Genomic DNA, 113,425 nt, shown 5'->3' with positions numbered 1-113,425 from the left:
CCTGTGCAGGGACACGGGCACTAGGTCCGGGACGGCCGCGGCGTTCGAGTTCGCGCATGCGCAGTAGAAGCCGCGGCCGCCCGCTGGGCACCAATGGCAGCGCAGGGCGGGATATTTAAATGGCCCTGAGCTGTCATTCAGTGCCTTCTGGTCTTTCCTGCATCCTGTATCCTGTGAACCTGTACCCTATAAGTTATTGACCCGGATTGTACCTGACCTTGCTGTTTTCTCCTATTCTGACCCTTGCTTTGCCTGACCTCTCTCCTGAATGCCCCCTATTGGATTTGACCTGCTGTTGCTGACCTGGCGTGTGACCCGACCATTCTATGCCCGCTGCCTTGTACCTTGCCGCCCTCTCTATTACCGACCCGGCCCGTCTGACCTTGCTCATCCATCCATCCCGTGCAGTGGGGTCTTCTGACCTCCTCACATCAGACTCTTCCCCGTGGGAGCCCCTTGCGCATACTACTACCACTGACGGACGCACCCAGTAGTCACGACCTGGTCTCAGGGAGCTCCAAGTCCATCCCCACCATCAGGGGCCCTGGTGAACAAGCACCCTGGGACTTAGACTCCGTGCGCTGGGGACGCCTATTCAGTGGAGTGCTAGTAGTACCGCCGGGCGGTCCCTTACAGTACCAGAAGGCCATGACTGAGTCTAGAGGAGGTCCCTCGCCGCTGGAGGAGATCTGCAGGCACCTGTCCAATTTGACACAGACCGTATCGGCCCTGCAGGATAGATGTCAGCGGATTGAAACTCAATTCCAGACCTGCACTATATCCGCTGCCGCCCCACAGGCCGCGGTTCCCACATCTCCAGCTGTAGCAGCCCCTGTGCTGGTGTCTGGGGCATCCGCACCACTCCCGGCGGCCGACCCCCGAGTACCCTTACCGGAACGTTTCCACGGGGACCGCACACGTTTCAGATCATTCTGCGAGTCCTGCCTCCTCTATTTTGAGCTACAACCCCGAACCTTCGTGACTGAATCCGTGAAGGTGGGGTTCGTCATCTCCCTCCTGCAGGGTGAACCCCAAGACTGGGCCCATCGATTACGGGGAAAAAACGACCCTCACCTCAGTTCGGTTGACAGTTTTTTTGATGCTATGGCCATCCTTTATGATGACCCGCAGCGGGCAGCTTCTGCTGAAGCTACTCTGTACACGCTCCGGCAAGGCCGCCGAGCGGCGGAGGAGTACGCAGCTGAATTTAGGCGGTGGATGGGGGATACTCGCTGGAACGAGTTCGCACTCCTGCATCAGTTCCGTATTGGCCTATCAGATGGCCTGAAAGACGAGCTCGCCCGGGTGGAGGTACCTGAGACTTTAGAGGACTTAATAGCACTGACCATTAAAATTGACCGTAGACTGCGGGAACGCAGGTTTGAGAGGTCCGGCCAGGGTCATGGAAATCCCTGGGGATCATTTCAGGGTCCCAGTCAAACACCTAGGCCAATCATCCAAAACCGGCCACCTGGAGACAATCCCGAACCCATGCAGCTCGGCCTGGCACGGCCTAAACTATCCCCAGAGGAACATCTGCGCAGACGATCCCAGAACCTGTGCCTCTATTGTGGCGAAGCTGGTCATATGGCGCGTTCCTGCCCGCAGAAACTGAGTAAGTGCACCTCTTCTTCCTTATCCATTGGCAATGTTGGTCCATCCCAATACTTAGTGGTACCCCTTTCCTTTCAGCTTCCAGAAAGGACCGTGGAAGTATCGGCCATAATTGACTCTGGGGCATGCAGCTGCTTCGTGGATATTAATTTTGCTCACCAGCAGGGTATTCCCCTTCAATTGAAACAGAAGGGGTTCAATATTTATTTGGCCGACGGTTCCCGAATAAAATCGGGGGTAGTGAACCAGGAAACCCCCTCTATCACCACTGTCAATGCCGGCCAGCACCAGGAATTCCTCCGCCTGGATGCTATAGCTTCACCCCTCTTCCCAGTCATTCTGGGGCTCCCATGGTTACGGGCCCATAACCCCCAGATTGACTGGGAGACCGGAGTAATCACGTTCCCTTCCCCATACTGTCGGATATACTGCCGCACTTCGGGCCCGGGGGCCCCCCAAATCCTCCTGTGCTCTGAGGGGGAAGCTGAATTAAAACAAGTAATCCCTGCGGTCTACCATGGGTTTCTAGATGTGTTCAGCAAACGGGGAGCTGATACTCTACCCCCCCACCGCCCTTATGACTGCCCCATTGACCTGTTACCCGGCTCAGAAATTCCTTTTGGGCGAATCTTCCCCCTTTCAGAGCCCGAATTGGGGGCCCTAAAGGAATATATCGAGGACAGCCTCCAGAAGGGGTTCATCCGCCACTCCACCTCACCGGCGGGGGCGGGAATCTTCTTTGTTGAAAAGAAGGACAAAACCTTAAGGCCATGTATCGATTACAGGGAATTGAACAGGGTCACGATAAAAAACCGTTACCCACTACCGTTAGTACCTGAGCTGTTCCAAAGTTTAAAGTCAGCAGTGGTTTTTACCAAGCTGGATCTGAGGGGGGCGTACAACTTGATTCGCATAAGGGAGGGGGACGAGTGGAAGACGGCCTTCCGCACCCGCTTCGGTCATTTTGAATATCTGGTCATGCCGTTCGGGTTGTGCAATGCTCCGGCCACTTTTCAACACTTTGTAAATGATATTTTTAGGGACTTTCTGGATGTCTTTGTGATCGTTTATTTAGACGACATTCTGATTTTCTCCCCGTCTTTGGGGGAACACAGAATACATGTAGCAAAAGTATTGGGGCGGTTGCGGCAGCATGGGTTGTACGCCAAGGCAGAAAAATGTTGTTTTGAACAATCCAGCATTGCCTTCTTGGGCCTGATTATCTCCACCGCGGGGGTCGCGATGGATCCCCAGAAGGTCGCTGCAATACTGGATTGGCCTGAACCCACAGACAGGAAAGGCGTCCAACGATTCATCGGCTTTGCAAATTTTTACCGGAAGTTCATCAAGAACTTCTCGGGTCTGGTCTCCCCCATTACTCAGCTAACCAAGCTGGGAACCCGATTCAGATGGACACCAGAAGCGCAGGGAGCTTTCGAAGTCTTAAAGAAGCTGTTCACTTCGGCACCCATTTTGGGTCACCCAGACGCCGCTCTGCCCTATATCTTGGAGGTAGATGCATCGGAGAATGCGGTAGGCTCCATCCTCTCCCAACGAAAAGGCACCAAGGAATTGCTCCACCCTGTAGCGTTCTTCTCACGGAAGCTGACCCCAGCGGAGAGGAACTATGATATCGGTGATCGAGAGCTACTAGCGATCAAAACGGCGTTAGAGGAATGGAGGTACCTGCTGGAAGGTGCGGTGCACCCCATCTTAATATTTACTGACCACAAGAACCTAGAGTATCTGAGAACCGCCAAGCGTCTACGCCCGCGACAGGCGAGATGGGCACTATTCTTTTCGAGATTCAACTTCCACATTACGTACCGGCCGGGATCAAAGAACACTAAGCCGGATGCGTTATCACGGATGTACGAAGACGCCAAGGAGACCCCAGTACCTGACACCATCCTGTCCTCGGGTAACTTCTTGGTCCTTCAGTCGGACCTTCGTTCCAGGCTAATGGAGGCATCCACAAACTTCTCTACCCCAGGCGGAGGGCCGCTCCGGAACAAGGGGGGACTCCTATGGAGGGAAGACCGAATTGTGGTGCCGGAAGAAGCCCGAACCTTGGTTTTGGGGCATTGCCACGACCACCCAATGGCGGGGCACTTTGGCCCAGAAAAGACCCTGGAACTTCTCCGACGCTCATTCTGGTGGCCAGACATGGCTAAGGATTGTAAGGGCTATGTCAGGTCCTGTGTCACCTGCCAGAAGAACAAGCCATCAAGAAACAAGGTTTGGGGTCTGCTGCGACCCTTACCTATTCCTGAACGGCCTTGGCAAAAGATCTCACTAGACTTTATAGTCGAGCTTCCGCCATCCTGAGACCACACGGCAATCCTGGTAGTCGTGGACCGCTTGTCCAAGATGGCCCACTTCATCCCGTTGAAGAAAACCCCCTCGGCGGCCGAGACCGCGCGAGTCTTCATTCGTGAGGTAGTCAGGTTGCATTGGGTCCCCGAAGACATTGTCTCGGACCGAGGGGTCCAGTTCACGTCCAGATTCTGGAGGGCACTGTGCAAAGCCCTGGACATCAAATTATCTCTCTCCTCTGCGTTCCACCCTCAAACGAACGGTCAAACCGAAAGGACCAATCAGACCTTGGAGCAATACTTAAGATGCTATACCTCGTTTACTCAAGATGACTGGCTGCCACTTCTTCCTTTAGCGGAATTTGCGTATAACAACGCCCGCCACTCAGCAACAGGGCAGTCCCCGTTCTTTGCCAACTATGGCTTTCACCCAGTCTTCCTCCCGGATTTGGTGTCGGAATGCCCAGTACCAGCAACACGAGATGTGGTAACGTTCTTCGCTGCGAACAATAAGAAGCTTCAAGTGGCCATCAGTCGGGCCCAGGAAGACTACAGGAAAGCATTCAACAGGAAACGGAGAGGAGATCTGGTATTGCGGCCTGGGGAGAAGGTTTGGCTGGCGACGTCCAATCTAAAGATGCTTTGCCCGTCAAAGAAATTGGGACCCAAATTTATAGGCCCCTTCTGCATTAAACGGATGGTTAACGAAGTAGCCTACGAACTCGCCCTCCCTGACACGCTCAAGATCCACCCGGTCTTTCATGTGTCCCTGCTGAAGCCAGTGGTCCCAGATGCCTTCCCTGACCGGGAATCTAGACCCCCGGAAGCGGTAACGGTCGAAGGAGAAGAAGAGTTTGAGGTTGAAACAATCCTGAAGTGTCGAAGGAGGGGAGGCCAGACCCAATTCCTTATCAAATGGAAGGGCTATGGTCCTGAGGACAATTCTTGGGAACCAGCCCATAATGTCCATGCACCCAGACTTGTCCGGAGGTTCTTTCGCGATCACCCGTGGTGGAGAGATCGGGTGGGCATCCGGAGGCTGCCCGTAGGGGGGGGGGCAATGTCAGGGATCTCCCCGATCCCTGCCGCGATGGTCCCGGCGCAGGCGCAGTGCACCGCCCTGTGCAGGGACACGGGCACTAGGTCCGGGCCGGCCGCGGCGTTCGAGTTCGCGCATGCGCAGTAGAAGCCGCGGCCGCCCGCTGGGCACCAATGGCAGCGCAGGGCGGGATATTTAAATGGCCCTGAGCTGTCATTCAGTGCCTTCTGGTCTTTCCTGCATCCTGTATCCTGTGAACCTGTACCCTGTAAGTTATTGACCCGGATTGTACCTGACCTTGCTGTTTTCTCCTATTCTGACCCTTGCTTTGCCTGACTTCTCTCCTGAATGCCCCCTATTGGATTTGACCTGCTGTTGCTGACCTGGCGTGTGACCCGACCATTCTATGCCCGCTGCCTTGTACCTTGCCGCCCTCTCTATTACCGACCCAGCCCGTCTGACCTTGCTCATCCATCCATCCATCCCGTGCAGTGGGGTCTTCTGACCTCCTCACATCAGACTCTTCCCCGTGGGAGCCCCTTGCGCATACTACTACCACTGATGGACGCACCCAGTAGTCACGACCTGGTCTCAGGGAGCTCCAAGTCCATCCCCACCATCAGGGGCCCTGGTGAACAAGCACCCTGGGACTTAGACTCCGTGCGCTGGGGATGCCTATTCAGTGGAGTGCTAGTAGTACCGCCGGGCGGTCCCTTACACTCTGTGAAATGAAAATGCAAATATATCTTTGCAAAGTTTATACTGGCCTCATTTTAACAATAGTGAAGAACAAAAGAAGAGATTCCCCTTCAAAACGCGTCAAAGTCACTTTGAGAATCTCCCCTTCCACTGGGATGCGCAAGTGTCTTTTTATCGTGTGGTTCGTTTTGGACTTTACATGCTTGTTTTACTACGTTTGTGACTATCTCCTAAATCAATTAACTGTTTACTTTTTGTTTGAACTGCACAGCCTTTGATTGGTCCCGGATGAATCTCCATACTCTTCAAGAGTATTGGTCCATCAGCCCCCTACAGATTTGGGTCGCTGAGCGCAGGAGTTGATACATTTGTGGTACTTTTCTCATTTTAACAGTGTGGGGATTTAAAGCAACAGCATGTTTTTCATGTACAGGTTAATCTAATAGCATGTGTATTTGTATTATATAAATATACAGAAGAGAAAAACAAGGATAGATGTACAACGATTTCTAGAGGTAATTTGCAGCATTTAAGGCACAGCAAACTAGTGATGATGAATTCTTGTGTCATCTGTCCTTTGTATTGAAACCCTCTATGGTTTCTTCCTTCCCCTTCTATATTATACCCAAAATCAGACCTCAGATGCAGGGCAGTTCTGCTATAGCGCCTGTGTCAAAAGGCTTTTGGTAACCTCAAGCAAGTTTTGGTTTTCCACACAAATCTATTGGAATGCAAAACCTGCTTCAAGTAGGTCACATGCAGCTGTCAATGGATTCTGAAGGATCTCAGGAGCATTCTGCTGCCATTCACATCAACACAAAGCCTGCTGACACTGTCCGGCTCCCTGCTGCACCAGGCAATGTTTACATTTGATTTTCTCCCACTGGAAGCTCTAGAACCATAAATGGTAGAGTTGACCAGCTCATCTGATACTTCAACAGATAAGGTCTGCAGAAGAAAGACACAAAGTCTGCTTAGTAAAAGTTTTTTTTTATCTGTCTGATAACTCATATAACATTTACATACACAGGACTTCAAAAAAGGTATGAGCGAGTCATAAAAATTATAAACAATATAGTGTTATTTACAGATCACAGCCACTTAAATCACAAGGCATAATAATCATTTCACTAACAAAAAAGACCAGGAGTATAGTAACCCATGGCAACCAATTACCAATCATGTTGTGTTGTTTTGACAGACCAATTCTGATTGGTTGCTTGGAGCTACTGCTTTTTACAGGTACTCCTTGAACTACTTTTTTTTAAATAAGTCCAAATTTATCAAATATAATTTTTCCTTGTAGCAATTTGACTCAAGGGTAGTTCATTCAGAATGTTGTCTAAGCACTTTTTTTTTAATTTATTATATCAACTTCCTTTATGCTCACATATGAACCTTGTTAGGAACACTTTAGAGCTGGACACACAAAGCAATGAATGGGTAGTGTGTGGGTTAATGGACTAGGGACAAAAAGTAGTTGAATCTAATAAAATAAAACTTTGGGAAGAACCATTGCGGATTTGTTTTTAAAGGTGGAGGTTCCAGGACTGTCATACTTATGTTTGTTTCACCACTTATTGAAATGCAAACTTGAGACACTTGAGATACTTGCTTAGTGTCCAGGTATTGAAAAGAGGAGAATAAAGATCTATGGAACGTGCAAAAAAAAGTCAGCAATACCAAATTATCACGTTTAGAACAGCAGATCTGTCTTAGCCCCAGATGCAAACCTCTAATCACACAAGGCTCTCTTTAGCGTGTTAATGAAGAAGTAGGGCCAAAGTTCTTTTGGCCCGACGTCTCCTGTGAGCCACAGGGGTGCACTTAGTTCTGCACTCCTGTGACTCAGATTCAGTTGAAAGTGGGCTAAAGTCTGCTGGTCCAGACTCTGGAGAGACCTCAATTTTAATAGCAGAATCCACCCAGGGCCTGAGCCAGCCGTTCCCACCCCTTCCACAGACCAGCGCTCCAGTGAGTGCTGGAGTGCCAGAGCAGAGAGCTGGTGACCAGCTAGGCATCAGCTCTTTGCTTCACTGAAGCACTCAGCGGTCTTTGATTGTTCAGTTCTCAGTCTTCAAGGTGGCGGGGAACCGATGCTGCATTTACCTAGGTGAGTATGTATGCTTGTTTTCTTAAAATCACACACTTTTCTTTTAAAAACAAGTATTTTTACATGACCGATAAGCACAGCTTCCATTGTATTTCTGGGCCGCTACAAATGTGAATGCTGCAGGTCTAATAGCTCCCAGTGCTGAGGTTGTGTCTCAATCCCTCTGCTCTCCTGGCCAATCACAAAATGAAGTCTAGACATATTAAACATTTCACCCTTTTTTTTGGGGGGGGGGGACCACTGCAAGGGTGGATTTTTTTTTTACATTTGTGGAGCTGGGTGCTAAGTGTTCACTTAAAATAACAACTCCCCTACCTAAACCTGCCATGTTACTACAATGGCCAGCTTGGGAGGTAGTTATAGAATATTCTGCCTCACAAGTCAAAATCAATACGGCATTGCCTACAGTTTTTGTTGATCAGCTTGGTGGCCAGAGGAATTACAGCAGGGGCAGTTTTCAAAATAAGCTGAATGCTCCTTTAGTAAAACTGTTTAAAGAAGGACTTCAGTTCAGGTTTGCTCAACAAATCACTCCCACCAAAAGTGAGATTTTAATGAAAGGTGGAGCCTGGTGGTGTAAGACCTTCTGAGAGCTCTAGGTGTTCCTGACCACTCTTGTGTTTCAGATCCTCCTATGCATTCTCCATATAATAAAATAAATGAAAAATTGGAGCCTCTCATAATGGACACAGCAGGTGTGCAGACCCGGAAATTCATCTCTTTGGTGGTTTAACTCTCCAGCATTTACTAAAAACTTAAAATTTGGGGTGGGCTGGCCCAATAAGCATCAGGTACTTTCAAAGCACTGCATAGTACACCCAAATCACAGCACATTTTTAGTTTATTGTCCATACTGTCCTGCAACACATGTTCTCTGTGGCCCTCATAAATCACTTTTTGCTGACCCATCTTAGAGCCAGTGTGCTCCAAACCGATTACACATTTACAATCAACCACATAAAACAGTATCGCAAAAACGTTATTATTACGAATTTGAAACAGACAAAACCCTGGTGGCAAAAAGAAAGAAAAAAAATAGATTTGGCATGACTAGTAAAAATACAAGAAAATAATATATAAAATCTCATCCTTAATACATTATCTCATATAAACCGATTTGCCACATCTGGGGAGATGCGCGCATGTACAGTAATACTAATACAAAAAATGGCATAAAGGCTGGTAAAAAGAATCTTGATATCAATCAAGGTGGTTTATCGAATGTGGTACACCAGTTAAGCAGAGGGATTATTCAGGCCTATCCCCACCCATTTAATGGAACAGAAGAGACACCCAATTTACAATGTTGAAGAATGAAGCAACATAGTACATCAGGTTCCTCCATCAATGCAAAGAACCAGTAAGAAGGAGGGAGACCACCAAATACCTTAAAACTCAACAAAGAAGAGAAGAGAGAAGCAGCCTAGAGCCAGCCAATATCTTCCCGTCTATGTATTGCAGTAGACCCCATGGACATACATATCTCATGGGTTTACTGAGGGCAAAAAAGTGCAAAAGGAGATCATCCCAAGGGACTACGGAAACAATGAAAATTGTCCTAATCAATTTGCACCACAATAAATAACACATGTATAGTAAAATCCCCTCTAAAGCCAGCAATGTTTTTTCAAATTGTGATATATACTAATGGCACATGTCTTAGGAGCCAAACTTAGCCAAGGTGGCGTTTCCAAAGCTTGAGCACCTCTCTTTAACAAAAGAAATGTATTATGCAGGAGTGTCTCCGGTTATTGTTTTAAAACTTCTAAGGACATTTTGTATATAACACAACATGACCGTATAGCCATAATAAATATAGAAAAATTCAAGCTTTTCTGAAAAAACAAGCTCACTGTTATTCTGACTCAGCATATATTATGGGAGACTCTATTTGTCTCTATATAAAATGCATGGTTAAACAGATCAACATTTTTGAGGAGGTCAGATCCTGGACTGCATACCAGCTACTCTCTAAATGATGCGCCGAGGATAGATATATTTAGCATTTCAACAGTGCCTCCTTGAAAATGTCTTCCTTTTTGAAGCAGGTCTGATAGGTGTGTGTTAGCACCGGATATCTGAGGGTGGAGATTGATTTTAGTGAAGAATGTGTTATCCTCACCAGAGTTAAGCTTGTTGGTACAGTAAATGCCCAATTCTGGGCCTAGGCTGCTGCCTCTCTAATCATGATAGTCAAATCACTCAAAAGATGAACTTGTAGGTGTGTGGCTAGAAGCACATAAGCAATTTCAAAGAAGATGAAAATTTGTACTATTTCCTTTATTTGTTAAGACCATCATAAACAGCCAACACATTTCGGAGGAAAGGAGGAAAGTACACCCCCTTTTGTCAAGGCTTCAGCAACAATTTTGTGATAAGTTGAGGACAAAATAACGTAGGGATCCTGAGCGAAGGCTGGATTGAATCGATCATATACTTATGGCCGCCTGGATCTAACTTAGATCTAACGTACTAGGCGCTCCTGACCACACACCCAAAAGTTGCTTTTTAAAGCAGGACTGCAGATAAGCAGCTATATGCACAGCAAAAAAGACAGAATTTTCTCCAACCAATGAATGATAATTTTGTTCAGCCTGTCTTGTGATTCCAGTGATCTGGTACATTGTTTAACCAAGAAGATGACACCTCTAAAACTTGGTTCAGTATTACAGCTTTATCACCTTCCAGGTCATTCAATCATGGATCAGCAATCTAATCATGTCATCTCATTAGCAGGTTAGTGAGGGAAGGTGACACTGGAAGATAAAAGCTGAACCATGAAAAAGGTGTCACCTGTCTATGCAGTGTACAAATCACAAGACCATGCATACGTATTTATTACAATATTATGTTAAGTCATTTACCTGGAGTTTCACCAGACCATAGTTCCTGCACTTTAATTCCATCTCCATTATGGCATGGTGATCAATATCAAGGGTATAATTCTGTATAATAATGTGATCATTCATCTATAGGATTTACGTTCACTAGATCTCTCCTATAATCAGTTTAAACAAAAGAAGTGAATAGCTTTTTTCCCCCCAAAAAATAACTTGGCATACCAATCTGCTAATAATATAAACCAGTCCATTCATTAACTATGGATAATTCATTATTACTTTAAACATTAATAAATTGTTTATTAGGTTCCCTTATCAATTCATATAACAAACAGTTAAACAGTATTATTTACAATGATTAGTGCAAAAGGTTACATTCACAAATTATAAAATGTTGGTTCTGAGGTCACAGAACGTAAATCTAAAAGGATTTGGTTGTATAATAAACATATCATGCTGCCTCTCATTTGACAGTGTTTGAAACACGAATAGTCTGTTTTTCCCAAACTACCAATCAGATTCATTCTTTTTCTTTCATGCAGCACTGGAGGAATGGTAGCATCTGATTGGCTGCTGAGGCAATCTTTCTGTCATGTAATGGGTAGGACCCACACAAACTATAGATGAAACCCAGTACTAATGGTGCTTGTTTCACTGAAAAGGACCTTTAGATTTTTTTTTTTACCATGTAGGCAATTTAGACTGAAAAAAAATCTTCCTGAAAAATGATGTCAAGATTTCCAAACATCAGCCTGAAAAAAGCAGCCAACATATTCAAGTGATTTTTATGGACAGTTTGTGCATGTGACCCTCAGCCAACTGAGCATGATGCAGCCTCAGATAATTCTGAGCCATCAAAGAACCTCTTACATCATTGTCTCTTCAGTCACTTTATAAAAATACAATTCCATAATGAAACCACTAATAATGATTACCATATAAAGTTAATACAAGATGCAAAGATGACAATAACTGTGACTTTACTGTAAAATTGGTCTATGCCAAAAAGCAGGGACTCTTAAGGACCAATATTTCTATGGACAAATCCTTAAAATCTGGGAATGTCCCTGGAAATCTATGACAATTAGCAGCTATGTATTTAATTAGAAAACAAGGCTAAGTCTACAAGGGCACTAAACGTGCATGTTGGCTTTTTTGGTTTTCAAACATCCTCAAAGCTGCACCAATGGGAGTAATGAAAGTGGATGTACCTACAACATGGCACAGAGGAAAACGGCACAAATGCTTTGTTAAGCATTCAAGTTTTTTTGAGCCACTGGGCTAATACACACTTTCAGGCCTTGTGATAGGTAAGAAAGAAGGGGGTTCCATAAAGGAAATACCTGCAGTTGCTGCTGATTTAATGATGGATCCTTTGTAGATCTATCAGCAAATGTCCATAATTAGAGATAAATACAATGGAGATTAAACAGAAATAGAAAATAAACTGAATTTTGTTGATTCTTGCATCTCTAAATCTGTAATACGTAAAAGATACTACTATGACTTCCATGTGAAATACAGTGATGTACACTGCAGCCAGCTATGACTTCACAATCCACGCTGAAGTAGACAATGGTGTTGATTTACTAAACGTGGAGAGTGCAAAATCTGGTGCAGCTGTGCATGGTAGCCAATCAGCTTGCTCAATTAAGCTTTCACAAAAAAAAAAATAGGAAGCTGATTGGTATCTATGCAGAGCGGCACTAGATTGTGCACTCTCCAGTTTTAGTAAATGAACCCCAAAGTGTCTTAGTCATATAGATCCAACCAATAACAATTAGGGGACAGACAATTAAAGCTGAACTCCAGGCACATAAAAACACAAAAGCAAACGTTATGCATTCATTAACAAAATGGCAGGGTTCTGAGGAAGAGGTTCTGCCTCGAAACGCGTCAGATTTGGAGGCCTAGAGTCCCCCAATAGCCACCATCTAGGGAGATTGGACCATGCTGTCTTTTTTGTGATGTGCCTTTGATTTTATTCTTTTGTGAGTATACTACTTTTTATTCAATAAAACTAATTTTTAGAAGGTAATGCACTAGGCCTGTGTGCCCTCTGTTTCTTTGCACACATGCATTCATGAACCCTTCCCGTGTGCCATCAATGGTCCTTTAAAAATCTCTGGGGCAGGATTACTAGGGAGGGGTAGCACAAGAAGCCAGTCAGAAAACACACAACTTCCAATGCCTTTCAGGGGCCACACAAACTCTCCCTTTCTTAAGACACAGGTTAAAAGGAAAGTGGGACTCTTGAGATGGCATAATCATCAGGAATGTTTATATGATGGTGAGAAAGTCACAGAATACCTTGAGTGGTATAAATATACAGGTTATATGTCACTGAGGATAAAGGTGTTCTGTGACTTTCACACCATTAAATAATCATTCCTGATGACTATTACCTTCTTTTGGCAATCCCCCATTGGCATTGTCTGCTCCTCCCTACTTAAGGTGCCTGCTTAGCACCTGTGTGCAAGCGTTTCTAAGGCAGGCAGTGTGCATCCATAGACACACACAGCACCAGTAAGCTATGCCCCCACTGCCTCTTCGCAGGAGTTTGACTGACAGCAGCAGGACCCTATGGCTTCTGCTGCTCTCCTGTGAGACCAGAAAGCGAGAGCGGTGCTGCAGCCAAGACAGCGCTGGATCAGTGACAGGCAATAGGTAAGTGTTTAGAGATGGAGGTGGGTAGAACAGATAGTTGGGTGTTTTTTTACCTTAATGCAGGGAGTATGTTTTGACTTTAGAACCACTTTAAGAGTCACACCATTTTGTTTGTTCTTTTGTTACTAAAGTCTTTGTAGATACAGAAAAACATAAAAATACTGACATATTATGAGACATTCCCACCATTTTGTTAACCAAAGCACTAAGGAAGGAGTTTTTGACCTCTTAAATGCATTGGTAGTTTTGTGTTTTTTCCGGCTGGGAACCAATTTTATTATATTAGTATTTAAATGGTCATAAAGTAACAACACCAACCCTGACAAAGACATGTACCTTTGCTGTATGTATTCAATCAATGGAATACCAGTTTTTCAACTCTTGGTCGTTTGTATGGCACTTCCATTAGACGGTACACATGGGGATTCTTAATCTTAGGTTATTCTCGATGGGTACTCCCGTTTTATGAAGAGCTGCCCAACTGGAGCTCTTGTGGTCAGTGATGATTTAACTAACACACTGAAGATTTGTATTAAAAGAGGACCATATCCCATAAGAACGTGATAAAAAATAATGTTTTTCAGTAAAGAACACACATTCCACATTAATAATTATGTTGCTAAAATGATTGTGTGTTTTGTAAATTGCCTCTGCAATTGCTCCTGTTTCTTCTAGCTGGAGGCTGCTATTTTGCTGAATCCCAGAGCCCCTGAGCAGGAGTAAATATTTAGGCTGTCAGCAGATCAGCATTTCCTGGCTAGATTTTCAGCAGGGTGCCAAAAAAAGAGAGCAACTGAGCATGTTCAGAGCAGGGTGAGACAGTGTATTACTAGATTTTAAACGGTATGGGTACTTATTTTTAATATTTTACCCTGCTATACCTGTAAAAGGGCCAACATGAAGTGATCTAGCAGGACTTAGTTTCAAGTTCCACTTTCAGCTTCCTGCTTGTACATTTTGGCAGGGATACCTAGATCATAAACCTGACTAAACAGAATAACAAATCCTCTGATGGGTAAAACATCTCACTTCTATGATTTGTAAATGTGTATTTAGCTGCTTGCATGGAGCTCATCTTTAAAATATCACAATATCATCACCCTACAGAGTTTATCTGCAAGGCACATATTTACCCTATTCAATGGTTAGTCACTGAGCCTGCTTGGGCATGCGGCAAACCCAAATCACATCCACCTTCTTTATATGTTCATCTTGTACAATACAAACACAGAACCTCAACAAAACACTGTAAAAGGCTATTGCCATATAAAGCACACACAAAACATTTAAACATCTCACCGGGAGCAAACCGTCTTTTGTGATAGTACAGGAGATTATCCAAGAGTATTCTAAACCCTGAAGAGGGCAGTTTGGATATTTTGAATTGCCTGGCTGTCATGCCAATCGTCTAGCGTCAGTACTTTGCGTCAACGACCTGGAACATGTATGCAGCTCAGCGGTTCTGACTCAGTAACACTGAAGACAATGAAATGAGACCACATGCATTTTCAGAAGGTCTGAATAAGGACTGAAATTAATGAATTGGGTTATCAGTAAAGATTCTCAGTTGTATGGTTACCTGCGGTGCACCATTCCCTAACAACCAAGTCTCCTGAACTGGGGAAAAAGGGGTATCAGGAGGTCAGGACATCAGATATGGGCTCAGCTGTCACAAAGCACTCTTTCCTACGGAAGTTATTAGGTGGATGGGTATTACATTTTCTGTAAGTAGAAAGATAATAAGTCTTCTCTGGGGAAGCACTGTAAAAACACACAGTACACACTGTTGCACCTTAATGAAATTTGCTCATTATTTGCACATTTTACTGCATGTTAACCAGCCACAGCTCTGTCTAGTGAAGCCACCAACTCCTATGAAGCTTAGCTGTTAATGCTTATACTTGGCATTAAAATTTAGAACGGATTTAGGAACTAAAAAAAGATGAATTAACTGTAAATAGCCTAAAACTGGAAATTTAGAATCATAAATGCATTTTTTTTAATTCAATCCCAACAATAGTAATTTTTAAAGCATAGCCCCTAAATTACAGAAGTGTGCAAAATTCCCTTTGGCTGAAACTCAATAACATTCTTCAAGATTCCTTGGCCTGTGTGCTGTTGACCTAAAGCACACTAGTAAATTAAGGAGCATATGATCATACAGGGACTTCATGATGATGTCAAAAGTTTTACAATCATTTGTATCATCTTGCAAAACTGCCAACCTGTTCTTGTATTTTATCTTGAAGGGCATAAAATTGTTGCCATCGGGATCAATACCTCTTGTTGCAAAAAACCTTCTCACACTGCTCAAAAGCAGGCTTGACATGGTGGCCTAGGGGTGGCAGGCCCTATAATTCGACACCTCAAAGAAGCTCCCCACAGCCTTGTAAATAAAGTAATTCTGAAGGTTCTGTAGAGAACAAGAAAAAGATCTGCTTTTGATTAAAGAGGTTATCTGGGAAATAGATATATTCCATTCATTAGTGGAGAAGGGCAGTTCAGTGGTTTAAGGTACTCAGCTCATAACTTCAATGGAAGGCTGATGTCAAATCTAGACCCTTATCTGAAAGCAGCTGTTTCCTGGAGAACCTCTTTAATCCACATCATTCTTAAATTATTTAAAAGACAATAATTTATACAGAAACCCAGCACTGTTCAGAACCCCACAATGGTAGAGTATAAAGGCAAAATATAAGAACTCCCACCCCCAAGTTACAAACCTAAGAGACTAAGGAAACCAGGAAAAAAAAACAAAAAAGACATACAAACACCAAATCTTCAGTCAGTTGGAGCATTTCAGAGCAGAAGGAAAAACAAAACGCTGACATTGCTCTGTAGTGCGGTCAAGTGTCCTTGTACATTTCACAAAATCATGGCAAAAATTCGGATTTCAAGGGCAAATAACGCACGGCTGCATATATTCATTAAAAAGGCTTTCAGAATAATCAAATAATAAAAAAGAGCTCTGGTATATCTCTCTGCCTCACATGCTAATTGTGCCGTAGCATCAACTGCCGGTAAGTCTCCGTTTGTTTCTGCTCTCATGCCTCTGACTCTCGTTTCTTTTTTCCTTCTTCACTGGGCTCGCTGTCTTCTGATTGGCTGGAGTTGAGGACTACAAACTGTCCGTCTGTGCTGGCCGGGTTGGGTCTACTGGAAGCAGCGATTAAGCGACTCTGCTCCTCCAAGTCCTAGGAGATAGAACATATTCAAGGAAATATTTTAGAGACTGTTATTATGTTGTCTTGTGACTCTCTTTTGTTATATGAATGGGGTTTATTGCCTACGATAATTTGAGGTTTGTGTTTTTGAATCCCCTTCTCTGTATTCTGTACACTTATTCTTTGTTTTTTTGTTTGAACTCCTGTTATTATTTGTCTCTTCCTTGTTCTGTTATTGTTTGTGTTTTATAAATGCAAAATAAATACCTTTTAAAAAAATATTTTAGAGATGTGGAACTCGTGTGAAGCCATCTGAATTGGTCAGTGTTGCTTGTAGCAAAAGATTCTTCAAAAATTTTTTTTTAGCACTTTCTATTGTCTTTATTCATTCTTAATGCTGAACAGAATGGTGCTGCTTCTGCAGCATTCTCCTATGAGTCTGGGAGGGAAGGGGGTGGAGCCATGACACCCTGGACTCATAGGAAGTGGGTTATGTGATGCTGGGTGTCATTCAACCAGGAAGAGGAACGGTTCTAAACTGCTGACTAGGTACGTTTACAGGGGACAGCATCGGAGAGAAGGTGAGAGCTGCATTTGCAGCAGCAACAAAGTTTCTAGCTTTTCATTTTTCTTTAGATAAATGATCTGTTCCTCTGACAATTTCCTCTATTAGGGCTAGTTTACATAGGTGTTGCTCTCTGAAGAGCGATCCTGCCCACTGAACACAACAGTGTTTTCATTCATACCAGATACTACAGGCAAAACTCTTCTAAGGGTGCTGCAGATTGGAGTTCAGGCATTCATTTTTTCATTCTGCCCTTCCTCACCTCTTCCTTGTCCATTCATAGAACAAGAAAGGGGGAGGTGGGCAAAAACAAGATTTCCCCTTGTCTATTCACAGAACGCCTTGCATTCTGTAAAAATGCTTTTTGTAAATAGATGGGGTGCGAATGTAATCCCTACACTGTATTGAAGCTGGAGCTATCAGTTGCAGTACCGGAAGGAGAGCACTAACTGTAGTATTCAGCATTAATGAGACTCTCATTTGTACAGTAAGCAGCAGCCATCCAGACCTAGGATACTAATCATTTCAGGTAACTTATTTCAATCGTGCTGTTTGAAAAAACTTTTTTTCCCCTTGAAAAAGTCCCACAATTGGTTCCAGAAACATAAAAGGCATTTAAATAGAACTGCCCATAGCAACCAGACTCCGATTCTTACATACAGTGATGGCTTTAATGTTATCCCTTTAAGCTTTAGGTCAGGGGTGTCAAACTGGCAGCCCTCCAGCTGTTGCGAAACTACAAGTCCCATCATGCCTCTGCCTTTGAGAGTTATGCTTGTAACTGTCAATCTTGCAATGCCTCATGGGACTTGGCAACAGCTGGAGGGCTGCCAGTTTATCACCCGTGCTTTAGGCTAACTCCAGCTTGGGCATAAAATTAAAAATGTCAGTCCAGAGCTGCAATGTTCACCCTATCTCAGGTGCTGCCCCCCATCAGCAATTCAAATCACTCCTCTTCCTGATTGAAGGATGGCCAGTATCATTTCCCTACTTTCAATGGGCGCAGGGTGTCATGGCTCTGCCCCCACTCCTGGACACACAGGAGAATGCAGAATCAGCACCACTTACTGTCCAGCCACCAATGAAGGAAGAGGAGAAAAAAGAGGACCTGTGATTTCACTGGACCAAAGACACTGGGGAAAAGTTAGGTTTTTATTTTTAAAGGAGATCTTCAAATTTGTATTAAAAAAAGTTAAAGCATATAGGCATATCATTAAAGTCTCCACTGTATATATTCACAACGCAATGAGAATAAAAATGTGAGTATCAATAGTCTATTGGTCCCAAAAGTATGTACACTATATTAGATTATTAATAGAAACACGTATTCAGAAGGAAGGTCAACAAAGCTGGAAAGGTGGCACATGCTCCTGAGTCTTTCTTGTTAAATAATATTGTCAAGTAGGGGTTGATACTGAGGTGTCAGAAGACATTCTTAAAATATAAGCTCTGGCTCACACCAGTGCAGCTTGTCATTCGACTTGCAAGTTCAAAGTCGCGTGACATGTAGCGCCCCATTACCGCCAATGGAACCGTTCTAATTGGTGCGACTAAAGTCACAGTGATTTTGAAAAAGGTTTCTGCACTATTTTTATGCGACTTCACTGTGACTTGCATCTGTTAATAAAGTCGCAATGAGTGTAAGCAAGCCACAATGAAGTCGCACAGCAAAGTCGGAACACACAATCGCACTGATGTCAACTAGGGCTGGCTGTCCTTTTACTAGGCACCATACATTTACAGTTTTCCCTTCAACCTCTGAAAGAATGATGGGTCAAAATTCTGAAGATAATCCTGTTGGAGGCAGCCTGGCCCATAACCTCCTGGCTCTGTGTATACATCACACTGCGCTCTTCTTATTCAGCCAAAAGCAGAGTAGTAGTAGTGGTTCAGCTATCTGGACTGCAGCCGAGCCACTTAGCAGCGAGGCAGAGGGCATGAGGCACAGCAGGTCTGGATGGAGACTGGAAGATGCCCAACTTTTCAAGTTAACAAGTGTGTGACAGATTGGGCAGTTCCTGTCGTCCATCCAGACCTGCCATACCTCCCATCTTGCTGTGTAAGGTATGAATTTCCTACTGCGAAGAAAACCTCTGAATTGAACTTGAATATTGCAGAAAAACTGGTTTTGTTATTTTATTTACCAAGCTATTCATTTTTTTTTTTTTTTTTTGTTAATTTAAATATTTATTAAATTTTTCATATTAATACAAAAACCCAAAAAGGGAAATAATTCTCATACAAGTAGACAATTATATAACATTTCTACCTTTCCCTTACTGAAAACTCTTTTCCTTCCCGTCCCACTACCCCCCCCTCTCGCCCCTCCTCCCCCTCTGCAGACTCTAGCCCTTTCTAATCTCTTGAGGCTTATTAATTTTTTAACTAACATCCTAGTTCATATCTTCCTATATTTCTCTTTCAATCCTGCTCTTTCCCACTTTTCCCATCTCCTGGAATAAACTCTCATCCTATCTTCTTGCATATGGTATGATCTTTCCATTCTACCTATCTGGTTTACTCTATTAATCCAGTCTACCTACTTCGGTACCTCAGCTTTCCGCCAAAACTTGGGTATCAACCCTTTCTCCGCATTCAAGAAGTACCAAATACCTGAATCTTTATATTTATTTACAGATGTCTCCACATTGTGTAGGAGGCACGTCGTTGGGTCCAACCCTATGTCAATTCCAGTTATTTCTTCAATTAATTTAACTATTATCTTCCAAAAAGCCTGGATTTTCAGACATTCCCACCATATGTGAAACACCGTGCCTATCTCTCCACAACCTCTCCAACACATATTTGAGTTTTCCCCATTCATCTTGTGCTCTACACTCGGTGTAATGTGCCATCGTGTCACACACTTATAATTAACCTCAACCTCTCTCATACTAACATTATCGTGTATCAATCTAAACATCTTTCTCTGTCTATCTTCAACAAGCCCAACTCCCATATCCCTTTCCCATTTTGTCATAAAAATTAACTTTGTGTTTGTGTCTAATTCTGTGAGTATTCTATACACTTTTGAGATACCGTGTTTCCCATCCCTTCGTGTCTCTAACAACCTTTCAAACATATTCCACTCCCGTTTTATTCTCAGGGGTTTCGGTAGATTTCCAATAAAACTTTTCAATTGATGATATTTCCACTCATCTATTCTAATAAAAATATCTCCCTTCTTCTCTATTAACTCTTTAAGTGATCTCAATTCTCCCTCCACCAAAACATCTCTCAATTGGGTATCCTCCTTTCTAAACCATCTCCCTGATATCTTATTCTTTCCCGGGGGGAAGTACTCAGTATTTGTGAGAGGCATTAATATAGAATTAAATTCCCATTTCATGTTTTTGTGTAAATTGTCCCATACCCTAAAGACATTTAAAGTGTAGATACTTGTGCTTTCTTTAATTCCCCTGAACTGTGGTGGAACCCATATCATCTGACTCAATCTATTGCCACTAAGATCATTTTCAATTGTTACCCAACTTTTCCCCTTATGGTTAAATGTCCAGTCATATATTCTTGCTAAAACCACTGCTTTATAGTATCTCTTGACATCTGGTAGGCCCAATCCCCCTTTCTCTTTAGTCCTACTCAATGTTTCATATGCTATTCTAGGTTTTTTATTCTTCCAAATATATCTTGTTAACATTTTTTTCATTATCTTAAAGAAGGCTTCTGGAATTTTAATTGGTACCATTTGAAATCTATACAGTATTTTAGGCATAATTACCATTTTGACTAGGTTTATACGTCCTATCCAGGATGGATTTCCTCCTTCTAGTCTTTTTAAATCTTCCCTGATCTCATTTATCAAAGAGATATAATTTAATCTATACAAATGCTTAGATGAGGCAGTGAGTTTTATTCTCAGGTATTTTATCTCTTTTTCTCTCCATATAAAGGGGAATTCTTTTTGTAGTTTTTCTTTTTCATTCTTTGGTATATTAATATTCAGGATCTCTGTTTTCGTTGGATTAATTTTTAAATTTGATAGTTCACCATACTCCTTCAGAATCTTCATTATATTTGGGAGAGTTATTCGGGGATTCCCCACATAGAACAATAAGTCATCCGCAAAGGCCGCTACTCTATGTTCTATGGATTCTATCTGAATTCCCTTTACCGATCCACTATATCTTATTATTGACAACAGAGGTTCGAGTGACAATACATATAGCAGAGGGGACAGTGGACAGCCCTGTCTTGTACCATTAGACATTCCGATGGGTTCTGATCTCTCCCCATTTACCGTGATGATTGCAGTAGGCTCCCTATATAATTTACTTATCCACTCTCGCATTCTATCACCTATCCCCAGCACTTTTAAGTTGTCCATCATAAAGCCCCAGTCCACTCTATCAAATGCCTTTTCTGCATCAATTGACAAGAGCACCACCGGGGCTTTCCCTTTTCTACTTTTCTGAATAAGCATCAGGGTTCTCAAGCCGTTATCTCTACCTTCTCTCCCCGGTACAAAGCCCACCTGGTCTCCATGGATCCATTCAGGCATCAGATCCCTCAACCTGTTTGCTAACACCTTTGCATACAGTTTAGTGTCTGTGTTCAATAATGAGATAGGTCTATAGCTGGAGCACTGAGATGGATCTTTTCCCTCCTTGTGAATAAGTACTACATGGGCCTGTAGGGATTCTCTCCTCACTTCCATCCCACCTCCCAGAGCATTCATATATTTCTCCAACTTGGGTAGCAGTACTTCACTAAATTTCTTATAGTACTTAACTGTATATCCATCCGGGCCTGGGCCTGGGCCTTCCCCCCCCCCCCCCCCAGTGCTTCTTAATGCTATTTTATTTTCTTCCTGGGAGATTTCTGCATCTAGGGAGTTCAACTGTGCTTCACTTAGTTTTGGTAATCCCGCATTTTTTAAGTATGTCATCTTTTTTTCATTAATTCCCTCTTGGGCTTCTTTTAGGGGGCCTTGGGGGCTAATATTATATAACTTTTTATAATACTCCGTAAACACTTTAATAATCTCTTTATTTGAGTGGACCAACTCCCCCTTTGAACTTTTTATCTTTTCTATATAGTTCCTATTTTTCTTTTTATTCAAAGCTCTCATTAGATATCTTCCTGGTCTGTCCCCCCATCTATATCTCTCGTTCAAAACCCTGTTGTATACTCTTCTCTTCTCCTCATCCATCAACCTCTCTAGCTCATCTTTTTTATCCGATAACCTCTGTCTCGTATCTTTTGTTATTTTCTTCTTATGGATCTGCTCCAAGTCCAATAATTCTTTTAAGAGCCCACTGACCCTCTCTCTTCTTTCCTTTTTCTTCCTTGCTCCCGCCGCAATCAACATTCCTCTTATGAATACCTTATGGCTTTCCCAGACTGTAGCTATCGATACTTCCTCTGTTTCGTTCTCCTTAAAGTATACCTTAATCTCTTTCTCGATTTTCTGAACTACATCCTCATCCAGAAGAAGACCCTCATTTAACCTCCACCCTAATCCTCCCGTCCACCTTCTTCCCCATCCCATTTTCATTACAACCGGAGCATGGTCAGAGAACGTCCTTGTCTCTATGTCAATTTTAACCAGATGATCTATAAGTTGATGGTCTATTAAGATGTAATCTAATCTCGAGTATATCTCATGTGCATTAGAGAAGAAGGTATAGTCTCTGTCTTTCATATGATTTATTCTCCAAGTGTCCACTAGTTGATATTCATGCATCACTTTTTTCAGAGCTCTCAGAGACCTACTCCCCTCTCTTTGCACGGAAGAGGTATTATCCTTTTGTGGGTCCATACAGAAATTTAGGTCTCCAGCTACTATCAGGCGCCCTTTTTTAAATTCCATTAATTTTTTCAGCAGACCCTTCATATACATCTCCGGGTTTTTATTAGGGCAGTATATTGGCTAAAGTACACTCAATCCCCTGGAGTCTACCTTTTAAGAATAAAAACCTCCCCTCCGAGTCGGTTCTTCTATCCTCCAGCTCAAATCTCATATTCTTTGCCAAACCTATTGCAACCCCTTTTGCTCTTTTAATTGGAGAATCTGCATAGTACCATGTTGGGTAGTGTTTGGATTTCAATTTCACGTTTGCCTCTATCTCAAAATGCATCTCCTGTAAAAATACCACTGACGTAGCCCTATGATGTAACTCATTAAACAACCTAAATCTCTTCCCTGGACAACTCAACCCGTTCACATTATAGGTTATAAACTGTATTTCTTCCATCATTCCCAATTAACTCCATCTCTCTTCCAGATTGCCTCTTCCTCTTTATCCCTTCTGTCATGCAGAGTATTGACCCAATACCTCCTCCCCTCCCTCCCTCCCTCCCACCTCTCGTCCCCTCCCTCCCCCCCTTCCCCCCACCCCTTTTTAGGCTTGTAAAGTGCCTACTAATCATTTGTGGGATCATTCCCACCCTTGATTTAAGACTTTGGGGTTGACCTCCGCCCATGGGCGGCTCACCTCTCCTCCATCCTCCCCAGTTTACCTCTCTCTAAAAATTTGACTCAAAAAAAAAAAAAGATGAAATCAGTCCAGAAGAAATACCCTATTTTCAGAAGGGGGTGGGTGGGAAATGAGGAGAGTGGAAGGGAGAGAAAAAAAAAAAAAATTTGAGTCTCTATTTCTCCCCTCCCTCTCTCCCCCGCCCCAAACCGCCCCCTCTTCTTCCCCTAACCCGCAGCCAGTCCTCTTTTCTTATATCTTCTAATTCTCCTTTTTCTTCTTCCCATCCTTCTATTTCCATTCTTTGCAAGTCCAATCTCTCACAAAAGACTCTCAGTTCCTCTGGAAATCTCAGATAGGCTGTGACTCCGTTTCTCCATCCAATTAGGCATTCTGGGGTTCCCCATCTATACTGCACCTTCTGCTTTCTCATTTGTTCCAATAAAGGTCTCAAGGATCTTCTTCTCCATAGGGTCTCTGATGTTAAGTCCGCATAGATTTGGATATCTAAATCTCTATATTTAATTATTGATCTTCCTTTAATCTTCCTCCAAATCTTATCTTTGTCCTCAGATTTTTGAAATTGAACAACTGTATCCCTCGGTCTCTCCTTCCCCATGATCTGTTTGAACTTTCCTGTTCTGAACACTCCATCCAGATTAATCACTTCTGATTCCGCTCTATCCATTATGGAGTTTAGAATTTTACTAACTAGTTCATACAGTGATTCCCCTTTTACAGACTCTGGGATTCCTCGTACCCTAAGATTACTCCTTCTATTCTTTATTACCTCCATCCTATAAAGAAGTTTTTTCTGAATAAAGTCCATATTTATTATCTTCCTTTCTAGTTTTACAATGGTTTGGGCCTGATTTTTAACTTTCTCCTCTGTTTCCTCCACTCTCAGCAACAGGTGCCCCAAATCATTCCGAATAGATGTCATTTCTTGCTTTATCATTTTCTGCAGACTTTGAAACATTTCTGTCATCTCTTTTTTATTTGGTACATGTAGTTCACCCTCAGGTTCGTTTTTCTCCAGCCTTTCCACCGTTTGTTGACTACAGCTGCTATTCATGTCCAGTGATAATCTAGGGTTACTTCCCAGACTGATTTCCATTTCACCATTTTCACTAGTATCTTGGGGCCTTTCTGGAGTACTATTTCCTTGAGTAGTACATTTCTTGATCGTTCCCGTTTGGGACCCTTTGAGCCCTGCTCCTTTAATTCCTTTATTCTTCATGTCCTCTATGGGTCTTGTTTTCTTCTATGACCCCTTATACAAATGTAAGTCATATGTCTATGGCTTGTTAACCCAGCCTTGCCTTGCTATTTTTCCTTTTATTTTACTTTTCTGTGTCTCCTTATTCCTCTTCTCTTCTCCACCTCTTCTTGACCCTTGGGAATCCCCCCTCCTCTCTTTCACCTTTTTCCTCCCTCTGCCACAGGAGATTATAGTACACACACAATATTCCAGTATGTAAAAAGCCCCAGCCGCTCACACTCACCCGTCTCTTTACTTGTAAGAGGCTCTGGTCGTCGGGTAAAGGGCCTTTCTCAGTCCCAGGGGGATTCCTCCGGGTCTCCTTTGGCCTCTCGGTCACCTGGAGGTCATCACAAGGCTACAGGCTGCTTCTCACAATTTTCCAGGGTCCAGGGCCAGTCTGCGCGCCGGGGAACGAGGCCAGGAGTGAGCCGGCACTTCCCTCTCTGCTCGGGATGCCGGCCGGTCTCACCTCCTCCCAGAGATCCTCCGCGGCTTGTCACATGGTCCCGCCGCGTCTCCTCGTCTCCCGGCTGACCCGGCTCCTGCCTCTCTTCACGGGCCACTCAGCTCCCCTGCTCTCCGGCCTCTCCTGCTCGGCCCACCTAACTCCGGTGAGTCTGCCCCTTCATTTTTTTGTTTCCGAGGGTCCCTGGGAAGGATGGAAAGCGGAGCCTAGCAGAGTGCTAGTGCCTCACGCTCTCCTCGGCCGCCATGTTCGGGCTCCTCCCCCCTTCACCTCCCCCCTACCAAGCTATTCATTTAATCTCATTCTTTTTGGCTAGAGTTCTGCTACACATAACCAAGTAATATGGTAATAGAACCTATAGAGCTATTTGATTTCTACTAATGGCCATCCTTCCACTGATCATGCTGTGGCCTTTCTTAAGAAGAAATCATTACTATTCTACAGGAGGATATAAAGGATTGAAATGTCAAGACCACCAATTACAGCATTTTACCCATCATTTCTCAGTATTGTAAGCAAGGAACTGAAAGTGGTTTTCTACCCCAAACTAAAAATGTAATATATTGCAACCAATCATTAGATGTGCTGGCTGCTTTAGTTTTCTTGTTTTACTTTTTTTTTCTGTTTTCACCTGGTGACTTGGCCAGTGACAACAGTAGCACCTGGGGAATGAGCACAGGGGCACCTTTGGACAGTAGCATTGTCAGTCTGAGGGGTGGGGAGTGTTAGATAGACTAGCAGATTTAGATACACTTGAACAAATTGAAGCCAAACTCCAGCACACACTGCAGTTACAGCAACAGTTTCTTTTTCTTTTGAGATAAAGGTTTTACATGAATACATAAAAGTTGATCATAGTAAGCACCCCTGTCAGTGGTAAATGGTTTGCCTCAACACTGTAACTGCTACATTTGCAAGACAGCTTGTTCTGTTGAAAAACAACAGATTACCAGGTAAAAATAAATGAAAGAGAAAAAAAAGGTAGCCATCACATCAAATAGTAAAAAATTTGAAAAGTGAGTGCAAAAGGTAAAAAGAGAGGAAGCAGCTGGCCCAATGTGGCAAACCCTCCGCTCCCACTAAACAAATATATAAAGAAAAGGTACAGTGCTGATATATAAAAATGCAATGAATTCTTAATAAACGTCCAACATATGAATGGCAGGAACGTGAATATAATCCACTGTAATATGTCCCAAAAAAACTTGACCAAAAAATAGTCCCAAGAGTGATGTGAACCAATAGTGACCAATAATGACCTTGAAGATATCTCCAGGATTCAGCTGCCTAAACAACCTGGGACATACAGGAGGGACTTCATCCTTGGATGGATTGGTGACTGGTGGTATGAAGTGGGCGGATACTTTCCAAGGAGTCACTTTCATTCAATGCCGACTTGCTTATTGCTTCTGGTGAGTGCATAGTGGTGGAGGAGTATCACAGAAGTCACAGTCATTATTGGTCACTATTGGATCACATCACTCTTGGGACTATATTTTGGTCAAGTTTTTTTTGGGACATATTACAGTGGATTATATTCACGTTCCTGCCACTCATATGTTGGATGTTTATTATTGGTCAATCATTTTGTTACACTATAACATTGTCTGGTAGCATAATTCATTGCATTTTCATATATCAGCGTTGCACCTTTTGTTTAGAAGCCATCGCATCAAAGCTTGGTAAGCTTCAATATAATACATTTTTGCTTTTTGGGTTTAAAACTAGTGGAGGCTGTGCATTGATCAATGGCTAACTCTGGTGAACTCCTGATGCTTAAAATCAGCCATTGCTCTAGGGCAGTTGTCTCCACACTGCGTCCCTTTGCTTGCCTTTATTTGGCCGTTGGGGCACTATTTCCCCCATTGATATGAGACACAATTCTTCCAATGGGGCACCATTTTTGCCATTGACACTAACAATGAGGCCCTATCCCTCCCAATGATACCAACTATGGGGCATTGTTCCTCTCCATAATAACAAATGTGGTGATGATTTCTTTTACTGATGCCAGGAAAATTCCAATTCTGCTTGCCATAGTCTGCTCCCCCCCAAAGTCTGAAGGAAAATAAACTGGCCCTTTGTTTAGAAAGTTTGGAGTCTCCTGCTCTAGGTTATCATCATATTACCTTTTCTATCTGTTTCTGTTTACTGATTTCCTTTTCTTGCTTTTCTTTGACTTTCTCGATTTCCTTTTGTTTCTCAGAGGCTCTTCGGTCCTTTGGGGGAAAAAAAAAGGGTAAGATAATGCAGGGTTTGTATAAACCATAACCACGTGGGTGGCCACTTATAAGTTAGAAATGTACATACCAATTCAGCATGGAGTGCAATCTGCTTAGCTAGACCAACAGAATCACAAATCTGTGAACACATGATAAAAAAGATATTATGTGAAAAAAGTATATGTGAATCCTCGCTTTGTAAAACAACCCATTCAGTTTAAAATAGAAATAAAAAAGCAAAACAAGTGTGTATAGATATAAAAAAAATATAAATACTTTTCCCTTTTTATAAAGGTGATGATATACCCTCTTCTCAGCTGCATAAGAGCTAGGGGAGAAACATCAGCACACTGATCTTCCCAATAAATGGACGTGTGTGGGGAGTCAACATAACTCTAATCATTGGAGAGCAGGCTGAGTTCATAGCACAGCCAGAAAACTGATCACACTGAGATGGATGTGCTCTCATGCCTAGTGTGGTCAGTTTTTAATAGGGAAGCAGGGAGACTGGCAGAAACACCAGGGATTTCACACATAGGAAGCAATACAGCTAGAACAGGATACATTTTCATTCAAGTACACAGTACAACAGGCATTATCAGAAATATGAAATGTTCTTTAAATTCTGACACTGTCAGCTGCTATAAACAAATACCGGTCTCATATTGTGACCCTGTCAGTCCACATTTGATACTCTTTTGAAATTGATGTGAAAGGGCATGTTATGATCTGGATGATTTTCAGAAAACACAATTCTACTACAAAGCAGGTAATATGTACCTTCTCTCCCTCGTTGTTTGACTCAAAAATATAGCATACGGAAACAGGGCGACCTTCTGAACGCCCACCCGCTGTACGCAGAACAAACCCAAATAACCGCTTGTTTTCCTGATGCGTGGCGTACAAAACCACATTTGGCAATGGGAACTGTAGAGGAAACAATATCAAACTTTATTTAGTAAATTATATGCTACTAAAACAATAATTCATAATAAAGAGACACAGGCATGTATTTGATTGCTTGCATACGCTTCTCTTTATCCTTTCTGAAAGGCTTTTTCATTTTCTTCTACGATAATAAGCACCACATACAGAAGAGCACAGTATAAACTGCTCCTTGGATGGATCAAATGAAGTTTGTTGAACTGGATGGTGTAAGGCTGGCCTCTTGCAGCTTAAATTTTGGCTTATTCAGCAGGATGAGCAAGCCATCCTAAAGATGAATTTTTCCTACATAACTACAGTTACAGTTCTATTCCCTTATAATTGTCACTGTGTGGGAAAAAAACACTGGACTAATCATCCTTAGATTGTAAACTCCAAGGAGCAGGGCCCTCCTAACCCTCTTGTATTGAACTGTATTGTTGCTGTATTGTCTCCCTTTATATTGTAAAGCGCTGAGCAAACTGTTGGCGCTATATAAATCCTGTATAATAATAATAAACACTCACCCTTAATCGTGTAACTTGTGTTTGTGGATCAATCAATCTGAAAATGAACAAAGAATACAAGAGAAAGAATATAAGCAAATCACAATGCAATAAAACATGCAAAACATGGCCAAACTACTAAGAGGCGCAGTCTTCCATACTGGAGAATGGTCTCTATACCCAACAGCACCTGGGCTTGAGTACTTCTTCTCCTGTGATTGGTTATGAAATACTACAAACAAATTAGACACATTTGTTGTTTACTGCTTTTAGGTCCATTCACATCTGAGGGTTTTTCAGCTCATTTTCCTGAGCTTGACTATGCTTAACATGTAGAATCCTATTCTTTCTAATTGCCCCTGTTAACACTCAGCTGCCATATATTCTACACATATTCAGGCATTTTTGGATTCACAGACATCAATGGGAGTGCCCGATAATGTGCGATGAGCATATTTTTGTGCTCGGAGAACTCTAGAACTTCTCTCCTTCCTATGCAAAAACGCCTGTAAAACGCCTGAAAATTGCTTTAAAATCACCAAGAATACACACAGTGTAAATGCAAGATTAGAGTGCACATGCACAAAGTGCAATATTTTGCTATGTACAATGACTAGTAAAAGAAGTAAAAGTAAAAGAAAAAAAATAATTTTTCTCTTTCTTGCAGGTCTTCTTATACCCCCAATTCTCTACTGGCATCATTATAATGCTCGCTGGCACAATAAAATGTTATTTAACCACTTGCCCTCCGGAGGATTTACCCACCTTTCTGACTAGGCCATTTTTTGCGATACGGCTTGCGTTACTTTAACTGACAATTACTGGTCATGCAATGCTGCACCCAATAAAATTTATGTCCTTTTTTCCCCACAAATGGAGCTCTCTCAGTGGTGTTTGCTCACCTGTGCATTTTTTATTTTTTGCACTATAAACAAAAAAAGACTGACAAAAAAACTTATATTTTTGACTTTTTGCTATAAAACACATCCAGTAAAAAAATTAAAAAAAAATCTAATTTTGTCATAAATTTAGGCCAAAATGTATTCTGCTATGTCTTTGCTAAAAAAAAAAATCCAAAACGTGTAAATTCATTGGTTTACGTGAAAGTTGTAGCATCTACAAATGCTGGTGTATATACTGGAATTTTTTTTTTTTAATGCTAGTAATGGCGGCGATCAGCAACTTATAGCAGGACTGCGGCGGGCATTCTGACACTGGGGGGGACCTGACCAACTGTCACTGATATCCCCAGTGACACTAATACAGTAATCACTGCTAATAAAAAGCACTGTACTAATGACACTGGGCAGGAAAGGTTTAGCATGTGGGGTGATCAAAGGGTTACCTGTGTGCGTTTTACTGTGGTGTGTGTGTTTTACTAGGGAGGCACGCAGTTTTGTATTACTCTGCTATGTAGAGCAATACAAAGCAGCATGCTGGAGCTGACAGGGGAGAGATCTGTATTGTTTCCATACAGACCTGTCCCCAGTCAGTGATACCCAGCGATCACCGGGTGCTGGCAGGGAATCTACATCCGGGACCCGGTGATTGACAGCCGTAGCCACTAATAGCAGCACGGGTAGGGCGCGCGCCCCCTTCCCGGAAATACAAAATCATTATATATATGTGATTTTGCCCAGCTCTGCCGCCCTGTTGCAGTATTTGTGCTATAGGGCAGCGGGGAAGCAGTTAAACTGTGTATTTTGCCTGTTGTTGTATATATAGTAAAGGATTTAATCCTGGATGCCACCAAAGCTAATTATACTATGAACTAGCAGACATTAATTATAAAAGCACTATTAACTCTTATACCATATCACTGGCCCACAGGGTTGCACAGCAACTTGGCTTTTTTCTCATACTGAGCTATTTGATGAGAATGAGAATGAGGACATGAAAACAACTCACTTCAAGCAGTCACAGGTCACAAGCAGGTGGGACTCGGTCATCCGGAAGATATTGTGTATTGCACGTGCAGCTAGGATTTGGCGCATTGTTTCATATACAACTTCAGGGTTTTCATCTGTTTTTACTTCCATAGATCCAAGAAACCTTACAATGAATAACTGGTGGAGGATTGAATCTATAGTGTGAAAAAAAGAATTTGTACAAAAAAAAGTAAAAGCTAATAAGGATCCACAACAGGGTAGATAAAACAATCTGAACTTATCTTTCACTGATGTGAATTGAGTAAATTGATGTAAATGAGCAGTGTATGTTAAACTAATTTAGGTTGGTCGCAACTGGCTAATCCGCTGCTGAATACACCACACACCTACACACTGTCTGCATATGGGGCCTCTCATTTGCATCTGCACAGCTGTCAATATGAGATGAACGGCTATGCCTGTACAGCCATGCGTTCCCATAGTCATGAATGGGCTGCCTACATGCATCACCTGGTGGCTCCAGCTGCTTAAAGACAAAGCTCATTCTTGGATTACAGGTGTAAGTGCTCATGTGAATGAGGCTTAAGAATTCCATAATGGTGCTACAGCATCTAAAGAATGGTTATCAGTGACATTGTACAGAAGTGATAACTATTTCAAAGGAAAAGTATAGCAAACACTCTTTTGGCTATACTTCTCCTGTGGGTCACAGGAGTGAAGTTCGTTTTGCACTCCTATAACCCGTTTTCAGCCGATAGCAGGCTAAATTCCACTGTTGACTGATGTCACTCAGCTGCTCCAGGCTCTGAAAAGAGATCCACCTAGAAGCCTGGACTGGCATCTGACTTAGCCTCTCAGCATACGCTGAGATCCTGAGCGAGCCCCAACCGCCCCCTCCACAGCTCAATGCTCCAGTGAGTGCTGGAGCAGCAGAAAAGAGAGCTGGAAACTGACCGTCACAGCTGTCTGCTCAGAGCAGAGGGGAGAACTGCGCAATCAGCAGTGTTTGATCACTCAGTTCTCACTGCAAATCTGGCGGGGACAGATGCAGCATTGAATCAATGCTGAGAGTATAAACGTCAAGTCCATACCTCTGTTTTAATTACCTAAAAAACAATGATAATAAAACAAATATACACAAGTATAAATTACCTTCAGATACAGGTTTTTCTCCCGATTCTCCAAAAGGGTTTGTTCTCCTGTAGAAAGGGGCAACAAAGAAACGTAGGTGTAATTGGATACTTACAGCAAGTAAAATAAGTATTGAATACGTCACCATTTTTCTCAGTTAATATATTTCTAAAGGTGCTATTGGCAGGACATTTCACCACATATTGGTAACAACCCTTGCAATCCATACATACAAATTAAGTCATGTGTAATAAAATGGAATGACACAGGGAAAAAGTATTGACCGCATGAAGAAAGGAAGGTCAAAAAGGCATGAAAAGCCAAGACACCAGCTGAAATCTATCAGTAATTAGAAAGAAATCCTGCCCCTTGTCAGTGCAAATTAATATCAGCTGGTTCAGTCTCAACTGATGGCTTATTAAAAGATGTCTCATTACCAAGGTGTCACACAAGAAACATCTTATGATGGGTAAAAGCAAAGAACTCTCTCAAGGCCTTTGCAACCTTATTGCTGCAAAACATACTGATGGCATTGATTACAGAAGATTTTCTAAACTTCTGAATGTTCCAGTGAGCACTGTTGGGGCCATTCCACCATAAACCGGCCACGACCAGGTGCTCCCAGAAAGATTTCTGACAGAGGAGTGAAACGAATTATCAGAATAGTTGTTCAAGAGCCAAGGACCACTTGTGGCGAGCTTCAAAAAGTCCTGGAATTAGCAGGCATAAATTGTTTCAAAGGAAACAATAAGTAATGTACTCAACCGCCATGGCCTGTATGCAAGCTCACCATGCAAGACTCCATTGCTGAAGAAAAAGCATGCCGAAGCTCATTTAAAGTTTTGCTGCACAACATTTAGACAAGCCTGTGAAATACGGGGAGAATATAGACTGGTCAGATGAGACCAATATTGAACTCTTTGGATGCCATAATACACACGTTTTGTAGGTAAAATGGCATTGCACATCACCCCAATAACACCATCCCAACAGTGAAGTTTGGAGGTAGGAACATCATGGTGTGGAGCTGTTTTTCAGCATACAGTTCTGGTAAACTTCATATTGCAGGAAGGATAAATGGAAAAATGTACCAAGACATTCTTAACCATTTCAATACCGGACACTTTTACCCTCTTCCTGCCCAGGCCATTTTTCAGGTTTCAGCGCTCTCACACTTTGAATGACAATTGCACAGTCATACAACATTGTACCCAAACTAAAATTTTATCATTTTCTTCACACAACTAGAGCTTTCTTTTGGTGGTATTTAATCACCACTGGGGTTTTTATTTTTTGCTAAATTAACAAAAAAAGACCAAAAATTTTGAAAAGAAAAAAAAAGTTTTTCTTTATTTCCGTTATAAAAGTTTGCAAATAAATAATTGTTCTTCATAAATTTAGGCCAAGATGTATTCTGCTACATGTCTTTGGTGAAAATAACCCAAATTAGGATGTATTATTTAGTTTGTAGGAAAGTTATAGAGTTCACAAACTATGGTATAGATCTGAAAATTGATCAATCCTGAAGTACTGACGGCCAATCTAATTTCTTGAAGCCCAAGAATGTCAGAACAGTACAGATATCCCCCAAATGACAACTTTTTGCAAAGTAGACAGTCCGACGTACTTCATAAGAGGCATGGTGAGTTTTTTGAAGTTGTATTTTTTTGTCATAATTTTTTGGAAAATTAAAAAATGATTTTCACTATTTTTTTTTTTACATACTGTCACCAGTGCAGTACAGCATCATCATATAACTGGCATGGCGGTGATCAGGGACACTGACTGGAGACAGAATGAAAAAAATATATATAATTTTTTTTTTATTTTTTTATTATTTTTAAATTTTTTATTATTTTTTTCTTTTTTTTAAGATTTTTTTTTCATATTTCACTATGACTAAAGTAGTACAATGTTACCATAGTACCATTGTACTACTTTGGGGAAATGATCAGTATTTTCTTTTTTTTTTTTTTTACACAAATTTGCTTATAGCAAAGAATTACTTTCCTATAAGCAAGCATTTACCAGAATGACATTGATTCATTCAGGGTTTTTTTTTTTTTGTACTTAGCTGTGATTTGGCCACGGCTAATCACATGACACAGCTGGGCTGTGATTGGCCCAGCTTGTGCATGTGATCGCTGTGACCAATCACAGCTAAACACACTAGTATACAACAGATGGCATGAATAAAGCCATCCATTGTATACAACTGTCATGTGACCTGCTGTGATTGGTCACAGCAGGTCACATGGTACCGGCAACGGGGCCGGTACTCAGATCTGTCATTGGCCGTGTCCGAGGTACACGGCCGGTGACAGATCGCGCCGCTGCGCGGCTCTGCAGGCGCCAAACTGCGCATACCCGGGAGGACGACATATGGCCCCCACCCGGAACGCTGAGGGATTTTGCTGGCCACCAAATGGCCATTGGCAGGGCGGCAAAAGGTTAAAGGCAGCAGATAAAAATCTGCTGCCATCTACCAGGATGATGAAGATGAAACAAGGGTGGACATTTCAGCAAGACAATGATCCCAAACACAAAGCCAAGGAAACTCTCAATTGGTTTCAAAGAAAGAAAATAAATCTGCTAGAAAGGCCCAGCCAATCACCTGACTTGAATCCAATAGAAAATCTATGGAAAGAATGATCAGATTTCCTAGAAGAAGCCCACTGAACCTTCGAGATTTGAAGACTGTGTGGAAGAATGGGCCAAAATCACACCTGAGCAATGCATGCGACTGGTTTCTCCATACAGGAGGCACCTTGGAGCTGTCTTTGCCAACAAAGGATTTTGTATGAAGTATTAAATAAATTTCAGCTAGCATGTTCAATAAATTTTTTTGTGTGTCATTACATTTTATTACACATAACCTAATTTCTGAACTTATTTGTTTTGGTTTCTTTGTATGTATGGATTGCATGGGTTATTACCGAGATGTGATGAAAATTTCATGTCAATAGCACCTTTAGAAATATATTTACTGAGAAAATGGTGACGTGTTCAATACTTATTTTACCCTCTGTATATATACTACTTTCCAGCACCAACACGTAAATCAAGATCATTTATAAAGTCTGTGGCAAGTGAAGGAGCTCTGTAGCAATCACCCAGATACAGCTTTTTATTTTTTCCATCATACTTGAAAATTGTCAGCTACAATCTAACTGGTTCTTATGGTCAATTCCTTAACTTCTCCCAGTCTTTTTACAGCTGATGCAATTTTTTACGTCATGTACCTGCCAGACTGTCCCGGTGTTCTAGGTTGTCCAGACTGGTCCTCGCTCACAGGAGAGATGATGTCAAACTGGATTGGAGTGTCTGGAGCTACAATGGAGTCCAGGGAGAGAGCAGTAAGGGCAGAGGAGTCAGAGCCCACCGAACTTGTGCTGTTTGTACGTGTGGTCCTAGGGTTTGAACGTGGCGGCCTGCAGAAGCAAAAGATATGAAATGATTATACAGTAGAGAAAACCAGCTGCATATGACATCTGTAAGCTTTTCAGACTAAAGTAGCTGCAACACCATAGACCAGCCCTTCTCAAACAGGGGTCCATGGAACTCTGAGATCCCTTCAGAATTCAAGTTTTTTGCGCAGTGAGCAGTGGTATGATTATTTTTCCTGCTGACAGTGACTGTGTAGATTTAGACAGCCCACAACAGGGGGACTACACTGACCACTAATGTAACAGGCCACTCTTTCCACTGACTATCAACACAAGAGAACACCTCTCCTGCTGCTGACCACCAATGTAAATGGAACTTTTCCCTTGATTTCCAATGTAAGAGGACAATTTGTTGTTTACATTTCCAATGTAAGGGATCAATTGTTATGCTAACCACCAAAAACAATTGAGTACTGTCCGTGATACTTTTTTTATTTGCATTAACATACAATTTTGAGGACAAGCTTTTGGGGAGTGTCCCCTTCTTCAAGGTCCAAGCAGTACTAAGTTAGTACTGCTTGGACCTTGAAGAAGGGGACACTCCCCAAAAGCTTGTCCTCAAAATTGTTTGTTAATGCAAATAAAAAAAGTATCACGGACAGTACTCAATTGTTTCTGTCGCAAATGCACTAATACGGCTACAATCACCTCAAGCTAACCACCAAGGAACACTTTCCCATTGACCTCCAGTGTAAGCAAAGTACTCTTCCCCTGACAACTACCAAAAAAAGGGCTATATCTCCACTGACCACCAACATAAACGCATGCTACATTATTCACTATGGAGAGGTTTTACTAAAGACAAATAAACTGTGCACTTTGCAATTGCACTAATTTTTCTCAGTAAATGTGGTAAAGAATACCCAATCAGTTGCATTGAAAATAAAAAAGAGCACATGACTGGATGTTGGAAACCAACACATCTATTTGCCTTTAGTAAATCCACCTCTATCTCTTTTCTGGATATTCTTTTTTGCATATAGGTGTATGTGTTCAACTTCTGTTAAAGGAGCTGGGTGAAAAATGATTGGTCAAATCCAATCAGATGCAGACATTGTTCATATATTCTGACAGCTGCTGGAGCCGGATGTCAGAATACACTAGCAGGTAGGGAAGATTTATCTGTTTAGCGTGGATGGAGGAATCTGTTAGACTTCTTTTGTTCTGCCAGCCTATGAAAACCATGATGAACTCTAAGCTGTTATACTGGTACAGGTAGAACAACAAGTGAGAAAGATGGACTGAGCTTCATCGAAAGGTTGATAATATAAACATTGCTGTATTGGTCTATCTCCTCTGTAAGACCAGCGAGTGCCTCTATACCAGTTTTGGATTTGTATGGATATCTTTGTGGATCAGCACCTAGGTATCTACTTCAAACACAAAGCTCAGTGCCTACCCTTGGGGCTAATTCATGAACTCTAAGCTGTTATACTGGTACAGGCAAAACTAGAAGTGATTCGGCATTCCGCTATGCGTACTGGACTATTAAAAACAGCTGTGTTTAGAATGTCATTGTGACATGAATCACATTTTACAAGAAAACCCCAGGGAAACACTGGGGCTACCATTGCTGACATCCTTCTGAAAATGCCAGCTACCAGGCTGTCTCAACAGCAATACTTGCTGAGTGACTGACCCGGAAGAAGCATACAGCCAATGAAGTAAAAATGAAGTCAGAACTCCTGATCTGCAAACGTGCTCTGGGTCAGTGCCTCAGAAAGCACAGAAACCATACTGAAAATACTAGGTACCTGACTGTCATGCAATGTAGATTAGGAGTTTCGACATCTGCTGTAGGCCAGTTCTGAGTCAGTGGCACAATGGTATAATGCAGGACGTACAGGCAGCTAGAATGTTGACATGTCAAGTTAGTGATAGTAGTCTCAATATTTCTCTTACCACCAGTTTTCTTTAAATATGAATTGGCATTCCATGTTATGCATGTTTAACCATAGAGCCCGGTGAACAATTGAATGAAACAAGGCATGAAAGTGACACTAAACTCTGGTTTAACCTCTTCACACCGACAGTACGCAAATATGAGGCCCCTCGGTGGCTGGGCCTTGACACTGAGCGAACGCATATTTGTGTACCATTTGTAAACAAACGTGCTGAGAGTGCTCCCATAACTTGTGTCGGCATCCCATGGAAAGGTCCTGATCTCTTCTTGCGATCGGGACCTTTACGATCATGTGACTGCCATGACAGCCAATCATGGCAGTCACATGACCCTAAACCCCACCCTACCTCCTGGCATCAGAAACCCCTTAAAGGGCTGGGAGGCACCGGCGTGAAGGGGTTAAAAAGAAAAATTCTATTCAAGTATGTATTCTTGAAGTGGTTGTAAAGGCTCAAGGTTTTTACCCTTCATGCATTCTATGCATGAAGGTAAAAACCTTCTGTGTGCAGCAGTGCCTCCAGTCCCCCTTAAAACTTACCTGAGACCCATCCTGATTCAGCGATGACCACAAGACCCTTGCTTGTTCTGAGTTTCTCCCTGTGGGAGAGAGTGGGGGTGGGGTCGAGCAGCGTTGTGAGTGTGAATGGACACTCAGAGCGGGGGCTCGGGAGCAAGCTGCTTGATATGGGGGCACTATGCAGGAGGGAAGGGCCTGGAGCTCTGGTGAGGGACCCAAAAAGAGGAGGATTGGGGCTTTGCTGCACAGAGCAGGTAAGTATACCATATTTATTATTTAAAAAAAAAAAAGCATTTAATATCACTTTAACTCAGAAAAGTCCGTTCAATTGCTCTCAGCCTCCTCCAAATCGCCAAATTCCTTTTTTTTATATTTTGCTGCTGTGATTGATTTCCTGTTAGAGGGGGTGGTTACGTTCCTTCTCCACGGTCCTGCTGTATGATGTAGGAACATAGCCACCCTCTCTTACTTGCCCCCAACATGGACAAGGACTATGGGATTAGTAGCGACGGGAAATCCCAGAAGGCAGCAAGGGGGAAAAAAAGTGCCGATTTACATTGCGGAGGGTAATGGTAACACTCTTAGCCTTAGATCTTGGGGGTGAAGGTCCACTTTTAGTGGATACTGTATGTAAGGATTATTCTTGAGAATAAGGATACTGTATAGCGTCTTTTTAAGCTGTGGATGGAAAGCAACATTTCACTTTTTGGAATAATGAACTTTCCTTTGAATATACTGTTTTTCTGCGTCTAGCACAGTCTAGGTGTCACATCATGCCAATTGCTCTAGAAAGGAGCCATAAAGATATGGAAAAACTGAGGTCATGAAGGCCTTTTGGGTCTATGTAATATTTTAAAATGTGCCAAAAGATACCACAGAAACAAGAATAAACCTGACCCCGCAGTAGGGAGATTACTGGATGGTTCTGCAAAGCCAGGCGTGCCTTGTTACTAGTGAAGAGCTCTCCTAAGTCTTCTGCTTCTCAAGTAAACACACAAGAAAGCTCCTGCATGTATTCAGACATAGCAGAGGTTTAACGTGCTGTCCTTTGATCTATCCCTCTCAAGGACAAGAATCTGTGCCCACTTTCAGGGACAAATGGCAATCCCTAAAATGACCCCCTCATTAGATCATGAAGCAATGAAGAAGCTTTACCCAGATGACCACAGCCAAGAAAATGAGCAAAAAGCACATGAGCAGATTGCTGGCTGTATCATTACTTTTTATGTGGACTTGTTTTAAAGTGAATGTACAATCATTTTAACAGTTTATAGATATTGACATAAAAAGGATCAGCTTGACACTAGTAAATTATGTAATTTTTGTTACCTTTTTTAAAAAAACTTTCTTTCTACGTACAGTTTCTAATTAAATATGTACAATGGGGCAACCATATTTGCCAATTACGTACTCAGGCTTTTCTTTCTGCTTTGCTGTGCTACACAATGGATGTACTTTACTGCTTTTCACAAGGTCCATGAGTCAGCTGACTCACTGAAGCCCGTTGAAAAGGTGGCAGTCTGTACTGCCACTCTGAAAAGCGATTTGCGATTAATAGCTTTTTCAGAGGGCAGTAGAGCAATGGCTTACAGGTATTTAGAAGGCAATCCTGCTGCCTCCTAAATGCCTGTTTTTGTTCTTTGGTTTTTTTACAGCTAAAGCTGGATTTTGTATTGAAATACCGTGCTGCAACTGCAAGCCAAACATTTGGTCTTATTGTCTTTAATGGGTGAGTATGACAAGCAGTGCCACCTATGAAACTTGAAAAGTTGAGTTAAATTTGCCGTGACCATGAAGCCAATCTTCAGCATGTCTGAGTCTCCCTCTTGGCTGCATGTTATATTTTAGGTGGATGCTAAGACCGCAGCTAAGGATAAATTCATCCTTAAGTCTAGCTTCACACCTATTTGTTTTCTGTTGCGTTTTGCAGAAACGCACAGCAGTCCATTGAAGATGGTTTCCTATGGGACACGTTCACACCTCTACATTTTCACCCGGTGCATTTTTTGGAAAGGGTTAGGGACTTTTTAAAATGCAAAACGTTGCGTTTTTGGTTCAAAAGACTTCAATGGAAATGCTGTAGAAAAGCATGTAGTGCGTTTTTGATGCGTTTTAATCTGCCCAACAACAAACTGGAAAAAAACCCCATAAAAAACGCATGTGCAAAAAACACAAAACGCACCACAAAAAGCACTGCAGAAATAGATCAAATGCAAACTGTATAGGTGTGAACCTAGCCTGGATACAATGGCTTCACCACAGCTTTACTAGTTATTTATTTCAGGTACTTTTATAGCGCCGTCAATTTACACAGCACTTTACATATATATTGTATATTCACATCAGTCCCTAACCCTCAAGGAGTACACAATCTAATGTCCCTAACTCACATTCATACATACACATACTAGAGCCAATTTAGACAGGAGCCAATTAACCTACCAGCATGTCTTTGGAGTGTGGGAGGAAACCGGAGTACCCTAGGAAACCCACACAGTCACAGGGAGAACATGCAAACTCCAGGCAGGTGGTGCCGGGGTTGGAATTCGAACCAGCGACCCTAGTACTGCCAGGTGGAAGTGCTAACCATTTAGCCACTATATGGCTTCAATTTTGCAGTAAGCCGTAAAACACGATTTACAGGTAAGCCAAAATGGAATTGCCAGTCTTTTGTCTATAGAATGAAGTTTGCCAAACAGGAAAAAATGTAACTCAGCAAATGAGGAAAGCAGTGATGGTGGTGGAAGTTAACGTAAGCAAATTGGATGTTTACACAGAGTTTCACAGGAGCTATCTAGGAATTGGTAGACAGCTGTGACAAGAGAAAGGACACAAGGAGCTTATAACAGCTTCTATGCACAAGTACTGCTAGCTGGAATAGCAGGAGGAATATCATGGTTCAGTTTAAGGTAGACAATGCAAAAGAAAAATTCAAAAAACATGCTTCCATATAGCTGAAGTTTAATATGCTCTTATTTTACCTTCCCAGGTTTGTCCATCCCCCCCTTCATCAACATGCTATTAACTTTATTTTTTTTTTTAAATACAATCTTTTCATTTTCAGTGCATACCTTATTTAAGATCCATTGATTTTATTACTGGGTATCTGTACTTTTCTATGCAATGCAATGGGATCAGCTGTAATGCAAAAAAAAACCCCTGAAAATAGCTCGCCCTAAGTAATGCCCACATGTGATTCTGAGATGATTAAAAGAACTGAAATCTAATAATAAAAGGGGTGGTCCAGGACAGCCAGGTTGGAGAGCTGAAGGTTAGACGATGCCGGAGGTTCTCCAGGCATGAAATGAGGCTAGCTCTATTTGACTTGCTGCACCTTCTTTACTAAAGGTAAATAGGCTGTGCACTGAAAGTGCAGTTGCTCTAGATCTGAGGGAAACCTGGAAGGAAAATAAAAAAACAGCATTTTTGCTTGCACATGATTGGATGATAGAAATCAGCAGAGCTTCGCCTCATTTCCTCGGATCTAAAGCAACTGCACTTGCAGTGCACAGTATATTTACCTTTAGTAAATCAACCCCATTGTTGCAGTCTCACAGGGGTTGATTAATGCAGGCCATAGATGGGTCGAAAATCGGTCGATTTTTCGGCCGAAAATGAAATCGGCCGATTTTCGGATCGTTAGTGGGCTATTTGTTCGGCCGTTTTTCGGTATTTTGGCAGATTTTTTTTATCGGTAAAGTTGGAAAAAAATCGGCCGATTTTTGCGGCAATGATGGGCAAATCGGACGATTTTTTACCGATAAAAAATCTGCGCATGAGCAGTGACCTGCAAGAGGAAGACAAAAAGAAGAAAAAGAAGAAGAGGAAGAGGAAGAGGAAGAAGGAAGAGGAAGAGGAGGAGGAGGAGGAAGAGGAGGAGGAGGAGGAAGAAGATGAGGATGATGATGAAGAAGATGAGGATGATGATGATGAAGAAGAAGAGGATGATGATGAAGAAGAAGAAGAAGGATGATGATGAAGAAGAAGAAGGAGAAGGATAAAAAATAAGAGGAGGAGGAGGAAGAAGAAGAAGATGAGGATGATGAAGAAGAAGAAGAGGATGATGATGAAGAAGAAGAAGGAGAAGGATGAAAAATAAGAGGAATTGCAGTCCGGCAAAAAAGTGTCCCTGCAGAGAGCTCTGCTATTTCTTTGACAGTTCTTTGACAGTTCCTTGACATTTACAGCGGTTGCAACATTGTATCTATTTGTTTCCGAATAAAAACATCTGTATCCTAAATGGATACAAATAGATACAATGTTGCAACCACTGTAAATGTCAAGGAACTGTCAAAGAAATAGCAGAGCTCTCTGCAGGGACACTTTTTGCCTGCTGTAGACGGGATGAAAATCGGCCGATTTTTTTTACCATTGCTGGTAACGTCGGCCGCTTGAACGACCGATTTTTCGTTTTTTAAAAGAAAAATCGGCCGTTTTTCTCCCCGTCTATGGCCTGCATTACTAAGATTGAAGAGTGCAAAATCTGGTGCAGCTCTGCATAAAAACAATCAGCTCCCAGTTTTTTTTTTTTTCGTCAAAGTTTAATTGAACAGGCTGAAGTTAGAAGCTGATTGGTTACCATGCACAGCTGCACCAGATTTTACAATCTCCAGTTTTAGTTAGGCTAGGTTCACATCTGTGCGGGTGGTGCCGCTGCGAATCCACACGAAAATCCGTACAGTCGCACCACCTGCACAGAGAAATGCGGACCCGTGGGCGGGTGCCATTAGTTCTAATGGAACGCCATCCGCAATGGAAAACGCAACCGTACTGGGAACAGAGGTTCCCATGCGGGATGTGTTTTCAGAAGCAGTGCAGGGGCTTCTTCTCTGCGTGTCACAGGGCACGGGAGTCCATTCAAATGAATGGGCTCTCGTTCCCATGCAAAACGCGGCCCGTATGGCCGCATATATGTGAACCAGGGCTAAATCAACCCAACTGTGTGTGGCAGTAAAATCAAAGTAAGCAATTTCAGTACAAGAGAGAAGCCTGTACAGCTGGGAAAGAATGGAAAGGAGGCTGAAATTCAGCTTTTAAAGCAGAGTAAGGTCTAAAGGGTTCTTGTATTCTGCAGCACTGCTCATAGGATACTGAATACCACAGTTATGGATGATCAAATGTCACATGATCGATTAACTTACACTGGTCTCATGCTCTCATGTCTCTGTTGGAAAGATGGAGATGGGGTCACTGCTTCCAAGGCGCTTTGGTTTACTCTGGCAGCAGTTTCCTGATATGAAAATAGATTGTAAAGTTAGAATTCCAAAGGCATCCTTATAGAAAAGCACAGAGCATATACAATAATAATACGTTTTTTAGTAGATGCAACACAAAGAAAAACAAGTGGATCCACACACCTTTTTTTGCTTCTAGCTGAAAACCCCTTAAAGTGGTTGTAAACCTCAGACATGAAATACGAACTAACCATATCCCTCTATAGTGTGTACTTGTCTCAATTAAGAGCAATAAGTGTAAGTTCTGTCTGCTACTTCATTTCTCTGCTATCAGCATGAATCCCTCCTGACAAGTTTTCCTGACACCAAGAGAAAAATGGTGACGAGGAGGGACCTCAGCCTCAGCTCTGTTCTGTTCTGTCCCCCATTGACAGCCTCAGCTCTGTTCCTGTGTGCTGTATAGAGGGGGGTGTGTCCATCATCTCTTAGCATTCTCCTGAGCTCTGCAGTGTGTAATTTCAAATCTCCACACATTTTTTTCTGAACTCCCAGACAAGCTTTAGAAATTCAGCAATTTGAATAGATGTGGAGAAGAAAGACTGCAGATAAACAGCCTCTCAATGACCGTCATTGTTGCATATCAGTGCCAGCTCATCAGTGCCACCTATCCGTGCCGCCTATCCATTCCCATCAGTGCCGCCTATCAGTGCCCATCATTATTGCATATCAGTGCCCGTCAGTGCTGCCTATCATTGCTGCCTCATCAATGCACATCAGTGAAGGAGAAAAATTACTTGTTTGCAAAATTTTATAATAGAAACAAAGAAAAAAATTTTTTTTTCAAAATGTTTGCTCTTTTTTTTGTTTATAGCGCAAAAAATAAAACACCCAGCAGCGAGTACATACCACCAAAAGAAAGCTCTATTTGTGAGAAAACAATTATAAAAATGTCATATGGGTGAGTGTTGCATGACTGCGCGACTGTCACTCAAAGCGTGATAGTACTGAAAGCTGAAAATTGGCCAGGGTAGGAAAGGGCTATAAGTGCCCTGTAGGCAAGTGGTTAAATCCCAATTGAACTTTAGAACAAATCAACTATATACATTCCAGCTACAGCAAAACAAAAAGTGTTCAAAGTCTAGCAGTTCATGTTCTTTACAAAGCAGACAGACCCTGAGTAGAAAAGTCTGTCCCCTGCAAGACTGCTGAAAAGAAGAACCCTTGCTCAGACTACGCCTGACTCAACAGGAGGTATGTTGGAACTCTGCAAAGAGGCCACTGCTTGTCTGAGGGAAGGAATATGGTTGAATGAAGGAATCCGTAAGCTGTAGGCAGAAAAACGTATTTCCTTTCTCCTGCCTCAGTGATCTCTCATACTGTACACTGTAACTTTGTGGCAGATCATATGGTGAAAGGCGGAAGCAGCACAGCTGACCTTGGTTAAGGTGCTCAGGACGATGTTTTGGCACGGTCTTCTGTAGCGGCAGTCACTTTAACAACTAACTCCACCTTGTAAGCCTTGTTACAGCTATATTTAGGATGTAACATGCAACAGAGTTACTTCTCCTCAGCGGAGGCTGTCACTTCAGAATCTTGCAGGGCTGTGCAGGCTTCACTCGCACAGCCATGTATTCACTCACAGATATCTGTGAATGAATGAACAACAAGTCCCATGTGTCACTGCAGCAGACGGACTTGTAGATATCTATAGAACACAAGTGCGGTGCTTACTACAGCTCAGAAAACAAAGTCTGCACCTCAGACCTGGAGGAAGAATCTGCAGGAGCCTGTGTACTGCACACCCGATCCACTGATCATGCTTGCAATGCTTTGCAGGCTCATTTGCAAAAGAATATTAAATGCACATTTTTGCTGCAAACAATAGTATTTGTTTATTAGTTTTTTTTATTTAAAGGTGGACTTAGCCTTTAACAGCTATTTGTTAGTAGCACATTTGTTTATTGCATGGAAAACAGAACTCACCTCGGGGTTTTCCGTTAGATATATGCGTTTAGAGACGTTATTTATTGTACTTATCCACTGTGAAGGGAGAGAGGAAAAAAATTCAAATAAATGCTGTGTAAGCACAGATATGAAACAGCACTCCAAAATGTCTTTTGGACATGCATTACTATTTGCTAAGTAACAAAGGTTGAATATAATAGAAATATATCATACAACTAAGGTTTAATATACCATAAAAAACATATACACACTAGATACATACATATGCTGCACATATAGTGTTCTATGTATTAATATGTAGCAAAATGAGAAAATGTTTTTAGATTTAAAGCAAGTAGTTTCCTGTAACGTTGAATAAAATATGCACATTCAATAGTAATTTCTCCTATTTATAATGACACGAAAATTAAATTTCTTGTGCATGGCCCATTTATTTACAAATGAAAAACATTTTATTACATTTTGTGATGTGTAACAAACGAAATTTTTTTTTAATATATATATATATATATATATATATATATATATATACACACACACACACACACACACACACATATATATACATACACGCAGATACATACATGCACACACATATACATATATCCATACATATACATCTCCTAGATTGTAAACTCGAAAGAGCAGGGCCCTCAAACCCCTCGTGTGTTGTATTGTTACTGTCTTGTCTCATGTTATGTCCCCCTTGCTACTGTACAGCGCTGAGCATACCCTTTGGCGCTATATAAATACTGTATAATAATAATAATATATATATACACATACATACATACATATACACACATATATATATACACATATACACACACACACAGTTGTGCTCAGCAGTTTGCATACCCTGACAGAAATTGTGAAATTTTGGCATTGATATTGAAAATATGACTAATCATGTCAAAAAATGCTCTTTTATTGAAGGGTGGTGATCATATGAAGCCATTTCTTATCAAATAGTTATTTGGCTCCTTTTTAAATCATAATGATAACAGAAATCACCCAAATGGCCCGGATCAAAAGTTTACATACCCTGGAATGTTTGGCCTTGGTACAGACACACAAGGTGACACACGGGTTAAAATGCCAATTAGAGGTTAATGTTCCACATTTGTGGCTTTTTAAATTGCAATTAGTGTCAATGTATAAATAGTCAATGAGTTTGTTAGCTCTTACGTGGAAGCGCTGACTAGGCTAGATACTGAGTCATGGGGATCAAAAAAGAACTGTCAAAAGTCCTGCGTAACAAGATAATGGATCTTTATAAAGATGGAAAAGGACATAAAAAAGATGTCCATAGCCTTGAATATGCCAATCAGTACTGTTAAATCACCTATTAAGAAGTGGAAAGTTCAGGGATCTCTTGATACCAAGCCAAGGTCAGGTAGACCAAGAAGAATTGCAGCCATAACTGACAGAATAATTGTCCGGGATTCAAAGGGAATCTCAGTATCTAGCCTAGTCAGTGCTTCCAAGTAAGATGATCATCATCCTTCAATAAAAGAGCATTTTTTGGCATGATCAGTCATATTTTCAATATCAATGCCAACATTTCACAATTTCTGCCAGGGTATGCAAACTTTTGAGCACAACTGTATATGTATATATATGTATATATATATATATATATATATATATATATATAACAATTAGAAGGGGAAGGAGATACTTGGGGCTAATGGGTTAACTATGGGGTGGTTATACTGAAATACCTCCTGTCCATCAAATATGTAATCAAAATATACTGTAAAGTTGGGTACTCACAGATTGAAATTCGGCCCCTGCAGCAGGGAACACCCAAATTTCAATCTGTGTGTAGCCCTCCCTGTGAAGTCTGGAAAACCTTCATCATTCAATGGCTGCAGCACTGATCAGTGTGTTTTGACAGCAGAGGAGTTAGAGAATTAGAGCCCGACAGCGCCCACAGCTATTCCCATGTAGTCAAACTACATGGAAACCTCTCTGAAAGCAGTCAGGCTGTCAATGCTTTGTATGGGGCTTTGTGCTGACAGCTGTTCACATAAACCTTGCTGAGTTTCCCACAGGCATTCATAGTCTGCCCCTAAACGCACATGTGAATGAGGCTTTAAAGAATGAAGCAATATTGTTAGGCTTCATTTACACAATAACTATAGTCTGAGTGCATGAGGTGCACCTAAGGTATTCAGATAAAGTTTTTTGTGTGCATCTTGTGACTGCTAGTAATGTTGGATCAATGGTAGAAAACTACCCCTTCCAGCCTGCCATGTCAGTTAGATTATTAGAACTTGCATTCAAGCTCACCAACTATCCAAAGCTTTTGAGTATGCAGAAGAATATCGAAGGCCTTGTTCACACCATGTGCAGTTTTTCTGCACATGTTCTGCAAGGGCACAAACAAAACAATTGTTCTCTATGCGCCCTGTTCACATCACAACACTGTCACATGTGGATTTTTTTTGGAGCAGGAATCTGCAACGTGTATAAAACTCACTGATGTGTGCATTAAAACTGATGTAAACTTGTGTGTCTGCAAGTGAAATCTGCACATTTTTTCCCATCAGTGTTTCTGCATGTATGTTGTGAATGAGACCTACAGTAAGTGTTTAGCAACTGCATCCTATTTTCCATAGAATAATTACGGTCAAGTTACGAAAAAAATACACTGAATGTGCAGCTGTGGAAAAAAGCACAAAAAAGATTTGTAAAATGATACACACACACGCACATACATAGTTACTGTTATATACCTCTTCACTGTCCTTCTTGCTCTCTGCTTGTAAAATTACAGACCTGAATGAAAAAATTTAATTATTATATACAGTCATATAAAACAGATTTATAGGCAAATGTTAAAATTATTCAATTTACGCATTCAATAAAATTCCTTCTATTGTCCCTGTCTGGTCATTGTTACATTTTTAAAATTAGAACAAAATGATTCCTTAAATAGTACCTAAATCCTTCTATACATCAGCCTCTTATACAGTCAACCTCTACTGCATTGTACAAAGCAGTCAACCAAAAGTTAGCTATATACGCATAGTTTTTTTTTGTTCAGCCAGTGGACTTAATGAAAAAACAAAACAAAACAGAACTCCCCCATCCACACAAGTGAGGTGGATGCAGAAATCCTTCCCACTGTGCTATTGCATTCTGACAGCAGGACTCCTCTGGTGTCAGAATACAATGATCAGCACTGTAGATGAATGGCTGCAGTGTCTGATCAAATGACAATTGACAGAAGTCAATTGGTAAAAAGGGACTGCTGTATAGACAGAGAGGGCCACACACAGATTGAAATTCGTTCAGTACCTGTTGAGCTAGATAATTTTGATCCTTGTGTAAGCAGCTTAAAGTGATGCTAAACCTAAAAATGTATTTTACCCTAATGCATTGCTTGCATTAAGGTAAAAAACGTTTTCTATTTGTCTGTGCTCCCCATTCCCTCTGTGACGAGGAAGAGAGGGGAGAAGAGATCAGTGCTGTGCATGGCTGCATCTCTTCTCCCCTCTCTTCTTCTTCACAAGGGACTCGAACAGCAACAGGAGTCAATGTTAATCAAATGTAGTGAAGAGGAAGTGGGTTGGAGACTAAGTCCCACTGTTCATGTCTATGGAGCGCAGCATGCGCTGTTCATGTCGGGACCGTGCATGCAGTGTGTGTCCCCATAGCAAGCAGCTTGCTATGGGGGATACACAAAGAAAAGGAGCCGAGATCGCCAGCAGGGGACCAGAGAAGAGGAGGATCAGGGCTGATCTATGCAATACCACTGCACACAGCAGGTGAGAATAGCGTTTGTTATTTTAATAAAAAAATTTGAATACCGTGCAATTTTACACCTTCCTGCCCAGGCCATTTTTCAGGTTTCAGCGCTCTCACACTTTGAATGACAATTGCGCGGTCATACAACATTGTATCCAAACTAAAATTTTATCATTTTCTTCACACAACTAGAGCTTTCTTTTGGTGGTATTTAATCACCACTGGGGTTTTTATTTTTTGCTAAATTATCAAAAAATACCGAAAATTTTGAAAAAAAAACATGTTTTTCTTTGTTTCTGTTATAAAAGTTTGCAAATAAATAATTGTTCTTCATAAATTTAGACCGAGATGTATTCTGCTACATGTCTTTGGTGAAAATAACCCAAATTAGGATGTATTATTTAGTTTGTAGGAAAGTTATAGAGTTCACAAACTATGGTATAGATCTGAATATTGATCAATCCTGAAGTACTGACAGCCAATCTAATTTCTTGAGGTCCAAGAATGTCAGGACAGTACAGATATCCCCCAAATGACCCCTTTTTTTGCAAAGTAGACAGTCCGACGTACTTCATAAGAGGCATGGCAAGTTTTTTGAACTTGTATTTTTTTTGTCATAATTTTTCGGAAAATGAAAAAATGCAAATAATTATTTTCACTATTTCTTTTTTACATACTGACACCAGTGCAGTACAGCGTCTTCATATAACTGGCATGGCGGTGATCAGGGACACTTACTGGTGACAGTATGAAAAAATATATATATATATATTTTTATTTTTAATTTTTTATTACTTTTTTTTATTTTTTTAAGATTTGTTTTTCATATTTCACTATGTCCAAAGTAGTACAATGTTACCATAGTTTTTTGTTTTTTTACACAGTTTGCTTATAGCAAATAATTACTTTGCTATAAGCAAGCATTTACCTGAATGACATCGATTCATTCAGGGTTTTTTTTTTTTTTTTTTTGTGCTTAGCTGTGATTTGGCCACAGCTAATCACATCACATGTGCATGTGATTAGCTGTGACCATTTACAGCTAGAAAGTAGTATACAATGGATGGCATGAATGAAGCCATCCATTGTATACAACTGTCATGTGACCTGCTGTGATTGGTCACAGCAGGTCACATGGCACCGGCAACAGGGCCGATACTCAGATCTGTCCGAGGTACACGGCCGGTGACAGATCGCGCCACTGCACGGCTCTGCAAGCGCGAAAAGTGCGCATGTGCGGGAGGACGCCATTTGGCGTCCAACCCGGAAATCCAGTACATTTTGCCGGCCGCCTTTTGGCTATTGGCCGGGCGTGTATTGGTTAGTAACACTTGAACACAGACATAATGCAGATAAAGGATGTGAATAGAGGAATTAACTCATTAGTATGCCAATGTTCTTTAACAAACATGAAACTAGACAAGGTTGATCCCTTACAAATACTTATTTGGTAAATTGCAGTGGAAAAAAATTGGGTAAGGGACCTGGCTACATGGTGTGTGTGAATCTCGAGAACGACTGAATACAGTTACTAATCTTTTTGCATTCAAACCAGTTAACATGTACATTTCAACTGTTTGAATACATTCTTGCCTATAGAACTTCTTTAATATCAACTTGTCAGTATAGCTGTATTGTTTTTACCAGATACCAACTTTTTGCCATCAAAGGAGGTGATCTGGAAGCAGTATCTGCGATCTTCAGAGTCCACGGCCATAACAGAGCAGTTGTCGATATCCATCACCAGACCCCCTGCTACATCTCCTCTGGCTTGGCTCATAAGATTTCCCCCCTGAGTGAAGAAATACTGGCGTTCCCAGGATGAGGACACCAGACCCGTCTTACTAAAACAGAAAAACGAACCAGTTAGATAAAATCTAAAAATAAAATGGTAACATTACAGAGACAATGGCTGTCATGTATCAATGGTGTCTAAATGAAAAAAAAAAGATCACTTGTCTATGGCAATCATTCAGCTACTTCCAAGTTTTAAGACTGCACTAAAAGAATAAAATCTAATCAATAGCTGCTATCTCATTTGTCTTTTAATATATTTATTGAGTTTTATTGCAGAGACAAGACAATAGATTTTCTTCTCATAAATATACATCATGTCATCAATTACCAAACTTTTTTTTTTTAGGGCACTAGGATATAGCATGTTAAATATCTAGGAAGCAGCTGGGAATTTGAGGTTGTTTAGTTATAGCTTACTTTGTTTTTATGTTCATCTATTCCTATATATACAATGTGTATCCAGTGCATGATCAATGATATTGAATCCCTATGCCTATTATTCGGGCGTGGGTGGAACCTATCTGTAGAATTAGTGAGAATCACCCTACTACTTTGGGCGCAATTAATGCTGGTTGTCATCTCCCTGGCATTGACCTGCTGCATTCCGAGGAGCGGGGGGAAGGATCCCGTCCTGCCGGTTATTGATATATAGTGGCTATATGACGTTTTTTTTTTTTTTCCAATAATGTTTATTGAAAACAGATATTTCAAGACAGTGTGGTACAAGGCAAAAAAAAAAAAAAAATCTAGGAAGCAATTCAGTAACAGTTCAACAAATATAAAATATATATCCACATATAGTACAATACAATGCAATTAATGTATTTGGCTGTGGTTTTTAATGCATCCAGTTAGCTACAGTATAATCAAACATTAACCACTTGACCTCTGGAAGATTTACCCCCTTCATGACCAGGCCATTTTTTGCTATACGGCACTGCGTTAATTTAAGTGACAATTGCTTGGTCATGCAACACTGAACATAATTGAAATCTATGTAGTTTTTTTTCCCAACAAATAGAGCTTGCTTTTGGTGGTATTTGATCACCACTGTGATTTTTATTTTTTTTGTGCTATAAACAAAAAAAGACAAAATTTGAAAAAAAAAAAAAAGAATACACACACATATATATATATATATATATTATTTTTATTTTTTTTTTACTTTCTGCTATAACAAATATCTAATTAAAAAATATAATTTCTTCATATATTTAGGCCAAAATGTATTCTGCTACATATTTTTGGTAAACAAAAAAAAAATCCAAATAAGCGTATATTTTTTGGTTTGTGCAAAAGTTATAGGGCCATCACCTTTGCATTATATGGGTGATAATGAATGCACTATGGTCTGAAAAAACCCTTAGAGTTGTCACCAGAACAAAAGATGAGATGTAGTAACACTTCCCTACTGTCCAAAACAAATTATAACATTATACATTTACTGGAGTCAAGAGTTATTCAGATGGCCCATAAGCTTTTTGCATACTTGCGTATGTTGAGGTAGCCGGCTTTCCGGGTTAAATTTCGGTTAACGGGAAGTTTCTTTGGGTCTGGATCTGGTAAATATAAAGGTTCACTGGCCACCTCCATGTCTTGAATAGTCTGCTGCATGTTTTCCACATCACTGTCCATCTCCCGGCGAACACTGACAAGAAACGTTACTCAGGTTATCAATCACAACCCTCTGAAGGGTACATGCACTCAAACTCCCAGTACAAAGTAAACAGATTAACAATAAACTAAATAATGTAGTTTTGTGGAATTTAAGAATTGTATAAATAAAATAAAAATCAGAAAGGCAATAAAATACATTTTAATGAAATATTAATTCTGAAATTGTATACAAACACAAATTAGAATGTTGGAAAAGAAAATATTTCTAATTTTTACTGGTAATATTCATGTAAGCATTTTTCGCCAAGGTTTCTATATTCCGACATGCTTGCTGTGCCATTTCTATTATATTTCATATAAAGATATGTGTTTGTCCCTATTCATGCATACAGCATGTACAGTCAGCATCCTTGCTGAATGACTGTATTGAGAAAATCAACTGAAAGGGTCAATCCAACCTAAATCCATACAGTATTTTGAAAAAAGGCTCACACTCGTGCACTGCTACACCATAGATATAAATAAAGAAAATGAACCAAAAATAGGAGATTGCTGCAGTGTAACCACTCACTAAGTGTACCCTCACTTAAAACTTATATATACAGGGAATATATAGTGTGATAACTCCTCATCTAACAATTTGAATAAAATTAAATAATCCTCCAATAGTCCCATACAAAGTAAATTCACACTCAATAAAGTCCAAATCCCAAATCCAAAAATGTCCAAATTAATGCTTTTAGAAATTACTTTCCAAAAGACTTGCTTGTGCTCAGGATACTCTCCCTGCTCACCTTTAAGTTCAACCTACAAATTACATTAGGTCAAATGCATTTTTTGCAGGAGTGAATCTTTTCATGTGGCAATAAATCCAAATGTCTTCAATCAATCACGTCTCCAAAAAACGTGTATAAAAACAAAAAATATATATCGTAACACAACACAGTTTAAAATAAACTAAACGTTGGGTGAACCAAACACATACACTCACATTAAAGTAAAACACACCGTGCTCCACAAACAGCGTTTTAAAACCGTGTTGCTGCCATTCATTTTAAAAATAACTTATTTTTTTCCTGAAATGGTACATTTTATCAATTTAAACATTCAATATGTTTTCTATTTTCTATTGTGAACAAAATGTAGGTTTATGAGATCTGCAAATTATTGCATTCTGTTTTTATGTAGATGTTACACAGTGTACTAACTTTTGAGGCATTGGGGTTGTACATATTTAACAGACTGAAAAAAAGGTTTTTATAATCCTATCTACAATATAAGTGCAATAACAAAATATAATAACAAAATTACTATGAAAGTGGAACTCCAGACTGGAATTAACTAAATGTAAATGTGCTCCCACCCCCCTTCTAACTCCTATACAAACTAAGCTGTAGAAGGAAGATGCTTATACTTGCCTAATCGCAAAGCGTTCTTGTCCGGTCACGTGATTGGCTCCCAGCGGCTGGCTTCAAAGAAGAGGAGGGACAGAGAAAAATGAATGCCCCATAGTAAGCCTATGGGTAAAGTCACCGCACAGGCATTCCATCGTCAGCAATCTCTCCTGAAGCTGCTGGGGAGATCATGTGACTGGACTGAAGCGCCGTGAGGATAGTCAAGTATAAGCATCTTCCTTTTACAGGGTAGTTAGTATAGGCGTTAGAAGGGGGTGGGAGTAGTTTTTAGTTTAGTTAATTCTAGACTTGAAGTCCACCTCAATGAAATTGTCCACACAACACTTACTTTTGCACACTAGTTGAGATGTTGGACAAGAACTCTTCTAACTGGTCATTAAGGTTTTCTGAGCCCATTTTGAAAAAACTTATCTGTGAAAAAAATGTATTAAAAAAACAGCATAAACATCTAATGAGATTTGCAGTATTGTGCTTTAAGCTGAACTCCAAGGAAAAATCTAAACAGATTGATTAAATACATATATATGTTTTTAGGGTTTGTAAAGCCTGCAGGGCCTGTGAATCCAATTCATTCAGTGAAATGATTGCTTATACCAGTGAAATTCACTGGTATAAGCAATCATAGTGTGTAAGAAAAAAATCCTGATCACTTCCCAAGAGTAGTACTGTGTTACTATGGTAACACTGTATTGCTCTGGTCATAGTATCTCAAAAAATCTTTAAAAAAAAATGTAATGAAAAAGAAAACAAATATTTAAAAAATTGAAATAAAAAATATTTTTTTTTTTGCATACTGTTACCAGTGAGTGTCCCTGATCATCGCCACACCAGTTATATGATGTATTGCACTGGTGACAGTATTTAAAAAAAAAAAAATTATACATAAGATAACTATGCAGGATGACTGGTCTTGTATTTGCCACTCCTTTAGTTTTCTGGAGCTTAGTACAGGAATTAAGCCAAGGTCTATGAATATCAAGCCTGTGCCCTGTACTGCACGATTCTGATAAAAGGACTTTTGACTTATCTGTAAATTCCATATCTTGGAGTACGTTTCAGATCACAGGCTTTATATTCATAGATCTTGGCCTGTGTCCTGTACTAAACAATTAAAATGTACCACCATTAATATTGCTCAGATACAGGCTGACATTTAAATGAAGTGCATTTCTGTTGATTCCTAGTTATGGGGCATACCTGAGCCTGCATATAGCCTAAAAGTGGTTCCAATATTGCAATCTTCTTCTTGTACTGGATGGTATTCAGTGCACAGAAATAATGCATCATCGTCTGGTGTTGTTTCTTCCTGGCAGTGTACACATCTTCTGTGGCTTCAAACTTGGTCTGCAAATAAATCAGGAGCCAATGTTACTTCCTGACAGGTGGATCATGCAGGCAAGTTTGCACAACCTTTCCCAACAAAAAACTCTTATACAAGCTTCATTTTTAATGAGAATGATTACTAGCTGGGTGCCTGTGTAATCTTTCTACCCCTTCACTATGACCGTGGCTGTAAGTAACCACCTGGTCAGGGGAAGCCAGCACAGCACGCATACATGTCCTTTCCTTCTACACTCCCTTGACTGTATGAACTTCCAAGGGGTGGGCACAAAACCAAATGGATGAAAGCAGGTACAGTAAGGCTCACCTCATCAGAATTTAAATCTATTGCCACACCTTCAAAGTACAAATTTGCATTTTGGCCTACCCAACCCCTAAAACAGGCAGGGCTAGTAAATGTCAAGAGGGCAGGATGGCCACTACTCCAGTCCAGCCCAGGTGAATAAATAATTAGGAACAGCCTTAGCCTACATGTCTCCACCAAACCACACATCCTGATGCACCCCGGGGCTTACTTAGTAATAGGCTCCCTATGACTAAACCACCAGTGTGCAGGGTAAAATGCACCACAATGTGTGGTTTGGGGAAGACGTAGGATGAGGTCGTTTCTTGTTTATTCACCTGTGCTAATCGGGAGTAGTGGCAATTCTTCCCTCTTTACATTTACTAGCCCTCTGGATTAGTATCAGGACAAGCCTGCACCCCATGCTCTGGGACACAGGGATATGTTTTCCCCTTTACTTTGAGCGACACCAAAAGCAATATAACAAGTCACAGTACCTACAGGTGTGCTCAAAAGCAGATTTGCCAGGGTATGCAAGGACTTTTAATAGTTCTTTTCAGATCCCCATGGCTCAGTATCTAGCCTACGTAAGAGCTAACAAACTCATTGACTATTTATACACCGACACTAATTGACACTTAGTTCCCTGGTCTCCTCCTCCCATGCCCGCCTCCAGGACTTCTCCAGGGTGTCACCCATCCTCTGGAACTCCCTGCCCCAACCCATAAGATTATCACCTACTCTCCTCTCTTTTAGGCGCACCCTGAAAACCCATCTCTTCAGGGAAGCCTACCCCACCCCCTGCTAACCTGCCAACCTCCTCCACTCTTCCTACCACTCCATCCCCCACAGCTATCTGTACCACTATCCCCTCCCTCCTAGATTGTAAGCTCGAAAGAGCAGGGCCCTCGATCCCCTCATGTTTTGCATTGTATAGTTATTGTTCTGTCACATTCTGTCCCCCTTTGTAATGTACAGCGCTGAGCGAACCATTGGCGCTTTATAAATACTGTATAATAATAATAATAATTGCAATTTAAAAACCCACAGAGGTGGGACATTAACCTCTAATTGGCATTTTAACCCGTGTGTGTCACCTGTGTGTCTGTACCAAGGCCAAACATTCCAGGCTGTGTAAACGTTTGATCCGGGTCATTTGGGTGATTTCTGTTATCAGTATGATTTAAAAAAAGGAGCCAAACAACTATTTGATAATAAATGGCTTCATATGATCATCACCCTTCAATAAAGCAGCATTTTATCGCATGATCAGTCATATTTTCAATATCAATGCCAAAATTTCACAATTTCTGCCAGCGTATGCAAACTTTTGAGCACAACTGTAAATCATGCAAGCTAGAGCCCATAAGAATCTTGAGAATGTTTGGTTGAAATCTTCTTTCCCTTGACTGTACTTACGCAGTCAAACCCCACTGATTTCTAAGGGGTCATCTCCCTAGAGGAGACATTCAAGAGACTGCCTCAAATAGGTCTATGGGGCTACACCAAAAAAATTAAAGTTTGGACCAGAAGCTCTGCAGATTCTTTCAAGTCATTTAGGTAAGCATGTATCTGGCATAGGCAAGGGGGGCTTACACTGGGTAGCAGAGGAACATTCCCTTTAAGTACAGTTATCTTTAAAAAAAACAATATGTGTATCTAAATTGAAGCAATGAATTAACTAACTATATATATATATATATATATATATATATATATATGTATGTATAAAGAAAAAAAATCCTAAACTGGAAATGGGCTCTATTCCAGGGATCTTTTCTAATGACTTGCAACCAAGGTAATTAACAGATTACAATGGAAAAACACAATGGCATCTTTCTAACCTTTTCATTCTCTCTTTTCTTGGACAATCGACTGTACCTGTTGATTGCTACATCATGATCTAAGCAAGAAAAAAAAAAATTACATCAGTTAAAGCGTCACAGAATAGCTCCGAAAATGATGAATGAAAGTGGAACTCCAAACAACACTTTTTTTAAAATTTGGATAGAGCAGCAAATGGTTAAAATCAAAACAAAACCATAACATATATATATATATATATATATATATATATATATATATATTAACCTATTAATGAGAGACCCTGTTTCAAGACCATTTAATGAAACAGAAATCTTTGCCTTTTACATACTGTATATATGTTTTTATCTGCAAAATCCTCCCTTGGGTAGACATCCAAAATCCCTGAGACTGCTGATAGGCACTGCCATCTTGAATGTGATATCAGCAGCCCCAGAGCTGTCATTTAGGTGACACTATAGTATTCCCCTTCAATCTTCTCCAGCAGCTACAAAAAACATTATGTAGAGACGTGAGAATGAGCTGGACCAGCATGGAGAGTAATTAAACTTCCAGAAGAGGAGAGGGCTATGATGTGCAAGGAAGGAGGGGGCTCTGCGTTAGAACAGACTCTTTTGGGGCAGTCCAATTTTCTAGCAAGTTTAAAGACACATTACAAGTTAATAAAAAGTTTATTATAGAAAGAAAAAAAAAACACAGCAAGGTAGCATTTTAAATGTTTGATTTTTCTATGCTTTTATTTGAATGTTTTGAAATTAATGACAGGGTCTCTTTAAAGTCAGTCAGTAACATTTAACTAGACTGCATTGCTTCAAGAAGGTATACATACCATTGCTGGCAATTTGAAAAATTTCTTTTAAAGTCAGGATCTCTGCAACGAGAAAATGATGGCCGTGGTTATTTAGTAGGATAAAACAGGGTGGCACAATAATTGGTGTTACACTTAAATAACAGGACACTGAACCAAATCTGTATTTTGTAAAGTTTTACAGATACACAGTACATACATTATCAGTTTAATAAGAATAAATAGTGTTTTAATGTCTTGTAAGATATGCATGTGAACGAAAGTGTTATGCTTGATCCAAATAAACTATGAGAATCATGTTTCTGTTTGCAATCACATATGTACATAGTGGCAGCTTTCTTGGCTCAATTTATATGCATCATCTACTTGTCTCTGTGGCTCTACACAGTGGTTTTTTTTATTGAGCCTTCTTCCAGTGTAGGACAATGTTGTTGATACTGTATTTTAATTAAAGCGGTAGTTAGGTGTTAACATAAAAAAATCCGGTCACCACTGCCAGGGCTTCCATTTGCACCCTGTCTTCCCTCCAGATTTGCATGTTCTGGCTGTCTGAATGGTCGATACGCACAAGAATCATGATGGTGACACAGGGCTTTGGATGGTGTGTGTTCAGTTGTCCCTCAATTCAAAGCGCAATACGTATGCACCGATGAGATCACCGGCTGCAGAACATGTGAATATCTCCTAAACGGTGCACATTTAGGAGATATTCAGTTTACCTACCTATTATAAGCTTTCCTGTATGTAAAAGTGACCAAGTGGTGTGGCCTCTTGGCAGGTGGGCATTGACACCAAGAGGCTGCATATTTGCATTCCAAAATGTAAGCAAACCTGTCCATGCGATCTGTGCGCTCCTGGCACAATTACCAGCGCTATGAGCAATCGAGAGCTTTCTGATCATGTGACCGCTGTGACAGCCAATCATGGTGGTCACATGATTATAAGACCCACCCCGCCTCCTGGCATCAGAAACCCCTAAAGAGCCGGGAGGCACCGGCGTTAAGGGGTTAAACAGTGGTTAAGCAGGTAGACACATTTAATAATCTGTATATTTAAAGCCTCAGTCCAGGATTAATGTGGCCAGGATTTGAAAAACCAAGGACCCCAGTGCTACAAAGCAAAAGCACGAATGACCGAATGGCTCACGGGTGTTCAGGAAAGCATTTTCTTTACTTTACACTCCGATAAATGGTGCCTAAGAGTATGGCTTTAAAGTGTACGTCAGGACAAAAAAATATTTTGTACATATCATGAACATTTCCTAATTTTTCGTTTTTTTAACTCATTTAACCAGTTCAATCCCGGACACTATCACCACCTTGAGACAGCCACAGCTTCCTTTTGGTGGTATTTAATCACCACTGGGTTTTTTTTTGCTATATAAATGAAAAAGTTCCAAAGATCTTGGAAAAAAAAACAACATGTTTTTCCTAGTTTATGTTATAAAACTCAGCAAATAAATAATCTTAATAACAGAAATAACCTTGTGAGCTGCTATATAAATATAACTAAAAACCTGCAGAAACTATTTATTGAAAGCAGCTATCACCTCCCACACTCTCATATAACCATGTGTATGTGACTAATACCTTAAAATTTATCTCAGCGCTTTCAACCCCTCTTAAAACCATAAAATACTAAACACACAACACACAAATGATAATTATTTATTTATTTCAGGTACTTATATAGCGCCGTCAATTTACGCAGCGCTTTACATATATATTGTACATTCACATCAGTCCCTAACCCTCAAGGGGCGTACAATCTAAGGTCCCTAACTCACATTCATACATACACATACTAGGGCCAATTTAGACAAGAGCCAATTCACCTACCAGCATGTCTTTGGAGTGTGGGAGGAAACCGGAGTACCCGGAGGAAACTCACGCAGGCACAGGGAGAACATGCAAACTCCAGGCAGGTGGTGCCGTGGTTGGGATTCAAACCGACGACCCAAGTACTGCCAGGCGGAAGTGCTAACCATTTAGCCACTGTGCTAAGTAAAGTCTCTCAAAAATCCTCAATGTGTGCTCCTCTGTTTTTCATCACCAAAAGGAGCTTTAAAACTTGAGTGTACCACCACCATCAGCTGTGCTCCCACCTGGATCCCATGACCATACATAATATGTATGGTCATAAAAACCTTGTGTCCCACTCTGTGGATTGTTATCTCCTTGATGGCTTTTCCTGGTGGTATATTTCTTCTGGTGGTATTACTTCAAACTTCCCCATCCAGAATGCAGTTTCACACTGATCCATTTTTCTTCCCCTTTTGTGTGAACATGTATTACTATGGAACTCTGAACACTGATCCATTGCAGGTCAAGTGCGTTTTTTAAAAATCCTGCTTGCTGCATTTTTGGTGCAGTAAAAAAAAAAAACACACCAAAAACACACTTTCCCATTGAAATAAATGGAAAATTTATAAAAAAAAAATGCATCCATGGTGTGTTGTTGGTGCGGTTTTCGAGTCACATGTAATGTTAAAAAAAGCACAGCAGTAAAAACTCATATGCATTTTTGCCACGGATCAGTGTGAAAGTAGCCTAAAGAACTCTCCAGTACTCTTCTTCGCTCATCCACATATGCAAGGAAAAACTGAAATAGTGCATTATCGTTCACACAAATTTATTCTCTCTTTACTCTCTACCCCCGAAGAAGTCACGTGTACTGGTGACAAAACACGCAAGGGAGGGGCTTGTTGGATGACATAAGCGCGCAATAAACACGGAAGATCTGTAAAACATTTTGTTACATGCCGATATATGTACTGCGGATCATTTATACCATGATTCTGAATGTTTGGTGCACTGTAACACCTTGTAAATGTTAGTGTATATCTGCATTTTAGTAAGGAGAGAATAAACTTGTGTGAATAGTGCGATAAAACACTATTTCAGTTTTTTCTTGCATATGTGGATATGCCTTTGATAACGTGCCATAGCACGAAACGCGTCAGGATATCAGCCTGCCACACCGACGTCACCCCATGCTGCCACAGCGTCATACTGAGCCGGTGGCCATCATTGTACTTTTGAATTTTTGCAATTTCCAGTGACATTTTCTCTGCATGCATGTACACCTGTCAGCTCTGTTGAGGCTATGGATATTGGACTGCAGTACTTTTAGCCACTGTAACGTTGATTCTCTCTCTTTTTGAAATACATATGCCTTTACGGAATAAATATATCAAATTTACTACACTATATGAGCCTTTTTGTTCAGGTGGCTCTGTCTGAGCCTCACAAGGTGGATTCCTTTACGGATGGTGCACATATCTGATGCTGAGTGTTAGCTTCACCTGTGAGTGGTTCCCATTATCTAAGAGGGTCCAATAAGAGGTCTAAGGAATATCCCTGGACGGTATGAATGTTGTTTGAATACCACATCTTCATCGGGTCCCAGATGGTCACCAGTACCTATATACTTAATGCGTATATATGATATACGTCCGGTGAGTGCAAGCACACCCTATACTGCTTTTCACGGAAGTCACGAGCACCTGATTATCTGATGAAAGTTGAATAGGATTGATTGTTAATTTCCTATCTGAATCACTGACGCACTTTATGGACTCATGTCATTTGCATCTATCTGATATACTGTATTGTCACGATGATATATTATCTTTGTGTTTATCAAGACATTATCACAGTCACACATCAGCGCATCAGCTTGCGCTTTTTGTCACATCCACATTTTTTATTTTCATTTATTATTCTTTATTATTATATTTATCATACTCATTTAAGCGCTGCATTTTTATATATAGATATATGGATGAGTGGAAGAGAGTACTGGAGAGTGCCTTAAAGGGAAACTGTATTCTGGATGAGAAAATTTGGAGTAATACTGGAGATCTTTTAAAGGAAATATACCAGCAGGAAAAGCCTTTGGGAAGATAACGGCAGTCCACAGAGTGGGACACAAGCTTTATATGACCATACATGATATGTAGTGTAATGGGATCCAAGTTAAAGCATATTCCATGGTGGTGGTACACTCAATTTTAAAGGCTCATGTGGTGGTGAAACACAGAGGAGCACACATTAAGGATTTTTGAGAGACTTTATACGGACTATTTGTTGATTATCATCATTTGTGTGTCGTGGATTATCATTATGGTTTATAAGAGAGGTTGGAAGCGCTGCACTATATTTTAACCACTTCAAGTCCAGACACTTTTACCCCCTTCCTGTCCAAGCCAATTTTCAGCTTTCAGCGCTATCACACTTTGAATGAAAATTGCACGGTCATGCAACACTACACCCATATGAATTTTTTAGCATTTGTTTGAGACAGATAAAACTTTATTTTGGTGGTATTTATTCACCACTGGGATTTTTATTTGTTTTGCTATATAAATGAAAAAGTCCAAAAAATTTTTTTTAAAAAAGTGTTTTTCTTATAAAATTTTGCAAATAAATAATCTTTCTTCATAAATCTTGGCCAAAATTAATTACATTTTTATTTAATTTTTTATATTATTTTATTTTTTTTCGTTTTAACATACTGTCACCCTAGCAGTACAGTGTCTCCATAGTGACACTGTACTTACTTGTGGGGGGTGATGAAGATTTTTTTTTTCTTTACACTGATTGCTTTTACACCCATAAAGGCTGTAAAAGCAATCATTTCTCCTTCTCTGACTGCATTTTTACAGCCACTGAGAAATACTGTGACAGCTGTGATTGTTGTGATCATTCACAGATTTCACAAGTAGTAAGCAATGATGTCAGGAAGTGACATCTTGCTTTCTAATAGTCATGTGATCACCGATTGGCCAATCGGGACCTCATACAGAGGTCCCGTACAGCGATCGGTGCTGCGTGCTCCCAGGAAGCGCGCACAGGCTGTGAATGCGAGTGCCATTTATAAACGGCAGCCCGCTTCTGCACTACTCCCGTGGTTAATGAAAAAATCTATCTTTATGCAGTTAGGCCAAAATAAATTTTTGTGGTAAAAAAAAAACAAAACAAACTACTGTATACTATTTTCTCTGTGTGAAAGTTAGGCCTTAAAATGCCAGGACAGCACAAAATACCCCCCAAATGACCCCCTTCTGAAAAGTAGACAGTCCAAGGTATTTAGTAAGAGGCATGGCTTGAGGCATGAGTTTTTTTAAAGTTTTAATTTTTTTGTCACCGTTGTTGGAAAAATTAAGAGATTCAAATTTGGTTTTGTTTCCACAAAGTTTTCATTTTAACAAGTTATTTCTCATTCACAGCATAGGTATACATACATTTACAACCCAAAACACATTCTGCTATACCTCTCGCGTGAGGGATTCCACATGTGAGACTTTTCACAGCCTGGCCACATAGATGGGCCCAAAATCCAGAGAGCACATTTGGCCTTTCAAGGAGCATAAACTACACATCCAATTTCTTGACTACCTATCCCATTTTTGCAGCACCAGGACAGTGGAAACACCTGAAAATTACCCCATTTTGGAAAGCAAACCCTTCAAGGTATTCTCTGAAAGGCATAGAGTCTTTTGAAAATGTCATTTTCTGCCACAAAATTTTGGCAATTAAAACGAATGACTACCTTGCCCAGCTGTATATATACAGTGGCCAGGCAGGAAGCAGTTAAACACGCTGCAAGTACAGAAGAATAATAATTGTTGATGTGAAAGAAATGTAGCATGCTCCTATCATCCTCTTTTACACATAACAATGATGAATTACAAAGAACACAGATCTCTCCTCATCTACTCCCCTCTCCCTCTTCTCCATAACCCCTCCTTGAACACAGGAAGTTATTGGCTCACAAGACTGCTGGCGGGATCGACATGTATTCTCTGCACTTATCAAATATATATATATATATATATATATATATATATATATATATATATATATATATATATATATATATATATACAAAAAACTCTCAATGGTATATAGTATATAGCAGACCAAAAGGGGGCAAATGAGAGAAGTTCATTGTCCTGGTACAATCGTAGTACAACACAAAAAAACACACAAGCAATTTACCTTTTAAATCCCTCTCTTTAAACTGGTTAATAGGGAACATCATGGCATCGGCTAACTGTGTAGACAACACTGCATGGCAGGAACTCAGCTGAGGGAAGAAGAGATATATAAAGGTCAAAGCCTTTAAATCAATTTATAGGCTCATTTTAGGTAATACTCAATTGCAATTAAAGAGCAAAATACAAATTTGAATTGTTTTTTAAAATACTTAAATAAACAGGATTAATAACCAACTTGTTTTTCTTACAATGGAAGCGCAGCGGACATATAGAATGCAGTGCTCCCTGGGGGGTGATAAGCTTTTAGGAGGTTTTGTGGGCGGAGCTAGGTTTGGCTTTTAAAAGACAGGGACAGAATAACACCCTGGTGCCCAACCTGTGGGCCGAGGGCCACGTGTGGTCCATAAGTGTTTAAAGAGCACCCCATGGGCCCCAGCAGTCAGTAAACAGAACATCTGAGGTAGGAATAGGGTCCATTAAGCCGGCCATACATAGATTGAAATTTGGCTGGTTCAGCATGACAGGCCAAATTCTGATCCATGTATGGCACCCTGGTTGTACACAAGTCGATCTATCCACAACCAGGGGTGGACTGACAACTCATGGGGCCCCCGGGCAATAGGAGATCACGGGGCCCCTGTGTCCTTGCCCAAACTCAAAAAAGCCTATGAAAAAGGTACCAGGGGCATCTCATGGGGTCCCCTACTGACCCCGGGCCCTCGGGCAGTGCCCGAGTTTCTAAATGGTCAGTCCGCCCCTGTGTACAACCAACCTGTCGGGTTTGTCCTAAATCATTAGTGCCGCTGGCTATAGCTGGCAACACTAATCACTGTACACAATAGTGCTGCAGGAGGAATTTCCTCATAAACACTGACTGTGTTGATTGGGAAATTGAGAAATTTTTGTTTCCTTCCACCATAATCTATGGCCTGCCTTAATAATAGTAGAATCTAGCAGTTTCATGCAACATGGTCCTTGTCTCTGACAGTCTCCTATAGCATGATTTCAGTCTCCAAACACTGCAGGAGAACAATCTTTGACCATTTCCTTTAGCAAGTCTTCAGTTTTTTGGAACTTTACATGTAATAAATATTTGGAAACATTAGGAGCCCCTTTACCCTACAAGTTGATAACCACTGGAATAACAGCAGTGACAGCTGTAGTCCCAGCAGCTACATAGGCAACAAAACTTCTGTGATTGTATTGTGATAGGCACAGCGTTGTCATTCTATCAATGGAAGTGGCTATGGGACAGTTCTGACATGATCAAAAATAATTACAGCATAATACAGGGATACTTTGAAAGTTAAGGCAGACTTGCAGTGTACAGAAAATATGAAATGTAGATTCTGATTATAGTTCTATGCTAAAAATGCATTTTCATGTATTATTTTACAGTGTGTTTTAAAGCAACTATTATAATGCACAAATTAAAAGAAAAATGAAAAAAAAATGTTCAAAGAAGCACTTTAAGACAAATGGGACCATGCGGTCAATTTACTAAAACTGGTGCACTTTTTCATGGTAGCCAATTGGCTTCTAACTTCAGCTCTTTAATTAAGCTTTGACAATAAAAACCTGGAAGCTGATTGGCTTCTATGCAGAGCTGCACCAGATTTTGCACTCTTCAGTTTTAGTAAATATTCCCCTATGTATGCATTTTAGCAATCAGCAGTATGAGCACTGTTAAAGGAACTAAAATCTTTACTTCATCGATGACTTTTGAAAACTGTTGTAATGTTGATGTCATCACTTCATCATCTCCACCTAGAGGAAACCGCTGCAACCACAAGGAAAGAAAGCTTTCATTAGCAAACAGTATAACATTATCAGTACAAAAGTGATATTATCGACGACTGCAACTCCCTCGTCACTGGCTTACCTTTACATAGGCGATCACCCTTCCAGTCCATCATGAATACTGCTGCCAGGCTCATCCACCTTACCAACCGTTCAGTGTCTGCTACCCCTCTCTGCCAATCCCTCAACTGGCTTCCCCTTGCCCAATGAATAAAATTCTAAATATGAACAACAACTTACAAAGCCATCCACAACTCTGCCCTCAGCTACATCACCAACCTGGTCTCAAAATATCAACCAAGCCGCTCTCTTCGATCCTCGTGCTCTCTAGTTCCCGTGTCACCTCTTCCCATGCTTGCCTCCAGGACTTCTCCCAAGCTTCTCCCATCCTATGGAACTCCCTACACCAATATGTCTGACTATCTCCTAATCTATCCATCTTCAGACGATCCTTGAAAACCGTTCTCTGTAAAGAAGCCTACCCAGCGTCTACCTAGTAAACTGCCATTTATTTCCTCCATCAGCTCATCCCCCCACAGCTATTACCTTTTGTATCACTCAACCCTTCCTCCTAGATTGTAAGCTTTAACAAGCAGGGCCCTCTGTTTCCTCTTGTACCAAATTGTATTGCAACTGTTATGTCTACCTTCATTTTATAAAGCGCTGAGCAAACTGTTGGCGTTATAGAAGTCCTGTATATTAATAATATTATATTATTGTAAGGAATATCTAAAGCCATTTTTTACAAATTTTGCATAGAGTGGACAACTATAGAAGGCCCATCAACGTATTATTACGGTCTTTATACTGGATGGGGACACTGTCTAAACCAGGACTTTCCTTATAATATGAAAATACTTCTCACTCTCTGTTATGTCTAATTGACAGGAAGTGAAGAAAAATTTCCCCAGGACAGAATCAGCAACAAATAAAATAAAAACTGAAGGCTAGGTTCACCTTTTGGCCTGGTTCACACCAATACAGTTTGCTTTTGCCCCTTTTTTGCAATGCTTTTTGCATTTAACTTTTTTACACACAAATTTTTCCTATGTTTCTACAGCATTTTGCGCTTTTTTTAGTGTTTTTTTTGTTAAAGGTGAAATGTTTTTGTTGCTTGGCAGAATAAAAACGCAAAATGCTGCAAAAATGCACTACATGTGTTTCAGTAGAGTTTCCAGTGCACTCTATTGTAGCAAAAATGCTGCTTTTCTTTTCCATTTAAAAAAGCCCCTGACCCTTTCCAAAAACGCAGCAGCTGAAAAATGCATAGATGTGAACATGTCCCATAGGAAACTATGTTAAATGGACTGTAGTACGTTTCTGCAAAAAGGAATAAAAAAAACGCACTGGTGTGATCTAGGCCTTATATAAAAAAAATTGTAAACGCACAAGTTTTGCAGGAAAACATTTATTTTACAATAATTTTATAATTTATTTTACAAGAGCATGCAAAGCATTGCACCTGCGATCAGTTGATCATTAGTGCAATGTCAGGCTCCTGCAAACTCTTCCTTTAGCTCCCTGCCCGTATCTCTGTATGGGCTGTCAATGGACTATGAATGTGCGGATTACTGCACTCATAGTCCATTGAGAATTACAAATTCATCTGCAGAACGGACTTGTAGTTCATTTATTCACAGATCCCTATGAATGAATGGTGTGGTTGTGCGTGCATAGCCCCGGACAGCTGCACCTATTTTAAATGTGACAATAACTTTGTGGGAGAAGAACCCCTGTCTGCTGTCACAGGGGAGTGGGGGGTAGTGTGAAGGTGGAGGGCAGCCATTTACACCCTAAATATGGGTATAAATTGTAACATGCTGCAAAAGGTGAACTTAGCCATTAAAAGTGTCAGGACACTTGGAGCAGATGGTGAGCTTACATATTTTGGCAAAGATTCTAACTTTTACCCGATGATCTTGTGTGTTTTGGTGTTTTGGGCAGGCTGCATTCATATGGGCGATTAGCCAAGCTGTAAATTCCAACATCAAGAATCTACTGGTCCTTGCAGCTGCATGCAGATAGTTGTGGTGCCGAGCCGCAGTATAAATCCTGATATAATGATCATGCTACATCTGTATATACACTCTTCCGTTTTTTGAAAGGTTATATAGATGTGCAGGTACAATGCACTGCTGGCTGTTTATGGCTACAGTATGAATTGCAATTCAGCAATCCCTGTACATTGTACTTTGCACCAAAACGGTGAGCTTTATCTTTTTAAAGCACACTTAAGTAGTTACAACAGAAGTAAAATGCAAGAGTCAGAGACTCCTTTCTACGTATTAACATTACAGCTGTACCTCGGTTTACAAATGCCTCGGTTAACGTAATTTTCAGTTTACGCATGAAAATCCATTGAAAATAATGCCTCTGTTTACAAATTCTTTACAAATTTTTTTCACAACACGAAGTGTATGTCGGTGTTGATTTTTAAATGCACTTGCCGGCTTTTTTTTTTCTTCACTATAGCTCTGGAGTTAAAGGAAACTTTGTTTCTTTTAAGAAACTAAAAGAAAACATAGTTTCTTTTAGCTTGAGGAAATAAACTAACAGGAAACTTTCTTTCTTTTAGCTGGCGGGAAAGTGACAGCTGAGTTTCTGAGCTGTAGTGAAGAAAAAAAAAAAGCGGTAATTACATTTAAAAACCGGCACCATAATAAATAACAAAATGGCGTGGGGTCCCCCCTCCCATCCATACAAAGCCCTTGGGGCCTGGTATGGATTTTGAGGGGAACTCCCATGCCAAAATTAAAAAAAAAAAAAAAAAAATGGCGTGGGGGTCCCTTCCAAAATCCATACCAAACCCTTATCTGAGCATGCAGCCCAGCAGGTCAGGAAAGGGGGGGGGGGTGAGCAAGCGCCCCTCCCTCTTGAACCATACCAGGCCACATGCCCTCAACATGACTCATGCGGTAATTTAGTAGCATTTACTTTTTTCTGACCTCCAGAACAGATTAATTGGTTTTCAATGCATTCCTATGGGAAATGGCGTTTCGTTTTATGAAAAGTCCCGCAGAACTAATTAATTTCGTAAACCGAGGTATGCCTGTATATGATATACAATGAGAAACCATAGAAGAAAAGTAACAATACTTATTATGGGATTCATGCTCACTTATAAGGAATGTATTCTGGATTTTCAGTGATATACTGTATACGAATTGACTTTTAACAGCAGTGCTCATTTAAAGAAGAACTATCGTTAACATTTTTTGATGTTTTAATTACCTACCTAGAAGAACAAGTGAGGAGCGTTGTTCCCAAAATGCACCTCAATATGCGGTCTATAGCTTCACCCCCTTTTGAAGCACTGTCAGTGGAATCTGGCTGCAGTTGCCCCCCCGCCTTCTGGTGTATAGGGATTTGGTCCCACAACCGCTTGCGGCTACTAAACAGAGTGCCGTGGATTTCAAATAAGAAGCATAATTTTTTTTTCTTCTGTTCCCACAGATTCCTTTTGCAAGCCCTGGAGGTGGAATGTTGCGCAGCACAGTTGCATTTGTTTTGGAAAACACAGTTCTGTGGACTCTGTATACTCAATGAATCCCATTGATTCACAGATTGTCTTATTTATGGCCTGCTGAATGGCGGTTTATTATTATGTATGTGTACACAATCACATATTGCTTGCTGTGGGAAGCACGATGACGCAATCAGGGGCGGACTGACAACTCATGGGGCCCCTGGGAAATAGGGGATCATGAGGCCCCTGTGTCCTTGTCCAGATTCAAAAAAGCCTATGAAAAAGGTACCAGGGGTGTCTCATGGGGCCCCCTACTGACCCCGGGCCCTCGGGCAATGCCCGAGTTTCCAAATGGTCAGTCCGCCCCTGGACGCAATTATTTTTACATGTATGGTATGTTTAAGAGTTAGATATTTGATTGTATGTTGTTTGATCGCTGCACTTTTGGATTTTATAGCGCCAATAGTGACAGATCACCCATTGCCGCAGCTCCAAGTGTCTATCAATGGCTGCTGTGACACATACACAGCGCATTCTGTCTTAAGAATAAAAGATCAGCAATGCTGGGCCAGTGCTATGTATGACACAGCTCAACAATGCTGATCGCTCCTTCATAATACTTTAAACAGTATGTAAACCCAACATTTCATATTCCTGTTATGTGCCTGCTGTACCGTGTACTTGTATGAAAAAGTATCCTGTTCTCTTTGTATTGCTTCCTTTGTATGAAATCCCTGGTATTTTTGCCAGTCCCTCCTCTTTCCTATTAATAACTGAGCACACTAGGCATGATAGCACAGCATGGTCAGTTCTCTAGCTGTGCTGGAAACTCAGCCTGCTCTCCTCCAATGATCAGACTTTTCCTGATACACACCCTCCCCCCCCACCCTTGCACAGCCATTCACTGGGAAGATCAATGTGCTACTTTTTCTCCTCCCCCACCTCCCTATGCAGCTGAGAAAAGAGGCGATGTGATCACTTATCAATAAGAGGGAAAAAGTGTTTGTAATGTTTTTTATATCTATACACAAATGGCTGCCTTTCCTTTCTAAGGTAAACTGAATGGGTTGTTTTACAAGGTGAGAATTTACATATACTTTAATTTGTTAGATGACTATGACAAGTATTCGCCTAGTCCTCACTAATTCTGAATGTATTTAGCCTAATATGTTGATTTCCTATGATTGTCACCTCCATCTAGTGACCACAACACACATCATTTCCTGAAAGACATCAATCAGGCAAATACAACATTACGAGCACTAGATGGAGTTAATGATCAGGAAATCAACATATTAGGCAAAATATGGCCAAAATTCATGAGGACTAGGCAAATTCTTGTCACATTCACATAAGTTTTTTGATAGACCTCTTAGGCCGGCCATAGATGGATCAAAGTTTGTTACTTTCGATCCATCTATAGGCAGGCTGGTTATACTGAAGTTGATCTATCTAACAGAGCTGAGCAAACTGTTGGTGCTATATAAATCCTGCATAATAATAAGCAATCAGCTTCAATAAAACCAGCCTGTTGTTTTTATTTTTTTGCGATTACTGCCACTGGCTATAGCAAGTGTAAACTGTCAAGTGGCTTCGAACTCGTGCATTCACAGGCTGGCGCTGATCTTAGACCAGTCTGTATTGCTCAGCTAAAGCAGAGGGCGCAGGAAGGACACAGAGAGGGTAGGGATTGGCTGCGCTGTCTGGCAGGGATGTCTATACTAGCTGAAAAAGAGTTCAAAAACCTTGGGCATAAAAAAAAAAAATACTAATAAATAATAAAAATCCACACAGTTTATATACATTTTTAGTAACAATGCATTTGGTGATTTGCTTGAAATTCAGCATTGCCACATTGCACTTAGATCACCTTCAGGAGGCTAATGTGCTCAAAGCATCCAGTCCAACAACACTGAAGAGCGTTGGTTCTCCCACATACCTGCTTTTCATACTCCTTCAACAACTTGGATGTTAGATGTGTAGCTGCACTTAATTCATTCTGTTAACAAAAAAAAAAGATATATCATAAAGGGAAAAGTCCCAAACATATTTCTGTATTTCTAAAAAAAAAAGGGAAACTACTTCTCATGTTGACCATGGTTTAATAATACCAAGAGCTAAATGTTTGTAGATTTGTTTAAAAACAAGAAAGTAAACCTGCGGACTTAGGCCCCTCTTACAGAGTGGATTCCGTTGCAATCAGCAGGAGATCTGTCAGCCAGTTCCCTGATGATAGGAGCAGAGCGGGCGGATGACACATCCATGACCGCTCAGTTTATGCAAGACAGGGACAGATCCTGCTCTGCTGTATCGGCGTCAAGGGAGTAAACAGACTCAGCTGGCCATTTATACCCGGCTACCTTTGATCTGCTCCACCTAAACAGAAAAGGATGGAGTCCTCCCGATCAGACAAGAGGTAGGTGGGTGTCAGCGGACATAAGTCTGTTTATACCAGGGGCGAACTGACCATTTGGAAACTTGGGCACTGCCCGAGGGCCCGGGGTCAGTAGGGGGCCCCATGAGATGCCCCTGGTACCTTTTTCGAGTTTGGGAAGGACACAGGGGCCCCATGATCCCCTAATGCCCGGGGGCCCCATGAGTTGTCAGTCCACCCCTGGTTTATGCTCGCCTCTCCATGGGGACGAATGGACCTTCTCATCAGATCCACCTAAAAAACCGACAGGTGGACCTTATCGCAACATCTGTGTGAAAAAAGGGCTAAAGTCAAATGCCTCAGAGCTGTCATCCTAAACACTAGTTTACTAGAAAAAAACTAATTGACTTGTGGAAACAAATGTAGCCAGTCAAGTCCAAAAAGTCTGAATTACTGTCCTACATATGTGTTCCAACAAAGAGACTCAGGTCTTACATGGGTCTTGCTACTTCTAACAGACAAGAACCACTGTATTACTTATAATTACTTTATAGCTTTAGAATATTTCAGGCTGCTAGAAGGTATAAGCCAAGACAACAAGATAACAACAAGAAATGGATCCCTGCTAAGTACTTCATTTTGCTCCTTTTTGGACCCTGTCAGGTTCCTAAACAAATCCAAATGGCAGTTCCCTGTAATAGAAGAGGCAGTATATTCACCTCTCCAGTGGGCTGTCCCTTCCACCTTCAGACGGTCGTCTCTTTAGTTTTCGTCACTTATGGAAGTGTCAACTTCCTGTGTCCCCTACTGCATGCTGTGGTCCCTATCTCTGACCTCTAGGACTCTACAACACTCAGTAGTGATGCATGGCAGGAGGATGAAGCCATGTCACGTGGCGGGGGATGTAGGTATAGGACACTCCCAGAAGAGACTTACAGATTTTGCTTAAAATGGCTGTAAATCTCAGACATGAAATATGAACAAAGCATATCCCTCTATAGTGTGTACTTGTCTCAATCTAGAGCACTAAGTGTCATTTGTGTCTGCTGCTTCATTCCTGTTATCTGTATGAGTCACTTCTGATGAGTTTTCCTGACAAAAATTGTAAAAAATTGGGGAGGGCACAGCCTGTGATTGACAGCCTCTGCTCTGTTCCTATGTGCTGTGTGGAGGGGGTGTGTCCCTTCTCTACAATCAGCTCTCCTAAAAAAGCATAAGCAAATGAATGCTGAAACTCCTGCGCTAGATGATGAGCTCCACAATGTCAGTAACCCCACATGGGAGTACTTTTTGGGAATGCAAGCCTTGCTGCCCTCAATGGACCAGGGAAATCCAAACGAGCACAAAGAGTACAAAGAAACAAACAGAGGGCGCACGGGCCTAGTGGATTACTTTCTAAAAATGAGATTTATTGAATAAAAATAGTATACTCACAAAAGAATAAAATCAAAGGCACATCACAAAAAAGACAGCATGGTCCAATCTCCCTAGATGGTGGCTGTTGGGGGACTGTAGGCCTCCAAATTGCTGACGCGTTTCAAGGCAGAACCTCTTTTTCAGAGCCTTTTAGTCAATAAATCTCATTTTTAGAAGGTAATGCACTAGGCCCGTGCGCCCTCTGCGTGTTTCTTTGCACTCAGAACTCTCCTAGCTGAGTGTAACTTCAGCACCCCACTCCCCTGCTTTTCAGAATTGAATAGCTTTAGAGAAGAGAAACGGGTACAACTTATGTGGGAGGATTTGTTTCTTATGAGGCCAGTCACTTCACTGGGTATATGTAAGAATTTACTACCAATTTAATTGGAATGGTGGAGAAATAAATGATACAGGCCACCAGAGATGTGAGTATTCTACCTCTTCCATTGCAGGTAATGATTATTTGGATTTGTTTTGAGGCATGACAGATACAAATATTCTGTACATTAGAGTACGATAGATTTGACACTTTTATATTGATGTTATATTGATGGAGTCTTGACACCCTCAATCTTCTTCCTGACCTATGAGCAATGAAAGGATCTTTTCTTTTCCTCCATAGAGAAGGGGAAATGTTCACTTTACAATGGTATGATACTCATGGTCTATTAACCGAATTGATCATCTCAAGCTATGATCAGTCTGTTGCATCTCTTGTTTTTATTGGGCTGTGTATGTTCACTGTTAAGCTGGTCATACGCTAATTCAAAATCATTGGTTTTAAGAATGTTCATTTGATTTTCTAATCGTTAGCGAGTTCAAATTGGCATTCACTTTCAATCCCAGCAACTGGAAAATCTGAAGAAGCATGGTGGAATGTTTTTCTTGAGCAAATTAAATGTATGTGTGGACTGCTGTAATAATCTAGACTCCAATCTGTCCTTTCAGCCCCAGGTCCAATTGCTGACAAACTCGTGTAGACTTCACCTCCGCAACATCTCCAAGATACGCCCGTTCCTAACCTCGGAAACCACTAAGCAACTTATCCACTCCACTGGCTTCCCATTGCCCAACAGTTAGAATTTAAAACACTAACAATGACATATAAAGCCATTTATAACACTGCCCCAAACTACATCACCAATCTTGTCTCTAAATACCACCCAAACCGTACTCTCCGCTCCTCGCAAGACCTTCTACTCTCTAGCTCTCTTGTCTCCTCCTCCCATGCTCGTCTCCAGGATTTCTCCAGGGCTTCCCCCATCCTCTGGAACTCCCTACCCCAATCTATCAGACTATCGCCTACTCTGCTCACTTTTAGGCGCACTCTGAAAACCTCTCTCTTCAGGGAAGCCTACCCCGCCCCCAGCTAATACTGGAATCCTCTACTTTTCCAACCACTCCATCCCCCACAGTTATTACCTTTTGTACCACTATCCCCTCCCTCCTAGATTGTAAGCTCCAAGGAGCAGGGCCCTCAAATCCCTCTTGTATTGAACTGTATTGTTACTGTACTGTCTCCCACCATAATGTAAAGCGCTGAGCAAACTGTCGGCGCTATATAAATCCTGTATAATAATAATAATAGTCTGCTGGCAAGGGAAGGATACAAGTCATGTAACTCATGAACCATTTTTACATTTCTAGTTATGTTTATCTGATTGTGAGGACAGGGGCAGACCCGAAAACCTCTTTAAATGACATTTACAGCTAAATCTATTTTGTAACAGGGAAGTGAGATCAAGGCCTGAAGAGCCCAGTCATCGAATAAGCCGCAACAGTCATACAGCAGCAAATATCACACCATCACTTCTCCTTTCTGTGTACACCAGTTACTTGTGGTCGCTGGAAACAAATTGGTTTTCTAAAGAAGAATGTGATCCAAGTCAAATCAGAGTAGTAAACCGAAAGATTTGACAACTGCACCACTGTTCTACCACTACCCACTAAGCGAGAAGTGAAATTTGTTTAAAGACATCTTATGGAATACATCTTAACATGGCTTGTCAGAAAATTCTTCTAACAAAATATTTCACAGAGTATCTAGCAGTTAAAGGGATTGTAAAGTCATATGTATTTAATAAAATAAACAATATGTTATACTTACCTGCTGTGTGCAATGGTATTTCATAAAGAAGCCTCGAACCTCCTCTTCTGGGGTCCTACGCCGGTGCTCCAGGTTCATCCTCTTCTGTGTGCGCCACCATGGCAAGCCACTTGCTATGGGGTGCAGGTGCAGGCTTGCTCCCGAGACGGGCAGTGTGCATCCATAGACACACGCAGTGCAACTTGGCTCCACCCCCGCTCCCTCCTCACTAAATTTGATTGACAGCAGCAGCTTCTGCCTCTGAGTCTTGTGAAGAGAAAACTGTGCTGCTCTTGGGCACAGCGCTGGATCAAGGTAAGACTCGGGTAAGTATTTGGAGGGGGCTAGGCAGGAGCTGATCATTAAAGGTTTTTTACCTTATTGCAGGAAAATATTAAGGTAAAAACCTTATGCCTTTACAACCACTTTAAGGGTTTTAAGGGGAACTACTGGGTTAATACTTTTACACTGTATGTTCACAAGTACTTTAACCTCTTGCACTACAGAGGATTTACCCCCCCCCCCCCCCTTCCTGAACAGACCATTTTTTGCAATACGACATTGTATTACTTTCACTGACAATTGCGCAGTCATGCACCCTAATGAAATGCATGTCCTTTTTTACCCACAAATAGAGCTTTTTGACTATTTGTTATAAAACATATCCAGTAAAAAAAATGTTAAAAATCAAATTTCGTCATATATGTAGGCCAAAATGTATTCTGCTACATGTCTTTGCTAAAAAAAAAATCCCAATACATGTAAATTAATTTGTTTACGTGACAGTTATAGCATCTACAAATGGCGGAATATATACTGGAATTTTTTTTTGCTTTTTTTTATACTAGTAATGGCAGCGATCAGCAACTTATAGGGGGACTGCAGCGGGAATTTTGACACATGGAGGAACTGATTAACTGCCACGGACATCCCCAGTGACACTAATACAGTAATCAGTGTTAATAAAAAGCATTGACACTGTATTAATGACACTGGGCAGGAAGTAGTTAACATCTGGGGCAAACAAAGGGTTAACTGTGTGCTGTTTTACTATGTGTGCTGTGTGTGTTTTACTATGGAAACATACCGCTTTGTATTGCTCTGCAAAGCAGCATGTCGGTGTAACAGCGTATACCCAGAGATGGATGCGGTTCAACCATTTTGGTTTCAACCTCCATCTTAGCAAAGGGGTTAACTGTCCTAACAAATATATTTCTCCCTTATTCTCCCCCCCCCCCTCCCTCTGTGAGAGGCCCAGTGACATATGGCAGTATATGTGTGTGTTAGAAGTGTCACAGGCCAGATCCTAGCAGGAAGCCACGAGGTGCCTCACTGTCCCAAGAAGCTGTACCATTTCCCACCTCGGAAGAGATAAGGTAAGCTTTCTCCGGAGTTGAGAGAGATTCCAACCTCATAAAACTTAACTCAGCGTAGGTGACAGAATCAGATAACCTCGGTTAAAACCATGTTTCCCCTATGTCCCATATCTTGGAATATGAGAGACTTACATAAAAACCAAACATATTGTCAGATGGACAATGAGCAGTTTGATGGGTCACTCGCCTTGTCTCGGACACACAGGAAAGCAGAAAAATAGATCTTGTGAACCGTTTAGTGTACACTTCCATAATTCATATCTAATCAATCCTCAGACTTGTCTGCATAATAATCTACCTGCGGGTCGAATGTCACTTGTACAGATGAAAAGTTATGGGCCAAATATGAGTTATGGGAGATTTCGCTCTATTTGAGGCATCCACCCCTCTTTCCACGCCCTAAGCGGAGATTGGTCCTTGACTGCAGAGCCACCCCCCGCTGGGGACTACAAACCAGGCTGTCAGGCCTAAGATTAAAGTAGTTGAAGAATTCTCTGATTGACCATCGTAACATAGGGAGATCAAAGCACTCTTCTGCTCTGAAACTTGGATCTGCTAACCCAGGACTTTGGCAAGTACCTTAACCCTTTCACCTCTCTCTGATATCTCTTTGCTGTGCTATGGTTCTTTGTATATTTATATACACATATATATATATATATATATATATATATATATATATCTTTTTTCTGTAAATATTTTTATTGCACCCGTTTGACCTTTTAGTAATAAATCTTTCTTTCTGAAAGTGTTGAACTGTTTCTATAGCTCTGTATTGCAATTTACGAATCCCTGCCTCTAAAGAGAACGCTACTGTTTGTTTAACCCTCTGTATACCAGGCCTGTGTTATGACCGTGTTATGCAGTCGATTATTTCAATCATTATAGTGTTATAGCTGATATTGCCAAGTTTCCTCTTTCTCTGTACAAAAAGGAGGTGGTGGCAGTATGAAGGGTTAATTGCGTAATTAACCTGACCCAGTAACAATCGCCCAGGCTGCCGGTACATCGATTGTGGTCCGTTAGCTGGAAAATCGTTTTGCAGGGTGCAGCTGGGTGTGGCATTGTTACGCACGTCACATCGCGGTTTTAGATCGGCTAGTCCTTTGGTCACGAGTTTGGGTGAGAGGGTCTGGGGTCTGACGCCGCGATCGTGACATATTGGTGGCAGCGATCGTGGGATCGTGACAGTCGGTGCTGACAGGGGAGAGATCTGTGTTGTTACATACAGACCTTTCACGTCACTGTTCCTCGGCGATCGCCAGGTGCTGGGGGGGAATCTACAGCTGGGACCCGGTGATCGACAGCTGTAGCTGCTAAAGGCGGAGGAGGTAGAGCAGCACGCGCGCCCCCTACCTGGAGATGCAAAATTACATATATACACACACATACACGTGATTTTGTGCAGCCCTGCCGCTCTGTAACAGTAGTTCTGCTTTAGGGCAACGGGGAAACCGTTAACATCAATATTTTTTTCATGTCGTCCAGTGGTCTGTATTCTGTGCAGTTTGGTTGCAGTGTAATACATTTTACATGTAGTGCAGTAGTATGTTTTACTAGAATTATTATTCAACTCCGACTATGAAACTGCAGCATAGATGAAGCAGTCATGACAGTAGGCAATTGTGGTAAAGTGTAGTAACCAAATCCAGGGTCAGTAACTCAATAAAAGTGTGAATCCTTAGGTGTGTACTGAGTAGTGCCTGGTACAAAAGTTCATCTTATGTAAAAACATATTTACTAACATTCAAATTATTACTAAACCCAGGACCCTGCATTCACTATATCTGGTCTCCCACAGTACACGGAAATGCAATTATTTTAGTAAATATGAACTGCAAAATACCTTTTCTCATCAGCAGTGCACAACAGTCTTGTGACTTCTATCAGGTACCAGCGGAGCACTGGTTAAAGCTTGTAGGAGGAATTTTCATTCTCCTATGACTGTCCTTTGAGGCTGCATAACCTCATGGGGGACTTTGGGGGACTGGCTAAGAACAAAGTTGTGAAGCTGTCTGTAGTGCCAACTATCCATAGGGAAACTCCCATAATGGTCTCTTAGTTTGTACAGGGGAAGAAATCCCCGTTCCTGCACAAACCTGCCAAACTGCATCACGCCATCTGCCGCCCATGTCCTGAAGAAGGAAAGCTGCTCTCCCGGTTCAAACCAGGGGAAACCCCCTAATGGAGCGAGAGGAAAGACCGGGGATGACAAATGGCCATGTCTATTCAGCCCTTCCCAAAGAGTCAGGGCTTGGCATGCAGTGGGAGAGGCAATAGCAGCTAGCCCCCTGAATGAGCGGGGTAGCCATGGATCGTGGGACAAGTTACGACCAGCCAAGCACTTCTCCAGAAGAACCCAAAGTTTATCCTTAACATGGTGATGTCAATCCAAAATCCTCTGTAACACCACGGCCTCGTAGTAGCGGCGAATGGCAGGGATTCCCAGACCACCCATTCGGTTAGGACGTTTCAAAATGTGGAATGCCAAATGGGGGCGAAGCTTGTTCCAGACAAGGCATATAAAAAGACTGTTGAGGCTCAAGAAGAAGGACCGGGGTAATGTTATAGGAATCATTTGTAAGTAAAAGAGGATCCTAGGCAGGATGTTCAGTTTCAAAATGTTTACACGACCTATCCAGGAGAATAAGGCATGTTCCCAATTGGTAAGGTCTGCTCTAATAGTTGTGAGCAACGGGGCATAGTTACAAGAATACAGTTGTGAACAATGAGTCGGAAGATGGATACCCAAATATTTGAGGGGATGCTGGCACCAAATGAATGAAAACAATGCCTGCAACTGTGTTTGCATGCCATCAGGGATGGAGAGAGGCAGTATTTCACATTTACTATAGCTTGTTTTGACGTTAGAGAGTTGATGAAACTCCTGTCACAGTAAAACCACACATACCGAACTTTGTGCATCCAGGTGAATTATACCTTGTTTTTTTTTCAGGACAAATTGAACTTTCTTTAGGTGGTAAATGGTAATGGATATCTCCTGATTTTTTTTTTGATTTTTTTTTTTATTATCAAAGGAAAACTGGTTCAAAATAGTTGTATATTTCTTGCTATTACCATAACCTACCACCAAAGAACAGCTCAAAATAAATTCTCCTGCTCCTGGCAATCACAGCGATTCCACATATGTGTATGTTAGTTGTGGTTTGGACCCATTGTGCAGCCTATAAACAACAGTGTGCATTTTGCTTTTTTTTTATCCTACTTAAAACAAATGGATACTGACACTGGTATTTTTTTTTTTTTTTTTTTTAAATCCTGCCCAAAATATACTGACCATGACCTTTAACCCCTCCTTGACCTAAACACTAACCCTGGCAATGACCTAGGTCAAACCTTGATCTAACAATTTTTTCTTTCCTTACATTTTTTTTTTTGTTTTTGAACACACTTTTATTTAAAACTTTCTCCCTACAAGGAGAGATGCAGTGTATCTCCCCCTCCTTTCAGAGAGAAAGAAAACATAGGGATGGGCTGCACAGTGATTGATCACTATGACAGCCTCTGATTGGCTATCAGATGACCCCGAGACTCCTGGTGAGAGCCCAGTCTCTGTACTGGGAGCACGCTGTGCGGCGCATGCCCAGTACAAAGAAAGATACGCATATATGCTGCCCCAAGGGATAAAGTACCACTTCAGTGAGGACGTATGCATGCTGTTGATGGGAAGAGGTTTAGCTCAGCATTTTGAGGCAATTTTCTGGCAGAAAAAAAAAAACAAACGCTTCTAAATGCCTGTACAAAAACGCTCTATATGAGCGGTTTTTTAAGCCTAGTGTGCATGGACCCTGAGCCCTGGTTCACACTGGTGTGAGTTGCCATGCGATTTGACAGTTCCAAAGTCACACCCTATTGTTGGCAATGGAACCAATCAAACCGATTTTGAAAATAGTTCCTGCACTATTTTCAGTGATGTCAGGTGCGACTTTCATAGACATCTGTACATGAAATTGCGCAGATGTCAGGCACGTCGCACCTGAAATCGCACTGACCTGCGACTTTGAAATTGCGCTACTTCAAGTGAAGTAGTGCGATTTCAAAGTCGCGTTCAGTGTGAACCAGGGCTAAATGTTTTAAGAAAGGCTTTCAAATGAGATGACCTTTTGTACCAGGCGTTCCTCCATACACATCTAAGAATTTACCCCCTGGAGAGCCCTCCCTTTGTCACTATCAGAGAGGTAGCAGCCTAGGACCAGAACAGGTTCCACCTTTACTATGACAACAAACACTTTACTCCTGCGCTAGGAAAGGACTCAGCAGACCCAATAGGAATGTTCTGGAATATGCACCTCTTGCTGCCCTCAACAGACCGGGGTGGTCCGAATACACTGGATACAAATGGAGAAACAGAAAAAGGGAGCACCGACCTAGTGCATTATCGTTTAAAATAATTTATTAAAGAAACAAAAATAGGAATCATACTCACAATGGACATAATAACACAGGCATGTCAAACTGAACAAGGTGTATGATCCAAACAACATCTGAGTCCATACGATGGAACCCTGGATGACCAACTGGCTAACGCGTTTCCTCAGGCTCTGAGGAAGAGGTTGTGTCCTTGAAACGCGTTAGCCAGTTGGTCATCCAGGGTTCCATCGTATGACTCAGATGTTGTTTGAATCATACACCTTGTTCAGTTTGACATGCCTGTGTTATTATGTCCATTGTGAGTATGATACCTATTTTTGTTTCTTTAATAAATTATTTTAAACGATAATGCACCAGGTCGGTGCGCCCTTTTTCTGTTTCTCCATTTGTATCCACCTTTACTATTATTCAACCATGGATCTGCTTCTTTGTAGGAAAAATCCCTTTATAGTAGACCCATCGCAATCAACTGTTTGCATACACATAAGTGATTAAAGCATGGAGACGGGTTAGAGCCTGTCAAGCTGGGGTGGCAACGTGCGGTTTGAAATTTGTCCAGCCCCTGCAGAACCCACTGAATTTCAATCAGTGAATGACCAACTTTATATTTCAGTTTTGTGTTGTTGTGAGAAAGCTGAATCATGTGCTGGCAATATACAGCACCTGAGGACCCCAGAAACTAGACAACAGAGGCAAAACCACAACTAAAGCCATACTAGCACCAAATGATGATGTCACACCTTGCTGCTGTGCTTCCTATAAAAAACAACAAATTACAGATCACCTTGAGAGTGACTCCTTTGTTACTGCTTTGTAGGAAGGGTGCTGACACAAACCCCTGCTGGGAAACATTGAAGCTGGGGTGTCTGAGAGATATAAGAACCTAGTCCAGTGGTGGGCAACCTTTTTTTTCAACTGAGCCAAATCTCGCCAAAACCACGATTGAAATTTATTTTGAGAGCCACATTTTTAAAACTGAAAATACATCCCCCATATAGTAATTCATCCCCCATATAGTAATTCATCCCCCATAGTAATTCATCCCCCATATAGTAATTCATCCCCCATATAGTAATTCATCCCCCATAGTAATTCATCCCCCATATAGTAATTCATCCCCCATAGTAATTCATCCCCCATAGTAATTCATCCCCCATATAGTAATTCATCCCCCATATAGTAATTCATCCCCCATAGTAATTAATCCCCCATATAGTAATTCATCCCCCATAGTAATTCATCCCCCATATAGTAATTCATCCCCCATATAGTAATTCATCCCCCATATAGTAATTCATCCCCCCATAGTAATTCATCCCCCATATAGTAATTCATCCCCCCTATAGTAATTCATTCCCGATATTGTGTCAATTCACTTACCTTTGCTCCGCGCGTTCCTCTCGCCGTGTTCCCGCGCCGTTCCGGTCTTCAGGGCGGACTGTGAGAGGAGTTCGTCACGCTGCCCCGCCTACATCCTGGCTGCCCCGCCTACATCCTGACAGCCAATGTTTGCCACGCTCCGCGGGCCGGATTAAAAGGTCCGCCAGGCCGTAGTTTGCCCATTGCTGGGCTAGCTGCAGAGTCCTGACTTTTGGGGCGGCCGCCCGAGAGGAGGGAGGGGAGCGGGCGCCCGGCACACAGAAGAGCCGCATTAAAGTGTGTAAAGAGCCGCATGTGGCTCGCGAGCCGCGGCTTGCCGACCACTGACCTAGTCATTTATTCATCAAGTGGTGCCTGTTCAAGTCTACAATATCAGTTTTGGGTTCACTGGTTTATAAACTATATCAAGTTCCATTTTTGATGATATAAACTAATAACCTGCTGAAGATAAGGCGGTTTAGATTCCATACCTGAGCATCATAAATCCTACGCATAGCATTATACAGCTGACTGCAGTAACTGGAGATTGCAGCTGCATCTTCTTCGAAAACTCCCAGAAGAGACCGAGTCTAAAAATGGAAGAACACAATGAGTTTCAAGAAAACAACACAAGTTCTCCAAAGAAAGATATTGGTTTTGCCACTATACTATACATCCAACCAGCAATGTCGAAGATCAATCACAAGTCCTAGGATATTGGAGAGGCATGTGTGCAACAGGAACCTCAAACTCACTACTCTGGTTAAATTAAAAGTAAAAGATTAAAGTGGTTGTAGACCTCACACGTGAAATCTGAACAAAGCATGTAGTGTGTATCAATTGAGAGCACTGTATCATTTCTCTCAGCTGCCTCCTTCCTCTATCAGCATGAATCATTTCTGACAAAGTTTCCTGACACCATGAGAAAAAAGATGACAGGGGAGGGACCTTCAGCACACAGCCTGTGACTGACAGCCATAGCGCTCTTCCTGTGTGAAGAAGGGGTGTGTCCCTTCACACCAATCAGTTCTCAGCTCCCTTGAACTCCGAAGTGTGCAATTTCAGCTCTCCACCCTCTGCTTTCAGAAAGCTCAGACAAGCTTTATAAATTCAGCACTTTGAACTGCTTTAGAGAAGCAAAACAGCAGATAAACAGGTACAACCTACGTAGGATTTGTCTTATCTCTGTGTATCACCTGAGGCCACTCACTTCACTTGGTATTTATAAGGGATTATAACCATTTTAAAAAGGGATATTAAAGGCAAGTTTAAAAAAATCAAACAAACATGTCATACTTTCCTGCTCTGTGCAGTAGTTTTGCACAGAGCAGCCCTGATCCTCCTCTTCTCGGGTCCACTGTCGGCACTCCTGGACTCCCTTCTTCCATGTGCCCCCACAGCAAGCAGCTTGCAATGGGTGCTCCCGAGTCACTGCTCTCAGCGTCCATTCACACATAGAACTGTGGTCTGGCCCGCCCCTTCTTTCTCCTCATTGGCTCAATGGCTGCAATTGACAGCAGTGAGAGCCAATGGCTCCCACTGTGGTCTCAGCCAATGAGGAGGGAGAGTCCCCAGAGAGCTGAGGCTCTTGTGCACATCACTGAATCATGATGGAGCTCAGGTAGGTATTAGGGAGGGCTGCGGCGCTGCTGCACACAGAAGATTTTTACCTTCATGCAAAGAATATATGAAGGTAAAAAAAAAAACCTGAGCCTTTACAACCACTTTAACTCCAGAAAGATATAAAATAATCATTTATTCCATTTAGGGGATCAGTAAGGATTTCTTTCCTCCCATTGGAGCAAACTGCACCATGCTTTATAAGGGTTTATTTTGCCTTCCTCTGGATCTACTGTAGGTATAGGAGGTCTATTTATGGAAGTCTTCTAATTATGTATTCTTTTTTCTTTGGTTGAACGCAACAGATTTGTCAATTTTCAACCTAAGTACTTGTTTAGATGTGCGGTCAGAGGGTGGTAAAAGCAGGCCGTGGAGCCACAATTTTATCCTCTACCCCGACCGCCACCTACACAAAGATATGCTTTGCTTTTAGCTCAGTGGGCAGTGCTGCCGCAGAATGCGACCCATTCAAGTGAATGGGCCTGTGCCACAACTGCCCTGCAACCACATACAATGCACACGGTTGCAGTTGGCATTTTTAGGGTTAAGACAGGTCAATCAACCCCTGAAAAACAATCCACCACAAATCATTTTTCAGAGGGGTGGCAGTGACAGCTGCATGTTAGAACGAGCCTTTAAGCTGGCCACAGGGAGTTCAAAATACAGGCAGTACAGCAAGGACCAGCCAAATGTCAGTCAGTGTGTGCCCATCCCTGCTTGACACAAGTCTTGCATGTAGGGACTAGAGTTGTGTCTCTCAACATTATGTTCATCAACAGAAACACACAGCCTCAGAGCCTAGGACAGCAAGTTATTTCCCTGCTCCCCCTCCCCCCTTCTCCAAATTAAAATACTGGCTTGGCTCCAGACCGCACTATCCACCGTTAACTCTTTCCTGTGGAGACCAGAAGTTAAGGAAAGCAGCACTGAGAGAGCAGGAGCCAACTAACTTAAAAGTGCTGGGGTAAGAATCTGAACAAATAGTTCACTGGGGAATGTTTATTTTATTGTGCCCAAGGTTACAAGATAAAAAACACTGATTGTGTAATACTACTTTTATTCCAGAAAAAAAATGTATTCCAGTAATGGATTGATGCCTGTGCTATCTGGGAGAGGTTCCTGAATCAAAGGCTTAACACAATTATAAATCTTTAACAGATCACCTTCTTTTATTCCTCGTCTGTAGTCCAGTTTTAAGGAAAACCTGTCATCATTGAACAAATACTGGGGTGGCCATTGCTGACCTCTTTCTGAAAATGCTAGTTGCTGTGCTCTGATGGTGATCCACTGGATGCAACACTGTCTAGGTCACCTACCTAAAGCATTTACAGGTGAAACTCAAAAAATTAGAATATCGTGCAAAAGTTCATTTATTTCAGTAATGCAACTTAAAATGTGAAACTAATATATGAGATAGACTCATTACATGCAAAGCAAGATAGTTCAAGCCGTGATTTGTCATAATTGTGATGATTATGGCTTACAGCTCATGAAAACCCCAAATCCACAATCTCAGAAAATTAGAATATTGTGAAAAGGTGCAATATTCTAGGCTCAAAGTGTCCCACTCTAATCAGCTAATTAAGCCATAAGAGCTGCAAAGGGTTCCTGAGCCTTTAAATGGTCTCTCAGTCTGGTTCAGTAGGAATCACAATCATGGGAAAGACTGCTGACCTGACAGTTGTGCAGAAAACCATCATTGACACCCTCCATAAGGAGGGAAAGCCTCAAAAGGTAATTGCAAAAGAAGTTGGATGTTCCTAAAGTGCTGTATCAAAGCACATTAATAGAAGGTTATGTGGAAGGGAAAAGTGTAGAAGAAAAAGGTTCACAAGCAGCAGGGATGACTGCAACCTGGAGAGGATTGTCAGGAAAAGGCCATTCAAAAGAGTTGGGGACTTGCACAAGGAGTGGACTGAGGCTGGAGTCAGTGCATCAAGAGCCACCACACACACACAGACAGATCCTGGACGTGGGCTTCAAACGTCGTATTCCTCTTCTCAAGCCGCTCCTGAACAACAAACAACGTCAGAAGTGTCTTACCTGGGCTAAAGAAAAACAGACCTGGTCTGTGCTCAGTGGTTCAAAGTCCTCTTTTCTGATGAGAGCAACTTTTGCATCTCATTTGGAAACAAAGGACCCAGAGTATGGAGGAAGAATGGAGAGGCACACACTGCAAGATGCTTGAAGTCCAGTGTGAAGTTTCCACAGTCTGTGTTGATTTGGGGAGCCATGTCATCTGCTGGTGTTGGTCCACTGTGCTTCATTAGGTCCAGGGTCAACGCAGCCGTCTACCAGGAGATTTTGAAGCACTTCATGCTTCCTTCCACAGACGAGCTTTATGGGGATGCTGACTTCATTTTCCAGCAGGACTTGGCACCTGCCCACACTGCCAAAAGCCCCAAAACCTGGTTCAATGACCGTGGGATTACTGTGCTTGATTGGCCAGCAAACTCGCCTGACCTGAACCCCATAGAGAATCTATGGGGCATTGCCAAGAGAAAGATGAGAGACATGAGACCGAACAATGCAGAAGAGCTGAAGCTTGAAGCATCCTGGTCTTCCATAAAACCTCAGCAGTGCCACAGGCTGATAGCTTCCATGCCACGCCGCATTGAGGCAGTAATTGCTGCAAAAGGGGCCCAAACCAAGTACTGAGTACATATGCATGCTTAGACTTTTCAGAGGTCCGATATTGTTCTATGTACAATCCTTGTTTTATTGATTGCATGTAATATTCTCATTTTCTGAGATTGTGGATTTGGGGTTTTCATGAGCTGCAAGCCAAAATCATCACAATTATGACAAATCACGGCTTGAACTATCTTGCTTTGCATGTAATGAGTCTATCTTATATTAGTTTCACCTTTTAAGTTGCATTACTGAAATAAACTTTTGCACGATATTCTAATTTTTCGAGTTTCACCTGTATGTACGCACCTCAGGTAAGTCTGAGAACAGACAAAACTCCTATATTGATTCCGGATCAGTAGCAATGTCTCCTGGAAAAGCGAAGGGTCCAAAATCCAAAGAGAATGTGCTACTGCACTGTACAGGAGAACAGCCTCACAAGGTCTGGAAGCCAAGGTCTGCTGTACAGTAAGTACCTTGTACTTTTTCTCCGGTTTCCTTTTTGCAGGCTCCACTTAGTAATTTTAGATTGAATAGGAAGGTTGGAGGCTGATAGGGACTAGGTCTTTATTTATTTCAGGTACTTATATAGAGCCATCAATTTATGCAGCACTTTACATATATATTGTACATTCATCAGTCCCTAACCCTCAAGGGGTGTACAATCTAAGGTTTCTAACTCACATTCATACATACACATATTAGGGCCAATTTAGACAGGAGCCAATGAAGTTACCAGCATGTCTTTGGAGTGTGAGAGAAAACCGGAAACCCCGGAGGAAACCAATGCAGGTACAGGCAGAACATGTAAACTCTAGGCAGGTGGCATCACGGTTGGAATTTGATCCAACAACCCTGGTGCTACTAGCCGGAAATGCTAACCACTTAACCACCGTATTTGGGAAAGGTCTGCTTTAAAGTGATTGTAAACCTGAGACAGGAAATATGAACAAAGCATATTCTTTTATAGTGTGTACTTGTCTCAATCCAAAGCATGGAGTATCATTTCTCTCTGGTGCCTTGTTTCTCTACAATCTGCATGACTATCTTCTGACAAGTTTTCCTGACACCAAAAGAAAAAGGTGACAGGAGAGAGAGCTACAGCACACAGCCTGTGATTGACAGCCTCAGCTATGTTCCTGTGTGCTGAGTGAAGGGAGGTGTGTCTCTTTCCTCTAATCAGGGCTCAAAGCTCCTGTTAATGAGCTCTGCAGAGTGTAATTTCTGCTCCCCGCCGTCTGCTTTCTGAAAACTCAGATAAGCTGTATAAATTCTGTACTATCAATGGATGTAGAGAATAGAACACTGCAGATAGGATTTGTTTCATCTCTGTGTATCACCTGAGGCCAGTCACTACACTGGGTATGTGTAGAGTTTACAACCCCTTTAAGGAGTATGATCAGTACAATTCAGTTTCCATGATTTATCTGATGAGTGTTATCTAAACCCTTGAACAAAAATGTAAGATACAGCAGCTTATCAATCTTTAGATGTGCAGCTGCATTCCTTTTTTCCTTTCTAGATTCTTTGTTCTTTATTTTCACCTGGTGATTCTGCCAATAACACATTTGCTGTCCTATGGTGACAAAGCTCACTCAGTGTACTGCATCCATAGAGGAACAACGCTGTCACCATAGGCCAGAATAACTAAGACTACAAAACACCTCCCCTCTCCTTATTTCCAGAACATAGGTGGAAGATGTTCTGTGGTTACCGTAAAATAGGATCGCACTGGATTTCTGGCAGGATCAACGGGTATTTTTTTTCTACACTTATCAAATGCACATAACAAAATGCTTTCATTGGTAAATTTAACAGACCAAGAGGACCAAATAAGAGAAGCTCATTGTTAGGATTTACATATACTTTAAGGGCTCATTTACACTAGCAGCAAAGACTGCCACTCCTCTGAAAAGCGATCCATCACAAACGACTTACTAACCGCTAAAACCAATGGTCACTCTTCCGTACTTTTACTCTTGGACCTCTCCGCTGCCTTTGACACAGTTGACCACCCTCTCCACCTCAAAAAACTCTACTTGGTATCCATGACTGTACTCTCCATTGGTTTGAATCTTACCTATCTCTCCGCACCTTCAGTGTCACTTACAACTCTACTTCCTCCTCTTACTGCCGGGGTCCCCCAAGATTCTGTCCTTGGACCTCTCCTATTCTCCATCTACACTTCTTCCTTGGGTCAGCTGATAGCTTCCCATGGTTTCCAATACCATTTCTATGCTGGTGACACACAAATCTACCTCTTTACTCCTCAGCTCACCCCATCCGTTTCCTCACTTATCACCGATTTACTATCAGACATATCAGACTGGATGTCACACCACTTCTTAAAAGTCAATCTATCCAAAACTGAGCTTGTAATTCCCTCCCCCACGTGACTCTTCCCCTGATTTCTCAGTCAGGATCAATAGCACCACTATCAAGCCATCCAAAGTATGTTTGCCCGAGCTGACAGGGAGAACTGTTGATAAACAAAACAGTCCTCCTCCACGTCGGAGATCTTTTGAAATCACCGGTAATTACCAGGCGGGATCTGGTGATTGACAGCCGCAAATGGCGGTGTGAGTAGGGTGTGCGCCCCCTACATGCAAATGCAAAATCAGTAAATATACGTGATTTTGCGCACCCGTGCCACCCTGTAGTAGTATTTCTGCTATATGGTGGACAGGAAGCGGTTAAAGGGATGAGTTGAAGTTCTGCTAGGAACAACTCTGCACCGGACCACCACAAACAATATTTAATTCATAGCAAACCCCCATCCATCCATGTCTCCATGCTTTGCTGAGAAATCACTTTGAAAAACACCTCCTTAGCAGGGGCGGACTGACCATTTGGAAACTCGAGCACTGCCCTAGGGCCCGGGGTCAGTAGGGGGCCCCATGAGACGCCTCTGGTACCTTTTTCATAGGCTATTTTGAGTTTGGGCAAGGACACAGGGGCCCCATGATCCCCTATTGCCCGGGGGCCCCATGAGTTGTCAGTCCGCCCCTGCTCCTAGCATTTCTAGCTGTGGCCATCTTGAGTAAGGGCAGATGACTCATGTAGCATTTACTTCCTGGAATCCATCTGCCCCTCCTGAATGCACCTGGGATGTATGATGTCATTTGCCTAGGCATGGAAACCAGGAAGTAACTGAAGAAAATACATTGAAAACAAGTAAATCTGATATACATTCCTATCGATTTACTAATGCTAGCAGCATAGGATTAAGAGTCCATGTTGATTGAGAGAGTGAAGTTCCGCTTTAACCATCACCCATTCTGTCCAAACTAAAAAAGGTTTTGGCTTTTGACATACTTTAACCCCTTCCAGCCCAGCCCCAGCATTCCTTTAGGGGGGTCTTTTTGGAGGGACTACCCGATCACATGACCGTTGTGATTGGCTGCCACAGGGGTCACATGATCAGAAGCCGCTCAGGATTATGACTAGAGACCGCCAGCTGGGTCCCCGTGCTGGGAGTCTGCTAAGTAACCGTGGCCAGACGTGCACACATGTGTGTTAATTGGACAGCGAAAGGTTCATGGATAATACAGGTTTTGCCCTGTGTTCAAGACTGATGAGGGGCCCCGGGGTGTCAAGTTGGGCCCCTGTCTATCTGCTTCCATAGCTCAGCTGTGATTGGTTGATTCAGCAAAGGAAAGCAGCACAGACTTCCTCTACTGAAGGGCCATATAATGCCTCCAAGAGAAGTCAATGGCCTCCCAGCACATGACTTCACACTCCCATACATCACTGAGTCACTGACACCCACCCCCCACTGCCATGGTAACCCCGCCCAGCCACGCCTCTGACCTGGGGACTGTCCTCCAGCGTCTCCTCGATGGGCAACTTGTCAATACCGAGCATGGCTGGGGGCAACCTGGGGAGACGACAACTGAACCGGGGCGACAGTCACAGCAGCTGATCTGTATCCAGGAGCACACACAGCGGATGTCCCGCCTCGCCGGGTGCTCATTGGGTGCACTGCGCTGTCTTTCAGATGATCTGCGATCCAGTTGGTTCCTAGAGCCGTCCATCACGTCCTGTAACTAAGGGGCCGGGATACTAGCAAGTTGTCGCGATGACGAGAGGACGCCAATGCCAGGGGGGGTGGGAGGAGCTTAGGTGAGGAATGACAGCTGATACAATGTGACAGAGCCGACACAACAACACGGGGCGGGAGGTAGACTCCGGGGAAGGAGAGACGTGCGGAGAGGAGCGCAGGGCTGCATGCGTGTGCACGAGAAAACATACATGATTTTACTTTTCTTAGTTTGGAACTTCACTCCCCCCTCCCCCCCTCCAGGTTAATTTCTCTTTAACCCCTTGTCTCCTGGGTTGTGTTTAAATGGCATTGTCATACATGTAATGACTGCAGAGTTGTCCTGCTGTGATCCATCCAGGGGCGGACTGACAACTCATGGGGCCCCCGGGCAATAGGAGATCATGGTGCCCATGTGTCCTTGCCCAAACTCAAAAAGCCTATGAAAAAGGTACCAGGGGCATCTCATGGGGCCCCCTACTGACCCCGGACCCTCGGGCAGTGCCCGAGTTTCCAAATGGTCAGTCCGCCACTGGATCCATCACACCACCACAGTATGCCACCATCTTTCTGTACAGCACAGAGCCGTCTCAATGCATATGCTGCAACTGCGGGTGGATTTGCCACTCATTCCTTTCCACCCCCTTTGAATATGGGCGCAAACACCGCTCATCCAGCCATGTGAAACAAATGTAATAGGATCTAAAGGACTGCAGTTCCGAAAACTACATCCACTTTATTGATTGGCTTTAAAACACTATAAACAGCAAAAGTGGACACCGTGGGAGCAGGAAATCAAAGTCAATGTGTTTCATGCTGCTAGTACTTATTCATGACTATTGAGAGCCAGCTGTCTTGGCTCATGGAGCCGGCTCTTGATGACTGATGGCAGGGTCCCCCAGCCGACCACCAGCAGGAGCCTTCCTGGTGTACACCAATCAGTAGACGTACAGTTCATCTGGTTCCGAATCAAAATTCAGCCGAAATTTTCATTATTCGAATGTAAATAACGAAATGAAATTCAAACTGATTTTGCATCAAATTAGAAATGAATTTGAAAACAAAATCAAATTTAAAAACAAATTTGAAATGTAAACATATTGCTGACTATTGCTGATTTCCTTCAAAGACTGTGTATTAGAATATAGCCATCTTCCGAAATTCGAATTTAAAAATAGAAAAGAAAAGAAAGAAATTGAAAATAAAAGAATTGAATAGAATAGAAAGTAAAAGAATAGAAAAGAAATAGAAAATAACAGAATAGAGAAAATAATAGAATAAAGAAAAATAGGTCAGATTAGAAAGAATATAGCCTTCTGAAATTCAAATTTAGAAAAGAATAGAATGGAACAGAAAAAAAGCAAATAGAATAGAAAATAAAAGAATAGAAAAAAGATTAAAATAGAAATTTTAATTTTGAAGAATAGAATAAAATAGAAAAAAAAGGAATAGAATAGAAAATATTAAAAATAGAATAGAAACAAAAATAGAGGAATTGAGAAGACTCTCAGGAGGGGGGCTTCATGGATTGGGCGGATAAATTTGGTTAAGATGGAAATAGTCCAAAAATCCTGTATAGGTTTCAGATGCTCCCTATAAAACTACCAGGATCCTTTTTTTAGGATAATAAAAAAGTTGATATCGAGGTTTATTTGGGCTAATAAGAAATCAATAATTAAGTTTGAAACCTTATGTTATCAGAAAGAGAACGGAGAACTAAACTTGACAAATATGAGGAAATATTATTTAATCGGTGTTATTATCAAGGGTGGTGGATTGAACATATAATTCACAAGAAAAAAGTTGGGTTAAAATTGAAGTCATATTAAGTAAAACAGTTGGGGAGGATCATATGGATTCCACAAGAATTTCAGGCATTAGATGAAAATAGTAGTACACTGACAAGGGATGTATTGAGAGTTTGGGATGGTTTACACAAGGTTATGGTTTGGAAATATAATTCATTACTGATACCATTGGTGGACACTGAATTTTTTCCTCCGGGGAAGGGAAATGTTTTGGGAAAATGGTTTAAAGATAGAAATGCACGTTTGGGAGATATATTAGATAAAGGGGAGTTATACACTTTTCAAGAATTGAAGAATAAAAGGAATTTGTTTTTTGTTTTAGATAAACTGAGATATTACCAATTTTTTACATTTTGTCTCAACACTTCCTCAGCCTCTGAGGAGAATGGGGGACATGCTCCCATTTGAAAGACTGCTGAGCTCCAAGACAAGTTGTGGACATATAACATCTAGGATTTATAAGATCCTAGTTGAATTGGAGGGAGCTAGGACACCATCGTTCTTGGAGGGTTGGGAAAGAGAATTGGGTATAAATATGAATGATCACCAGAAGAGAAAAATGTTTAAGTTAATGCACAGGATGACGAACACAAATATAGTTGAGATGAATTATAAATGTCTGTCTTGATGATATTGTACACCGAGTTTGGCACATAAACAGAGAGACCTTTATGTTGGAGAGGATGTGGGGCAATAGGGACAATGGCTTATAAATGGTGGGAATGCCCAAAAATTCAGTTATATTGGCAGGAGATAATTTATCATATACAGGAGATTTGGAGGACATCTATCCAGAAGGATCCATGGGTATGTATTTTCTATAGAACAGAGTTGTCAGTAAAACAATATAAAAACAGTTTATTATATCATCTGATTAGTGCAGCAAAAGGTTTAATTCCTAGGTTTTGGAAGGCCCAGGATCCACCGACAATGAGGGATTGGATAGACAGAGTAGAATATGTTAGTTGGATGGAGGAACTTTGTTACATGGAGAAAGATGAACTGGAAAAGTTTAGAAAAATTTGGGGTAAATGGTATGAGTTTAGAACTTCAGAAAAATACTTAAAAATGAAAGGTCCCCCAATAGTAGTACCAGAGAATTTAAACGGTTAAAGAGATCTATATATATGACTAGATGAATAGGAGGGGAAAGAGAGGATAAGATGAGACTGGACAGGGGTGGGTTGGTGTGGGTATGGGGATAAAGTTTATATGTATGATGTAAAAAGATTTATGATGGTTTTGTAAGGTATTTTTTTTTTGTTTTCCTAAAAGAAAATTTTATAAAGATTTAATGAAAAAAAAAAAGAAACAAAAATAGATTAGAATATAGCCATGTTCCGAAATTCGAATTTCAAATAGAATAGAGCCAGCTATTCTTCACAATGAATTTGGATCGGATATTTTCGATTCAAATACTTTGAATCTATTGAAAAAAATGTATTCTAGTAGAAAATGAATAAACTAAACTAAAAGAAACTTATTTCATTACCAATGCAATGCAACTAAATTAGTAATTTAACGAATCAATCCGAAACTAAAGGAACATATGTTTTCGTTCTGCACGTCTATCAATCAGCCATAACATTATGACCACCCACCATAACCCCTCGAGGCATAGACTGCACTAGACCTCTGAAGGTATGCTGTGGTATCTGGCACAAAGCTGTCAGTAGCAGATCCTTGAAGTCCAATACGTTCTGTGGTGGGGTTTCCATGGGTTGGACTTTTTTTCCAGCACATTCCACAGATGCTCAACTGGACTGAGATCTCTGGAGAATTTAGAAGCCGAGTATCTCAAACTCATTGTTGTGTTCCTGAAACCATTCTTGAATTCATCAGACCAGGACACCTTCTTCCATTGCTCTGTTGACCAGTTCTGATGCTCATGTACCCATTGTAGGCACTTTTGGCTGTGGACACGAGTCAGCCTGGTTGGACTATGGCTACGCAGCCCCATACACAACAAACTGCAATACACTGTGTTCTGAAACCTTTCCATTGGTACCAGTGTTAAGTAGACCTTTTCAATGAAGAACATCCACGCCAATCAAGTTGCATTTCATCTGATATAAGTTTACTGATGCAGAGTTACAACATTAACATCGGATCGTCATTGCATGCAGACACAATGCGATAATATGGATACATAGACAAGTCTTTTTATACCATTCTTACACAATAGTTTTCTATGGTGGGCATAATGCCAAGTCTTGTGAAATGTTTATCTAAATACACATTTGCTACTAATTATTATTTTGGATATGATAAAGGTACAGTGCAGGGCTACGGACCCTGCTTTGGTCTTGATGACATCAGAACGGTGGGAGTGCAGGGACCTGTCTAGCTACAGGGAAGAGCAGAAGATAAAGTAAGTAAATGTTCTATTTTTGTACCCCTAGATAAAAATGAGAAATTTATCCTAGTAGTGCAGACAGAGCCCCATCTTTAGAGCTGGTGCCATAAGTGTGGTCTGAGCTACGCATATGTAGCTCAGGTTACATTACCACTGACAGGCTGGGAGAGACATTTATGACAGAAGACACCACTAGGGTCTCTTCTGTTATAAAAACCCTGCCTGTCAGCGATATTTCAGTTTTTGACTTTAGTACCGCTTTAAGAACTCCCCTGTGAAGTATCCCTGATGTGCATACAATGTCTTGCCAGTAGGTGGCAATAAAGAGACAGTCAAAGAGAAAGTGCATGGAGCCACTTTCTGTTTTTAGTGTTCAGCCCCATGCATCTGCCATAGGGCAGCATGGAGGCTGAGTCATGCAAGAGCCATCATGGAGCCCTGGGCAGACCATCCCAGTAATAGCACAGACCTGGTAATGCACACTGGCAGGATGGCATCTAAGGATAGGCTCTACCAACTCCCCTACTTCACCTAGGTAAGAGACTGTCAAAAAAAGAAAAGAAAATACCCAGTTTACCTTGCCAGCAAGCTAGCCAACAACCAAATTAAACTGTCTAATAATGAGCCCCCATAGTAGCGGCACATGCATTTAATGGATAGACCAAGGGCAGGTGAACCTGAGGGAGCCCACCCCTCCTTAAAGGCACAGGAGTGCACTGGACACCCAGGCTCTGTGGCTTACGTATGTATTTACAAATGTGTGCTAACTAAACCCCTGTTTTTAAACGCACATTGTTAGACAGGTGAATTTGGTTGTTGACTAGCTGGCTGGCAAGTTGAACTGGGTATTTTCTTTTCTTATTTTGATATGCGATGCCTGTCCATGTTCCTTGCTGCAAAAGCCAGTTATAGACCGGGGCAGTGACCACCTTCTTGAATGCTGTATTGTAGGTGAGTGGGTGCACTGGATACACTGGCTGCCATTGTGCTATATGCTGGGTGTCCAGTGCGCTCCTGTGCCTTTAACCTCCTTGGCGGTATTCCCGAGTGTAGCTCGGGGTAAAATTTGAGTACCAAGAGCGGTAACCCCGAGCTACACTCGGGCTTACCATGCAGCGTTGCTCAGGGAGTCCCTGCAGCACTTACCTTGTCCTTCGCTCCCACGATGTGTCCCCTGCAGCGTCCCCGGCCATCTCCTCCGGCCGATGCCGGCATCCGGCTTCCGTGTTCCGGTCCCTGTGACGTCGGGACGTACGGGCGCCGGAACCGGCGGTAAATTTGAAATTTTAAAAAAATTTCATTTTTTTTAAAATGATTATTACATAGTAAAACATTGCTGTATCAATGCATTTCACATACATTTTGTCCCTACTGCTTTGTCCTGTGCCCTGCCTGCATTTTGACTGTTCTTTCTGCCTGGAAACTTAGAAAAGTCCATGGCGTCCAAAAAGCGTCCCTTTACATCAAAAGCAGTTTTAGACCAGCTAGAGAACAGCGATAGTAAATTAGAACCACTTGCAGAATTGAGTGATAATGATTCGTTGGGAAATTCATCATCAGACACTGAAAACGATTTTGCGACTTTGCTCAGCGATGTGCGAATTTGCCTCTGTATTTCAAATTTCAGTGTTTTTGGTTTGATTATATTATTGAATTAAATGTATTATTATTATTTTTTATGATTATTTATTAAATTATAATTTATGATTTCGTGTTTCAAATTTTATCCTACCCGGGATGTTTACTAGACTCTTATTCGTACAGATTTCAGTGAGTTATTCCTCAAAATTACAGCCTACAATAAAAAACAACATATTTCCATGCAAAAAAATGGTACCGCTTTCAGCACAAAAAATCGAAAATAATCATACCGCCGAGGAGGTTAAGGAGGGGTGGGTTCCCTCAGGTTCACTTGCCCTTGGTCTATCCATTAAATACATGTGCCTCTACTATGAGGGCTCTCAAAATTTGTAGAGTTAGGACCACAGAATATCGGGGTGCTGTGATGTGGCTCTGTGGCTTATGTATGTACTTGCAAATGTGTGCTAACTAAACCCCTGTTTTTAAACACACATTGTTAGACAGGTTAAGTTGGTTGTCGGCTAGCTGGCTGGCAAGTTGAACTGGGTATTTTCTTTTTCTGGATCACACTATTGCTGGTGGTTGCAGGTGTAGGAATTGCAGTGATTTCCGCAATCGCAACCACCCGCAGTCAAAATGTGTGGCTGTTTCTTATTGGCACCCCCAAATGCTGCAGGAACCTTTTTTCTTCATGAAATGCAGGCACAGCAGTCCATTCAAATAAAAACATGGGACACAAACCCACAATAGTGTGAACCAGGCCTTATGCTACTTAGATTTAGCCTGGAATTCCACTATAAAGGGAGACTAAAGTTCTGTTGTTACATACTGTGAGCAGGCAAGCTTTTTATTGTGGAAAAGACATCCACTGCCTCTTCTGCAATAAAATACACTTACCTGCCTGCTCACAGCAATCCCCAGAGTGTAAACTGAGCTGCACATGAGCAACTCAGCTTACAGCGGCCAACCCAACCCCTGTGTACCAGAATGACTAACTCCTGCGCATGCACAGGAGTGATGTCATCCCATACTAGCCAATGAAGATGTCCAAAAACCAGCACATAGGAGAAGATGCCTCACTGGCCGTTGGAGAAAAAATAAGTATCATGCCCTTTAGTTCTGCTTTAAGCTGGAATTGAAAGACACAGGAAAGTGAAAACTGCAAAAGCAAATGCAAGCAGTTAAATATGATGCTTAAATCAAGCATGTGCAACAAATATGTCATTCAGTAACTCTTAAAAATGTATACATTAAAACTAATCAAAGAATTATGCTAAATAAAGACATATGTCTTACTGAGCTTTAGGTCATGAAATATCATTATATAGAACAAGTTTCTTTTTTTCTTATCAAACATCACTTCTACTTCACTGTTCAGTAATTATTAGTAATAAAATCTATAAGTAATGCTATAGAAAGCAGCAATTCCAGATCCTTAAGTCCTGGTCTGGACCACCCACAGTTACATTGTTGGTATAAGCATTGTTAAATTATCCCTTAAGCTTAAGTACCTGTTACAAAACAAAGCACTCATTAACAGCCAGACTGATTCCAGTTGTGGGATGCAGACAGACAAAATAATACAACAAACTGAACTTTCCTTCAGGTTCTCTAGGAACCTCTATAGATACAGACTAATAGTTCTTAAACTGAAACTCCAGCTGAAACTTTTTCTAATTTTGTGCAAAGGTTAGAGTCTGTGCCAAATATTTAACTTTAAGGTTTGGAAGAAATAGGAACATCAAACTAATTACTTTATAATCCAGAACTATTTATTCTATTATAAATATCCAGCATGTTTTAGAGATTTGTACAGAAGCCCTTTCCCGGGGCTTGGAAGTTACCGATTTTTTTTTTTACCCTGGATTTTCATAATGAAATTGTTTCTGACCAGCCATTCTCAACAAAGGTTCCTCCAGTGGTTGCTAGGGGTTCCTTGAGCCATGGCTGGCTGACCATCTTATGGTGCCTGCATATTTCCAGGCCAATGCCACTTGGCAGAGTCAGCAGCAGGACAAAAATGATCTTTTTGCTATCTGTAAGAGTGGCATTCTTCCTAGTATGCTTCAGAGCATAGCTCTGAAGAAGGGGAATAGGTCCCCAAAACGTGTCAGGTGATTCTGCCATCAGTTTGTATTCGAAGGTGGAGATCGGTCCACATTGTGTGCTTAATGCAGTGCATGCTTTTAGCTCACTTTGGTTTGTGGGTATTACATTTGCTACAGATATAAGCTATATTACCAAACGTATTGGGTAGTGGTATCATAATAAAGTGGAAGCAACTGGGAACAACAGCAACTCAGCCACGAAGTGGTAGGCCACGTAAAATGACAGAGCAGGGTCAGCGCATGCTGAAGCCGCAGAGTGCGCAGAAGTTGCCAACTGATTGTACAATAGCTAAAGACATCAAAACTTTGTGTGGCCTTCAGATTAGTACAACAACAGTGCATAAAGAGCTTCATGGAATGGGTTTCCATGGCTGAGCAGCTGCATCCAAGCCTTAGATCACCAAGTGCAATGCAAACTGTCGTACGCAGTGGTGTAAAGCATGCCGCCACTGGACTCTAGAGTAGTAAAGACGTGTTCTGATGATGAATCACGCTTTTTTGTCTGGCAACCTGCTGATGGACATGTCTGGATTTGGCGGTTGCCAGAAGAAACAGTACTTGCCTGACTGCATTGTGCCAAGTGTAAAGTTTGGTGGAGCGGGGGATTAAGGTGTGGGGTTGTTTTTCAGGGGTTGGGCTTGGCCCCATAGTTCCAGTGATGGGAACTCTTAAGGCATCAGCATACCAAAACATTTTGGACAATTTAATGCTCCCAACTTTGTGGGCATAGTTTGAGAATGGCCCCTTCCTGTTCCAACGTGACTGCGCACCAGAGCACATTGCAAGGTCCATAAAAACATGGATGAGCGAAATTGGGGTAGAGGAACTTGACTGGCCTGCACCCAATAGAACACCTTTGGGATGAATTAGAGCGGAGACTGAGAGCCAGGCCTTCTTCTTCAACATTAGTGCCTGACCTCACAAATGCGCTTCTGGAAGAATGGTCAAACATTCCCATAGGCACACTCCTAAACCTTGTGGACAGCTTTCCCAGAAGAGTTGAAGCTGTTATAGCTGCAAAGGGTGGGCCAACTCAATATTGAATCCTACGGACTAAGATTGGGAAGCCATTAAAGTTCATGTGTGTGTAAAGGCAGGCATCCCAATACTTTTGGCAATATAATGTATTTGTTAGTAAAGTGTTTGAAGATAATGCGTGTGCGCCCTTTCTGTTTTATGTCTCTCTAAGTGTTGGATCTTCCTGGTCTGGAGAAGGCTGAACCACCTACATTTGTATATTCTTTCTTTTTCTGGCTGTAAATGGGACTCAGGATCATTGGCCTAGCCTATGAGTGCCCTTATCTACTTCAGGTGTCAAGTTTAATTTTCTTCTGTTTTCACATGCTAACTAGCTTACATTAAGCAGCCTGTCTGCAAGTTCCGCACTGTTGTACAGATATTTTCCTCCTCTGCAGGCAGGAGTTCTTATTACTGGGTCTCTCCATATGGACAGATTTTCATTGGAAAGTCACTTCGGGTTGTTGCATACAGTGCCTTGAAAAAGTATTCATACCCCTTGAAATTTTCCACATTTTGTCATGCTACAACCAAAAACATAAATGTTTTATTGAGATCTTATGTGATAGACCAACACAAAGTGTCCCATAATTGTGAAGTGGAAGGAAATGGTTTTCAAAATTTTTTAGAAATAAATATGTGAAAAGTGTGGCATGCATTTGTACTCAGCCCCTTTACTCTGATACCTCTAACTAAAATCTAGTAGAATCAATTGCCTTCAGTCGCCAAATTAGTAAATAGAATGAAGGCATACAATGAATGAAGGCATATATAATATAAGTAAAGTTACATTGACCCAGATATTCTCAATCTGGGATTAAAGTGCGCCCTCAAAAACCCATAGATAAATTTAGTGTATATATTGTTATGCATAAGTATATTAGACAACTTAATTAAAAAAATATATTTTTTTAATAATCCTGGCGTTTCAAACACCAGGATAGCACCATCAGGAACTAGTGTAAATAGTGGCCTTTGTAACAGGTCCACCTTCAACTCCCCTATAGCTGGAAATCAATGCATAGAGGTATTTAAAAGTTTGGTCTTAAGAGATTTTGACCAAATTGTCCCAAACGTCATGTCAACCTACTCCATATTGAGGGCATTGAAAGCTTAGAGAAAAGAAAGGACATTATTATTAGACAGATAAGGGGGGAGGAGTTGTAAATATGGATAAGTAATTTTATATGCACCAACTTGACAATATGTTATCTGATGAGATGACATACTGTAGGTTGAAAGAGGACCCCACCCATGGGTATAAGGAAGAGCTGAAATCTTTGGTATATTTTGGGTACAGGATTCGTGTTCTAACTAAGAAGGAGAGGAAGTATTTTATACCCAGTGTGTGTAGAATACCAGTTATTTACACTCTGCCAAAGATCCATAAGGATTCTCAATGCCCTACTGAACGTCCTATTGTAAATGGAATAGGGTCAGTGACCGCCAGATTGAGTGAGTACTTAGATAAGTTCCTTCAGCTTATTGTAAGGACACCAAAAACTTACTTGAATTATTGAGTGAAATTAACTTACATGGGAAGGAAGAAGTATTTTTTGTAGCAGCTGATGTAACATCACTGTACACTATTATTCATTATGATGATGTGTTGTTAGCTCTAAATTGGGCCCTAAGTAAAAGGGATGGTGTTCCCCAGATCCAAAAAGTGTTTTTGGGAATATCCTTGGATTTTTGCCTCAAAAACAACTATTTTTGGTATAGGAATGTATTTTACAACCAAAGGAGTGGTGTAGTAAAGGGCGCTAAATTTGCGCCCACCCTTGCTAATATTTTTATGGCAGAATGGGAGGATAGATATATATTCAATCAGCAGAAATCAGAGTTATTATTTTACAGGCGATTCAATTGATGACCTTATGTTTATATGGGGGGGGGTCTGAGGACAGTTTACATCAGTTTATGGCCAGATTTAATAATAATACCAACCATATAAGACTGGATTATCAGTGGAGTAATCATTCTGTTAAATTATTAGATGTCATCATTGAGAGGCAGATTGATTCACTTATTACTGGGGTATTTTTCAAACCAACTGATAGAAACAGTTATTTGTTAATTAGGAGTGGACATCATCCGTTATGGTTGAAGAACATTCCTCATGGACAGTTTATGTGTATTAGGAGAAACTGCACATACGATAGTGATTATATTATGCAATCCGATATCATAAAGGAAAGATTTGTGCAAAACGAATATTCCAAAGATAAGACAGATAAAATTATTCAGGAAATTGTCTATACCTAGAAAGATTTGTTTGCAGGATAAAATCAAATATGAAGATGATAGACTACAATGGAACTTTATTTCAGATTATCATTGTCAGTACAGGGAGGTGGAATCGATTTTCCAACAACACTGGCTGATGGATAAAATACTGGGATCAGTATTACCTAGTTCACCCAGGTTTGTGTATAGGAGGACACATAACTTTGGTGAAATGGTAGTTAAGAACATTTTAGATTCTCCAGGGTATGTTTCACTGTTTTACAGGCTTTGCAGCATGTAAAAAATGTAAAGCTTGTTGTACTGCAACTAACAATATAACTAAACGAAATTCATTTTTCTCTGGAATTTTGGGACATCATTTTGTTATTCCTGAGTTTATCACATGTGACACCACTCATATGGTATATGCCCTTCAGTGCCCATGTGGGTTAATATATATTGGTCATACCAAACGCCCCTTGAAAGTGAGAGTAGCTGAACATATGAAAAATATTAGAAAAGGATACAGTTATCATAGTGTGTCTGATCACTTTTCATGTTATCATGAGAGAGATCCATCTAAATTGGTATTTTGGGGGGTAAATCGAGTGTTACCATCCAGGAGGGGGTTCTATATGGTGAGGGACCTCTCCAGGAGGGAAACCAAGTGGATCTACTTACTTCATTCTTTGGCACCAGGTGGCCTTAACATTGAGCTGGACATCAATTGCTTTATCGGTCATTTCTAAGTATGTAATTAGGGGGAATTTTAGATTGATTATAATATAGATTAAATTATATTATATTATATTGTATTATAATTTTATTTAATATAACTTTATTATTATTATTTGTGATAATTTTATTTCATTGATTGTTCTGTTTTATGTATCATATTTATTGGAAATTATAATGGTAGAAGAACTTTATGGGAAGGTACCAAAGTTTCTTGGAGGACATTTTTTTCACCGACTGTTAGCACTCTAGGCTGCCAACTCTTCTTGGCCCAGTGATTTTGTCGGTCTCAGTCTCGACTGTCCCATAGACACAGAAAACAAGGGTATTTGGTATCCCACCCACTGGATTCTTCAGGAAAGATTAACCCCTTCTACCATTAGAAGCACAGACTCAGGGCTGAGGCTTACACATACAACATGCTGCTGAGTATCCCAGTAGTCAGACATGTCACTCAGAGCAGCACTTGTATTCACCCCCTTTGCAGGGGGGAAGGGGCAGAGATTGTTTACCTGCAAATAACAACAAAGGGCCAGAAGAGAACTAGGGAAATGAGGAAATAGAATTTTTTTTCCCTAAAACTTGCTTAGCTTATGTATATATTGCTGACCATCAGATTTACAGTGCTATATTTTTTTTTACACAACTCGGACAACCTCTTTAAGGTTTTTTTGGCATTTTAATCTTAAATGCACTTATGTGAAATAATTAATAGTAATTTGGACTTTAAATTTGGTTAAAAACCCATAATATAAAAAAAATACCAAAAATTAAAAAAATTTGATAAATTTGAAGACAATTTTGAAGACAATTTTACACCAAAATACATGGAAATTAGATGAAAATAATCAAACAGCTTTTTAGTCGCAGACCTGTGTTATTTATCCATATGTATGTATTTTTAGGTTTTTATGTATATTGCGTTAATATGTATTAAGATTATCAGATTGGGAGGTTTTGTTATTATTTTAGTATCCTCCCATTGCTAGTATTTAGGTCATTATGAGTAACCCCCTCTTTTTTTGATGATTAATTTTTATATATATCTACCGGTATTATGGTGGTATATCATCTTAAATGGGTGGACTTTGATTGACCTTGCCCAGTGTCAGCAATTGACCAATGACAGCGGTGGGGTGGATACTTAAGGAGAGTCACCACGCAGTGCAGCCATCCATATGACTAAGTTGGAAGTGACGAAACGCATCAGTGTGAGGCTGTACGGCGACCGGAAGTGACGTCTGAACCAGAACCGGAAGTGAAACAGGAGCACTATTGTTTGGGATCCGGAGATGACGAGAGCATTACATGCGCACCACACTATGTTCAATACAACAGGCTTTTTTATGAGTTTATCTTGTGAGTGGCTGCCTATATATTTAATAAAAAGGTGTTATTAGCACTGCACCATTGGAGTATGTCTCTTATCTTTACATGGTCATTACATCTCGTGGAGAGAAGTAAGGAGATTTGTGGAGATGTTGAAGTTCACATATTGATGCCTTATTTGGAGATTTACAAGTGATACATGCCGACCATGAGAGTGGAAGGCATGTGGATCCAGTGAGTGTATACCCAAAAGGGAACACGTTTTTTGAGCACACGGTGGTTTTGGTTTGGGAGCATTAGAAGATTATGACATTGAAACTGATATCTACGTGTCAATATGGACTTTATTTTCACATTATGTTTTTAATGTATATCATATGATTTGGTTTTTTTCACAGCGCCACTGAGCTATTCATGTTAATTTTTTTGTATGTATGGTTTATTTGATTGAAGGTGGCCGCAGTGCTTATCATTCACTATTTTGTGTTAATCATTGAATTTTTATATATATTATTACTTTATTGCACGCATCCAGCGCAAAGGGTTTTTGTTTGTATTTTATTGTTTTAGTAAATAGAGTCCACCTGTGTGTAATTTAATCTCAGTATAAATATAGCTGTTCTGTGAAGCCCTCAGAGGTTTGTTAGAGAACATTAGTGAACAAACAGCATCATGAAGGCCAAGGAACACACCAGACAGGTCAGGGAAAAAGTTGTGGAGAGATTTAAAGTGAGGTTAGGTTAAAAAAAATATCCCAAGCTTTGAACATCTCATGTAGCAATTTTCAATCCATCATCCGAAAATGGAAAGAGTATGGCACAACTGCAAACCTACCAAGACATGGCCGACCCCCTAAACTGACATGCCGGGCAGAGGACAGCAATAATCAGAGAAGCAGCCAAGAGGCCCGTGGTAACTCTGGAGGAGCTCCAGAGATCCACAGCTCAGGTGGGAGAATCTGTCCACAGGATAACTATTAGTCATGCACTCCTCAAATCTGGCCTTTATGGAAGAGTGGCAAAAAGAAAGCCATTGTTGAAAGAAAGCCATAAGAAGACCTGTTTACAGTTTGTGAGAAGCCATGTGGGGGACACAGCAAACATGGGGAAGAAAGTGCTCCGGTCACATGAGGCCAAAATTTAACCTTTTTGGCCTAAAAGCAAAATGCTATGTGTGGCGGAAAACTGACTCTGCGCATCACTCTGAACACAACATCCCCACTGTGAAACATGATGGTGGCAGCATCATGTTGTGGGGATGTTTTTCTTCAGCAGGGACAGGGAAGCTGGTCAGAGTTGATGGGAAGATGGATGGAGCCAAATACAGGGCAATCTTAGAAGAAAACCTGTTCGAGTCTGCAAAAGACTTGAGACTGGGGTGGAGGTTCACCTTCCAGCAGGACAACGACCCTAAACATACAGCCAGAGCTACAATGGAATGGTTTAGATCAAAGCATATTCATGTGTTAGAATGGCCCAGTCAAAGTCCAGACCTAAATCCAATTGAGAATCTGTGGCAAGACTTGACAATTGCTGTTCACAGACGCTCTTCATCCAGTCTGACAGAGCTTGAGCTATTTTGCAATGAAGAATGGGCAAACTTTTCCCTCTCTTGATGTGCAAATCTGGTAGAGACATCCCCTAAAAGACTTGCAGCTGTAATTGCAGCAAAAGGTGGATCTTCAAAGTATTGACTCCGGGTGCTGAACACAAATGCACGCCACACTTTTCACATATTTATTTGTAAAACATTTTTGAAACCATTTATCATTTTCCTTTCACTTCACAATTATGTGCCACTTTGTGTTGGTCTACCACATAAAATCCCAATAAAACACATTTACTTTTTTGGTTGTAAAATGACAAATTGTGGAAAATTTCAAGCGGTATGAACACTTTTTCAAGGCACTGCATGAGACGGGGTGAGCTGAGAGGATATGGAGCCTGCCATTGCTGTCATCTTCTTCTGAAAATACTATCTACTTGACTGACTTTTCCAAGAAGGGGTCATTTGGGGGGGGGGGGTATACTGCCCTGACAATTTAGCACCTCAAGGAATGTGATAGGCAGCCAGAAAGTAAAAGCTGCGTAAATTCCAAAATTTATACCATGTTTTGTAGACTCCATAACTTTCAGACGAACCAAATAAAGTACACATACTGAGATTTTTTTTTACCAAAGACGTGCAGAAGAATACTTTTTGGGCTAAATTTATGATTAAATTTGAGTTTATTGGATTTTTTTTATAACAGAAAGTAGAAAATGTTGTTTTTTTTTCACAATTTTCTGTCTTTTTTCATTTATATAATCAAAAAATAAAAAAAACCCAGTGGTGATTAAATAGCACCAAAGCAAAGCTCAATTTGTTTGAAAAAAAAAGGCTACAAATTTAATTCAGGTACAGTGTTGCATGACCACGCAATTACCAGTTGAAGTAGCGCAGTGCTGAATAGCATAACATGGCCTGGTCAGGAAGGGGGGGGGGGACCTTCTGGGGCTGAAGTGGTTAAGACATGTACTTCGGTCTTCATCAAATGGCGTTGGTACCTATGCTATATAAACAAGTCTACATTGTGGCTCCTGGTAGGTGTGCAGATATTTTTGGTATCCACTTTGTACAATTATCACTAACTGGTTGGTATAAGGAGGATTATTATGGTATTAAAAGATTTGTGTAAAGTAATTTTCTCAAGACTACCTGGACAGTTATCTGCTATCACTAATGTGCTATGATAATTTAGTTCATGTGTCACACTGTGATAATCTGATAATGGCAGCCGGTACAGACAGTTCATGCAGACAATGTACCTATTATATTGGATGTGAATGTGGTCTGGAATGTTATAATAGAGCTTTCTGCTATGTAATAGTCAGTGGCTTCTACCTAGAAACATTTAATGGCTACCAAACATACATGTAATCAGTTTCTATGAACTTTATTTTATCTTAAAGTGGTTTAAATTTAAAGTGATTTCAAAGCCATTTTTTTTTTGGCATTAAGGTATAAAATGTTTTAACTTTAGAACCACTTCATTGCAGACATTTTTAAGGTGTGGCCCCCAGAGTTCTTGCCAAATATGCAAGAATATATAGCATATACAGTATCTCCTAGCAGGTGCAGTCTAGTTTCTCTTCTGTAAGTGGTGTTTGTCCAGAATGGCAGTGCAGCTGGAGAGGGAAGTCAAGAGAGACTAAGTTTCTCTGTGATTCCCTTGGATTCCCTCTCCTGGAGCAGCGTTCCGGTTGGCTATGCTGCAGCCAGGTGATCCTGGAGGCCATCTTGGATCATGCAGAGTCTTTCTAAGTCCCTGCTCCTGGGTTTTTGTGCTCTTTGGCAAAGTGGCTAGTGTAGGGATAGCACACCTGTCTGTCAGGGAGAATACTAGCCATGGGTAGAGGTTTCAGAGGAGTAGGGAACGCTCAGAGCCTACATCTGCAGCATCAGCTAGCTCCTTTTTGGGTTGGACTGGCCAGGCCACACTCTGCCCTCCTTGACAGGCGCTGTGTTCAGTTCAGGCCTACTCTCCACTGAATCTTTGCTCCATAGACTGTAAGTTCCCGGCTGAGTGACTTCCCCGCCAGGCTGTTGTACTGTTGCGAGTTCTTTATTACATCGGTTACTGCACTTGGGGATTGTGTGTTTACTGTTGCTGCACCATGCTGCACCTACCCAACAAGCATGCCCTCCTCCAAGGTCTGCATTCCCCTACGTCACTCCTTTTATACTTTAATCTGGCTTCCTTTTATTAAAGGCCTTGGATATCACAATCCATTTAAAGTTCCCAGGGTCAGTAAGGGGTTAATAAAGGTTTGACCTACCTATAAGAAACATGTGAGGGGCAAAGAACACATCATGCTCAGTGTAAGACAGGTTTTAAAGCCTACCACATGCATGCATGTATGATGTACTTCTTGAACACAAACGTTCAAGTCTCCTCGGCACTTTTCTGCAAAAGCACCTGCATTATTCTCTTCAGTTGCAGTATATATTAGGACAGTATTCTAAGTGTATGACGTTTGCTTACTTGTAAATGTGACATTCCTCAGCAGGATCCCGGCAGGCAGGCAGTGGCCATTACTAGTGTGGACATCTGAAGCCAACTCCTACTTTCTTCTGGATTCGGTGCAACTGGCTACCCAGCATGCACCCACTGATCTCACTCTTGCACTGTAAGATAACGGCACACTGTGTTGTTTGTAGGTTGCCATAACAATGGCGGCAGCAACAGAAGATCCTGCCCCATTGTTATGGAAACCTGTCAATCATTCCTCCCGATAACATCACTTCCGATAGATAATTCTCCTGATGATGTCTGAAAAATTCTGGGTGCAATGCCACGGAGCCATTGGCATGAACCCAATTATGTTTTTTTAGCTGTGTGTAAGGGTGACCTTCTAACCATTCTTCCCTCTGGCCCCTAGTTGGGGTTCCCGAAGACCTGAAAATTACTTCAGTGGTTCCTCCTGCAGAAAAAAGAGTGTTGGTTTTGAGAGATACCAGGGCTCCAGTTCCTTTGACCTCATAGCTTTTGCTCTAGTACAGTATGCATTGTTAGCTGTGAGACCTCTTATAGGCAGGTGTGTGCCTTGCAAAATCATGTCCAATCACTTTATGTAATTTACCACAGGTGGACTCCAATCAAGGTGTAGAAACATCTCAGCAACGATCAAGAAAAATGAGAGGCACCTGAGCAAAATTTGAAGTGTTGTTGCAAGGGGTCTGAATACTTATGCCAAGCCCAGCACACAGTTAACCCTTTGATTGCCCCTTATGTTAACCCCTTCCTACCCAGTGTCATTAGTACAGTGTCAGTACTTTTTATTAGCACTGATCACTGTATTTGTGTCACTGGGGATGTCAGTGACACCAAGTCAGTTCCCCCCAGTGTCAGAATGTCCACTGCAGTTCCGCAGTCCCTCTATAAGTGGCTGATCGCCGCCATTACTAGTAAAAATGAAACAAACAAATCCCAGTATATATACCACCATTTCTAAACGCTATAACTTTCACCAATTAACTTACACATATTGGGATTTTTTTTAGCAAAGATGTAGCAGAATACATTTTGGCGTAAATTTAAGATGAAATATGATTTTTATCATTTTTTCACTGGATATGTCAAAAATATTGTTTTTTTCTCAAAACTGTTTTTTTTACAGTGCAAAAATTAACAGGTGATCAAATACCACCGAAAGAAAGCTCAATTCATTGGAAAAAAGTATGTAAATTTCATTTGGGTGCAACATTGCATGACCGTGCAATTGTCAGTTAAAGTAATGTAGCGCCGTAACACAAAAAATAGCCTGGTCAGGAAGGGGGGGTAAACCCCCAGGAGAGCAAGTGGTTAATGAGAAAAAAAAATTAATGCAAACAACTGTAGTATAAGTTTGCAGCAAAAAAGTTAAGGAGGTCTGAATACTTTATGAGTGCACTGTAACTAAGAGCAAAACGTACATTTTAGCTAGAGTGAGAGGGGGGATTTGAATTCTCTCAGGATTTTATTGGTGTCTGTGCAACTTTAGGGAAATTCACCCTCTCTCAGTTGTCACCAGAACAGAAATAGAGGAAAAATCTTCTATTGATTCTGATGACCCTGGTGACTACTATGGATTCTCTCAGGTTGGAGGGATTTCCTTTTGCTTCTTGTTTTGGCTATGGGACGGAAGACGGAATAAACCTCCAGACGTAAAAAATACAAATACAACCAATGTTGGCTGAAAAATGGCCGCGGCCCTGTTTATTGGTTTTCACAGTTTTAACAAATCATAAATATAACATTTATTTCAAAACCATCAATATTTTAACTTACATAACCATATCAGCCCAGTCATTAAGGCTCAAGCTGTAATTTCATTTAAACTGTTTTTTAATTAATCATCTTTTTACCAGTCCCCTTTCTGAAAATTTAGAAAGGGACATACCACATAAACCGGCTGCAACAAGGGAGGCCACAACGTCTCACTTTTTTATGGGGATCCTGGGGCTTCTAGAAAGTTTTGGGGGGGTCAGTTGACCTTGTTGACCAATCCTGATGATTGAGCCCCCAGAACTTCCAGAAGCTTCCAAGTCAGCTGACTCCTTTTGGCCAATCAGCTTTTCCCCATTGATTTAAACCCTGAGGGGAATTTGAAACGCTGCCGCCATTCCATGAGGAAAAGGGGGGACCTGGAAACTTCCAAGCTTTTTCCCCTCATTTTCTTTAAATGGGACGAGAAATGAAGGGAAATCTCCACAATGGGACATAAATAGCAAAATGGCAGGTTGCTCTATCCATAATGAAATAAATGTTTTGCCTTTAGTTCTACTTTTAGCTAAAGGACAATGCCTTCTACAATTTATTGGTAGCTCAGCTGGTGGTTTTATAGGTTGGCTGGTGTTGTTATCTTCACAGTCTAATGCTCAGAGAAATTGAGATGTATAAGTATACAGACAGCAAAGAAGTAAAGTGTTCATGATGACCACACACCTGGCAATGACTGAGGATTTGATGAGAGATTCAGGTAAGAAGCATTGGCTTGTAATTGGGCCTGTTGAATTACTAATTGATTTCCTAAAATCCTCTTATTACTAATGCTATGGGGTTTATGTCTGGTATTTTACCTAATTCCACTCAATACCAGTAATGAACACAAAAACTCACTGCTGATCCTAGAGATGAGAATGGCTGAACAATAAACTGTAGATCCCCAGTAGAAAAGCATTGTTTGTTGGTTAATACACAGAAGTACATATATAATGATACTTAACAAAATGCATATAAATGTGCAAATAAGGGCTTAGCTGTCATTGAGATCTGAATCACTCATGAGCATGGTTCTTAACCAGCCAAGGCAGCTGTATTAAACAAAATGTTTATTGTAAATACTGTATTGATCACCCAAGAGAGGATGCATGTGCCTTTGTAAATGCTGATTGCTGTTGTTCAATACTATCATGGATTCGTAATGAAACAAAATTCAACGCACATGTGTCGAATTGGACCTTAGTGCTGATTGTGTATGTCAAGGGTGGGCAACTGTGGCCCTCCAGCTGTTGTAGAACTACAAGTCCCATGAGGCATTGCAAAAGTGACAGTTACAAGTATGACTCCTAAAGCAGAGGCATGATGGGACTTGTAGTGCACCAACAGCTGGAGGGCCACAGTTGCCCACCCCTGGTGTATGTGAATATCATGTTATATGTATTTAATCAAACCTGCTTTACACAGTATAAGGATTTATTTTAAAAAATGCTGATTTGTTAAATAGCATGGTTTTAAGAGTTTATATTATAAAGAGAACCTGTCAATCCATATGTGCTTTCACATAAATGGAAAAATATATAATAAAGTAATTAAAAAAGGAACACATTTTAAAGGACCCACACTCACAAACACAAACTTGCACCCTTGTTGTTCAGCAGAGTGGTTACCGAGACTCCCTTTGTTGAATGGATAATCACAATCTGCCTGTCTTATATTGAACTAGTTAACTTATATTAACCCAACCTTTGTCAACCTTTTTTTTACCCGAGAGGAACCCCTAAAATAAATTTTAGGTCTTGGAGAATCTTATTAAAACCAATCCTTCGGGGATTCGATGGGGAAAATGCCCCTTATATTGGTGGTCAGGAAGAACGCCACCCTTACAGGCAGCTAAAAAGATAACTGGGTCATGTTGCTGTTTTTGCTAAGTGGTGTTGGCTCTGGAAATATGCAGGCACCATCAGATGTGAGGTCAATCAGCCATGGCTCGGGGAACTTATCCTTCCTTCCAACCTCATGTAAAATCACTTACAAACACATGCAGGCTCCACCTCTGCAACATCGCCAAGATATGTACCTTCCTTACCCCAGACACCACTAAACTACTCGTACACTCCCTGATTATCTCACGCCTTGACTACTGCAACTTCCTTCTCAATGGCCTACCCCAGTGCAGGCTCTCCCCGCTCCAGACCATCCTGAACTCAGCGGCCAGACTCATTCACCGCACCAACCGCTCCACCTCTGCCACCCCCCTCTGCCTATCCCTCCACTGGCTCCCGATTACCCAACGCATCAAATTCAAACTACTAACCCTGACCTACAAAGCCATTCACAACACTGCCCCTAACTACCTCACCAACCTGATTCCCAAGTACTACCCTACCCGTACCCTTCGCTCCTCACAGGACCTCCTTCTATCTTGCTCTCTGGTCTCCTCCTCCCACGCACGACTGCAAGACTTCTCCAGGTCCTCCCCCATCTTCTGGAACTCACTGCTCCAATCCATTAGGCTGTCACCTTCCCTCCTCACCTTCAGATGCTCCCTGAAAACCCGCCTCTTCAGGGAAGCCACCCCTCCCTCACCTAACAGCCGTTCTCCTTCGTTCCTCCTACCACTCCATCCCCCACAGCCACTTCCTCCTGTGCTACTACCCCCTCCCTCCTAGATTGTAAGCTCGAAAGAGTAGGACCCTCTAACCCCTCGTGTACTGTTGTTGTTGCTGTTCTGTTTCTTGTATTGTCCCCCCTCTATTGTACAGCGCTGAGTAAACTCTTTGGCGCTATATAAACTCGATGTAATAATAATAACTCCTGGAGACCTGTGAAGGAATCCTTGGGGTTTCACTGAACCTAATTAAAAATATCTGTGTTAACTCAATCCCTAAAATCTCATATAGACTTTAACATAATTTTGAATGTAATTTTTGATATTTAAGGTCACAGCTTTCATTAAATATCTGATGACCTGCCTCAATGGTGACAGTGCTTTACAATTGTAGCCTAGCAATTTAAAAAAACAGGCTAAGTTTGTGATATACAGTGCTTTGTCAAACCAATTGTAACTCTTATTAGGGTTTACATCTACTTTAATAGGGTCCAGTACAGTAGACCCTTTACTCATTCCCTCAGAAAGACCACATTGTTCCACAGCAAGTAGCATCCAAGCCTTATCCCCTAAGGACCCTCAGTCCATGTGTGCGGGAAGGGCCCATTATGGATTGGGGCCCATGCTGTTTTTTTTAATTTTTTTAATTGGCACTTGTTTTGTTTACATTTCTGCTGACAGGGGAATCCCACTGTCAGCAGATGAGTCATGGTTGTTAAGGATGCAGTGACCGCCTACTCCTTAACTCCTTCCCGCCCGGCCTATTGTAAGATGACGGCCAAGCTGGATCCCTAAAATATCAGGCCGCTACACAGCCGATGACAGATCACTGCACCGGCCGGCTGCCATTGTCATGTGATCACTGTGACCAATCACAGCAGATCACATGACAGTTTCTTTGAAGCCATTCATTGCTTACAGTTGTGCTACTAGCTGTGATTGGTCACAGTGGTCACATGTACAGACTGAGCCAATAATAGCCCATCTGTAGCATCTGATCAGCTGTGGCCATAGCTGATCACAACAAAGACTACTGAATAAATCAGTTTCATTCGGTAAAAATGCTTGATTATACTAATAAAATTTGTTGGTATAACCAATCATAATGTGTTAAAAAATAAAAACAAAAACAAATTTGTGAGCACTTGCCCAGAATAGTACAATGTTACTGTGGTAAGATTGTAAAAAATTTAATAAAAACTAAAAAAAAACTAAAACAAAATAGTTTTTTTTAACATACTGTCACCAGTCAGTGTCCCTGATTACTGCCATTCAGTTATATAATGACGCTGTACTGCGTTGGTGACAGTATGTAAAAAAAAGAAATGAAAATTTTTTTTCATTTCTTTATTTTCCACAAAATTATGACAAAAAAATGACAGCTTAAAAAACTTGCCATGCCTCGTTCTAAATAGCTCGGACTGTCTACTTTTTGAAAAGCAGTCGTTTGGGGGATATTTGTACTGTCCTGGCATTTTTGGGCCTCAAGAAATGAGATTTTATCTCAGGATTTATCGATTTTTATATATATATACCATAGTTTGTGGACTCTATAAATAATAAGCACTGATTTTGGTTATTTTCACCAACAAATTGTAGCAGAATACATTTTGGCCTAAATTGGTGTAGAAAGATTATTTATTTGCAAAATTT

The 113,425-nt window shown here is 41.2% G+C and overlaps 1 protein-coding gene across 2 annotated transcripts; it reads right to left on the bottom strand.

The window, feature by feature from the left end:
- Window positions 1-6,638: 6,638 nt before the first annotated feature.
- On the bottom strand, window positions 6,639-90,173 carry APPL1 (adaptor protein, phosphotyrosine interacting with PH domain and leucine zipper 1). 2 transcript variants are annotated; one of them, XR_016313398.1, is made up of 23 exons: window positions 90,033-90,101; window positions 82,463-82,561; window positions 70,908-70,967; window positions 65,411-65,482; window positions 63,704-63,791; window positions 57,723-57,764; window positions 56,914-56,972; window positions 54,643-54,789; window positions 53,774-53,856; window positions 51,903-52,061; window positions 50,272-50,460; window positions 47,602-47,644; window positions 44,879-44,935; window positions 42,863-42,951; window positions 35,098-35,286; window positions 31,877-31,923; window positions 30,744-30,918; window positions 28,857-28,893; window positions 28,186-28,332; window positions 27,494-27,544; window positions 27,313-27,402; window positions 10,268-16,481; window positions 6,639-10,233 (listed from the first exon to the last, which is right to left on the bottom strand). XR_016313398.1 is itself a non-coding variant. In XM_089681901.1 (22 exons), exons 1-22 carry the CDS (start codon window positions 90,084-90,086, stop codon window positions 16,332-16,334), a joined length of 2,127 nt encoding a protein of 708 aa, XP_089538027.1. In that variant the 5' UTR covers window positions 90,087-90,173; the 3' UTR covers window positions 6,639-16,331. The 2 variants fall into 2 exon arrangements, 1 of the variants encoding a protein (XP_089538027.1); XM_089681901.1 differs by having other exon boundaries at window positions 6,639-16,481; window positions 90,033-90,173.
- Window positions 90,174-113,425: the final 23,252 nt, after the last annotated feature.

Source organism: Staurois parvus, unplaced genomic scaffold, assembly GCF_062004578.1.
Source record: "Staurois parvus isolate SC_StPar_1 unplaced genomic scaffold, SC_StPar_1.0 ptg000282l, whole genome shotgun sequence".
Taxonomy (NCBI): domain Eukaryota; kingdom Metazoa; phylum Chordata; class Amphibia; order Anura; family Ranidae; genus Staurois; species Staurois parvus.
The sequence above is the reverse complement of the archived record's forward strand: the minus strand, read 5'-3'. Positions and strand labels throughout refer to the sequence as shown.

Coding starts and splice junctions, on each gene's coding strand:
- APPL1 (XM_089681901.1), bottom strand. CDS start 90,086: ATGCTCGGTATTGACAAGTTGCCCATCGAGGAGACGCTGGAGGACAGT. Junction 82,562..90,032: donor CGCTGGAGGACAGTCCCCAG/GTCAGAGGCGTG, acceptor TTCCATTTTTAG/ACTCGGTCTCTTCTGGGAGT. Junction 28,894..30,743: donor GTGACCTGTGACTGCTTGAA/GTGAGTTGTTTT, acceptor GTTCATTTTCAG/ATTGATTGATCCACAAACAC.